The 141,613-nt window shown below is 41.7% G+C and overlaps 3 protein-coding genes and 1 long non-coding RNA gene across 4 annotated transcripts; 2 read left to right on the top strand and 2 right to left on the bottom strand.

Annotated features, from left to right (window-relative positions):
- Positions 1-50,943: 50,943 nt before the first annotated feature.
- vstm2l (V-set and transmembrane domain containing 2 like) lies at positions 50,944-84,593 on the top strand. Its single transcript, XM_049002497.1, has 4 exons — positions 50,944-51,294; positions 74,269-74,438; positions 75,202-75,246; positions 83,691-84,593. The coding sequence occupies exons 1-4, from the start codon at positions 51,177-51,179 to the stop codon at positions 83,997-83,999; spliced, it is 642 nt and encodes a 213-aa protein (XP_048858454.1). The 5' UTR covers positions 50,944-51,176; the 3' UTR covers positions 84,000-84,593.
- On the bottom strand, positions 84,184-88,778 carry LOC125725526 (uncharacterized). The gene is made up of 2 exons (XR_007387521.1): positions 86,917-88,778; positions 84,184-86,669 (listed from the first exon to the last, which is right to left on the bottom strand). It is a non-coding gene; the product is annotated as an uncharacterized LOC125725526 (long non-coding RNA).
- Positions 88,779-88,982: 204 nt separating this feature from the next.
- LOC125725524 (regulation of nuclear pre-mRNA domain-containing protein 1B-like) lies at positions 88,983-94,623 on the top strand. The gene is made up of 7 exons (XM_049002496.1): positions 88,983-89,855; positions 90,261-90,390; positions 90,854-90,990; positions 91,824-91,948; positions 92,445-92,571; positions 93,057-93,232; positions 93,647-94,623. The coding sequence occupies exons 1-7, from the start codon at positions 89,705-89,707 to the stop codon at positions 93,794-93,796; spliced, it is 996 nt and encodes a 331-aa protein (XP_048858453.1). The 5' UTR covers positions 88,983-89,704; the 3' UTR covers positions 93,797-94,623.
- A 4,861-nt stretch (positions 94,624-99,484) lies between these two features.
- On the bottom strand, positions 99,485-111,738 carry tgm2b (transglutaminase 2b). Its single transcript, XM_049002498.1, has 13 exons — positions 111,583-111,738; positions 108,214-108,393; positions 105,269-105,496; positions 105,056-105,174; positions 104,040-104,168; positions 102,678-102,855; positions 102,245-102,380; positions 102,021-102,124; positions 101,574-101,813; positions 101,160-101,435; positions 100,874-101,034; positions 100,485-100,621; positions 99,485-99,955 (listed from the first exon to the last, which is right to left on the bottom strand). The coding sequence occupies exons 1-13, from the start codon at positions 111,590-111,592 to the stop codon at positions 99,805-99,807; spliced, it is 2,049 nt and encodes a 682-aa protein (XP_048858455.1). The 5' UTR covers positions 111,593-111,738; the 3' UTR covers positions 99,485-99,804.
- Positions 111,739-141,613: the final 29,875 nt, after the last annotated feature.

Consider the following 141,613-nt stretch of genomic DNA (forward strand, 5'->3'; position numbering starts at 1 on the left):
AGAGGTGCAGGCTCTGTGGTGTCTTACTAAGATGACACTAAACACCATCAGCACCCAGCTGCCAACAGTCAAGGAGCCATTTCTGCCTAGATGTAGGAACAAGGCGTCCAGCATCGTTAGAGATTTTCCCACCTTGCATGTCACCTATTCACACTGCTGCCCTTTGGAACGCTTCATAGCTTCATTTCCTCATGTACCACAAGACTGAAAAATAGTTTCTTCCCCTGTGCTGTTAAACTGATGAACCCTGCCTCACCATCCCTCCAAGGGCAGGTGCACACACCCACACAGTCATACACACATAACATCGTGCAATATATTCTTTCTTTTGACTACATTCACGTTCATTCTCAGTACTGCTTAATATGCTGTTGATTATCGCACCTTATTTGTCATCGTCCGGGACTATTGCACGTTATTGTTGTCCTTTGCCTGTCCTTGACTTGTTAAATCAGGGAATTCCATCATAATTTGATTGTTTGTTGTTCTCAGCAATTCAAGGACAATACAGACATCTTATCTTTAATTAGCAAATCTGTGCATTAATGCATTTTGACATACTGGCTTATCCTCAAAGGTACCCTGAGTTTCCCTGGAAAGGTACCAAAATACAACAGCCCTAATTTTGTCGGATTATCCAGAACGACATTTTAATCTTCAGTGTACATTTATAAAAATGTTCTTCAATGCTTCTGCCATGTTCTCTTTTTCCCCTTTTTCACGTGTGAAATCTGAGATTGCACCAATTTTGTTTCAATCTTTCTTCATTCTCGACCTGCTATTTGATCCACTCCTCCTCTCCTCGCTGCTAATGACTTTTTTGAGGGGGAGAATCTAGCAGCCAATTCCTCTTCACTTGCAGTCTATAAGTATCATTACTCTGACCAGCTCAGATGATTGTGTTGATCATACACAGATCTGATAAAAAAAAAAACACTCAGTGTAAAATGTCAACTGGCCTTTTAACTGTATAGCTTCGCAGCTGTGTCACTGGTTGCAGCTGGATCGCCTGACAGGCGTTTGCATATCACCGGAAGACGAGTGGGATGCACAGGAAGTGGTATCCAAGAGACAAAACCCTAAAAGGTAGGACAAAGGGGTTTCACCGGGCGCCATTGATGTAACAACCTGCATGAATAAAGGCAGGCCATTCTTACAAAGGTTTAGTGGACGGAGGGGGCAGTGATGTTAAAAAACATTATAGTTTTTTGTTATAACATCACCCTATTATTATTATTATTATTATTTTTGTTATTGTTATTGTCATTATTGTCATCGTTATTATCATCAGTTACATCTCCTCCCTGTTATATGCTATAGCAGATGCGATATGTAATTCACAGTCTGCTGTCTTTTCTCTCCTGTATATGCCTGCTTGGTCTTTTTCTTTACCACTTTGGGGTAACTGAAAGGTAGTTGTGCAATGTAAACATTCAAACATGGTACTCTGATGTGGGACGCCTACAGAGCTCACACCTTGTAACTGACTTTTGTAAAAAATTTTGGTGGGTAAAATGGTTTTTGATTTTGGTCAGGCTGTGAGAATTTTTGTATTTTGTTACGGTTATGCGATGCTGCAATATTTAGATTGATTAATTGGCTATGCGTATCAATCAGAGTTGATGCAAACTGGTATCCCTGTGGGATTATTCATTTTAAATTTCCCACGCTGGCCAAATGAAACGATTAGGTGACCTTATGGCATGTGCATGTGCTCCTAACTTCATCTCTGCATCTGTTTCCTTTGAAATTCATTGTAGATTTGATTTTAAGGTATTTAGGGCGTCCCCGGCCTTAGTTATTAAGAAGATGGACGACTTCCCCGTTAGTAAAATTAGGTAAGCAGTGATTAGATATTCTTTCTACGTGCTACTGTGTCCTGTGAAATGCCGAGCTCACACAAGGTAAAGGATTATTGTCTGTTCCCACTCAAACTACTCTACCCTCTTCAAGGGAGGTTGTCATGGAAACTGCAACTTGTCAGAATATGAGAGTCTTTAATGACTGAACAATTATTCAGACTCTGTGAGCACTTTAGGGTCAGGTGGACACACCACTACTTAGTATAAAAGGGGCCGTTTTTTTCTACCAGATGTACCAAATCTTAGAATGTTTACGAATCCAGTCATGAACAATTACTGTGAGTCACTGTCTCGGTCAAATAATTACTTTCACCCTTCGTGATATAGCATTTATTTTTAAAAAAATCACACTGACTGAATGTATAATTAATCGGGAAAAAAAAAATCAGTTCAGCTTTGCAGAAAGGTGGTGAAAGTCATCCATCTATTTCATTATAATGCAGGGAATGTTCATTTCTCACTGAATAAGCTATGGAATGCATTTTGTCCTTTGTGAGCCAAACAATCCTGCTGAATCCAAAAAAGTATGGTATAATATGTGTAAACGAATTGCTTGTCATAAGTAGTTAAGAATGGAATATTTGGACAGGAAATGCAGGAATTTTTTTCAGTATCAGTATTTGTCCATTTTCTATGACCAACTCTTTGGTACTCGGTTATGGGGAGTCTGTTCAAGGAAGAACGAGGGACGCATTGGATGAGATGCCATTCCTTCACAAGGCACACAGTGACACACCGTAGGCAATATGGAGACACCGAATCACCGCACCATATGCCTTTTTAAACTATGTGTGGAAAGCGAAGAACTCAGGGGGAATCTACTTAATCACAGGGAGCTGGACACGGCACTAAAGCCAGAAACTCCAGAGGTTTGAGGTTACAGTAATAACCACTGCGCCTCTGCACCTCGATTACCACACTGTCCTTAATTGTTAATATAAACAGAACAGTGTAGACCCTAACCTTCCAACTGACCTTCAGCTACTTTCTATGTCAATTCACCAATAAATGCATAATTGGATTGTGAGTCAGTTTTCTGTGTGTATGTAAACACACAGATGCTATTGGTTGGGAGGATTATTGCCTTCCTGCCCCCACTGCTAGGCTCTGATTTGATAGAGGTAATCATTTATCCCTGATAGATTCTGACATGCTGTCACATCGCAGCCTTTGGAAAATGAGTCTGTCGCTGACGTTTTTGTAAATGGGGCAATGGGATGATTTTCTACTCCAGTGGTTTTCAATTTAGATTAAGAAAAATTTGTGTTGTTTCCAGCGCCTACGAAGTAAATCTTGGAACAACTGTGTAAAGAGTGTCAGACTTGCCCTTTGCATGAGTGACCTCGGAATTCTGATGTTTAATTTTTATGCAAATTGCGTATCACTTTACATATACTTGCGTTTAGATTTTGTTTAAGTTCACTACTGAAATTCATTTACTTTGCCAACGTACAGGGTGGCACGGCGGTTCTGTGGCAGCCCCTTTACTTTCACACCGCTAGGTTTGTAGGTCCAATCCCTACTCTCTGTGAGTAGCATTTGTGTTCTGTGAAAAATGGATGGATGACTCACCATTTCCTGTAGCAATATATACGTGATCCAGCATAATTATGTACAAACTTGTATCATGTATCATGCCATAGATTGTGACTGATCTTGTTCATGAATAAGTTAAGTAAATGTACACATTTATCTAAAGTTGTATTTATCATCATCATCATTATGTTTTAACAACAACAACAAAAAGAATATTAATAATAATCATGCTGCTGATGATGATGAGTAGTTAGAGGTGAGGTAGGTAAAAATCCATGTTTTAATTACGGCACATTGACCGTGTAATGTTATATTTGAACTGAAAAGGCTTAGCTATTAATGATCTAAAGGGGTCAAACTAGTACGATATTAATCATGACTAGTGCGGCTGCGATACGTGCACAATTACTATACGGTGAGCCAAGTGTGAATAATGTGTGAATAATGAGGCGTAAATTCTACCTAATCAGTAGCTAATTTAACTTTGTCGCATTCCTGTTATGATTTAAATAACTTAAAATAAAGGAAACAGAGAAATGATATTATAATAATTTATATACTGTGGCCTGTTTTATGAAGTAGAACTAACTTTATGATGTCACACTAGACATGTAGGATCTGATTCGGTGAGCGAGGCAGAGCTTACAGTGGGCGGTCAGTAACCCGTCAGGACGGCAGGCAGAATCTGTGTGGCAGCTGGCTTCCTACCCGCAAGAACGATGGGAAATTTGTTATTGCAGGGATCCAACTGAGAGCCACAGCTGAGATTTGTGCAGAACCGAGATCTACGCTGACAAAAAAAACAGCCATCTGTACTAAATATTTTGAAATTGGAATATAAATAGGAATTTCCTCTATGTCTATATCTGCTACGTTTACTGTTTTAATGCCTTTGTTTCGTCAAATATTGTACATTAGAGAATCTAATTTCATAGCTGGCATCCATCCATCCATCCGTCCTTTTTCCAAACTGCTTATCCTAGTGGGTCGCGGGGGGTCCGGAGCCTATCCTGTAAGCAATGGGCACGAGGCAGGGAACAACCCAGGATGGGGGGCCAGCCCATCGCAGGGCACACTCACACACCAGTCACTCACGCATGCACACCTATGAGCAATTTAGCAACCCCAATTAGCCTCAGCATGTTTTTGGACTGTGGGGGGAACCCGGAGTACCCGGAGGAAACCCCACGACGACATGGGGAGAACATGCAAACTCCACACACATGTGACCCAGGCGGAGACTCGAACCTGGGTCCCAGAGGCGTGAGGCAACAGTGCTAACCACTGCACCACCATGCTACCCCTGTCACATAGCTGGCATAATAATTATTAGTAATTAATAATAAAAATGAATAAAGCTGTGGCCATTTCTTTTTGGTTCTTTAAAATGTTAACACTATATTACATGTATAAATTCAGACTGATAGAGGCCACACAGTAATACCATGGCTTTCCACGCGTTGTGACTGCAAATCACTCCGTAGAGCGATTTGAGTTTTTAATATGAATTCTGGTCAACATGCTTGGAGACAGTGAGGCACTGACACCTCTAATGAGAATTTCATTAACTTCATTCATCAAAATGAGAGAGGAAGCAGCATCTAATGACAGCCATTAGTTGTGTGTGGTTGGTGTAAGAAATTAGGCTGTTTTGAGGATTGCAATGCCCTGTTAGACTAGGTGTGAAAGACCCACGACTGCTAACTTGGCGTGTAACTCATGAATTAACGTGAAGGATGCTTTACCCTCCGGTTAATGTGTTTTGTTATTTTGTTTCGGTTAATTCATCCGCACGACAGAAAAATCCATAAATTTAGCGTAACTAGACTGAATTCCTAAATGACAGGCCTAAAATAAAGATGTACTTAATTTTTCATTGCTTGTTTTGTTTAATTGGTTAATTATGCTGTGCATGAAGTGTGTATTCTATTCATCATAACCTGATATAGATTATCAGGTAAAAACAGCAATTTTCCAAAAAAACAACAAGACAAAAGTTTTCCATCAATTACGCATTCATGTATGTGTGTCCTGTTACATTAGGACATCACATTGTTATAAAAGCAAACTTTGCTCAGCAATGTTTATTACCTTCCTTAACCTTATAAAAGTCCAGGCCTAGAGGGCCCTGATCTTCACCAGGTGACCAGTCACCCTACCAGTAATTTTAATCTGTCATCAAATGAGCCATTGCAGCCAGTGGAGTCTGTTATGAGCTCAGCGTTCCCACAGAATTCCCAAAGTGCCACTGAATCAGTGATGGGGGAAGAGGTTGAGACTGTATTGGCTGCAACACCTGTCAGCCTGTGATATCTCCTGATTTCTTTCCCCATCTTTATTTTATTCTTTTCTCCCCTGTCCCTCTTAACCTTGATTCACTGGCACTCGGGTCACATTCCAGTGATGCATGAAGAAGCCCTTTAATAAAGCAGGACCAAAGTGTCTGGCCTTGGACTGTAAGGCAGCTTGCAGTGAAGACTCTGTAAACGCGTTTCACTGCATGTTTCATTAATCTTTACTGCGCCGACATCTTATCAGCACTTGTACATCTAATTATGCAAGTTTTTTGCCACCTGTCCATATTCCATAACTGCTTATTCAGGTACAGGGTCATGGTGAACCGGGAACGTGGCCCAGAAAGGCTTATTTGTCCTGTGGGAAGCCAATGGGCGTAATTAGTGTCCATCTCAGTTGAGGATGAGTGTTCAATGTAAGGTGGTCAAAGTAAATGTAAGAATTTTCTTTTCTGAGAATGTCTAAGATAGGAAATTTCCACTGCCAGTCAAACATTGCCTTTTCTACCCATTTATCATTATTATTTTTATATTATTATTAATTATTTAGTACATTAAGGTGACCATTTAATTAAGAATTCATTAATTTTTTTCCATAGTATTTATGTAGCACTTGGATATGGTCACTGTGGAGCCTATCTGAGGAAGTGTATGGTATAATGACACGCTATGGGCAAATCAGGGATTCCAATTTACCTCCCAAGAGGACCTGCAAACTTCACACACAGACCTGGAGTGAGAGCTGAACGCGCCACCCTGGAAGTGTGAGACACAGCGTGAGACACACTAAGACAACTCACTGGATCAGTGGATCTTACACAGTGACCTTCCCCTCCCCCATCTTCCAGAACCTTGTCTTGTGTATATATACAAAAACGAGACTTCAGATTAATTATTGTTCAACAGGGAAATCCAGCGTGTTGACTTCTGTTGTAGTTTGTTTGTGTGTGTGTATGTGTGTGCGTGTGTGTGTGTGTCCGTGTGTTATCGCAAACAACTTGTCAATAATAGATTTTAGGGAGCAATATCCCACCAAATTAAAAAATTAGTATTAAAATTTCTTTCGGTTTTCGGATCAGATCCCTTTAAATCTGTAAAGATGTTTGCCTATCTATGTACTGTTTATCACATAAAATTTCACTTCTGCGTGATAGCAGGGTTTAACGTCGGGTCTTATTTTTCAGTTGTTATTTTATTAAAACCGTTTTCTTAGCTTTTGCTTAAACGTTACATTGTTGGATTCCCGCTAAATGTCGTACATATATATTTATTTTATTTTTCCCTTTGATAGTGTCGCTGCGCTGTCATTTGCACTTCTTACAGCACATAATTTTACACACAATGATAGGTGCGACTGTGCAAATTACTTAATAGAAATCGAGTCACTCTATATTATAGCTCATCGTGTCAAATTCAGTAATGATTATTCCACGTTTAAATAATGACTAAAGCTCTGCGGTAGTGTGAATTGGCTAGAAATATGTCGTAAACGATCTTCTGTCAGCATTTCTATGGACACCGTGCTCCCGGCCGCATGTCGCACAGCTGATGTCGCTTTGAGACCTGCAGAGGCGACGCCGTCGTCAGATCGGCCTACAGACCGCAGGTGTACAGTATGCGAGGTACAGACCGCAGGTGTATGCGGGGTACAGACTGCACTCCGTATGCAGACACACACCGTATGTACCGGGCCAAGTCTTTGCGGCTGACCGGTGCAGCCAACACGCACTTCGAGTTGCCCTCCCTCCTTTAACAACCCCTATTAAGTTCATACGGTTGTCGCTAAATATTCATCCATCCATCCGTTCATTTGTTTATCTATTTGTTTGTTATTTTTGTATACTGTGTAAAAACCACTCGATTTACTATCGTCGCATACGCGTTGCCTCCTTATTTACGAAGCACGTGCTCTTTCCTGTGTGGTATTTTCTGTACCGATATTCTGGCAAAACTTCGAATGCTAAATAACTCCCGTTATTTTACTTTATACATATTTTAATATATATTTTTAATTACCAATGTCAGCGTCTATTTTAAATCATACTGCTATTCATGCGTTTAGTTTAAAAAGAGGTGTCAAAATGTAAATGAGGCGCAGTAGCCGAACGCACCGGAGCATGATACAGCAGTTGGTATTGTGCTTTTTATATTTGCATTATGCATTTTAAATACGTTAGTTATGCGTTCATTACACCAAGGGACAGACATAATAACTTGAGATTATGTGCTGTGAACGTAATTCAGATGTGAGAACCAGCAATGCGATAAACACGTTACTGGGTTTACATCTCCAATAGGTGAATTACACCACAGATTACAATATTATTCAACAAATAACGCAATTGTGACCTCTGTAGTGGCAAGTACGGAAACTGCATCTAACTTACGAGTGAACAAGCAAGGGAAACGAACCCGTTAACTTTTATTTCCCGTTCCCCAGCAAAAGAACTGTGAAACCTTATGAGTAATAAAGAGCTCTTGCAGTAGAAGTCAAACTCTGATTAGCACATTTTAGCTGCCCTTTTATAGGGTATGGTTACAGTTTTGTCTGTAAAACTCCTATGTGTTCCGCGTTGCAATTTCATCTCCAGGAGAGAAGTAGCAAAGCAAAGTGCCCTGTTGTTGTGACCAGTAATTTCTTTGCAGGGCAATTACAGTCAAAAACTACAGGATGGTTACTGTTATTGTTTGGGAATGTTATTACCTGCACTGTGTGTGGTGAAAGCTTAGCAGCACTTGCTCACCATTGTGTCAATATTTTCACTTCATTAAAGAAATGGTGTTTTGAATGTGATTATTAGATTGTGAATTTGTTTGGTTTTTTTCTGAATTAGTCATGAAAAACTAATTTGATCAAGGATCAGACTATTTTAATTGAATACTTTGGGGGACAGCATCCTTATTGCAACATCTAAGCAATAGACAGCGCTCTGATGTGTAAGATATTCTGTTTTTGCATCCCCTTTTTTGCATCGAATGGAGAAAGAAGACAGCAGTGGATCAGAGAAATGGGAGCTGGCAGTTCATTCCAAGCCAGGTGGGTTTGTTTATTCCCGGTTCCTCCCTTTGTTGTTCCCCGGAGACTAAAATGCTGGTGGGATTGCAGACTATTGACAAAAGTGCAGCTTCACACTCGGCATTAGAGCAGCAGGCCTTGCTGAATTACTGAATTGCCTTGGTAACAGAAGTAATGTGTCCATATGGGGGGGGGGGCTTCTTCTGGATAGTATGAATTGTTCTTGTAATAAGTAGAGTATTAAATTGAATTCATGTCGATAATGTTTTGTAATTAAGATAGGTGTGATTTATGAGAGAGAGGCTGTAATTATGACAAATATATATACTGCCGTAGGTGGACACCTACCCACAACCATGAAGTAAGCATGACCTGCTTCGGGAAAGTTAGGATGCCATCTACAGAGCTGTCAGTATGGTTACCCTGGCACCTGTGATGTGTGTTGTGCCATCACTTGGTTTGATCTCTCCTTTCAGAACTTCATTTCCTGTTAGAATTAACCCACTTTGGTTCTTCTGTGTTTCATGAACCCATCCCTCCAGCTCTGGAACGTCTTATCTAGTGCAGGGTTGTGGCAAACCTGGGGCCTATCCCAAGAAGACTTGAAAGGAACTTGAATTGAAAGGACTTAAATTTTTATTGGTTATTTGATTATTATTTATGTTTTCAAGCTTAAACCTGGGGTGATACGGTGGTGCAGTGGTTAACATTGTTGCCTTAGTTCTCTGGGACCAGGAGAGTCCATGTGTGTGGAGTTTGTATGTTCTCCCATGTCATAATGGGATTTTTTTCTGGGTACCTTGGTTGCTCCCCCCCCCCCCCAGTCCAAAAACATGCTGAGGCTGACTGGAGTTACCAAAATACCTGTAGATGTGAATTGCATGTGAGTGCACTCTGTGATGGATTGGCACCCCATTCTAGGTTGTTCCCTGCCTTGTACCTGTAGCCTTCAAGATTGACTCCAGACCCCCCACAACCCCGTATAGGACAAGCTGTTTCAGAAAATGGATGGAAGTTTAAATCCTACTCTTTAGGCAAAGGATCCCAGCTTTGAGAAACAAAATATTTAAGACAGAGAATTTAGTCAGAAGTCAAGAGAACAGTTCGGAACCAGAGGTTGATTAGCTGGTCTTGTGCTGATTAGTTCCATTCTCTGAATATATGTAAAGTAGTTATGAGGGTGTGCAGGTAATGGTGGGAGAAGTAGCTTTCCGCTGCTGCACTGAAGGAAATCCTGCGAGCAGAGCTGAACTCAGTGGGTCACACAGTGATTTCATACCTTCAGGATTGTGAATCTGATTACCAGCTGTGTGTGTGTGGAGTTTGCGTGTGTCTCTCCTTCTTTGTGTTGGTTCCCTTCAGATACACAGATTTTCTCCCGCAGTTCAAGTTATAATTGTTTTTTTCCCTGTCATGGGCTAATGTGCCCAATGGATCCTGGGATTGGCTCCAGGCTCATCACAACTGTATTTTCTATAAGTAGTTATGGAAACTGGTTTGATTTTCCTTCACATGCAAAATTTTGCTCTTGGAGCAGAACTGATTACTCGAATAAGTTTGCAAATCATCTCTTGCTTTGATGTAAATATGTGCATTTTTGATCTGTTCTTTGTTGTGGTTCTACTTAATCTTCTCTAGAGCCTTGCTTGACTCCCTCTGGCATGTGTGTGACATCGTTTTGACATCAGGAACAGGCGGTTCTTAACGCCGAGTCGCCGCACTGGAAATCCCAGGACTCACTTGCCAACTCAATTAATTCTGCCATCAGACGAATACTCCCACTCGCTGTCTTCAAACTCCATGTCCTACTGGGCTTCCGGCAGTGCGGGTCGATGCCATGCTTCCAGAAAATGGCCAAAAGCTGAAGGTTAATGAGATTTTTATAAAGTGTCAGTCGCACAGTTTAAACTAAGAGGGAATTAAGATGCATGATAATTAAAATGAATTGACCTGTGAAATGAATGTGTCCCCCTCCCCGATTGCAATTGATGTACATGATGGAAAAAGATAGAGGAGACTGATCAAAGGGGGGGGGGGGGGGCACCCATTGCAGAGATGGTGGTTGAAAGAATTAATCCTTTATCTTCAAGGTAGTTCTTTATTAGGGGTGACTGGGAGTAAAAATGTGAGAGATTATGAATCAGGTGCACATTTTATTGCATGTCATCCATTGTTCTGTCAGCTCCATAAAATTTTTAATTTTATGCTTTTTAAAATACCTTAAACTAGGGGAAATTTTCCTGGAGGTGACCCTATTTTATGTTCCAGTGTTTCTGTGGCAGCTTGCCAGCGTAGCCTTTTTTTAAACTAATTTACTCGTTCGTTTTATTAACATGTCCGATAATAGACATCCAACTCGTACCATTATATGTCAATAAATAGAACATGAAACATCCCCAATTTATTTTGCTAGCTTCACTAGCATTATTTACGAGAAAAGACTGATATAAGTTACTAAATGAGATGGTTTATCACCAGTGTGAGCATAATCAGGAGAAGCAGTGGGAAGAACTTTGCAGTCTGCAGCCGAGTCGCTAACACGGAAACGTTAATTTATTGTGTTACGTTGTGCACGATGGCGAAATGGTAACGAATTTATTAAAAATTGACCACTGGTTGGTATCTTATAGCTACAGTGGTGGGGGCATTTCGATGTGATCGCTGCCAAAGTGAAAAGCAGAGCTGAGTTAAAATATAAGTAGAGCCAGGAAGCACTGGATCCAGGGATGTGAATGGAAACATAAAGAATCCATCACTGAAAGGATACCGGCCAAGATCAAACCGAAGGAAATGAGTCAATTAGGTACAGTACCATGTGATGATTAAAGATAATTCCATGAAAACCAAATCAGCTAATGTGTTCTGGTTTTAGTATTAAGTGGGAGCTTATCTGCCACTGACTGCAAATCTCATATACGGCAAACATTCCTGGGGATTAAGGTGCTAATGCCATGTGTATTATTAGAAATCAAGACATGCTACCTTTACAGTATATCTCTTGTTTTTATGTACACGATGTCATTATGGTTGGAGTCATAGCACATAAAGTTTGGTACAATATTATTTGGTGCGATATGTGTACAATATTTAAAACATTTTTGAAATGTACTGATTTGTAGTGTTTTGTAGCCGAGCTATGTTGTTCAGGTATGTATGTAGCGTGGAATTTGCTAACTACTGCAGTACATGATGGTTATGATTTTTGGAGGCTACTTCAATTTCATCTGTGACTACTGCAACTGGCGCTGGCAGGCCCTAGGTTTAAATTTGGAAGGGGGGGGGTGGTGCATGGTCCACTTTTGTCCCAGGGCCCAGTGTACAGTTGATCTGCTACTGCACCATGGTGTGGCATACTCGTGAAGGAGGATACCCTCTAGTGTTCAGGCAGATCTGTAAGACCACAATTATAAATATCCATGAAATATGGAGAAGACAGTAAATATTCTTTCCTATGTCTTTTGAAGTTCTAGGCGTCGCTTGCATCACCTGCTCCCGTATATTTTAACTAAGATCTTGAGAATATAGATGAGATCTGTGCCCCTTTAAAATGCCGTTGAAAATGTACTAGGGTACCAGGAAACAGAGGTATCTAAAATCATAATCGAATCTAAATGTTTTGGAAGAGGAGTATGTGGAGACATGTGGAAACACAAACCAGCTTAGAAAGCTGTACTAATTGTAATTAATTATCCAGATAGTCTAAATTGAACCTCATTTGCCAATAGAACAAACAGATTTAAAAGGTCTTAACTCTGTAGCTATTTTCAGGACCATTGCATTCAAAGAGTTAAAAGCTGATATTAGAAGACAAGCAGAGACAGACGGAAACTGGGGATGATGACAATAATTTGTTCCTACCTAAGCTGTTCCAGGCTCTAAAGCTATATTTGAAAACTCCTTGTCGTATTCTTGCCTTTAGGTTTTTATGTAATCTATCTGGATGTATATTTCATGGGCGTAGGTCACACAAAGAGGAGACAAAAAAATCAGGTTAGTAACAGATCTGTTGTCAAAAACATGAGAAGTCATCCTTAAAGCTAACAGGAAGGCCTCAAGTCAACCCATGAAGTGATTCTTCAGACCAGGGGTCTCCAACTCTGAACCTGGAGAGCTGCTATCTGGTAGGTTTTCTGTCCCAGTTGGCTTCTGATGAGCCGCACCTGTTCCTGGTGTTTACCTGAGAACCGGTGTGGCTCATCAAGCGCCAGGTAGGATAGAAAACCTACTGGACGGCAGTTCTCCAGGACCGTAGTCGGAGACCCCTGCCCTAAACAAAAGGGGGTTCTACCTTGTGCCTTGTTTGGGCACCTAATAAAGTCGCCATTGTTCTAGTCAGGCTGTGCCTTTGTTCTAGGGTATTAGGCCAAAGACTTAGGAACTGAAGCATGTGCTTTGATAGCTTTTTGGTACAAGGTTAGTTACTCGGACTATGGATGTTGCTAAAGTATTGGATTAATTCAGTGCTGATGTGTGTCTGGGTACAAAGACGAAAGGCATATTCAAAAAACAGCAGGTTTTAGAAAAACATGCTACAAACTAGCAATGTACAGATGGCAGCATTTGAAAGCTACACGCCATTATAAAGTTGGTAAGTATAATAAGCAGTGTTGGGGAAGCTATAAGCTACTGTTTTAATGTAGCTAGCTATACTACAAACTACAGAGAATAAGTAGCTAACTACATTGAATATTTTGTCTGGTAATAATATTTGTACTGTAGGATACTCTTAAAGAATTTCATTTTAAAACTGAAACATAATGTTAAAAGTTTAAATGAAAATATATATATTTTTAACAATATAATGTCGAATCAGATACTTCACAATTGCTGTCTGAAAATTATAAGGGTTAACACACAAAAAAGAGATTTTCTTTCTGGTTTCTTGTCTGTCCAAGAACCAAAGTGCTCCTCTGCATTTTAACGAAAGCGTCTAAAATATTGTTTGCCATGAAGTATTTTTCAATCCTTTAACATCCATCCCCAGAGTATTCAAGCAAAAGATACCAATCAGGAACACCTGCTAGCTGAAAATACCCATCTTTGTGTCAGGATCGCGGGTTGTGGATGGGTAGGCGGGCAGGAAGGATGCAGGGAAGGATGAGGTAGGCAGGCGGAAGACGGGAAAAGCTGGGGATTTATTACGGAGAAAACTTCGGGACGTCGCAAAGATACTAACATCAACTAACGTTAATGACGGAAAAAAGTGGGGCAAGACACGGACTGAAATAGGCAAGACATGGCAAAACAACAGGGTACAGCTGGGTACAATTAGGGAAGCACACGTGGATAATCAGGGGGGTGTGGCACACACGAGGATGGTACGAGCCGGGCGTGACACTTTGTAAGAGAGAAGAATAATACAGGTCATCCTCGACTTAGGCTGGCCCCCCACCCTGGGTTGTTCCCTGCCTCATGCCCTTTGCTTCCGGGATAGGCTCCGGACTCCCGCGACCCAGTAGGATAAGCGGTCTGGAAAATGAATGGATGGATCCTCGACTTATAACCCCCATCGGTTCTGACTAACTTGTCTTAAGTCGGCCCTTTATTTTGTATGCAAAAATGATCACATGTATAGTATACTGTATAACAAAATTATATCATCTTTAAGTTATATAGTTTGGTGCTTTTAAGCTTTTTAATCACAATGTTCTTAGTTCATTATTGGTATAACTTTTTATCACCATTTAAGCTGCTAAGACACAAACGCATATGAATTTATACTGTACTGTGAGCCTGAGCACGAGATGAATGAGTGAGCGTCCTGCGGGGGTGCTCACGCTGCTGACAGTTGGGGGCGTAAACGGTCATGCACTCACCGCGGCGCAGCACTCGCGCTGCCAGACGCAGCTCAGTCGTTGCCGCGTATTTGTGGTCTCGGAACGGTCGTAAAGTCGATTAGGTTGACGAGGACGACTCGCAGAATTTCTTTTAACAATGTAGCGTTTTACCGCGTTACTGCAAAGTTACTGGAAAAGCTACAGCATTTTAAAAGGAGCTGTGCTACTGATAAGCTACTGAAAAAAAGTAGTTAAGTTAATAGCTTCGCAAATTTTAGTTAGCTACTCCCCAACATTGATAACCTGTATTATTATTGGCTGACAGAAGCGAGTACTGTGTTTAAGGACACAACACAGTTCCAGTTCTCTGGTATTACGCTGATGAGTCAGGTGCTATAGCTTCATACGCACCCTGACTACGCACCTTAGAGTGTTGAAGCTGTAATGTTTAACATACTGAAGGTGCATGACACACTGAAGCGAGGAGCAAAATGCAGTGTTGTGCGAAATCATTAATCTGAGTCAAATATAAAATGCATTGGTAAGTGATGGTGCCTGTCCCCATTCGGTGTTGATCTTAGCTACAGCCGAGTGGCATAAAGATCCTGCAGGCCCTGGGTGGTGGACCAGGAGGCAGCTGCACACCGCTAATGAAACACCGCGTGAGCAATTGGACTCGGGGCTGAGATTGTGCGGCGCCCGCTGCTCCCCGCGTCAGCCGAGGCACGATGACCCCGGGGCGCTCACATCTATTAATGTTCCTTGGTTTTATCTCCAGCCCTGTTATCTTCCCTCTGCTCCGCCACAGGGGAAGTGAGAGTTCAAGTATGAGTTCTGTGCATTTTTATGTTTCATTTTTGATGCTCTGTATTAAATGGAAAAAAGTAGAACCAATACAACTTCAGAATATGGTGGGAAAAAATGGAACGAAGCAAAGAATCCGATGTTCAATGGCAAATTCTATTAATCTCAATTTTTGTTAATTGCCTCGAAATTCTGTAGGCATTGAAATCAAGTTTCTACTCCTTCTTCCCACTGTATTTGCCTGCCCAACCATAGTAAGTCATTGCAACACTGTAGCTAATTTCAGCGCTTCTTTTCCTTTTAGAGGTGGTGCACGTTCACTCTGAAGATTGCCGGTTGCTAGGCTCACCGATGTCAAATTAATATGCTTGGTATGCGCCGTCAGTAACTAGGAAACACATTTTGTTCCTGAACCTGAGTGGTTCTGGGCTGAACCGAGCAATGTAGTTACAGTTTGGTTTAATTGACTGGGTCCCCAAATGACCAATACAGTCTATTCCAGAACCATTGTCTAAAATATAATGTTCTATTTTCACTGGAAGAATTGGACTAAAGCCGTTTCACAAAGTTAGAGTCCAAAAGGATAACATAAGTGATGTTGGGGGAAAAGCAGAATCTGAAGTATTATCTAGTGTAAGGAAAAGTAGTAAGATGCTCCAATGTTCTTGGTTGATCATTTGAATACAGACAGTGTTAGCAATTCATGATCAAGGGGGAAATCAGGGATGGGATGGGGGTCCAGTCAGCACCACTAGGGTGATTAGGAAGATAGTTGAATTACAGTCATCAGAAAGTCTCCATCCTGTCCTGCCCCATCCCTGCTTCAGACTCCTCACAGTCCAGGGGGTCTCTCTTTATATGTAAATTCACTCACAACGCCTACACACAGCACCTTGTTGGGTAGAGTCTTTGGGGCTATAAAGGGGGGTGAAGAACTGCCCTTAATTTTTATTTGAGCTGCCTTTCAATACTCGCTGTATGTCTGCACTGTATCACATTATATTATTTGTTACTCTTCAATAAACCACCGTTTTGCTGAAACTGCGGAGACTCTGCGAGTGGATTCCTTACACTGGGGACATCCAAACATGTTTCGGTAATGAAATGTTGCCCTTCTCCACACAGATTTTGAATGTTTGAACACATTTTATAAATTGAGGTCTCAGTTGGAAACTGATCAAACACTTCGAAAATGACCAACACGGCGATGAAAACCTTGCACTCAGTCACAATCTTACGTACCACCTAAGTGATCATACTTAGTACATTAATCGTGGCCTTGTGATTTCCACATTTTTGTAATGATAGAGGTCTGATCACAGCAAGTAGGTGTATTTTAATACATCTGGTGACACATGCTTTCGTAGTGTTTTAATGTCTTCCCAATACCGTCAATGTATGACACAGCGTAATACAAAATTGCATGGTTTGAGTCACCCTTATTGTGATTCTGGTCCACACAATTATATAGTTAGAGTTTCTGTGGCAGTAATTTATTTTATCCATCCCATCTCCTGTACTATATGTATGTTTTCATTGCCAAAGAGTGGTAGCTATGCTTCAAAGTTCAACATATTTTGTTTGTATTCAACATAACATGCTTGTTTTGCTACAAAAAGAAATATCTTTTGCTTCGCCACTAATGCAGGGAGCCGGTTTGCGCTTCACTCTCTCTTTTACTCTGAAGTAGCTAAGCGGTTTTTAATTAAATCGGCCCTTGTACAGCGCCGCTGGACTCGCTGGTGCCGGTGCATTCGTGTGGGAACCAAACATGGTGCTGAATTACTTGTCTCAGTCACAGGGTCCAAAAAGGCTTTATAATAGATTAGTTTAGTGACTACAGAGGATTGAAAGCTACAGATTACTTAAAATGCCAGTCTGTCTGAGTTACAGATGGGATGTGTACTTTTTAATTTTATGCACCGTTCCCTGTGTACTCTGGTGACTATATATATACCCACGCTTATTCATGGCTCTTGAGTAAATTTAATTAGGGTCAGCTCTGCATTCTGGTTAATCGCAGGCAAAATCATAATGCAGAACCGCAGTTACTTTGCCTTAAGACTTTTCATTGTCGCATTGTTTATTATAGAACTACCTCCCGGACGGAGGAGAAGGGAATTACACACGGCCGCAACTGAAAGGCTTTTCTCTTTTGCAACCTAATGCTGTAATTCATAGAACTTGTGACAACAAGATGCTGTGCATTTATGCTTTGGATGAGCTACAGTTATACACCTTGTTGGTGCTGGGAGAGAGAGCCAGGTAACCAGGCTGTCTGTTTCTCCTTTTGAACATATTATGTTCGATGAAATGAAATTGTATCATAAAGTTACATATGATTGCAAAAGTACCTTTTGCGTGTGTCATATTAGTGTGGAATAATAATTTATTGTAAATGTATTCACTGTAATTTTTCTTAACAAATTTATTTGAAGTGCTGAGTGCCCCATTACTGAGGGGGACCCCCACCCCTGGGTGAGCAACTGGCCCTCGATAAGTCATACCCTGCATCCCCCCAGGAGAGAAGCCTAGAGTCGCCTTTGTAAAGCTGAATAATGATTCGTAGTGCAGTAGTGCAATGATGTATTCTTTTTAGCAACCGTATGCGTAACAGTATAGATAGGGAGAAGCTCCGGGGTGAATTTGATTGTAATGCTGGGTCTTCATCTTTATTACTTGTAACCCAATTTATACATATTGCAGGGAAGAAGAAACTGATTGAACTAATCTAGAAGCAGAACCTCAGTCAGCTTCCCTTTCTCCTTCTCTCAGGCATATTAAGGATCCTGTTTTCAAAAAATAATAGCGTCAGCATTTTTGTCCGCCTCTAAGATGCTGTTATAAGTATGTATGGTTTGGGTGGTGTGGTGGCTTGCTGGGCAGCACTGTTGCCTCATACTTCCTGGGTTTGGGGTCCTCCCCCTGCCTAATGTGTGCAGTTACCGCCAGGGACTCCGGCTTCCTCCTGCAGTCCGAAGATACGCCGTTAGGTAACTTGGTATCTCTAAATTACAGAGCGCTCTCTGTGATGGACAGCCATGCTGTCAAAGGTGTTCTCTACCTTGTGCCCTTTGCCGACAAATTCCACTACCCTTTGCCCTGTGACTCAGCATTGCATAGATGATTGGAAGGTAAGACAGATGGATGGAAGCGTTAAAGGCTAAGTGAATCATTTTAAAAGAAGATGAAGATTGAAAGTGATTCTTCCCATCTGTTATTACCTGCAATTTTTTTCTTTCAAAGTCGTCTTCTAGTTAGCAAATATTCCATTCTTGCTATTACTTTTAATTACATGACTAACTGAATTATTCCTTATTCACTAACTTGCCTTATACTGAGAATTTTTTATGTGGTTATACCTATTGCATGTTTTCCTGAAAATACAAGGAGGCTGTGGACTAGGAGGGGAGACCCCGGGTCTCTCCAGGAGTGAGGCTAATTTTTTTCAACATGTAAACTTCTGTTCACCAGACTTTAATTTCCCAAACAATGTAGTTTTAACCATCATTGTAGCAATTTTTATTTGGCATTATTAAAAACATGCTAAGGTGATTCGTAGTTGCCAAATTGTCCATAAGAGTAACTGCGTGTGTAACTCAGCAACTGATCCAAAGGCTTACCATCCATCCATCCATTTTCCAAACTGGAGGGGTGCATGGGGGGAAACCAGAGTACCCGGAGGAAACCCCACGACGACATGGGCAGAACATGCAAACTCCACACACATGTGACCCAGGTGGAGACTCTAACCCGGATCCCAGAGGTGTGAGGCAACAGTGCTAACCACTGCACCACCATGCAGCCCCTCAAAAGCTTACCTTTTATATTAAATATTCTTTAAATGGCTAAACTGGTATGATTGTTTTCCCTGTAACTATATATATATATATATATATATATATATATATATATATATATATATATATATATATATATATATATATATTCAATTAATTTTTTATTATAACTATTATAGCTATATTATAACTGATTTAAGGAAAACTCTCAAACTGCAGTACAGTTTTAGAACAACGTATCTACATCAGATACTTGGTACTTCGCTTGATTTTATTCTTTCAGTATAAGAGAGACTTTTAATGTTTCATGTTTGACAGCATCAGTATTATGAGATTCGTCTTGTCTTGCATTTATTGATTTTAATCTGGTGAATAGGACTAGATTATTGCAAAGGTAGCCAGCACAACACAGGACCTGAGTAACTGAGGAATAGAGAGACTGAAACTGATGCTTCCATACAGGTGTAGTTCCAAAACTAATTAAACGGCTAAAATCCCACCACCCCAGCTTAGGGTGATGTATGGAAATGCTGGGCTAAGCTTCTGTCCCATTGTCTCAGCTGCATAGCTGTAAAAAGAAAAGATTTTATTCATGACCGTAGGGGTGTTTTTTTTTTTGTTTTTTTTTTTTTGGGGGGGGGGGGGGGGGCAAATTCAGGAGTTTCACTTATGAAGACTGTCCAACTTGTTTTTGCTTTATGCTGAGGTGCAGTGACTAAGGCGACATTATTATGGGTGTCTGAGAAAAAGAGATACTAAGGACAGAGACACACATTTTTTCAACTATGATGCCCGTGCTTTAGCTTCAGATAGAAGGCAAAACAGACCTGCAGCTGTGAATGAGCCTATTATACTGTACATTTCGGCCTTAACCATCAAAATACAGCTCTATGAAATATAGTCTTTGGAGAACTAATTGTGCTACGTGGACACTGGTCTGTGTTGTGTTGTGTAATCCACGTGTAAAAAGGGACTTTTCCAAGTAAAACGGGGAAAAGAACAGAGACTGTAGAATAGTGAGCAGTGGTACAAGGTGACATGATCAGATGAGTCACCGTTCACTATGTTCTCCGAAGGCAGAGCAGGCCGGGTACAGCTTAGAATAAGCCTTGAGTGCTTATTTTCTGTAGCGCTGGGTTCTGGCAGCTCGGCTGCATTTCCCAGGTACGGTTCTCGGTTCCTTCAATTCCTTAGAGGGCAAGATAAATTCCAATAAATGTGAGGCCATTCTGACTGATCCTGCGGTGAAGGATTTCTTTCCTGATGACATTTTTATATTTTGGGACGACGATGCCCGTATCCATAGGGATTGGCTGGTCGCGGAATTGTTTGAAGAGCCCGAAAATGGTATTACCCCTATACTGCGGCCAGCTCAGTTATCAGATCTCCGGCCAGAAGAACACAAATGGAGATGCCAGAGAGGGACCTTAGACCTCCAATGTCAACAGAACATGCGGTTCTTGTGCAAAAATGGCACGTCATTCTTCCAATGGAGCTCCAGACACCTAGAATCTACGTCAAGGTCCCCTTAAACCATTTTGGCAGCTCACACTGGACAGATGTCCTATTAATGGCTTTGTTTCCTTTTTTTTGTGTGTATATATATATATATATATATATATATATATATATATATATATATATATATATATATATATATATATATATATATATATGTACAGTCACGAAAGGGAGAGACAAGGTTTGACGTGCTGTTGGTGAACCTAACTGTAGGCCACATACAGTTGTGCCTAACTGCCTCTTCTATGAATTACAGTTCATTAAGGGAATATATTTATTAGTCTGTACTACTGTAACCCTGGTTTCTTGATGAGTGGGCAGCGTGTGCCAGTCTCTCTCTCGGGCTGTGGGTAGTAAGCGGGTTACAGTTCCTTGAACAATCGTTTTTAATAATCACCACACAGCAACACAGCACCTTACAACTTTTCCAGCCGCCCTCCAACCTTCCTTCTCTTTTTTTTCTTCCCACGCTCCTCTCTAAACTGTCCCCCTGTGCACCAGCGCAGATAGGAACTAATAATACAGTTAACTATAGGAACATACTGAACCTTAATGTAACACACGTAAATATAACTGAAATAATAGAGTACTGTAACTGATAATAAATAAAATAAAATAATAATAATTAAATCTGATCATTCAGCATAACATTGTAATGTAAAATAAATATATATTAACCTCAATAAAATTACTCCAAAGCATAATAATAATATACAAAATAAATCAGTTTTTCCCTACAGTACATAGAAATTAAGCTGTTCGTTTATGCATGTTTATATATGTTAGCGCGTCAGGGGTGATGGTGCTAATGACTGTTGAAAACTCCGGATGATAAACAGTAATGGACTGACCCATTTACCTTGGATTGAGGCTGAGAATGTGCAGTAAAGTCTGAAAGGTGAAAAGACAGACAGGAAACCCCCCCAAAACTGATTGAACAAATCAGATATGAGACGGTAGAGATTCTCCCATGTCTGAATTGAAGTGATTAACACTCGGTTGGTGATACGAGTCCGGTCCATTTAAAAAACTTGGCCTGTGTTCAGTTTTTTTTAATACCTAAGCAAAATACATGTTTAATGAGAACAGCCTATTCTCAGCCAATTTTCAGTGCATATTATGGACTGTCTTAGTCACGGCTTCATTTTGTAGACCAGAGTTTAATCCTAGTCCCATGGAACCTCGTAGCTAGACTCACTCTTGCTCAAAACTAACGTAATTGTTTAACATAATTAGGCATTATTGAGCTGTTGGGAAATATTAAAAGTACCAAATTCTTTGAAACTGAGACACACTAATACTCAACCTTTTATTGCATATTTTTACTACAAAGTGTTTTTTTTCAAACAAGATTTGGTTCATTTGTTTTAAGCACAGCAAGCTGTACGAATTGCCTTTGGGCTATTCAGAAACGATTAACAGTCGTCTAATTGATTAGAAACCCAAGTCCAACAAAAAACAGGGTGTAGAACATTGTCACAATTTAATCAATTTAACCGTTAAGTTCTATTAATTAAGAGCGCATTTGGAAAAAAGATCAGCATATACTCATGGGGTTGTCAAGTGATATTCTGGGGATTGATTTTTGTATTTGTCTGTTTTTTTATGATGTTTTCCCCCTTGGTTCTATCCTGTTCGCTCTGTGGCACTTATTGGCTACAGAGCTCCTATCTGGCAGGATTGTGGTCTCTACCCTAATTGGTCTATTAAGCTGCCCTTGGCAATTTGTATCACCTATGAGATGGAAACCGAAGCACACTACAGGGGAGGAAGTGGGCAGGCTGTGGACTAGGAGAGGAGACCCCGGGTCTCTCCATGAGTGAACGGAAGGTTTTAGTGCACAGGACAAAGTGGCTGTTTGGAGTTAATCAATGATTTTATATGGGAAATGAAGGGTTTGTAAGAACTTATCCCTGTACACAGGTCTAGTGTGCTGAACTGTGTTAGTTGCCCACATTTTGGGACCTGTGAGTGGACGAGGGGGGTAGTGCGAGGGGAGTTTGCAGGTGGATGCAAACTGCGATTAGTGTGGGGCTGCTAGGGGGAGGGGGGGTAGCGTGTAGGGAGTTTGTGGGTGGATGCAAAACCATGATTACTGCAGGGCTGCTGCAAAAGCTGCGCCAAGCAGGAGAATGACTAAGGATTTCCGATGGCCAGTAGTTAATTGTGAGGTGTTTTTGGTCAGTGACATTGTTGCAGCCCAGTTAAGGTTTTGTTTCAATTTCCTATTTCCCTTCCGTTCCCAGGCTGTCTGTTGCTCTTCTTCTAGCACTTTGTCTAGGTAGAATTCCGGTTAGCAGAGGCTAGGACAATTACTGTATCTGGTTAATCGTGTATTATTTAGATGTAAGTGCTGCTATTAAATTGAGGTGGATATCAAATTGGTATGGGGTTTAAAGCACATCGGAGTGCGGAGGGACACTTCCATTGCTTGTACTGTACACCTCCCTACATCTGCGCCTGCATGATTAGTACTATTTCCGCTGCTGAGTTAGATAGATCTATGCCCAATGTGATTGTTGATATTGAAGGATGGCATGTAATAAAGCCTTTATTGTGAAGAATCATAAATTTCCTGTTGCCTGTCTAAATGCAGAGGATCATTATCATGGGGGTGGGATGATGAATTCCTCCTTAGGGGGGTTGGTACTGGATTTGTGTGGATATTGATTTGACACAAGCCTGATGGGATCTATGGAGCAAGGTTAAACGGCCATTTTTTCTGGCCAATCTGCGTTAAAATCCTTTTCTTCCCCTGAGCACCGCTAAGTTCAGGAAGGCTACGAGAAGATGAGTTTTAGAAGTTCCCTGTAGGTCTTTTGTATCGCTTCCCACGAAACCTTCTGTTCCGCCTTTCTACTACATAGGCGAGGCTTTGTATCAGACTGTGGTCTGCCATCTGCTTAAATCTGTAGCTTTTCACTGTGTTTCTGAGTAAAAAATGACATCACTGCAATTTCCATTGTCCCTAGATCACACAGTGCTATTAATTCCTTGCCTGCTCTGAAACCCACCTTTTTAGCTAAATATAGTTTCTGAATGTTGGAATTGAGAAAGCTATTGCTATCAGTGAAGCCCCATCGTTTTGGTGTGCTTTTTGAGGCATAAAATCCATATTTAATCTGTAATAGTCAACATTTCTGCTTAATCAGATGTCTTAGGAAAATTTAGGACCCTGTGGATGGAAGCTGTCGGTTTCTTCTGATCTGAGGCGATCAGTTGAGGTTGACAGGAAACACGCAGCCTGTTTTTGATAATGTAGCTTCTGGGGGAATGAGTCCGTTTCGGGAGTCACAGTTAACTGAAACTGAAGACTCATCCTTGTTTTTTGGTGCATCACTTAATGATGCAAACGCGAAAACAAATGTCAGGTTTGAGAATGATTTTCATTTAGATATGAGAAGCTTTGTTAACTCGGCTGTTTAAATGTCAACAGTATCAGCTGTATATCGCCATTTGCAAATTCCATTTTCCAGGGACAAGCAGAATGGAAAGTAATTGTTTTGTTATGACTGCAAGGTCATTATTGCATTATGTTATTGCATTTTCGGTATTTTTGTCTTTTGTGATTTTCTGCCTGACAGGGGTGTGGCTAAAGAGTGTGGCAGCCTTAAGCCTAATCACCTCACAGCTGCTGCCTGTTACGAGACATGGGAGAAGAGAGCAGAGAGAAGGGGTCACTAGTTGAATGTTGTTGGCTCTTCTGTTGCTTCTCTGCATCGTGACTTTAGGAACAATGGATTTGGGGCAGGTGTGGGGGAGAAACAAAGAGAAGTGTATTGAATTAAATGGACATATACTGGCAACAAACAGGATCGCAAGGCATCAAAACGGGCAGATTGGCAACCAGGCAGGGCACAGGCAACAGGGAAGTTTGATGTTAATGACTGGTTTGAAGAAGATGGGACAAGCAGGTACTTAAATACAGAGACTAATAAGAGGCAGCTGGGAGTGAATTCCACACGAGGCTTAGGAATGAGAGACAAGAGTGTTAAATGAGTAACAGGCTTGTTAGAGCCGTGATGGCGAGGAGATGGGCAGGGATATGACATTCTGGGTTTTTATTCATCGTTCAAAATTAGGTGTTAAAGCACTTTTGATATGTCTTTGTTTTGTTAGGCTGTCATTAGGTTTATTTAGAGTAGTTAGGATTTGGAGGATTTCAGTAATACTATATGTAAGGGAGCACAGATAACACAGTACTATGCTATTAATTATATATTAATTAACCACAGAGTACGTCTTACTTACATACTGATCTTTGATCATTAATGAATCATGTCATGTTTTACCTCAAACAGTAAATGTATTTATTGCTATATCTGTTAAATTATGTAAATTGTTGTAAAGTACTATCTCAAGCAACTACTATATTTGTTCATGACTACTATATTTGTTCATTCTCCAGTAGTAACTGACTTGCCATTAAGTATTTATCAACATTTTCCTGGTGGGGACATGAATCATGTAATAGTACACACTTGCTTAATGCATTAATTAACTAGTAACTGTTTAAGTACTGATCCCATGTTCATTCATCATTAATCAATCAATACATTTTGCTGAGTGCTGTGACTAACCTTCAGGGTTAGGTTTGCTTTTACACTCCATAAGACTTTTAAAGAGTTTCTCAAAATCTAGGAGCAGAAGATGATCCTTCTCTTGTAAATTGGTTTTATGAGTTATCTGAAATTGTCAATATTACACAGAAATGAGATTTACTTGTCAATCTCTTGGTAAATGTTTTTCATGAGGCTTCTCCTTCCATTGATCTGCATGTATCCATGTTCTTTCTGTCCTCTAACACAATTTGAATTTATTAATGATTAATTGTCATTGTTGACACACCACAGCACTCAGTGCTCAACAACGAAATGCATCATCTGCATTTAACCCATATGTGAGAATGTGACATAGCAGGGGGCAGCTAATTCAGCGCCTGGGGAGCAGTGCTTGGGGGTGGTACCTTGCTCAGGGTACCTCAGTGGTGCCGTGCTGGTCGGGGATTCGAACCCGCAATCTTTCAATCTTTCTTGTTTTATTAAATTATTCAATTTAATAAACCAAGGCTTTCTGCTAAGTCAATCAGCAGTATTTCTATAGTGTATCTACACATATGTCCCCCATCCATACCTGCTAACTGGGCCGGCCCTGGGTGTTGTGGCACCCTAGCTGAGATTCTGCTATATTAAAACCATTTCAGTACCATAGGCTATCTGGCCAACTGTCTAACTCACGTTTGTTTCACCTGAAATATTGCTTCTAGTGTAAATAAGTATAATGTCAAAGAATGCAGCCAGAGGTATTTCTAATTATAATTTTTTCCACCTGCTCTTTTGCACCCCCTAATTAAATGACGTCCTAGGCGATCGCTTATATATGTAGCCTATAGGGCAGGCAGAGTCAGTACAGAGTTGCATTGAACTTGGAGCTTATCCCAGAAAGTGGTGCTCACAAGGCAGGGGTGCCCACTGTGGGGATCGAACCGCATCCTTTCAGCCTGCAGCATAAAGCTGAGATTCCTGGAGAAAACCTGTGCAGATATGGATAGAATTGAATTTAGCATCTTGTCAAGGTGAGACTACCATGGTGAACCATGAGGCATCATTCTACCATCATGCTGCATATAGATCTGAGTGATCTGCTGACAACCACAACTGTTACTGTAAAAGTTGTTGTCTTGCAAACAGTCACATGATAAAGGGGGATAGACGTTCATTTCACATCTTACTCTGGCATTAGTGCGTCGCATTAGATTTTCTTGAGTTTCTGATTAAAAATTCTGACAGGGCCCTTGCCTTTAATTGAAATAGTAGTGGGTTATATAAACACACCTCAGATGTCGCCGTTATTTTGACACTGCTAGAGATTTGTGTCAAAGCTGGTTATTAGGAGCATTCTGAATCTCACCAAGCCGAGTCCATGCATCCAGAGGCTCCATGCATCCTGAGGCACCATGCATCCTGAGGCACCATGCATCCGGAGGCACCATGCATCCTGAGGCCCCATGCATCCAGAGGCACCATGCATCCGGAGGCACCATGCATCCGGAGGCACCATGCATCCGGAGGCCCCATGCATCCGGAGGCCCCATGCATCCGGAGGCTCCATGCATCCAGAGGCACCATGCATCCAGAGGCCCCATGCATCCGGAGGCTCCATGCATCCGGAGGCTCCATGCTGTTCACGGCAACAAACAGCCCGGCAAAAAAAAAAAGAAACCAAGATATACATCGACTCCTGTCGTTCTTGGCTGAGGTTTCATAAGTCACCTTGGATACAGGCAAGGGCACAGGTTCGATTTCAGCAATGATAGGCCCCGAATCAGACTGGTACCCCCCCACCTAAAGGTAGTGCAGTATTGGCTGGGACCCATCCCTCCCATCTATGCCCAAATCTGTGCCCTTGGATAGAGGTGACCTCTGCAAAATAATCTGCTATTTAATTACAGATCCCTGGAGGACATGTTTGCTTTTCTCTTCACCCCCCCCCCCCCCCCCCCCCCCAAAAAAAAAACCCATTTCATAATAATAGACTGTAAGTGTTCATACGTACAAATGATTTGGGTCTTCAGACACGGGGGGGTAAGACATTGATATTTAGGATGATTATGAGCCACTAACCTCTGTGAAAATTCAGTTCAAGCTGACATCTGGTACGTTGTTGCATAACAATACGAGTTTATTTGTAAGTTGCAAATTCATTAGCTGATTCCTTTAGCCAGAATACAATGTTATTTCGGGCAGCTGTACACCATGAGGAGCAGCTCATACAGCAACACAGGGGTGTAATGTAAGGACTGTTCCGGGGACTTGAAGTAACACCCTTCACACAAATCTGTCCCCTTAATCACCACCTTTGCATGCCAGCTATTTTTTCCCCGTGGTTTTTGCATGTCCGCTGAAAGCGGAATTGCAGTTTGTAACAGGAGCATGTAAATTTAGGGTAGTATGCATCAAAAGATCTCTGCTTGGTAAATGTATGCATGAACTACCCATCATGTTCTAGCTGCTCGATTATTTTAAGTCTTTTGATTAAAATTTCATGTATCTGCATTTTGTCAGATAAGTCGGCCAGTGATTGACAGGGTCCACTGTCACAGCCTCCGTCCTCCCATCTGTGATTCTGAGCACTTCCCTCAACATGAACATTAGCGAAGTCAGCACTGCGCCTTGTGCTCTGTGCTCCAGCTGCTAAAATGATCCTTAATCCATTTTCTGATCATAGCATGCACATTTTGATGGAAGTGTGCTTAGTGATTAGGGCGGTATTTTTTATCTCTGCGTTACATGCGACGGCACACATCCATGCGTGCTGTTCTCCGACACCCAAATTCCAAGACCTCAAAGTGCTTCTCCTCTGTGTTGTGCGGATTCTGCCGTGTCCATTATCCTATTAACCCCCTCACTCCTCCTGCTACCACACTGCATGACGCCCAAGGTAACAAAGACATTTCTAAATGATGTTTTCCCATATTATTTTCTGGCTCAGGAAAAGATTTTGTCACTCTGGCTTATAGGAGATCATTTGAATAATAAATCCGGACACAGATAGCAGAGGAGACCGGTAAACTGCCGGTGTGTCCTTGTTACAGTGCTACCTTCTGTAGGACTGGAATAGAACGGCAGTCAGCTGGAAGATGCACTGGCTGATGATGATGTCATATGGTGCATGTGAAGCGCAGTGCTACACTGGTCTGCACAGTCACTGGGGTCCGGAGGCTAATGTGCGGCACGGAGTGGCAGCAGACCGTCATATGGTGTGGATCACCTTACAAAGCCTGAATTGGGAATCCATTCTTTAAAAACCTTGATTGGCCCCAGTTGTCATCACTATCGCCTATAACAGGGCTGTTATGGTTTCGGATCTGCTGGTGTGGGAGTGAGTAATTGAAGCTACGCAAGGAAGTGCTAGGATGGATCGTGGCAAAAAGTTAGAAAACAATAATCAGTCACATAAGCTGAGTATATATATATATATATATATCTTTTCATTCATAGATTTTATCAGTTTTAAAATTTTGCAGAGAGTTATTGATAAGTATCCAGACCAGGTTCTGCAAGAGGGTGACTGCAGTATACCCGAGTATACCGAGTACACTTTTGACGGAATTTGGTATATACTGAGTAAATATGCGATTTTGGATGTCCTCATTGTCCCACTACCCACTACAGCCAGCACCCCTCCCCCATAACATCACTTCTTCTTGAGTAAGGCTTCTTATTGGTCAACAGTGCATGGCAGGACAGAGGTCACCCAGATCATATTTGAACAAAAACACTCATTAGGAAATAAATTGCAGTTTGCATTCAGTGTTTCTTTAAATAGCTCAATGGCTCCAACAAGGATTGTGGGTTTAATTCCCCTCCCAGGCTCCGCATGTGTTGAGTTTGCATGGTCTCCCTCTGTTGATTTTCCCCAGGAATTCAGTTTCCTCCCACGATCTTAAGACCTATAGTTATGTAAACGGTGTCTCTGAATTGTGAAGTGTATTACACCGTCCAGGGTGTCCCCTACCTTGTGTCTTGTGCTTCCTGCGATAGGGTGCAGGCTTTTGTCACCCTGTACTGAATAAACAGTTAGATGATAGATGGATAGATAGTTGAGCAGCACTCGCACTTGACACCACATGGCATCCTGTTATAGGTAATGGTTATTATTGTTAATTATGATTAATGGCTTTTATTCCAGTGAATGCCAGGAGTGAGCCTCAAAGAAAGCCTGGAGAAACCGGGGAGGGGACCCTTTAATTTCTGCCAGGAAGCAGGTGTAATGGAAAGCGTTTGGCAAGCAGGATGCTGAAGCACACAGTCACTGTCCTCAGCACTGAGCAGGATTGCGCCTGAAAAGAGCATCCCTGGGGTGAAAATAGTAGGGCATCTCGTAAGGGTGGAATTTTTTCTAAGCAATTTTTCATTATCTTATAGAATTCGGTATTTTTCTGTTCTGTTTCCATTCCGCTCTCCTGTATTACGTGCATTCAGACTCGTCTGTGTTTCATCGACCGTTGTGTTGACATTAAGCTCGCCCATTTCAAAATGGCAGAGGAAAGGACTGCATTAATATTCTGTCTGTGGCGCCTGATTTCCTCTCTCTGCTACCCTTTTAGCTTCGCCCGAGTTTGCCTCCCGCAGTCGCTGTGCGTCCGCCCTGGCATCCTGAGGCTGCATCGATCCCCTCGCTTTTTCTTCGCACATGTCAATATTTATGCTGCCTGTCGCTTCTGCTGTTCTCCCCTCACTCCCTCTCTCTTCTCTCCTTTCTCCTTTGTCTTCTCCGCACGGAAGCCTTCTTTGGGACCGGGGGAGGGATGCAGTGTTTCTGCAGCAGCTGTTGTATATATTCTCGTGGAAATATGAAGGTTATTTCTCACTATGTCTTGCTACCTTTTTCCACTGTCGCACTGTCATTCTGTAGAGACCCCTCTCATCTTGGGTCTGCTAACAAATTGGCTGACCCTCCTCACATCTTCTCGGCCACTGTAAACAGTAAAGCTTTTATTTTGGCCGAGTTTCCAAGCTATAATATGCTACCTTTTCGGCATCCATAATACCTGAGTCATATTTACTTGCGAGTACCCTATTTGTTTTGGAATGCAGTTTTACGTTTGAAAAGAGCAAGGATGCCATTAAATGTTTGGTTTAGGATTTTATTTCTGCTTATATTGATGTCTCAGTTTATTTTAATATGGACTAAGAACACAGTTTAATGTGCCTTAGTCACGAAAGCATTAAATTAACAGTATAATATATGGCATTTTTTTTGAAGCAGAGAAGATGCTGGGTTTTATTTTTTTCAGCCTAACACACAAACTGGCATGAATTGATCAAGAGGAAACACAAGACAAAGGCTAAGAATTCAGCATAAAATTCCCCAGTTAATGATAGGAGCAGGCACCTAAAACAACGCAAGACAGGGAACCAAATTAAATGTGTATCTGGGCAGCCACCTATTCGCAGCAAACACCCAGCAGTTATGGGCGCCGCAATCAAGACCCCCTCCCAAGGAGGTTTTTTTGGACAGTGTACCTGCTTAGGGTCACCGGGGAAACAAGCAGCTCCTAAGCAACCTTTCAAACTGGGTCCACAGTGAAAATCCGAGAGCAGGGATGAATCCTGTTAATTGCATCACAGTACTAATGCAGTATTATCTAGTTACGTCATGCGTCTGATTTGATTGTGAGTATTTAGACTCGTGAAGGGCAGCAGGGTGATGGTGTGGTTAGCTGAAAGCCCTGGAGACCGAGGCTCAAGCCTCCGCTTTGTCTCTATGTGTGTGGGGTTTGCATGTCCTCTCCATGTCCCCTCATCTTGGCACCTCACCCTGGGTTATTCTTTACCTTGTGGCCCAAGTTTCCAAGATGAGCTGTGGGTCCCTGCAGCCCTTTATGACAAGCGGTATAGAAAATGGAAGGATGAATGAATAGACTCCTGAATCACATCAATAGGCTGTTTGGATATTTTCTGTATTGTTCCGCCATGGTCTATAACTGCTGACACTTTCTGTGCCCCCCCCCCCCCCCCAGACTTTAAAACCTCCATGCTTCAAGGTGTGACACTGAATTACAGGTCAACCCCAGATGACGTATCCTGGTCTGCATTCTCGGTTTGTTTTATTGTTGTTTTTACCGCGATCCGCCCCCAGTTACAGCATTACACCAGCCAGCCTGGTCAGAACATGGTGACATAGAGTCCTGTACACCTGTCACCCATCACACGGATCAGTGGGCAGGTGCAGGCATGTGGAGGAATCGCTCTTTCCTGCAAACTGACGTCTTTTACCGAAAGCTATTTAAGATTCCGCTTGGGCGTCCGTCATTGGTCAGCTCTTACTTGATGTTCCCGCTGAATCTCTGAATTAGTCCAGTAAGGCTCGAAGACGGCTTGGCGCACAGACCTTTTCGGGGGGAGTGCGGGACGTGCCGATCTGTCTTAAACAGCCCAATTTCCCAAGAAAACAGCAAAGTCTTTGATCCCAGACCAGCACTATTGTGTCACCTTCTATGCTGAAACACTAAATCAGAGGAACGAGAACCTGAGAAATGAGCAGAGTTTCTGCGCTTTGCAAGAATTTAAGGTGGTAACGCTGATTAGCGGAAGAGCTTTACCTTCCTGTTTCCCCACCCCCAGGGTAGCTGCAGTGCGGTGTGCCAGCGGCGATGCCACCCTGTGACTCAGAACTGCCATCGATAAATCTAAGACTTTTTGTTGCTAATCTATCTTGAGTATCCGTGCCAGGCCTTCAGCACTGACGCTGAGATTTTCCTTTGTCTTCTCAGTGGGACCATGACAAGCCAGTTGGACCCGCAGTGTCCCAGGCCTAAGGAACAAGCCGGGCTTAAGAAAGAAGCCAGTTGGACCTGCAGTGTCCTGGGCTTAAGAAATAAGCCAGTTGGACCTGCAGTGTCCTGGGCTTAAGGAACAAGCCAGTTGGGCCAGTCACATCTCAGCCCTGAGTTACATTTTTTTCACTCTCACTACATATAAGTCTGGGATTTTGATTCATGTGGCTGTTTCTCCATCAGCGGCTGAAACCTTGATTATCATCCCTACTATGCTGATTATGCTGATTAAACCAGCGGACCAATTTATGGTGCAGCTTAAGGTATGTTCTTGCTTGATGGTTTTATGGTTTAGCTGTTCGTACCAGCATGACCAGATTGATAGACTGGCCACATCAGAATGGTCAACTGGTGACCCACCCAGCTCAACCGTCAAAGAGCAGCATCTTAGACCAGCTAAAACCAACTGGCAGCATAAACTGGTTTTTACCTGTTTTTTTTCAGCAGGGATCGGTAAACAAGATGATGAAGGACAGAATATTCACAGATTATTCCGTTTCTGATATTATTTACAGCCCGTATTGCCAAGGGACCCACGCTGGACCCATGCAGTGAGCAGCGGTCGCTTCAGTACCGCCGAGCGGCTCAGCGGTCGCCCAGTCCGCACTGGGGGGATGCAGCCCTCGTCGTGACTCACCGCCACGCTCGCTGCCGATGGGGCCACAGCTGCAGCCGCTAATGACATCCCATAGCCGCAGCCGCATTCCCCAGTGCCTCATAAAAAAAGAAAGTAGAGCGTAGCGGGAGAGAAGCTGGTGGATCTTGGGAAATGCGTGGTCGCACTGCCACATCCACGGTGGCATTCGGATCGGTCCACCTGCAAGACCGGGCTCCCGCCTGCCCCACATAAGCCACAAATAAGCGACGATGATATAGGATAACTGTCAGCCTTTCTCCTTCTTAAGCAGACGATGCCTTCGATTCTCGCCTGATGAAAAGCAGAAGATAATCATGTCGCAGTGAGGATTTGTAATTACCAAGCGTGTCTAGTATCGGTCGAGGGCTTGTAATAAATAGAGTGACATCACTATACCAGCCAATACCATAATTGTTGTCTTAGGAATATTTATAGGGATATGATTTAATTACTGTATGTCTCTGGGCGAAATAATGAATAAACATCACAATATTATTTGTTGCAATGAAAGGAGAGCTGTGAATGTAAATGAGACATTTTTTAGGTCTATTTCGTTAAATATTGTTTAGTTCTATTTTTCTCGTGTTCCAATTGGATTCTTTTGCTAATTTGTATGGCACCATGAAATAATTGGTGTTTATAATTGCATTTATGGGCAGATTTTGGGGGGAAGCAGGTCACCTAAGTTGAAACTGCAATTAAATGATAATTCTAAAACTGCATGTTCTATGTTGACACTTTGCACCTTTGAATAAGCAATATGTTGCTGCTCTACAGGTAAACAAAATAATAGATCATGTGTGTATCAGATGTACGCATAAGCTAAGCAAGATGCGCACATCAAACTCCTTTGATTACATTCCCTGGTTAACGTCCATCGTCAACAGTCTCAGGTGCAGAGGTGGCAAGTCCAGGTCCAGAAAGTACAAATCCAGATCGCGTTTTTGTTTTAACCAAGCAACTGAGTACTCTGAGAAAGTAACTCTTCATGCTCAACTAGTTGGTTGCAACAAAAACTTGGTCTGGATTTGTACTTTCCGGAGCTGAACTTCACACCGCGGAGTAACGACGGTGAGATCCTCCCCCTACCTCGCATTCCATGTCAGTCTGTGAATGCGAATCACAAGACTTGTAATACTGAGCTTCCTGCTGTGCGAATATTCAGATACGTCCATGTTAAATGCTTAATCTCTTTTGCCTCCCGTCGCTTGCAGTCAACAAAAAAAAAAGCACAATTAGTTTGTCAAGCACTGCCGAGTGTATCAATTCTGGCTCGCAGACGACCAGTTCCTGAGTGTTCTCCCAATAACAGAGGTTGTTTTATCAAATGTCAGGAAGGCGGATATGAGACTGGCTCAGTTCAGTGGTCAGTTTTCATTTAATCAAGATATCAAGATATCATTTAACTGTATTGTAAAAGCAATAATTGCATGCAGGATTAAATGTTTGATCTACGTCTGTTCAGGCTGCACATTGTTCAGCATGCAGGCATAGTGTGAACAATTTTTCCTTTCCCTGTGGCTACATCTGCTGAATATAGCTGTATTGTGTTGGCAGTAGACTTCATTTTCATGTAATTAAGCTTTAGCGTTAGTGAGTCATGCCACAAAGATGATATATGTTTGCACCGCATGCTGAGTGTCTTCATATATGTACGTGCTCTGGGGCAACTGTGTTGGGGAGAGCCCTTTATAAAATATAAAATGTAATGAAATCAACAAGAGCAAGCAACAGCTCGTACCTCTGGGTTTAGGGGTTTGCATCTTACCTGTGTGTGTGCGTGTGTGGAGTCTGTTTCTGTTTGCATGTGTTTCCTCTAAATCCTCTGTATTTCTGCCATGGTCCAAAGACATGTACTTAGGCAGAGGCGATGCTAGGGACTCTGGGGGTTACGCAAAAAAAAATAAAATAATCCAACTCTCTCTCTCGACATGGTATACATTTTTTAATTGTTGTTTCAGCATGAACCCTAAATTAATAATACCAGTAAAGGGAATTATGCAGGTCCTTTGTATTCACTTTGGTGATAAACAGAATACATAAATAAAGCAGATTTGTCGTTGCGATGTAGTATGTAATCGGCCGCCCTCGGGGGCCCCCTCCCAGCTGGGGGCCCCAGGCCATCGCCTGCCCTGCCTGTCCTGTCGCTGCCCCTCTGTACTTAGGCTAAATGATGCCTGTAGATTGCCTGTTGAGTGTGGGTGTACCATGTTATGGACTGGCATTCTCTACAGGGTGCCCCCCCTGCTTTGTGTCCAACGCCATGTGAGAGAGGCACGAGGCACCCCCCCCCCCCTTTTATGACCCTCACTAGGATAATTAATAGGTCTTCGCATGGAGTCTGGATGACCGGAAACCACCATGGAAGAGAATCTACCAGCATCTCAATGTAGGGAAGCATGATCCCAATTAGCATTGATTTTAACTATCATACAAAAATGACTATCAGCTCATGCTTGCTAGATGGCATCTGAGGCAACTTTTCTGGATTAATAAATGTTCAACCAGGTATGGAATCTGGTCAGAATAGCTAATAGAATCTGGGTAACATTTACCTTGTGCTTGTCAGACCTTTGGACAGCTAAAAGATCTAAAAGATGTTCCATAGCACTCTAACTGCACCTTCATGATGCATTTATAAAGCATTCATAAGCAGCATGTAAGTACACCTTACCATGACAGCGGTTACATCGATAACAAACATTATAATCGTATGATCATATAATGCCTGTTATTAATGTATATTTAAGTATTGAGATGTGTTAGGATGTTAAGGTATGGTTACATGCCGCTTAAGAATGTTCTCTGAATTGATTATGAATGTATTATGACGGACAACCAAACGTCCTTCGATGCATTATAAAGGCATTATAAAGGCATTATGAAGGCACTGAAAAGCGTTACCAGGTGTTCCCTCTGGTAGGAGAAAAATGCTGCAATATGATTCATAAAAACTGCCATTAGCATTACATTAACTCAAAAAATCGAAGAGAGTGCGTGACACCAGACCATGCATGGAAAATGCTCCCTGAACCAAAATGGAATCACGAGAGCCATAGTTACCCATGTAGTTATCTTTGTCTCTAGAACAGGGTGTAAGGTGACCTGATTTCTTTTGCTGAATTTATGTCTTTACTCAATAGCATCCATCAAATGGGAGCTGAGCTGTGAGTGAATGAGGTTAGGCGGCTTGCTCGCACACCAACCTGCTGTTATTTTGCGTGCTGTTTCTCTTTGCTTTTAAAAGTAAGTCCAGATGTCACAGACCTACCGCATGTGTATCCCGTTACAGTTTCTCTTCGCTGACGTTGCTGTTCCACAATCTCTATGCCAAATTCTGCAATCCTGCCCCGGCTGCTGCTTAGCTTATTATCCCACACTCCTCCTTTGTGGATTATCGGTGCGGCGGCAGATGTGGCATCTTCCAGATGGGCATGACCTAACATATCCTCATGCACTATACCTCTATCAGATTAGCTTTTGAATGGTCTTGCGGTTTGAGTATTTTTGGCAGTGTGTGATTTGTTGTTTTACATAGTATTATTTAGGGTAATATTGTATAAGAAGTGGACCGATGCAAAGTACCCAGAAACTATACTGTGTCCTGAAGCACCGTTCAACCTTCCACTCAATCCTCACACTTTCCCCCTCTGGAAAACGTTACTGGTGCATCACCACCCAATTCCAATTGATAAACCAGTGACTGACTTACCATTGCATTATTTTGCCATTTTTTATTATATTATAATATATTTTTTGCCGTTGCTAATATTCCATCTGAACTGTATCTGTGATGCCCGGCTCGTACGCTCCTCATGTGTGCCACGCCCCCTGATTACCCACGTGTGCCTCCCTGATCGTCTCCAGCTGTAGTCGATTACTTTCATCAGTCTTGTCCTATTTAAGTCCAAATCTTGCCTATATCCCTTGTCTGTCATTGATGTTAGTCTGCGTGAGATGTTTCCTGCTCCCCATCTTCCCAATAAATCCCCGTTTGCCCGACTTTTCCTGCCTCCAGCCTGCTTCCCTGCTTGTTCACCTTCCCCGTCTTCGACAGATCGTGACAGTATCATTATCTGCACCTTATTTATGTTTATTTTCCATTTTATTCTGTCGTCCAATTGCACATATTTTTTTTAGTCTTTCTTATATTGACCTGTTTGCACTGTCCTGTCTAGTATTGCATGGCTGTTTTTCCTGCACTCTCCTGTCTTTTATTAGTGCTGTTCGTCTTATCCCACGATGCCCTACCCTGCAGCTCCGGCATAAGCATTTGATTTTGTTGCTAAAACCCCATTTACAAAAATTAAGTTCCGATTTGTCTATTTTTCCTTTCCTGCTAAAATTGGTGTTTTGTTACAGAGGAGCCCCATGTGACTCACGCAGCGCTTGTCCCTCCCCATGCTACCGTCGCAGTTAAATAGTGTTTGCAAAGGAATGAAATTAGTGTGAAGGCCCATCAGCTGGCATCGACGGGGAGCCCTGAGCGCTAAGATCAGCCTCATCATAGGGGCATCACTTATCCTAATGAGCACAGCTGTGCCAAGGCGGCCATTCCGAGCGCTTAGCACTCAGCTGCTTCATCCCCCCACGTTGTCCTGATTTCTCTGACAAGATGTTGCAGCCTCGCTTGTTCTGTCACTCCCGCCAGCGGCTGTTCTCCCACCAGTTCTCCTAACCTTTATTAACTTACAAGATGTGCAGCGGCTCGGGGAGGTGTGCTGGCTCGCTGGGTAACACTGTAGCCTCATACCTCTGGGGCTATAGGTTTGATAGCTGCCCCCGGCTCTGTGTGTGCGAAGTGTGTGTGTTCCCCGTGTGTTTGTGTGTGTTTCCCCTGTGTTTGTGTGGGTTTCCTCCTGTGTTTCTGTGTGTGTTCCCCTGGTGTTTGTGTGGGTTTCCTCCCATAATTGTGCAAGTTTCCTCTCATGTTTCTCTGGGTTTCCTCCTGTGTTTCTGTGTGTGTTCCACCTGTGTTTGTGCAGGTTTCCTCCTGTGTTTGTGTAGCTTTCCTCCTGTATATGTGCGGGTTTCTCCTGCGTTTGTGTGGGTTTCCCCTTATGTTTGTGTGTGTTTCCTCCTGTGTTTGGGTGGGTTTCCTCTTGTATTCCAAATGCATGCACTTAGGTGAATAGGTGTTTCTAATTTGCATGCATTGTGTGTGTGTGTGTGTGTGTGTGTGTGTGTGTGTGTGTGTGTGTGTGTGTGTGTGTGTGTGTGTGTGCGTGCGTGCGTGTGTGTGTGTGTGTACCCCTTGATGGGATACCATCCCCTGACTGAAAAGCGATACACTGACCACAAAACAAAGTATCGTCTCATATTAAATTTCACCAATGACATGACTGCCTATGATACAGTGTAATGACATTTTAAGGCAATGTCAATGTGATGTTACCTTGTCATTACACTGTTGACACACTGTAAGGGCAAGACAGGCTTGGACATCCTGGAGTGGCCTAAAGTCTGGTCATGAGCTCCTTTGTTTTTGTGCGTTTCCACCATTTTACTTGCTCTGTTTTCCTTCTACTGCACCCTCTACCATCATTCTATCTCCTTCTCGCACAGAGTTAATGAATACCCTTCCCCACACCGTAGTACAATGTATTATTTACATCTATACCTTGTCTCTGTCGGTCTGTCAGTTTAATCATCATTCATAAAAACTGCCACCAATTGCTTTGATAGTATTTAAATTTGAATTTTAATTAAATTCTATTAGAACATGCAAACAATTGCTGATTATTTAGATGTTTTACCTGGCATAATGTAAACAGTGTCTACTCAGTAATTAACTTCAAACTTGTCAGCTTGTGATCGGCCAGAATGAAGTATTGTTTGTTTTGTTTTTTTTTTTGTTTATTTTGTTTTTTAATTTGGGCTTTAATGAATGCTGAAGTAATTGTCTTGCATAACTGCAATTTCCTGTGCTGACTGGAATTTTCCCTTACCACATTAACCTTAACATGTTCATTTTCATGGCCTCATTAATGACTACAGAACTTTTTTTAAAATCTCTTCTGTTATAGTGATATCTTGTGCTTGGCGCCTCCAGGGGCTGTGCTGAAATCTCTTAATGAAAATTTGTCCTTAATAATGAATTTAAATTACAGTTAAAGTTTAATAAGGCTGTACTATAGTCATTATGTGCCACAACCTATCAGGACCTATTGCAGAATATTAGCACCTCTGCTAATTAAGCTCAGCTGACACTGATGGGACCATACTATGTATAAGAGGGGCCAGCTGGTGGATTCCAGCAAGGGAGGACATAGTGGTAAGGTGATGACAGTTCCAGGGTTTTAGTTGACATCAGGGCTTTGTTTTGATTTGTTTTGTGTTTTGTTTTGTTTTGTTTTGTGTTTTGTGTTTTGTTTTGTGTTTTGTTTTGTGTTTTGTTTTGTTTTGTTTTGTTTCGTTTGTTTTGTTTTTGTTTTGTTAGTACAGTTTAATGACCTTTCTTGTTTTTTTTAAAAAGAAGTCTTTATCTCTATGAGGTCATGCCATCTTATACCACCCTTGTGACAGATCTCCACCCCACAACCTGCTGCATTTTGAAGTTGGTTTGCTTATCCTCTGAAAATATTAAAGGTAGTAACCGAGGCAACAAAGACAGCCTAGAGGTGTTTGTGACTAAAATTGCAGTCCTCTCCTGCTGGTGGCGGTCAATGGGATATACAAACTCATTAGATAGGATCTTCAACTGCAATGCCTGGGTGAAGTCTGGTCTGGTGCAAGGCCTAATAATATCACTGTGCCTTAGTGTGACCTAAGGCATCCTGAACCTTAGCTGAGGAGAACTCTCTTTCTCGTTAACAGGAGAAACATTTGTGGTCAATGAAGAGGGTTAATGAGGTTTTCCTTTCTTCCTATTATATTTCTTTACCGTTTTCCTCTTCTGCCTCTTGCATACTTATTAGCATACTTGACATCTATATATCCTTACTACAATTAGCCTACAATTTGCAAAACAGAACCAGTCTATTAGCTTTTGCTTTGATATCTGCATTTTGACTACATGGATACCCAGTGTGCCTCTACTGTCAGTTATAATGCTTGTTTAATAATTACAATTAAAGATTAAGGTTTGTGTTGTGTATGATCCCAAGGTTACTCTCTCAGATTCACCACAGCCTTGCAATGGCAGGCAAATGGAATTCTTGCTTTGTGTGTACCGTAAGTTTGGGGGGGGGGGTGTAGAGACGTCACTGCAGGTTGACAGGTAGAAGGAGCTGCATTTTAAGTACCGGGAACGTGTGGAGGGGGCTGACAAGATCAAAGGGAAGGAATTCTTAAGAGATTCCATCCTTTCCCCTGGCGGTCCTCTGACCTTGACAAGATAAGTGAAGTTCCACCTAGGAGATCAGTGTTCAGTGGTGACAGTCTTTGTAGCTATGAACTCCTCCTATTCCTTTGTCCAGAATTTGTGCTAACAATGAGTCAGACTGTAAAACAGAATGACAAAATGTAACAATACTATTGTTATACTATCCAATATGTAATTTTCTGCATGGTAGAATGGGAAAAAATACTACCAAGAGACGTTTATTTCTTGTACCATTATTCCACTTTATTGTGTGAGGTATTTCCTTTTTCTGACAAGTAAATTTATTGTATCACCCTTTTATATTACATGTGTATAGTGGAGTGCTAGGTTTTGATTTCACTTCCCATTTTCCTTGCAGAGCCAATAAGCATTATCTCTCTGAATTAGCCCTCGCTTTATTTATTTATTGGTTTGTTTTTTTCTTTCTTTCTTTGTGATGATGTCTTACTGTCTCTTACACTAGCAAAACACCAGCTTAATGTGGCTCCATAAATGAGGGGCATGTTTTATAGGATGGCAATAGGAGAATATTTCACATAAAGGGATAAATATCCCACCCAAATACTATAGTTACTTCTAGACAAGATTTTCTGTGTCAGTGGACGTTGGCTGGGAAGGCAAAACCATAATCTGTTGGAATTTCAGAATGAACTTTTTTGCATTTTATGCTCACACTGTGGACTCTTTGCCATGGTATCTGCATCGCTTCTGAAGCTATTTAAAGCCAGAACAGGCGTGTAGGAAAGGCTCACCTGGGCAAAGAGCTGGTCTGTTAGTGTCGAGGTGAGGAGCAGCCGTGACGGACAGATGAGTAGCAGGCGGAGCCTTAATAAGATTGCTGTCTGACGAGTCAGCGGTTACCGTGAGTGTATTTTTGCATATCCGAGTCACATGTATAATGCAATAACCACAGGGTTATGAGCAACTCAAGCCTCTTATGAAATAAACAAATATCTCTCTTTTATTATGTGGCACAGAGTACAGCTGAGGCTAGACTAGTGGCCAAAATTGTAGAAACACTTCCACTTGTTTGAATTGCAGAACTTCATGTGTTGCTTCAGTTATTTATTCTTCTAATGTATGAGATTTGTAGCATTCGACATTTGATTGTTTATAAACGTGAACGCCAGTTTTCATGTAGTAATTTTTAAAGCAGAATGCCAAAAATGCTTGGCGCTTCCAAAGTTTCGGCCACTAGGGTATTGGTAGCTTACTGTACCGGTAGCTTACCGTACCATCGTGATAAATACCCCTTAAGAAAAACCTCACAATACAAGCTTAAAGATGGACGAGTTGCAGAGAAGCAAATGGACAGCTTGTGATATAACGTGCTGCTTTACTACATTTCAAGTGAAATGAAGTGTTGTTACTTCTGCAATATAAAGCGTCGTTTCATTTCATCACTTCAAATCGGTGACACAGAAATGCTGTTTTCAAAACACAACATTCTGACTTACTATTAAATCACATTTGTCTCAGTTTCACTGACCAATGAAAAGGGAGAAGGTACGACGGAATGCAGTAGGGGAAGCTTCTGGATATCAGTGCCATAAAGAGTGTATTTGTACATATTTAGCTGCTTGACAACTTCGATTTAATAATCACAATTCACTTAATTCCCTGCAGAGGAGAAGATTGCTATTCCTGCCGACTTGACCTTTCAGCTGGAACAATGCAAATATATTTAGTGTCTAATGTCTACGGAATTGTCCCAGTATGCAATATTTTAAGACCTCCTGGATTATATAAAATTAGATTAACAAGTGGGATTTTGAACCCGGAATTTTTCAGTATGATTCTTATGAGTTTCATTTATGATCTGCTGACGCAGCTTACGTGAAGCAATTCACATTCGCTTCAATATATGAGCAGTTTGAATTCTTGGCGCTAAAAAAGAAGTTACTGTCATTTTAAATAACATGTCAGGATCATGACTATTGTAGAAGATGCTCTATATATGTGCTACATTTATTACGATGTACTAAAACAGTTCATATGCAAATATTAATTCATTATTATTACATATTCATTACATATTACATACATTATTAATTCTAATAAATAATTAATTCATCATTTAATGTTCTGGATAATTTGATTTACTGAAGACTTACACATGTCTATTTATAAATAACTATATCTATACCTATATATGCACACACACACACACACACACACAGAGGTTTGCATTCATAAGTTTGTGGGGATCGTCCAGTCATTTCTATGGGGAAAACCATAATAATCGTATAATTAGATTCGCTGCGGTATCCATTATATGAGTACACAGCTTTGACGGTTTCTTCCTTATTCCAAAGATAGACTACTGAAGATTTGTACAAAATGTTCCTTCCAAAGAAAAAAAAATATTACAAAAAAAAAAAAAAATTCTAAATGAGGTAGTGTGGTCTGATGTGGGTTTGCTGAAGCAATAATTGCATTTTGAATTATGCAAGTCTTGAATACAAAAGGGAAAATATAATTAAACATTGACAAGTACAGAGGCAAATTTGCCAGTAGTATTTGCATGCACCCCCTCTGGTGAGTATAAGGTGTATCCTGAAAAATAGTTTGTGACACATGTTAGTGTCATTACAACTGAAATCACAAGCTAGGCAACCGTACAATGCGTGAAAATCCTCTTTGCATTTTAATGAAAAGGAAAGACCACATTAAAGGGAAACAATTGTATTACAGAATGTACAATAGTTGTCACAGTTTATTTTTATTAGTTGGAAATTCACTGGATGTAGCTAACTGGAAATGTCACTTCACGTTTGTCGTGTAATTCACAGATCTGACAGAACAGGCAGAATACACAGTTCGTCTTGTCTGTATAAAGTCTTTCAAACATCGAGGGTTTTAACATGACTCGCAATCATCATTACACCTATCGGCACACTTATGAATTTCTATTGTAGACCATGTGACCAAGACAGTGAGCTTAGCTCTTTTTGGGTATTAGGTGTCTCTAAGTGAAAAATACAGGTGGATAAAATTGCATTCTAAGCAAACATAAGGATACAATTTTACACTAAGCGATAGCAACAGCAACAATGGGAAAATTGAGCCACTTTGGAAATAAAACTATAGTCATGTTATTGTTAATTTTTACTGATTAGCTGATTGCAGGTGATTCCAGGTGATGGACTCTTTCCCAAATGGTTACTGTATCCTTGGGTCTTACTTGATAATCATTATCCTTTCTTGCAATTCATTAGAGGCCTTGATTGAGGATTTTGCCTCTAAAGACGAGGATGGCTCTTACATGGGATCTGTTGTGCCTTGCAGATCTGCCAGCTGTCATTCCCAGCGATGTGTCTGGGGTGAACTGTCAAGCCTTGCAGCAAGTGTCGCGGTGTTTATCCTGAAAGTGACAAGCACGTCAGCCGCTTCCCGGGGCTGGAGGTTAGCCAGTACAAGCACACAGGGCAAGTATTTGGATGTGAATCAAAAATAAAATACTGGACTGTCTTCCCAATGGTGTGTCTTTGGTAATTACAAGGCCTGCAAAGCTATTGTAAGAGAAGGCAGGTATGGATGCGTTAATTGAGATGTCGATTGCATCAGAATTCAGAGAAACGGTTCTGTAAGTACCTTTTTTTAAACCAATACTTCAGAAACAGATTGTATGCATGGAGAATTAAAAGATAGATAGATAGATAGATAGATAGATAGATAGATAGATAGATAGATAGATAGATAGATAGATAGATAGATAGATAGATAGATAGATAGACTGATAGACAGACTGATGGATGGAGGCAGGCAGGCAGGCATGCATGCATGCAATGCTTTTCTTGAGTGAGATTATAACTAGCAAGTACATCATGGTGTTATCAATGCGAAGGTTGTGGGATCAAATCCCAGGGAGCACACTTACATTTCAGCCCTTCCCTTTGGATGAAAGTTTTAGCAAATGAATAAAATGTAATGCAATGGGGGCCTGCAGCTTATTCCAGTCCAGCACACATGCCTGTGGGCAATTTATAGATACCAATTAGTCCAGCTCCATGTCTTTGGACGGAAGGAAAGCACAGCACTCAGGGGAAACCTGCACTCTTCCACTAATATTTCACCTGCCATGCCGAAGCTGTTACAGCTGGTGACTCAACACCTTATCAAAACTTCTTAAGTGTTTTTATTTCGCCGTTTGTCTCTATTGTCTATAAATGCCACTCCTACAAGACCACAAAACTAGTAATCACATAAACAGCAGAAGAGTGTTCCAATTTATACATCATACCAACGCTTTTTTTGTGGGTTAAGAGTAATAATATCCAAGGACATAGTTGATTAAAGGCTAAAAAATAAGCTTAGGTTTTCTGTAACATGGGGTTAGGTGCTGGGGCCAAAACAGAATAGAATCAACCGACGTGTATATGTTAGTAAATGACAGGTAGGCAGGGCCATTCAGAGCATCACGTTCCAGTCAGCTGACTCTTCCCCCTGAGACTGCTGTAGGCCACGCCCCAATAACACCTACATGCAAGCACACTAATCTTCTTTTTATCACCATAGTTGAAAGTTTTTCAAAGAAAGTAATGGAAGCTGGGCCATATGTTATACTTCCCATATGTGCATTGAGTAAAAACTGGAAATAATTCCCTAATTAATGTCTTTTGTCTTTTTACTTTTTAATTGATCATTAGGTAATAATTTAAGGGATGAACATTAATCATCTATACTCAGTTATACTACTGTGATCCTCACGGGGAGGAAAAGGAAACCGAGCTGCAAGGTTTTGGGAACTTTTATAATGATATTTTTGTTTAAGAAGATAAAGAAAACTAGGATACTGCATCTATTATTTTGCACAGAAAGATGCGAGACGCTGCAGGGAAAGGCTTCACAAAGCTTCACACTAGTGGTGGCCAGCTGTGAGGAAGCATGACTAATTGCTCTTATTAAAATGTAGCAGTCAATCAATTGTCTGAGCGCCGGTAGAAATACTAACATAGAAACAGTTCAATTAGGGGGTTGACCTTGAGTCATAGGGATACAGGTGAGATCTGATAGATTTATAGCAGCTGTCTGAAGACGGAAATTATAATAAATGTGGCAGATGATTGACCTAGCCACCTGAAGTTCACTCTGCTTGCCCCCCCATGCTGAATCCCCTGCTATCGAGGTCTGATTAGCTAGACAGTCACCTCCGCCCACCCAACCCTGGGCTGCCTGCTCCCCAGCCATGCTCCATGCTCACAGATGCTCGCAGGGAGACCAGGGAGCCAGCTGGTGGGTTTGTTTCTCTGCTGCAGATTTCGGTGAATGTCACCTTCAGTTTACCTTGTGCCTCTTCAGGCTGCAGCGTGCCGTCGGCTTCGTGGGAGCGAGAAGGCGCCTGGGGGCGGATGTGCAAGATGTGCATGAGTCTCGTTGGGGGGAATGCAAAGGGAGAGGAGGGGTACTTTGCAAAGCATGGCTATTTCCAAAATACACAGGGTAACAATCATGAAAAATGCATACAAAAAATACACTCTACGCTGCTCCCCCCCCGGAATCAAATACATATGTTAGAAGAGCAAATAGTCCTTACATATTTCAAAAATCTCTTAGACGAATCAAGTCACAAATCCATAAAACAGGTAGGATCTTCAAAGTGTTTACATCTGGTTCAAAATAAGTGTCGTATTAAAGATGGTGATTCCAAATTCAAACGATAACTAAAGGCAGCGTCAGTGCTGCGCCCAGAAGAAATTCCCCCTTCTTCACAGCCATCGACAAAAAAGGCCATTGTACGAAAAAGACAGATTTACATCAAAAGTAAGCAATTCCAAAGACAATTTAACAAGATAAATAATTTAATATACAGAAAAAAAACACAAATTGCTTACGTATCTTGCATTGTAAGTGATTTTACCGACATAGAACTTCTTGGATGAAATCGGATTGCTTTTTACGCCACAAATCTTTCAGCACCGTTCCACCTGCTCAGGTCGACCTCTCAGCTAGTCACACAAAGAATGCTACTTTCATCTCTAATTTAAACACTTATAGCAAGACAGTGGATTTATAGGAGTGAATATGTTGCATCACGGTGACTGACAGGGTATAAAGGTTCGTGACCCTGAATGGGGAAAAATCAGCCAACGAACTTTCCTCTGGTTCCCAGTGGCCGAATTTAATTAACTGGCATAACATCAAAACATTAATTACATATCAAATGTGGGCTCTTTGTTCCACTCACGTGAAAAACAAACCTGTACTTTCAAACCTCCACTAGTTTTTTCATTTTTTTTTTAATTAGCCATTTTATATGCTGGAGTCTGTGACCGTGAGAAGTTAATTGCCTGAAAATCAGCTCTGAATGGTCTGTCGCATTTTTCTGTTTGTTCGGCTTCTGCGCTGCAAGTTTGTTGTGTTTGCAGCGATGGTCTGAGTTATTGTGCATAATGCGTAGCGATGAAAAAACAGAAGACGTGCAAGGACGTCGCAGCGCAGTGAGCCTCCGCGGCAGCGTTACGTATGAGGGCATGCAGACCCGAATGATAAATCCGATTTCACAATGTGACAAGGCTGCACTCACACACCATCATTGTGTCTGTGTACAGTTTATAAAAATCAGTAACTGCACTGGGATTGGCTGCAGCATAAAATGACATTTGGAGGCTATGTTTCTGGTGGGGGGGGGATGGGCATTTAATACGGGCCTGGGAGCAGAAAGCGGCTTACAGTGGTGAAGAGGAACAGAAACAAAGGCCAGATGTTTGGATTTCAGCAGAAGGGAAATGCACAGGACAACAAAACAGAAGTTGGGATTTCGGAAGGGCAGCGAAATCAGAACTGTGATTTCTAAGGGAACCGGAGGAAGAATCTGCATTTTGTTTTAGAATAATGCACAGGGGGATGCATTTTCCAACCCATTTTGGGGTGCCCATATCTCTCCTGATCTTGTGTATTTTAAAGTGTAATTTTAGATGATGTTACTCAGGATTTGAGTTTTTTGTGGTGTTAGGTTTCTGTAGCAATGACTTGTTATGCCAGTGTCTGTCTTGAGCTCTTCACAGATCTGGTTTAACAATGAGCAAAGTGAATGTTTCCCATATTTACATGACAACACAGCAGCAGGAAACAAGGGTATGAGGAAGCAGGTTGATGAAGAGTAAAGTCCAATGATGGAAATGAAGTTTAAGTCTGGTGACATAATCTGACTTAGCAGCTTGGCTTTCCAAACTGAGTCAGCATTTTATGGGCGTGCTATCGCTGAGGCGACGAGCTTGTTCCTGGTCACCCTGTCAAATGCAGAACAGGGAGCTTTTGGCCAAGGCAAGGTGGGAGATCTTCGCTCACCTCCAGTGGGGATTGCCTTTTGTTGATCGTGAGATCGTGAGCAACCCATCCTCATGGCCAGCACACTATGAAGATGCCACACCACCTTCTTCGGACAGCTGCCCCGAGCACCCTCGCTCTACGTCACTCCCTAGAGACTCCGGGGGACAGCACCGAGACCTTAGTGCACACTGGAATGGTCACTGGATTCAATAAAACTGTCAGAATACAGAGCAATCAGTGCTTAACGAAGCTGTCCCACAGCAGACAACAATGAAGTGCTGTCATTTAGCATCTGATTGGCTCTATTCTCGCTATTTCTGAATTTATACACTGGAAAACACATATGCTACTATTTCTGCAGTGCACTTCTTGGGATCACGGTGATACCATGCTGGCTTGTATGTGACAGTGTCGGAGCTGGGAAACAGAGAGGACTGGGAAATGAAATACAGGAGACTATAGAGTTTATCCAGAAGGCAGGGCAAACTGAGCCTGAATCAGCGGGCTGGAGACGTGGTCGGAGTCACAGAACACCAGTGGTCGAAAGCTGGGGAAATTATTCCTACGGGCACGCAGTGGGCGGGAGGCAGGAGCGCAGGGTAGGACAGGCGGGCAGGCAGAACGGGATGAGAGACAGGGTCAACTGAACGCTCCATACGGTGCATTGGAAAATGATGACGCGAAGTCATCAGCGTTTTATGCGGTGAGTCTGCTGAACCATCGGCAGTCTACCGATTGGAGGGCCCGCCCCACTGGGCGTGGCAGGTCGTTGGAATAAATATGAGCCAAATCGAATTCTTATAACCACTAGCATCTTCTTTTATGTGTGAGCGGAACTGAATACTGCTGTGACTGAGCAGCCCTGTATGTCATTTCGGGCCTGGGACTATAACAGCGATCTCCAGGAGTGTGCTTTGGAAAGCAGCGGTTATAATCTATCGTTGTAAACTAATCATCGCTTTGTATTTCCTGTAATATAAGAAACGGCAATGGTAGATACTGTACTAATCCCAGTCAAGATAACTGGTTTGTCAATACAGCTCAAGAAAGAAAACCAGAGAGACGCTATCAAGGATAGTGTGTCGCAGAAGTGGTAATACATTTAAAAAAAAACAACAGCAATGACTATAGTCCACAATCCATCATTGTCATCATCACTTGGATGAACACCAGAGATTTTATCATTCCACGCGGGTATTTCATACAGTTTTTCATGGCAGCGACCAGTAAAAAAAAAAGACTTCTTAAAGATTAGAGAAATTCGAAATACAAACTGAAGTCAAGAAAAAGATCCTCTGTTTAGTTGATTCTGTTTATTCAACAAGATCAGTTTGTTGCATCAAGCAATATTTTGGCATCTGTGATGGTCTGGTGACCAATCCCAAGGTCCACGCCCCCCTCCCTGCCTTCCAAAGCCTGGCTCCGGAGTACTGCGGCTCTGTTTGGATAAGCAGTTATTTATACTTATGGATAAAAATGCTTGTTAGTTTTGGCACATAACTAGTAAGTTCCTATTGATCAATAAATCCAGTCTAGGCAAGAGCAGCCCATTACAATTTGTACTATGTCTTGATTTTCATGTTTATATTATATTTATAATATTCAATTGAAGGAACAAATAAAACCCAATTATATTATTTCTTATTATTTACAGTGTGTAGTTTGCAACATCTAACTTCGTTACATTACCAAATAATTTAATGGGAACCAAGGGCATAGTTAGAGATGAATGTATAGGGGTGGGCTGGCAAACTTATATACAATATAAAAAGCTATTCATCACTTAAAACAATAAATACATATTATTTGGGGGGGAGGGCATGCATTTTATGGGGACTAAAAGGTATCCAATTACACTCCTGATAAAAACTGAATTACTGGTACATAATTGCAGATTAAATCCCCCCCCCCCCCAGTACTAGAATGCACTCCCTTTAAACACATTTAGATGTGTTACCCCATATCAAACACGTGATGAACACTGAGTAACCACAATGCAACCGGGAAAACAGATAGTCCACAACTAAACACTACAGTCTGGTTAAGATGGCTACCAGTATTATCATACTCAATAATGTAGGGCTTAGGAAAATGCCTTTCTCTCAGCCAAGCCAATACTAAAAAAGCTGTTATATAAATTCCACAAGGATTTCTGTTGTAAAAATGTATAGGAATACATACATTTATATAATGTATACATGCAGTGAAACATCACGGCACGATGATAATAATTCACTCATCAAAATCTTCCAGATCATACAGGAATATGGTTTCTCTGTTTGTAAGACGATTGCGTGATGTAATGCTACGTAAAATTCTAAAATTCTCTTTAAAACCTTACATGTTTATTTCAGGTATATGCACCCATGTTCAATGGCGCTAACGTTACCGTTACCAGTGGAGCTGTTCAACCTCGTGGTGCTGAAAACTTTTATTATGTGTCAGAATTTTCTATGGCTCATATATATTTTTCTTTTTAATCGTTTTATTTCCTAACCAGTTTTTTTGCCATTGCATTGTGTAAGATATGTTGATTGGTTTATTACGCTTAATTTATTTTACGGTCATCTTAGTTATCTGGTCGGAGTTATTTAAAGTGTAATTATATGCTTTTAAAAGCTTTAGTGTGCTAATACAAACGGAAATTTCAAAGTCCTTCATATTCCCTTGATCACTGCTGCCCTACGCATTTTTTACAATTCAACTCCTGGTGAAAATCACGATGCCGTGCAGTGCATTGATCATCGCACATTAGGCCTGTTTGATTGCATCTGTCATTCACTCGCCCACAGCACTGATCCCAAACCCACCGCCAACGCTGCAGCATGGGCTCAGAACCTGGCAGATCCTGGGGCTCGGTGGCTCATGGCTCATTCATAACAGATCCTAATGGGGTGAGAAGACAGGACATATCAAGGGAATTGGCGCCATCATTCCTTCAAAAATTAATTTATAAAATATACTACCCTAAGAGTCTTGCAGTTGGAAATTGGCACTTGTGGCTGCGAGGAGTCACTCACCATGTCATCTTTTACAAACTAGCCACCGTATATGAGACTATAATCATGCAACACGGCATCTGTGCTTGACAACCCAATGCCTGCGCTCTTTCCCTGTTTATATTCGTGCTGATAGTCAGGAAGATTCATGATCGATTGATTGATGTTTCATTTTTTTCATTGGGATCATTTTTTATTTTTTTTGCTTCATCCCTCTTTCACAGAAATGTTCTCAGGATCCCTGCTGTCTTTGTCAGGGATACATAAATCTAACAACGGTTGCTGTCTTCACCAACCTCCGACGTATTTATATGTATCCAGTAATACATCCGGAGAAACAGTTCAAACCAGAATCATAATGCGAATATATTTTAATATCTTACGTGCGTTGGAAAGGTGTAGCACCACTGATCGTTTACTTGTTTGGTTATTTATTGTCTAATCTGCAGGACGATATCCAACCGCAGTCATTGAAAATGCACGCATCGATCGCTTAAAATAAAAAACATATTAAATGGACTGTGCGTTTATCATAACGTGGCAAGGAAATCGTGTATTTCTTTTAAGGTTTTGGATTACGGGCTTGATTCGTACGACTCTTCTGCCTTTATTCGCTGTCAATTCCGCAGGGATTTAAGTATTCCCAACACCTCGTAGTAAAACTTTAATGAAATAATCTGCGCCTCAGATCCCTCCGCCTACTTGATATTTTACAATGGAAGCCTGAGCACCCCTCTCCCCGGCTTCAAAGCGAATCTTCCTACGCCGCTTTTGGAGGCAGGCAGAATAGACCGAACTGAAAGAGGAAGAAGAAATAATTTTCTACAACGCGCGGCTTGCGGCTCGCAGCTCCCAAAAGGCGCGTTTCTTTTCTGTCCTGGAGTGATTTCGTTTTAAAGGAGAATAAGCCTGCTGGACGTGGCTGGATTCTTTCCCCCAATACCTCCCCTAATGTAAGACAGGCAAAGTATCCTACAAGCATAAACAAAAACGATGGGAGCCTTTGGAGTAATAATACACATTTTGCATTACATAGGACTCTACGTTCAACTCAGTTTCTCTTCTAGACAAGGTGGGCATGTTGAAGTAGAGAACCGCATCTCTGGAAATGGTAAGTAAACGACGGTCGTGCACTTGGTTTTAAATAAAACAAAATGCAAAGTGAGCCAGCGATAAATTGGTGTCCCGCGGATGCTGAGCGTGTGAAAATAAATAGACATAAGGCGGTACTGGTTTTGATCGATTTGACGAGGATATTTAATGTTGTCGCTGGAATTTTCCAAGACAGATGTACCGTGATATTTTAGAACTACTTTTAATTTGCAAGATTATTTGACGCGCTCCTTGGATATTTTTAAGTATTTGATTATACATGATGATGTTAACGCATCAGTTATAATATTGCAATCGTCATGCGCATCAATTTTAGTAGATTGCTGATAAAAATGGATTGTTTCGGTTTTATCCAAGGCTTTTTGTGCCAGTGGATTTGCTGACGTTTCAGAGCTGCATTTATATAACATTTCATCTGGATGAGACTTAAACTATATTTTAATACTCACTATTATCTTTTCACGTATACTCTCATTGTTAATGCGTCAGCGAGGAATTAAATGCGAACATTTCTGCAATGTAAAGTTTGTCTACGACTGCTTTGGAAATACACAACCATAAATGCAGAAATAAGAAAGGAGGAGTTTTGTACCATATTAAATCGGTCAAAAAAAAATTCCGACGGACTTTGAACTTTGGTTGCGTGGAGATTTGGGTTACTGTGACCAATCTGAAATATACAGCATTTTCGCCTTATCCAAATGTTCCAGGCTGACCTTAAAAGGCACCCGATATTTCATAGCCGTGTCCCCTGAAATTCCTCACAACGTCTTATTCCGGACATCAAAAGGCTGAAATAAAAATGCAGCCTTTGGCCAAGGGAGAGTGGTGCACGATGGCCACCCTAATACAGTCATTTTACAGCTTGTGACATGAGTGCGATCAGGGTTACAGTGTTACTGCCTTTGTGCGCCTTTGTGATAACAGAGGCATCAACTGCGCGATAGACGCTTATGAGATCAGATCTGCGACGCGTGTTTTCTTATGGATAAACTTACTTTGTTACACATCGAGTGTAGTTGTTTATCAAATAAATTCAGCTTTAAATGAAAGGAATGCTTTACATGTACTTTACTGTGGGGAAAATATTTAAGTTTTAAAATGGGCATTAATGTTCTACATAGTCACGTAAATCTTGCTGTTACAGTAACCTATAATAAGATAAGTGTTTCCAAATGGTAATCTGCCTTCATGAGTATTGGCTGAGAGAAAAGGCATTTTCTGCAGCCATGCTGAAAAGCATGTAACAGTTACCTGTAGCAGGGGAACTATAAGGGGGTGGGGGTTGGGGGGGGGGGGGTAGGGTTAGAATGATTCCAAGGGTCTCTAAAAATTTGGAACATAATCGGATTGGTCTGAGTTGTGGGCCCAATATGATGCGTTTTCATTGCCCCAAAATCTCTAGTTGTGGCCATAATCTGTGGGACTTAAGGTGAACATAGGGAGGAATTAATTAGCCCTCAAATGAAACCATCATTTGTAAGAGCATGACTCCATTGCTGTCAGTCACATTTCTGCTGTGGATTTTACACGAGTAAATGCATCTTCCTATATTATCTGATACCATTTTATTTTTCTCTGCACACTGGAGGCTGCAGGCACTACAGCTGACACTGATTATGAGCTGATTTCTGTGTGTCTGTGGTGTCACTGGGGGAGCAGGGTATGAGGCAGGAAAGCACCTCGGATTGGGGGCCAGTCCACCACAGGGCAGATTATATAAATAATCATTATAAATAATCATAAAAGTCAGACTCTTGATGTTAGTCTAACAGTACTATTTTGACATCCAGATTATATTTTATATTATAAATAAATTGCTCGTTATAATTAAAAGATGGCACTATGGTATAAATTTGTTCTCAGTTGCATGCTGAACTGTTTGATTTGTAAGACGTGCTCCCCGGATATTTTTAAGGACTGGATGTTTTAAAAGGTTATTTGCATCATTCCCTCATGTTCAAGTCTACAGTCATTTCACCTAAGGATTCATCTTTTTTCAGTATTGCGTGCAGCAGCCATACAAAGGGATGGAAAGAGTGTGTATGTGTGTGAAGGCGGTGCCACTGCGGTACTCCAGTCCATTTGGAAGCTCAGCTGTCCAATTATATATCATAACACCATAAATTATGAAGAGGAGCAAATCCTCACTAACTCAACATTTGCCATTAATTTCACAGATCAGCATATTCATCATTTATAAACAGCATAGGAAAACATTTCTATGGCGAAGAGGAACTGAAGGTCTTGCAGTTGATGAAAGATTATAAATAAAATAAAATCAATCAACATCTGCAGTATGGTCATCTATGTTGTCTGACTATGCTGGAAAATCAGTCAAGAATTTCCTAACGTGATTCGCTGGTGTTATGTCCTGTTTATGGGACAGATTCCTGGCAAAAAACAATTTTTACATACCAGTCAGTTTTACTTGAACTTTCCTGACCTCTTTTAATGAATTTCCAGTCGAGGAGGCTCCGTCCTTTCAGCCATGCAGGGAAGCATTTCCTCAGAGCGAGCGCAACGTTAATTTAGAGTCGGCCGACTGTAGTTGGAGACCGCAGGGTGTGTAAAAATGTGCCAAGCGCCAGCGTGCTGTGCTGTGGCCCTTGGATCGCACCCCGCAGTGTCGTTCCAGTGTGCCCCCACCGTGCCTTTCAGATCCAACATCTACTCATTTACATCCCCTATAGTGTGAGTTGTCTGCTGAAATCTTGCATCTGCACCCATTCACCCCCCCCCCCCTTCCCCCAGAACAGCCTATAATCTTGCAGTTCCGCTCCAGTGCAGTGGTCTGGAACCGTGCAGGTGCCCAGGCAGGTAGGTCAGGCTCCAGCTCTCGGCCTCTGACTGGTAACGTTGTAGGTTACCATCCTGACCTGTCAGCATCTTGTAACATCTGGCACACAAGGACCTCCTGGCCCTGTAAGCAGCAGCTCCATCACTCCTGAGATCTCATGGCTGGAGTTGTACCCAAGAACTACACAACTATACTCATGCCTTGTTTCATATACACAGATTTTGCACAGGTATGAAGCTTATTTTTTTTTGCATTACAATTTCCACATAAAAGTGTCTTTTGTGAACAGCAGAGGTGCCCAGCGCCGGCTGATGATACAGGCATCCGCCCCCGCAGCCAGCGCGGCGCCTATCCCATTACCCGCGCATCACTCGCGGTCTCAGCACTTGCGCTGACTCAGTGGTGGGTCATGCCGGCGCCCTGGCACCTGTGCCGTGTTTCCAGGTTTCCAGGGGTGGTGGGCTGTGACTGTGAGCTGGGAGGTGCTGAAGCGGTGGTTTTAGGTAAAGGATGACAGCAAATAGGTGAGGGGGAATAATGTAATGGTGTCCACGGTTTATATATATACACACACACACACACACACACATACACACATAAAGGATTGTCATTATATCTTTGTGGGGACTCTCCAGTCATTTCTATGGGAAAGAATCTAATCCCAACATGACGACCTTAACCCCTATCCAGCCCTAACCTTAACCATAAGTAACCCAACTAAATACTTTTGGCATTTTTAGCTTTTTGATTGCATTCATAAATCTTTGTGGGAACTGAAAAATGGTCCCCACAATGTCAAAAATAACAGGTTTTTATCACATTGCGGGGGATTATAATTGTATAAAATTTAATGCTGCACAGTTAAAGTCGACATCCATTCAGTTGTTTAGTGTTTAGTTTACTGTAAAGGGTTATTGAAATCCGGCATTTGCCAATAAAGCAATAAAGAAGAACAGTAGGAAAAAAACTGATGAATAATTAAATTGAGAAATTAATAATATGAAGAAGCATGTGACGCTTTTATAGCGGCTTCTAATAGTGCCGTTCGTGGTGCTTATAAAATAATCATGTGATGCTGCTCACAGAACAGATATTGCTGTTTTGATGGATTTATTTTTACTTCTGATGTCAAAATGCCTCCAAGCACATATATAATAATACACAGGCCGTGCTTCCTGAGACTTCGTCGTCTGTGAGGGTTTTTCAAAGGCTTCCAACAGCGAAGGACTGTGTACTTACTGTGAGTCATTATGGAGCCGTTACCAAATCATCCTGTGATGACATGAAAGCAGAAGAGTGTTGGAGCTGAGGCAGCTGACTGTCACTGTTGGGGTTTTTGCCAGTCTTTTCGGGGGCATTATCATAGAAAAAGCGCTCGAGAGGACTACTGGACTCGTCTTGTGGGCTTGAAGGGATTTGGCGTTAGGCTTAGCTTATCTCTCCTAAGCATATTACAGCCACAGGTGACACGGCTGCTTCCTGAGTATCTGTGGGAGCTTGTGTGTGAGGCGTTGTCACACAGGGATGCTTCAGCTGCATTAACCTAAAGACAGGAGCGCAGTGCTGCCTTTGTACTTCATGTTTTCTTTTTTTGCGCAGCTAAAATTCTGCTTTTAGGCGACTTGAATCTGGATCTATCTATTGATCGACCCATCCATCTGTCTAACTATCCAACCATCCGTCCAGATGGTTTGTGCCTTGTAATATTTTTGGTTAATTCCATATATCATTTGCATAGTGACTCAGATCATGGTGGTGCAGTGGTTAGCACCGTTGCCTCACACCTCTGGGACCCGGGTTCGAGTCTCCGCCTGGGTCACATGTGTGTGGAGTTTGCATGTTCTCCCCATGTCGTCGTGGGGTTTCCTCCGGGTACTCCGGTTTCCTCCCACAGTCCAAAAACATGCTGAGGCCAATTGGACTTGCTATATTGCCCGTAGGAGTGTGTGTGTGTGTGTGTGTGTGAATGGTGTGTGAGTGTGCCCTGTGATGGGCTGGCCCCCCATCCTGGGTTGTTCCCTGCCTCGTGCCCATTGCTTCCGGGATAGGCTCCGGACCCCCCGTGACCCAGTAGGATAAGCGGTTTGGAAAATGGATGGATGGATAGTGACTCAGATGTTACAGTGAAAGACTTCTCTCCTATACACAGCAAAAAGCTCTGAAACCTGCAAATTACTCGTAAAGTAAATAGAAATTTGGTTGCCAAACGGAGATGATTTCCTACCAAGGCTTTGCTACCATTTCTTATTTAATTAGTTGTTGGCAGAATTTTTTTTTTAGCAATGTCTATAAAATGTGTAAAATTAGATTATTTGGGTCTAAGTAATTTAAACATCTAGTCACCAGCTTTCTAAAATAACCTACAAACTGCATTCTGTGAAAAAGTGACAAGTTTTGACATGACTTGGAAAATGATCCTCCTCTGTATTTGTGGGGAGCCTCACAAACAGCAGAGCAGCGATTTTTCTTGCCTTGAGTTTTTCGTCCTTTGTATTCTCCACTAAATGTTTAATGGCTGCTCAGTTTTGCAAAAACAGGTCAGTAACAGCGATGTGAGGCATTGAAGTTCGCGAAAGGGGGGCTGCATTTTGAAATATGCTTTGTTAAGCTTGTCGTGCCATAAAGATTCAGCTGTGCCTCCTCCACCCTTAATCGACGTGGATCCACAGCGCTGGGTGCCTCTGGCAGCCGGGTCCGGTAAGATGCTTGTTGGAGAGAATTGAAGCTGTATGTTTCCAGGTGCAGAAGCCGCAGTTCTTGGTGTAGCTCCTGCTTGACATTCAGTGTTAACTAACACCAATCCTGTTAAATGAAACGCAGGAGATGTGGGGAGATGTAAAGCATCGTGTTTGTCGAATTATTGAATTCACTCTTTCATTCTGCATTAGCTGTGCCACAGAATACCCTTATTACAGGGTGGCATTTCATTAATTAATTTTCTAGCCTCCTTCAATAAGACATGCAGCCCCCCCCCCACCACCCTCCCCCCCACATGGCAATCAGCAACTAGCCCTTTGAGAATCTCCAGCCTCCCGCTTTTTTCCATCACATTCACATTTCTGACGGCACCTCGCCGATGACGTGAAAACAGTGCAACATTCCTGTTCCGCATATCACAGCTAGGCGTGTAGGTGGGCTTCCGAAATGAGCCTCGTTTATCAACCTGCGTTCACCGCTAACGATCTGTTTTGCAATTAAATGCTCGCATTCCAGTAACAGTTTGATTAGAGTTGGGTAGATAAAAGTCATTTTCAGCAGACAATGACACATTGGACTATGGATGGCCTTTCCTCACTCAAGGAAGCTTTTGCCTCATTAGAAACGGCATTATCTGTGCTAAAATGGAGAATGTGTGAAATAGCCTTTAGCTAGAAGTGTGTTTCATTGCCTGTAGACGTTAAATGGGAATTCAACTCAAAATTATATTGCTTATCATTTTTTTCCATAACTGGATGACTTGATGCACGTCCAAAGGCAATTACATTACACAGAACAGAGAGCTGCCCTGCCTATTGAGGAAAATGTTATTTTGTTACACGATTTGTATTTTTTATGTAATGGTAGCCCGTGAAGAGTAGACTTCATGGGCTCAGCGAATCAAGCAAATTGTATTATAACGTCAATACCTGCCATATGTATTATAGATTTTTGTTGGTCGGTGGAATTGTTAAAACCGCTGTTCCACATTGTGGCATTTACTTTAGAAGAGGAGGCTTTCATTCGGGGTCTGATTGTCGGCCGTGCTACAAATCAGTGTGTTAAATGACATTTCTTTGGCTCTGACTTTCCCAAATCCCACGCCCGTATCCTGCCTAGGAGAGACCAGTTTGAGGAGGCTTGAATGAGGCAGATACTCGCAACATGTCGGTGTTTAAATTGAGATGCTCTGATCACATACAGCTGTGGCCCGATGAACCAGAATTCAGTCAAGAAAGTAGTAGGACACAGAATGGAACAACAGTTGCCTGTTGGCTGAGTCTGTTATGTAGTTAGTATAAAAAAATGACAACGTTAAGGAGCACAGATCAGAATAACTATGGAACCTGGTAAGTTCATGATTGAGTGGTTGTGCGCCATGAATTTTCCTATGGGGAATAAATATTTTATGAATTTAGCTGTGGCCAGTATTGGTTCATAACTTCATTTGGCTCATCCCTTACTTGATCCCCTTTGAGAAACAGTTGGCCTTATATATATTTTATATTGTCCCCTTTTCGTCAAGCTCACAGTTCCAGATTTGATGGAGAAAGAACAGATCGACCAATCAGAAAAAAAGTTGCCTTGCTCACGTCTCCCTTCCCATTCCCTGGCTATTCTATTAAACATCTGTCACATACTTCTTGGATCTTGAATGAAATGTCCTGTGAGTTGTAAGTCGGGCTTATTACTTCTGCAATACCCAATTCACACAAGGTCTTGTTTCATAGTTAACTTCAAAGTATTTTTTCTATTCCATAAACACCTCCGAAAACAAACAAACAAAAAAAAAGCTAAAAATGTGACAATATAATTTCAGCTAAATGTTTACTAATGTAGTGGCATGGAAGCAGTCCAGCCTGAAATTGTTCAGAAGGCTTTTAAAATCAGTCTTCGTTTTATAATGTCTACTGCTATTTCTACTGAAGTATTAATGTTGTTAAGCTGGTGTATTTGCAACCTGGTGACTGTTTTTAATGACCAGCAACCATTTCTTGCATCATGAAAAGTTGCCTAGGGAGAATTAATGGACGATCATACCACCTGCCTCCACGCGAACCGTAATTACAATCAGCCACTGAAAGTAACACCAGAGCTGAAAACTCCAGATTCACTTTAGACGCCCAGCTTAGCTTTCTAATGCTGCTCCGCCAGCTGTGATAAATGTTGTACCTCCATTGCACATATAATTCTCATGTTTGTTTTTATTTTTTTTACGTTGACTGCCACTATTTTTGAAAATGGAATCTGGATTGTGGTGAAATGCATTCTGGGAATGCTGCAAATTATGATTCTGGATCTTTCCACCCGCACCACTGGGTTGCTCCTTTGGGGGGGCGGTCCAGGGAAGCCTCAGAAGTGGTCAGGATATCTGCGCTCATGGAAATAATTATTCAAGTACTGTGCTAAATGACAACTGAGCTTTGTTTGTGTACAAATGATAATTGCCTAGTTGGGAAATAAGCAGTTATTTGGAATGAAAATGCTTCTTTTGATGGGGTGTTGACAACTGTTTATGAGAAGCATTTAAAAAAAAAGTAAGTATTGGTTTAGTCTGGAGCGTGATGGGTTATTGCCTCCGTGTGAGATCCATACATTTCTCCTCAATTGTCACGGCTACGTGTAGACCCTTCTCTGAGCGGTTTGCAGTGATTTTCAGTTTTGCTTGCGCAACTGCGGCAGTAGTGTGGTGTGAGTGATAAGTGTTGACAGGAGAAATGAGGCTTCAAAGGCCACCATGGAGGATTATGATGCTGTGCCAGTCACCCACCTGTCAGGTTCAGTGGTTTTCATTGGGTTAAAGCACATAATCCCACCTGCCAGGAGTCTGGCGGAGACATTTCTCTGATCTCCGGGCTTCTCACTGCTCTCCTATTTATCTTCGGTCAGTTTATTCCCACTCAGCCAGGACAATTGCTTTCTAGCCGCGGGAACATGACTGAAAGAGAGAGAGAGATGGGGTTACGCACACGGGCTCCGGAGTCTGAAGTCTCGCCCTTGATTTTCTCTTTTTTTACCTTCCTACGCTCCTCGGGAGAGAGATTTCAACCGCAAGTCCTTTTTGGAGCATTCAATCGACGGAAAGCGCCGCGATTATTAAGGCGCGAAGCCTGCAGTGTTCGTGACTAGGCTCGGCGGCAAGACTTTAGCTACAGCTATCGTCTGCGGCGCCCGTGTGCTATTTGCAGCCCCGTTTGATTTCCGATCAGGGTTCCCAAGTCCAGGCCCCCGCTGCAATGACACACATTTTAATGATGCTGCTCCAATGCTAATTTTGTTGCCACGGCGCTGTCTGACTCGTGCTCCCCCCGGAGCCATCGTGCGATTGAAGACGGCGAGAGACTCTGAGCGGCTAAATTTATTCATCTCATTTGAAGATGGACTTGTAGGGAGGATGAATCTCTCGAGGGAAGGGGGGGTGCTTATTTATTTCTGGGTTATTTGGTGATTTTTTTTCTTTCCTTTATTTCTTCACATTTTAACGAGGCTTTCTGTTGTGTATAGCCAGCAGAGCCCCGTTTTCCAGATTTTGAGAACACTAGCCGGACGCAGTAAATACCATTTATAGCAGCACGGCCAAGGGAACGTACCTATTATAATTTTGGAAATGAGTTTCAAGATGTTTTTTGCAAGCAAGCTCTTTTTTTAGCAGCTGAAATGGGGCAAAATGAGATCTCGATGCCCAGTGTTGGTCTGGTTACTCTGCACTCAGTCAATGGTTGCTTACACTCACTTGTCATTAGTTGCTTTATTGCTTGCAGTTAGGTTAAAGCAGGGAATGAATAACCGACAGAGCATGACAACACCACCTAATGTGGCTGTCAGTGTTTTATTTTTCTCATCACTAACTAAAATGACCACTGGCGCGCTCCATTTTTTCTGTTGGCCATTATTTTTATAATAGTATAACATCAATGTTTATAAACACCGAGCGTCTGTAATGTCTTCCACCACCCTCTTCATTCATTCTAGTCTAGATGTTTTATCACAATATTCAATATTGTTCTACGTTACGGCGACTGAGCATTAGATACAAAGATGGTCAATGTTTTCCTTTGAATATTCATGGCCAATGCATATATGAATTTCATGAGTATATGCTAAATTTACTCCCGCGGAGACTTGTTGTAGCACAAATATTCAATGGCAGCATAAATAGACAAACCAGGTACTGTGTGGCTGGGTATCTTTTTATTGTTTATAAATATTTTTTTTTCATGCGAAATGTTTGCTATTTAATGCAGTTATCACTGAAATCAGTGGAATATTAGAATATCCTCATTCCACCAAGGGGGTATTTTGCGAGATTTGTTTGTTATTTGCCTGATATTTGTCCTAAGGCAAAAACAAGATAATTTGTTACTTTTCTGGTGGAAACCACATTTGAAAATTGGATCTTAACAATAGATCACTGCTGGGTCTCGGACATGCCGTCCTTATCCCATGACATTTTAATGTGGGATTACTGTAGACTTTGAGCTTCTTCTCCAAAAATACAATGTACAATCAGCATGTCACCCGGATCTGCCCTGCTGTGACAGTTATTATTGTGATGCACTGACAAATTTGCAAAGGAATCCTTTTAGGAGGTTAACTTCTTACAATACAAACTTAACACAAAGATTTAAACACATATATTACTTTAATGTAGGTGTTTCGCTTCAGAAATGAAATGTAAATAATAAGCAATGAAGTTTATTTATTTATCATTTTAATTGTATGTACTTTCTGTACTTAACATTTATACTTTAAAGCCAGAATATCTGGAGTTAACCCAAACAAACGCAGGAACAATATGTAAATTATGCATTAGACTGATGGATGAAGTCATCTTCTTGCTTTAAAATAGACGCAATGTAATGTTTACTTGCTATAAATGGAGCTGTTGCATAACAGTACTGATTGTTACCATTAGACATTAAAGTGAGGGAGATTGTTTTCTATATATACAGAATTTGGGGCGTTCATCATCAGCGACAGCAGAGTGGTGTTAATGGTTTGTACGGGTCAGAGATCACTGGGCATAGTGGTGGGTCCAGGATTTCCGCATTCCCATCAGTGGTGGCTTAATGATCACACGTTGCCTGCATACCAGTAATGATGTTTTCAAAGCTAACCCATACACTATGTGTAATAACTGTGAATTGACTCCTGGGAACAGGATAGAAATGGTATGTGAGGGTCTGGGGTCATTATGACCCCATACTTTCAAGTGAGCGATAATCAGCCTCCCCGACGTCGTTCGCCATGACTCGGCTACACGTTACACCTGCAGGTGCTCTCAGACTTGGGCTCCGACCTGGTCCCGACATCCAATTATTTTCTGCAGTGAAGCACAGCGCCACGCTGTTTCACATTATGCTGCGTTGCATGTGTTTATTTCTGCCCGGGTTCATAGCTTCGGTTTTGGCGGCCAGTTAAAGTAGGACCATGCTGCTGCAGCGCTAATTGGGCCCTGGGGCCTGATAGCAGGGAAAAGCTTCTCCAAAAGCTACCGGCGACTATCGACATGTTAGATTTCATAAGGTTAGCTCAGAATAGCCCGCGGGCCTACCATGCGTGAAAGCATTTAGCAACTCCGCGATCGATGACTAGGTGAAAGCTGAGGGGGTGAGAGAGGGGCCCCTTCAAAGGGATTGTTTTTTTCATTGGATTCTTGTAGTTAATTGAGCTGCAGGGTGAGTTCTTGGGAAAAGCGGAACGATTCCTCGTACTGCCTGTCCCTGCGCATCTTGGAAAAAATGCCATGCGGAAAGATTACTTAACAGATAACTCGGGTTGCACAGACAACAGCACAAAAAAACTCTCTTTTTACATCGTGGTTTTTATGTCGTGGCACGTTTAACAATTCTGTCATTTTGTTTAGTTGGGGTGAGAATTCATCAGTTTTTAATGTATAAAGCAATTAATTTTATTCAATAAATCTGTCCTATATCTGTCAATCTTTATTTATATGGCACTGTTTTGACCACAGGGTTTGGAAAGACAAAGAAACAAATTGAAATAAGCATTGAAATGAATATCAAAATGAGAAAGTGACTGTGTATCATTTTTTTGATTTGCAAATGTAGAAATTATATATATATATATATATATATATATATATATATATATATATATATATATATATATTTTACAGACCTGCTAGGTGAGGATGTGATTAAGTTTTGATTCAATCGTAGTGAAATCATATTTTTTTTCTTTGAGGTGTATTATACTCTCCTGGAATGTAATTGTTCTTTGTTACATTTCAATATACTGAAGAATTGGCTTCTTCCCAATAGCATCGGATGCTACGGTGGTTTGCGGGCAATAATAATCCCCAAGTTCTCCTGCTGTACTGTTTCATTTTTAAACGTGGTCGTCATCACTGTCCTCTGGATTGTCCTCTCAGAAGATGGAAATAATTCATATTCTCCAAGGCACTGGCCCAGAAAACCTTTCTTTATTTATTTGTCAGTGAAAGATGCAATGTTATTGTTTGTATGTAGTCCTCTTATATACAGAACAGTTTCAGTTATCTTTGTTCACTATTATTTTTCCAAAAGTTGAGAGAAAATCTAGCTGTGGCATCTGTCTGGTGCAGTGCGTGGCTCAGTGGGTCTGGCCTGGGATTAGAAGGTCGATGACTGGGATCCTGTCTGCCCAATAATAGTCACATGTCCATTGGGCCCTTGAGCGAGGCCCCTTAACCCCCTAAAATGCTCTAGGGACATCTGGAAAATGGCCTGCCCCCATTGCTCTGACCCCAGAAATCACTCTAAAGTGTGTGTGTGTGTGTGTGTGTGTGTGTGTGTGTGTGTGTGTCTCAAAGGGCAGCACAATGGGATCTGCAAAAAGAAGCATTATAATGTACCTGCACTTCTGCAAACGGCAAATAAAGCTCTTTTTTTTTGGTGCAGCCCGTAATCTCAGCACCGGAACACAGGGGAGACTCTCCCTCTTCTTCCTGTATTTTTATTAGTTGGTTTTCCATCTCCAGGTGCATGAGCGCACAATCAGCGCGACGATTCCGTGCCGCTTTGTGCCCTGACTGGCTGAGCGGCAGATAACGTGAGAGTGAAGAAAAAGGGCAAAGCTGAGCAAAACAGAAAGAGCCGGAGTGCGAGAGTAGCCGGGAGTTATCTCTGCGGGAGGAGACACAGAGCTATAGCCAGGAAACCTTACAAATAGAGGATAATTCACACTTCCGCAAGAAAAAAGGTAGCTCTGGTAGCTGAACAAATAGAGCATCACAAAAAGGTCATGGGGTCAAATCCCCGGAACACCCATAAATTGTAACCCTTATCTGTAATCTAAGTCGCTTTGGATAAAAGTGTTGGATACATGTAATAAAGATGCACCCATATTTCCATAAATGTGAGAAAAGGATGTGTTTATTCATTTTAGTGTGTGCTTACAGTGCTCACAGAAAGTCTTAATTCTGTAACAATTTTGTAGATTTATTGGTATCATACAAAAGTCTATTGACAATCAATATTTAACATCTGCACATACAACGAACCACCTCAGGGATAAGAACCTGCATGCAGCACCTCACTAACCCAAATGGAACAGTGGGAGTTCTTTCCAGTGGCTGGAGTGCCAATCCTACCACCAAACCCCAAATTTCCTGGTAAGTTGAAAGACCTATTCATAGGGCCAGATTCATATCATACCCAAGACTAAGCAATTACAGGTTAAGGGCCTTGCTCAAGTGCCCAACACAGTAGAATCAAGCCAGGCATTGATGGGATTTGAACCAACAACCTTCGGAGCGTTGGCACAGATCCCTAGCCTCAGAGCTACCACTCTGCCAACATTTTAATACTGGAATGCTTGGGCAATACTGTAAAGGTATTACTAATGAGACTGCTTGTCGAACCTTTTAACTCAAAACTTAAATCTACTGATTGTTTACAGTGTGATATATGTTTTGTAAACAAAAGATTTTGTGATAAAAGCAATAGATTTAAATTATTTTTACAGAATTAAGCAAGTGTCTCCAGACTCTCTGTGAGCACTGTAGTTGGCAGGAAAAACAAAAGTACTTTCCTGTAGTTAAAACAAGGTTGATTACAATCCCAAGAATGACCTAAAACCAGTGATCCTTAAGAACTTCAGTGGTAATGCACTGTGTGCCTAAAGCTTTTAGCTGATTTATGGTGAGTCGCGGGAGCTGGGCACCAGCCACAGGCCCGTCTGTAGGGTGAGATGATTTGCAGAAATGAGGTTGTAGAAACGGACGGGTGACGCAGTCACATCCTTTAATTGTCTGCCGCGTCACCTTGTCTGAAGTTCAGTGGGAATTCACCGATAATGGTTTACCTTTCCTGTGGCACGACTTTGTCACAAAATTAGCATTGTTATTAATCATTTTGAAATATCCAGTTTGTGTTAATTTTATCACGGTTTAGGGTTTAGTTTAAAATGATGTTTAAATAATTATTAAAGCCAGAATGACTGAGCAGACTAATAACAGGCCCCTCTATTTCTCTACCTGCATGTACGTGACCGTTATCAGGGCTCCACACTAACGGTTTTTTCCCAAGGAGCAGTTGTGCCCCGAAGTAAAAAATTTTAGGAGCACAGACAACATTTTGGGTGCATAATCAGTTCTGTCTTTTGAGCACTTAATGCATCATGTCATAAGAATGACAGACAGAATTCAAGAAACTAGATTTTTATCTTCATATTTTGCATTTCTTTTGATGTTTCGTCATATTCCTCAGTACAGCTCATATTGTAGTTAATTTCGAGTGGCTTGGCCGAGCTTTGTACCTATAGAGCACGTAACCGGTTTCATCTGTGTTCTGTGAATTTTCTACTAAACTCTGATGTCGTGTCCTGATAGCAAAAAATTGTACACATTACACAAAAATTACCCGGTTACATACATATATAGCAGCAAATTATAAAGTAAATATATATATGGAAGGTGTTTGCGCTAATTTGCCGTTAGTGGTAAATACAGCAGCGAATCTAACACCCTAAACCAAAAAGCCGTAATGTTCCTAATAGAGTGGTTGCTCTGTCCTGAAATAGTACAGCTAAAAACTTATCTATATCATACCGCAGAGGTGCACGCTGGTTTTGAAGCAGCCAATTGTAGCATGAAATGCAACTGGCATGTAAATATATGCAAATGTGCTTGTGTGTGTGATGTGAGAGTGCTTTTTAATGTTTCAGTTTCTCTTTGCCGATGTTACAAGTAACTCGCACCAGTGCGCCTAAATCTTTTTTCACGTTCGCACATTTTTACTGTGAAATGGGTGCACTGTAGCGCCCTGGTTATGGAGGAGTTCAGTCTCCAGGCCTTTTTAAAAACGCTTCTGTGTGGAGAATATTTCCAATTTCATGTCACTTACATGTGTGGGTATAATGGGATGAGCAGCTAGTAAGTCTTGGAGCCGTTTTTCCTTGACTGACCTTGATGACCTTATGGACTATTCACATTGTGGTATGGATGACCAGGGTCACACCTGAGAGCAGAGTTCCCCAGATAGCCCAATATATACACTCACTGGCCACTTTATTAGGTACAGCATGATAGCAGGACTGTATTTTGGCATCAGAACTGCCTTGATTCTTCATGGCAAAGATTCACCAAGGCACTTGAAACATTTCTCAGAGACTTTGGTCTTACGCTGACATGATAACGTCACTCATAGCACTGGCACTCACCGAAATTTTAGGAGGACCAGCACAAAATTTAGGCGCACCACTTAAATCAACATGCAATGAAACACATTCATATTCATATCTTAAATGTATTACTGATAAATGCTCTTGTAATAAATATCCATCCATCCATCCATTTTCCAAACGACTTATCCTACTGGGTCCTGGAAGCAATGGACACGAGGCAGGGAACAACCCAGGATGGGGGGCCAGCCCATCGCAGGGCACACTCACACATCATTCACTCACACACACACGCACACCTACGGGCAATTTAGCAAGTCCAATTAGCCTCAGCATGTTTTTGGACTGTGGGGGGAAACCGGAGTACCCGGAGAAAACCCCACGATGACATGGGGAGAACATGCAAACTCCGCACACATGTGACCCAGGCGGAGACTCGAACCCGGATCCCAGAGGTGTGAGGCAACAGTGCTAACCACTGCACCACCATGCCACCCCTGTAATAAATATAACTTTAAAAAATAACAATGTAACATTTTAGTTTAAGGGTAGAAGTTTAAGGGTAAATTTACAAAGGTAACCAATGCATGTGGTCAGCCTCTATTTCATCAGGCCCCTGTACAGATTATAATTCAGGCTGTTGTCCTTTACCAGTGTTTCATGAGACACTTTCCCACCGAAATTCTGGAGCCTGGTTCATGGTTCCAGGTTTCCGGGCTCTTTCGTGTATCGCATTCACAGACACAATCCGAACTGGGAACTTTATGCTAAATATGCATGGGAGATGCAGGAATCTCATAGGTTAAACTTCACGTCTAGTTTCATTGGGAACTACACCGTCACCACAAAACAATGGAGGATTAAGAAGTTGTTCTGTTAGTCATTTGTTAGTTAATAATTGATCTAACGAACAGTTGAACTGCTGTACCTAATAATGTGGTCAGTGCAGTGACATTGTGTGTGTGTATGAGAATGAAAAAGTAATAATAATTATATATATATATATAGTTTATAATTTTAGTCTTCAGTCCAAGACCACCCTTTTGAAATTCAGTTCATTTGTCTTGTACCATTCACAAAAAAAAGCCAAAGGTTGTTGTTGATAAATTGCCCTTTTTGAGGCCAGGCAACACATCTGACTCAGAGAGTTAATTAAGCGTTAAAATGGTTTGATGGCCAGATGATTTTTTTCCATTTATTGCAGTGACTTTCAGTCGGTCGGTTGGGTTCTTCCCTTCTCTCTTCATCAATCTTCCTGCTTGCACACCAACACACAATCACATCGAAAACTTTATTTTGTGAAGTTATATGAACATGATGTATTATCCTTCGTGCACTTCAGTCATTCCAAACAGTACCAGCTCGGCTCCATTAATTAGACCAATTCACTTGGTGCCAGGTTCTAACGATAAATAAACCTTTCATTAGCACATGGGTGTTTCCTTTATAATCTATAGTATTTTCCAGAACCGAACTCTGCTGTAAGCGGAAAACAGTTCTTGTGATTATTTTAAAATGGGATTTTTGTAAAGGTGAAGCAGTAAACAGGTGGAAATCAGAGATCCTAGTCAGTGACTAACCCTGCGGCACGTCACTCTCAGACTGGCCTGCAGCTTGCATTACTGAGGCATGGTGAAGCTCATCGCTGAATATTGGCACCAAAGGTGTAGCTTTTCCACAAAGGTGGAGCCGAGACACTTATTTAAATGCAATGATGAAACTGCGATGGAGATCAATGAACTTCGGAAGCCTACTTAGATTTACTAAAAGAATTACATATATACTTCGAAATGCGATCTTTTCTGATATGACCACCTAGAAATTTTAATTAACCGAAAACATAGAATGTATTGGCTCATTCAAATTGTTGAACCATTACCGTACAAATTAAATGATAGCACTAAGCTGCATGCAACCTGTTTTAAATTAATTAATCTAACTGGCTAGTATTTTTATATACATTCGGTTTTAGCCAATGGATTTGCTGGATTCCGCAGTATTTAATGACTGGTCATGTGGCTATTTCAGAAGGTGTGGAAAAGTTCAGGGCTCATCTGTCCTACTCTGGTCTCCCTTTTGTTTTCTAGGAAATTAGTTGTCCTCCGGTGCTTTAATGAATTGAGATTCCGCGACTGTGCCTTTTGCTGACTGATGCGTCCGGTGATTAACTTTTAATCAAAATAACCCTGCAGTGCGCAGTGCCCCTGCTCAGTGTGTCGTGCTCTTAATTTCACACAAATGGCTTCCTCTTCCATTTTTGCTTTTGCATTTTTAAACAGTTTAATATTTTTCCGTACATCTTTCTAACTCCCCGTGATTTTCTTCCTTTGCTTTTGTCAACGGCTTGCAAAAGTGCGTTTTTGCTCCGTCCTAAGGGCTTTTAAAATCATGTAGACAGCTTTATGAAAAGGAAAAAAAAAAAAGTAACAGGCCATTTATTCGACCCTCTGCATGTCAGGGTCCTGAAGTAGACAGTTCTGACAGATATATTCATGCTGGAACTCGATGACCAGGGAAATATGACTGTCATCGGAATATGAACAGAAAATTAATTGTCTGCCAAAATGAACATGTTCCGTTTTAATAGCATTTTTAATCAAATGCATTTTTAAATTAACTCCGTTTCAAATTAATGGCACGTGTTAATACGGACAGCCTTGCTGTTTCACTGTCCATCGCTGAAGCTAATTTCACACATCCCAACACGGTTTCCCCCAAGTGCTTAAGTAACCATATAGCAACATCTTGACAAACGGAGAAATTAACAAAGTAATGGTATTATGGATGAAATTGAAAGTAATTAGCACTTTTTGATGTTCAGTGTTGGTGTGGAAAATTCTGGAAAGCCCCCAAGGTCTCCAAAGCCAGCAGACTGGCCAACCCAGCACACTGACTACAGTCGCACTTTTCTTAATAGCTGCGTGGACATTAAGGGAGAAGGTTTAGCAGTGGCAGAGTTGGCTTCCTGTCAGTTCCTGTTAGGTCAGCCGCCGATGGACAGCAGGGGTCGGGCCTGCAGGCGGCATGGAAGTCAGCAATGACGACAAGGAGCCTATAAGTTGCCAAATCCGTTTTACCAGACAGCCCCTGCTGTTGTACCCATGAGAAAAGCACTTAAGCCGGAATTGCTCCAGTGAACTATCCAGCTGTACTAGTTGTAAATAAAATCTTTTTTGGACGAATGTCTGAGCTAAGTGATTAAACAGGGTCTCTTGGTGGCACTACAGAAGGTTCCGGAATGTTCCGTGGGATTGATTGTGGGATCCTGCTCTTTAGTTTATGCTGCTCTTAGATCACAAACCCATAGGCTTTTGCAGTCTGTTATTTTCACATGATTTTTTTTCCCCCGCATTTACATTTATTGATATGTTGATATTTCTATATATGTAATCATAATACTTACATGTAGCCATTTGTGAATACATATTAGCAAAATGCTTTTTCATTGTGAACCAGAGATATGGAACAATGGCGTGTGCCTTTGTGGTCTCATACCTCCAGAATTGGTTCCCAGCTCATCTTAATCATGCAAATGGATGTCTGTCTAATCAGCTTCATTGTAGGGGAAGCTGCATTGATTTTATTTACGTTTAAGGAAACAAGCTTGCAACTAGTCCAGTTGTTTCCAATTCTTATTTTTCTACTTCCTGTGTTCTTGTATTCCATTTTTGTTATGGGCCACCTTATCTTAGAAATATGTTCTGATAATTTAGATATAGAAGATTCATTTTGCTGGGGGGATTGTGGGCCAGGCAGTGTCATATAGGTAAAAGCGTAGATAACAGAAGCAATCAGATAAGCTGGGGGTGAATTGATTGGTTAACTGACTCTCTCCATATATCCAAGTGAAGAGTATTAACAAACACTGCAGCCTTTGGAAGAGGGACTGCTGGTGTAATCGCAGACCCCTTTCAGCGAGATGGACAAGGACGAGGTGAACGGCATGGGGGGAGACCAGAATTAAGAGCACAATTTATTTCACAGCTCTTTGCTTTCGCAATGGCTGCAGTATTGATTCTCCAACAGAGAAACTCTTTGAAATAAAATTCAGCTGAATTCTGAAGAGGTAAAGAGTGCTTTAAATCTCTTTGAACTATCTTCTCCTTTTAAGTCTTGTAGGTTTTTCTTTTTTTTTGAATTTTAAAGATCCCATTTGCCTTTCATCTTACGATAATGGTATGAAAAGTATATTTGCAGGCAGAGAGACGTACCTGACGTACTGGCCTGTTTTCGTATACGATGATGCAAAGCACATCGCAGAGTTTAAGCAGCGGTACTCAATAGCGGTGCCCGTGTGATAACGAGGAGAGTAGAAGAATCCACGGCTTGGCGATTGGGAAGGTCCTTCTCCACCAGCTGAGAAGAGGCTAGTTGCGGTCACCTTTCGCCGTGTGTCAGCCGATCTGCGCGGGTGCTTTGGCCATGCGCTTGTCTCTCTATGCACCGGATAAGGCCACCTCCTTTAACCGCAGAAGCTGACTGTCACCCCAGCTCCGTAGTGCGAGGGGGCAGCTGTCCCGTTACTGCAGCGAGATTTGCTGACGAGCTGCAAGCATCTAGCGTCAGTCTCTGGGCTGGTGATGAAAATGACGAGCGTCCTTAGCAAAGATTAATTTGCTTCCTATAAAATATCTTTAGATAGCTAAACAATTAAAAAATTTATTGTACAAAATACTATTTAAAATAAAAAATGACACAAGTCAAAGGACTAACAGTCCCAAGCATTATAAACAGCAAATGAGAAAGTCCCAAGCTGGAGACTCTCCTCCAATACCTCCCCAGCTGGTCCTCTTTATCCCTAATGATGTAATCAGTCCAATCAGGGCCAGCTGGGTGTTAATTGTGGGGAAACTATTGGCACAGGGCTGGTGATCAATCACTGTGACAGCAAAAAAGGAAGAAAAATGCATCCAAATGCAAGCCGGTGGTTTGGGCATGTTTCCCAGTGGCTCACACAGTACATGGAGTGAAACAGAAGTAAGGTTCAGCTGTGATGTGAGAGGTTTGTTTGAGAATGTAGTTCATTGTCCATTACTGCTTTAAGCACAGGAGGATGCTTCCATAATATGTGTGGCTAATGGATTTAGCGGCGTATCTGGTCTGGGTAGCAGGGGGACCTGACCAGCATTGTTCTCCCTACATCCACCTACCTGCTCGTCCTCTCTCCCCCTCTGGCTGACAGTTCCTGCACGTCTGGGTACAGCCGGTTCATGATTCCCAGCAACTTGTGGAGAATTCATACCCCATGCTGAGAATGTTACAGGTACACAATAGAGGTGGAATATTTATTAAAGCATTCCTCCTACCCTCAGCGATCAGATTTTGCTAGCGGTGGTCTGTAACAGAGGATTATTAAAATTGAGAAGGAAACTGTGTGCACAGGTTTAATCACGATTAATTGGTTTGCTTTACATTTCAAAGGACCGCAGGAAAAAAAGCACAGGGCAGTCATTTTATGCTGCAGTCAAGTAATTCGGTCTAAAAATAATCTCTGGAAAAGCGCCCATCAGCCCGCACTGTCAAGCCTAATGCTGTGGTTGTGCGACTTTGTTTGAAAATGACTTCTATGCAGAATATTAATGCACCTGCATCATAATGTATCACAGTGATTTACCAGTTCCATTTAAGAGGGCCGTTCGTGGCGTTTTGATCCTCGTCATTTCCGGAGGAGGTAGTTTATTGCATGACTTTATTGGAGCTGAAGTTTCTTGACAAGACTACCAAAATGTTTTCAAATGTCAGTAGGATAATAACTGCCCCGGGGGCTCCTAAGTCTCTTGTAATTGTTTCCTTGGAGACCTCAAATTATGAAATGGCAGATAAAGTTGTAGCAATTACACACTAGGTAATTGTTTTTATTTTATTACCGCAAGGGTAATTCAGCAAGGTTTTACGGCTTTCATAAAAAAGGAATCGGAATGCAGTTGAACTGTAATTTTCATTTGAATCAAATGGGGTTAGGCTGGACATCTTTGATTAGTTAGTTTTAAATTATACCCATGTTCAAAACACTGGCAGTGGACGTAGGCTAATATTTGCTATACTTCATTCCTTTCGTTGTCAAATCAGTCCAGAGGAAGGCATTACATACATCCAAGGTCGTAGGCTTTCTGCTTCAGCCTTTAATACTCAGTGTGCACAACAGTTTGGCTGTAGATTTAGTGCTCTAATTAGCTGCAGATCACTAAGAGTGTTGGTGAAACAAGAATTAAGCTTCAGCACAGCGTGCTTTATTTCTCACTGTGGTGGGCTGGATTACGTGTAAATTTTAGCCCTTAATCAGCAGTGCACAGGCTTAATAAAAGGAACGGCTCGTTTGGATTTCATCCACAATTTTTACTCTTTGCCGGTAAAGGGGTAAAGACTCACATTAATGCATATTAATCAGACAGGGCTGCAGTAGAAGCCATAAAAAGCTGAATTACCAGAGCTGAAAGCGTGTTTTTATTTCAATTTTTTTCTTATGACATCCACTATAGTAAACAAATCCAATTAATGGTCCATCAAGGAGAAACTTCTTTAGTCTTAAACCAGTTTGAAATGTGGTTTATTGCAGTTTTTAAAATCATTTTTCTCCAGCATATAACTGGTAGAAGTCATGAGGTTCAGAAACCGTGGCAACCATATTGAAATTGTTGTATGTAATTGTTACTTTAAATATTCTTGGCATACGTATCAAAAAAACGGGATTTGCGTGGACTTTTTTTGTCCATGAAAATAAGTATCATAATATATTGGTCAGGAAACGTACCCAGCTAATTGTTTTGTATTACTAGAGGGTAGAAGACGGACAAATTTGAAGTTAAAGGTAAGGTTTGTCAGTATCTTTCTCAGCCATACTTTGAAGGCCTACCGTGAGAGGCCGGATTGGCTGGATTATGGAAACGGGCGCAAGCACATCAACCGTTTCTAAGCACATAAGTGGCACGGCGGAACACAGGTGTGAGTAGAATCAAATGGAGCGACGTTAAACTGACGCAACTGCACTCTGGTGAACATAGAGGGGGAGAATATCATTTAGCTTTGGCTAAATGGCTGTGTTGTGGATGAAGGTACAGAGGTATAAGTCGCTCAGTTGGTGGGGCAGAGGAAACAAAGTATGGTTTAAAATAAATACTTGTTTTTAGTATCTGTTAGCATAAGAACAGGAGTTCATCCTTTGAAGAATAGCATCCTAAAACCAGGAGCTAAGCAGAAACATTGTATTTATCTTTCAAGAAGATCACATGCCGTCGCTCACATCTATTTAAATCTGAAGCTTCCTCTGCGGTCCTCCTGCTCTCATCTCAGCTGGGTTTCTTTCTGCTGATCCTTGTTGGGTATTGTTAACTGGAGCCAGCAGAGCTTCATTAAACCGGAGCCGGTGCAAGCAGCAGGAATGGCTCTAAACTGCAACCTCACAGTGCAGATCTGAAATCATTTTTCACCAAACAGACATCGCAGTAATAGCTCCGTCAGTATAGCATCAGCACAAAAGGAATGGCCTCTGCAAGCGCTGTAAACGTGTGCTATTTTTCTTCCTCTTCTTGTCAGCCGGCTTGTTAGCCTTGCTAAGCCTGCATTTGCGGGCTCCTCGAGAAGGCGCAGGGCAGGGGTGAAGTACGTCGCGTTTGGACTTGGGTGCAGTGCTGTGCCGCTCTTAAGGCTCTGGAGCGAAAGGCAGGAGACTTCACTGCAGTCACAGATAATGTCACCCATCTGCAATGTCAACTGCATGTAATCTAGAACCAAGGCACATAAAAGGAGCTGAAATTGGTGGCTTGGTTTATTTTTAACGTATTGAAAAGAGAGCTCATCTGTAGTAGTATTTTCTCAGTCAGCACATCTGTTTTCTTATGGCTTGTCTCACAGCGCTCTTCACAGAAGTTCCCCATGACATCATTACGCAGAGCGGGCAGGATGTGGAGATGGCCTGCTCCTTCCGGGGGGCGGGGTCTCCTTCATACTCCCTGGAGATCCAGTGGTGGTACATCAGGCACCACAAGGATTGGACGGACAAGCAGGCTTGGATGACCAATCAGGTGGGGGTATGCCCATATTTAGTAAGTCAATGCACAAAATAAATAAATGGATAGATTACTGTTTATTTTTTTAATGGAAAAATAAGTATCCACATTACAGGCCGTTTTTGTACAAAATAGAAGTCTACTTGCAATATTTAAAAGCACTAAATAAATAAATTGGCATAGCTAAAGTAAACTAAGTTTTCAGCAAACAAATAATCCTCTATCCACTGTGAGGGTTAGAACCAGTCCCCGATGTTTGGAAAGATATAAAAAGCAGATTAAAAATCTCACTGCTTGTTCCGAAGATGAAAATTTTCAGTCCCCCGTTGTGTCATCAGACACTTTAATTGGAAGAGAGAAAAACAGATTGACTAGCCTTCTGCTCATTAACCCTCCTGCATAACTCAATGCAAACCCAGAATCATTTTTATTCCCTTGGCACGTTTCTTTTTTTCCTGCTTTGAATAAACTTTGAGCATAATTACCTTATTTTTGCCCAGATAGATTTCACTAACAACAATCTAGCCTGTCAAAATTAAGGTGCCTGCTGCATAATTCCAGTAAGACGTCCTGTCGTTGATCACATTTTTTTGCCAGCGGTAATTTCCATGATGAAGGGATAGCAATAGGATGAGGTTAAGATATATAACTACAGTACAGCAGGTTGCCTTTGCTTCAGGCAAAAATAGAAGCTTCTGGATGCATCTGACTGCCACAGTTTTTATTTTTAATTGACAGTTTGGAGTGTGAATGTCTTTAATTGTTACCTCTGCTACAGGTGGTGCCCGAAGATGAAATGGTTACAGATGCCACGAAAATAAGCGTGAGTATGTTCTGTCTGCAAGAAAACAGCCCCCCCCCCACTCACATATGAAATACTATCTATGTACAGTAAGTAAGAGTACGTTTTGGGAGCGTCATCTTCAGTCTCAGCATGGACTGGCCTCCAGTCTGTTACAGGCCACGCATTCATATGCAGACTCTAGAGATTTCAGATAGAACTGTGTAAAAGTCTCGGGCAAAGACAATGTTTGAGGATTTTTATCTGGGTAATAGCTGTATATTTGCACAGGGGAAAAAAATAACATTAGAACATATGTAAATTAACAGTAACAGTATAAAAATTATTTCAGTAACACTTAAAGCATTCATGTATAATGCATAATAATATATTTATAAAGTATTATAAATACTTATAAAAAAGAATAACACATTTTAGCCATGTGTATTATGCATTATGAATGCTCTATGAAGCTATCATCTATAATGTGCTATAGATACCTTCATAAAGCATTATAATGGCTTATACTGATCATCATAATGCATTATGAAGGCATTTTTTGGATGGCCATATGAACTTTTGTTCGCATGCCTCTCCTCAAGGGCACTTCAGCCATCCATAAATTCGTTAAGCTTCACCACTAGCCCAAATAATTACTTAATTAAATTATTTAAATGAAACATTGATGTATTGATTAGCCAAAGAAGGTGGGATAGTGGTCAAGTAAAAAAAAAAATCATCATTTTCTTTGCTTAAGACTTCTGCACAGTATTATATAGAAATAATCAAACTTCCGTTGTCTTTTCTGCATGCTGTTGTTGGTTTGCTTCCAAGATGTTTGTCACATATTCATAAATGGTAGAGTTTCTGGTTGGGATGACGGAAAGAGGTGCAGATGAGATTTTAAGATTTTTCATAGTAAGAGTGAGCCATTGAGTTTTCCTCACAAAAATATAACATTTCTAAAATGTCTTATGTCAAGGCTTTCTGTTAACATTCAAAAATCATTTCAGATGGTGGTCATTGTTGCTACTGAAACCCAAGGACATTCCTTTGCCCCCGCCCCCAATCCACCAAGCATTGTAGCCCGCTATGGAATCCCAGGAGTATTCAGATGAAGTGTTGGCAATGGCCTGGAAGGTGGCAGCCTGCACTTGCAGTTTTAATAAGGACACATGGAATGAGACATTTAGCTTGTACTGTGATCGTAGAATGAGACTGTAGAGTATGAAGTTAAGCTGTTACACAAATGGACAAGGACTGATGAACCTCAAATTTAGCTTCTTACAAGGGAGCCTGAGGGGAGAGTGTCCTACATCACTTGTGGAAATGACAGTAGGTGCAAAGAAACCTCAAGATTTCCTGATTGAAATGGACAGCACCTGGAGCATCTCAAACAATGAGAACAGCATGTAGGGTTCAAAGACACGGTGGGTTGAAATCTGCCGCATCCAGAGTAATGGGTAATCATATTCACAAAACTAGCTAACACTCCTTGCAGAATTGTTTCAAAGGCAATAGGATAGACATTGTTCTCTGAGAGTAGGTGAGATTGGTGGGTAGGTGTGGCTAGAGGTTATAAGATACCACAGGACATGCGACGAGATGCACTTAATTGGACACCGTTGGAACATGCATTGACAAATGTGTTTGCTTCACAGTGTGAGGCCTGCAGACGGTGTTGATTTGGGGCAGTGGGTGCCAGTTACCTGGGTGTCTTGTAGGAGAAATAAAGTGAATCCACTGCAGTGGGAGGAGGCTTACTGTGGCTAAAGGGTGGGTTTTGTAGGAAGGATATTCAGTAGAAATTTAATCAAAATTATAACTTTGTTATCCGTCTTGTGAGTGGTGCTGCAGAATAACTGAAATTCCTCACAAATACTATAATATAAATTTGTAAACCCCAGGAATTTCTGTAATTCTTTGATGTAGGTTTACTTGGAAGAGCAGTAGTACTACTGTACCTTTGAGTGATCTGTTTGAGTGATCTGTTTGAGTGATCTATTAGTACTCATTGAGGATTAAACACATACCCAAGGAACTGGGTTTCAGTTTTGTGAAGTTCATGCTACACTAATTGGATGAAGGGATTTTTAGTAAGGAGCTACTGCAAGAGAGATGAACATGAAACACCTGGCTTTGATAATCAGGTAAATTAAGGAATAGTCACTATAAACAGTGACAAATCTTCCAAGGTCCACGTGCAGGACCTCATTGATTAAGAGCTGGAAAACCAGCAGCATATTGACTAAGCCACCGGGTATGATTAAATATTCATAATGGCTACGGTTCTCATTGAATGTGGGGTTCCACTTATCACCTTCATGTATCAGTAACAAGTAGCGTACACTTCACAGGTCTAACCTTTTTAAACACTTTCTGTAGTTGCTTAGGGCTGCAGGAACCCGAGGTTGTAGTTAATAGTACTGCACCATGACTAATTTAGGCTCAGGTAGTTGATTTACCAAGTCAGAAACCACTATTATCCTGCTCTATGAATAAGAAATGGCACCATTGCAGGCAAGGTGCACGGGTGTATGAATACAAAGTTTTCATTGATACAAAGTTTCATGAATAGACTTTGCCATAGCTTCTGAGCCTGGATCGGACAATAGATTTGACCTTTAGGCGGCAGATCAATAGCACAATCCCAAGGTCGATGTGGTGGTAGACGGGTGGTCATTTATTTGTTGAAGACCTTTGCTAGATCTTGAGACTCTGGGGGAAAGAGAAGATTCCCAGAGCCTATTAGACTGTCCACACTTGGCAAGTAAGGCACGAAGAAACTGTCCTTCCCACAATCAATTAGCTTGTTCTTAGAACGTGAAATTTTGTTATTGTGACAAATTTACCACAGGTGGACCAATCTAATAAAAATTAAAAGTAATTGCAATTGTACCGTACATTTTCTTAGTTTAGACGAGTGAACATATAGCACTGAACTCAGAAGAACAGCTTGCCCTGAATGACCACAGAATAGACTCGGGTGCTGGTCCACTCTATACCTTTTCTCTTCCAATAACAAATTCATTTGACTAAGTTGTATGGGTACTCTACTGTTGTCACTTGGGTTGACAAAGGCAGATGGAAGATGGTCTAGAGATTTAATGTAAATGGGAAAAACTCTCTTAATCTAATCAGCATAGATTTCCAGGCAAATGTTCCTCCAATGCCAGAAAGTCATCCCTACAGGCCAGCTGGATTGGAGGTTTTGGCCTGGTCCCTAATGAAATACTGTAATCAGGGCATAGTCATTCAAGCTACTGTCCAACTAGAGTCTGGAATTCTAAGGTATATTCTTCTGCAGTTTTGTTCCCTTGCCCTGTCAGAAAAGCTTGTACCAATTTGTACCTTTGTGTATCACTGGGGCTGTACCCTCAAGGGTCTGCCAATTGTTCCCTAAAGCTGTAGGTAATTCTACCTTTTAAGGTACAGAAATGAACTTTGAGGAAGTACAAACATCAATGTACCCCCAGTGGTACTAAAATGTTCCTTATAGCCCATTTCATTGCCTTAAAAGATACAATTACCTACAGCTATATAGTACAATTGGCAGAATTTTGAGGGTACCGCCCCAGTGATAAGCAAAGGTACAAATTTGTACTTTTTTCTGATAGTGTGTTGAAGAGCCAGCATATGATTTCCGGCACTTCTGCCCTCCAAAGGGTAGTGAAACGCATCTGAAACATATTTTATAAAAGTAGATAAGAATCTGATGGAGGTTAGAATCCCATTGAGACCAGATTATGGTTGCTCAGTGTAAAATCCTACCCACGAGCAGCAAAATAAATGCATGGACTCTGAGCATCGTGGAACAGAGTAGGTTGACTAATGCAATGTCGTGACAGGAAGCCTTCACATTAGTTGCTGCATTACTCTGTGCTGGAGAAGAACCTGGATCTGCAGATGCGGATGTTGACGTGGTGGGTAAAGATCCAGTGTGCAGAATTTGTAGCACCTCATCTTGAGATTTAAGCCCCTTTCAGACATGCACTAACACCCTGAACTTTTCTAGACATTGCCCAGAGGGGCTGTATTTGTGAACACAAATATCCGAATCAGTCATGCCAGACCCTAAATGGACCCTGCTAACTCCCTAGTACAAAGTCCAGGAAATTTGTGATTGACCTCCATGTGTGAATGGAACAGGGATAATTCTGGAGAATTCACCATAAGTTAATAGGCGTGCTGATGGTGTGAAAACAGAATACAAAGAACAAGAGCAGTTTACACAAAAAAAGACCCCAACAAACATGGCAAACTGGAGAGACAACGGGGTTTGGGGCCTTTTGTCAGTAGAGCTGGACACAATACACCGTGATCACTGCAGCGTCCTTTTTTGCGTCATGCCCTGACTTGTGCATGCTCTCCTCAAGTGCCACTCCACATCTAAACTAACCAGAATATTTCTAATAAGTGTGTTATGCCTCGTGTAAGAGTGTGTCGCTTGTAAGTTTGTGAATTCGCATCTCACAAGGACATTCTCCGGTTGTATACCACATCTCCAACTCCAGAATATGTCTACCTGATTCTCCAGACAATGTCCAAAGATTATTTGTGAAAACATCTCTAGAAATGTTCCGTAGGTGTATTTTATGCTGACCTAACAATGCACCTTGTGTTCCAATGGCTGCTCGCAAAGACACTAACTCTCTTGGATTTTTTCCTATGCTCTGAGCGTAATAAAAACATTTCTGAGGGATTTTTTCTCTAGCTTTAGAAAAACTGAATCACATGTTAAAGGGTGTAGCCCTTCCAAAGTAATATGCTTTAAAGTTTATGATCTGTGCTTAGTGGAAGAAGTACAACTTCTACATTTTGTTGTAACTTGCCCATATGTCTTCGGTTTCCAGGGACACAAACCTTTGGAGGAAAGGCTATTTTCTTTGCACTATTTCTTTAGCAGTGGATGAACCATTTCTTGAAATTATCCTCACATTTTGCAAGTGTGACCATAGCTTTACCAATGCCTGAAGAGGCTCAGGGATTTTCAGAATGACCCAGGGATTTTCAGAAAGACATTGAGGTTGTCAAAAGCGAATGGTCTTTTGCACCAAATTTACACTGTAATCTGATCATTTGTGGCCTTTATACCAAGTTGTATTCATTCCACTGGTTTTCCCAGAACAGTTCCATCACTTGATCTACACTCTGTTCACCTATTTCATTTTTATTTTATTTTTTTTGCAAGGTTTCCACGAAATTGTTCGGTAACCTTAGCATCAACAATAGCTGTGTTGACATTGACTATCACATCATGGAGGGTAGAACAATTCACTAATCTTTAATTCCATGCTTTGTCCGGTTTCTGAAGGACATAAGTAGGAAAAATAAGAATAAAAAAAGGAGAGTGGTAGGTGTTCTTCATAACCATTCATCCAGAACAGCATCCTAGGAACCTACCTCAGGAATCACAGGTCATAATAAACACAATGCAAGCCTGTCACTGGACAGACCCACACTGTACAATATAGAGATATCTAGATGCATGTGATTGCAAGCAGGAGGAAAGTTCAAGTCCAAAACGTAAAAGTCCAGACCAAGATTTTGGTTCAACCGACTGGTTGTGTACTGTGTGACCGTGACTCTTCATACTCAACTGGTTGGTTGCAACAAAATCTTGGTCTGGATTTGTACTTTCTGGACCTGAACTTTCCACCTCTATTTCCAAGGTAGGGGAACTAAATCAGCAGCCTCTTTGTCTGAGAGTGTGAGATCGCTTCCTTTCCGAAAGGTGACGGTGACGCCTTTCTGCTAATGAAGTGCGCAAACCGCGGCAGCCTGAACGCCGGAGTCACGTTATTCTCCCCGCAGCAACTGAAAACATTACATCATCAGTCTGCCGCCATGCCAGAAGCGCTCCGGTAAATATTCACCTGTTCTCGTGTGGAAGTCAGGGTCTCTGAGCATTAACTGCTTTCTGTGATCAATCTTCCGAACAATGCAAATAAGAAATAGGAGAGATTTTACTTCTGTGGTTGTCAAGGCAACAAAAAAATTGGTAGTAAACTGTTCACCAGAAACATCTGTTATTCTAAATGGTTTTATAAGCACATTTTAATCTGTCAGGCGATTACATAATCCGTCTAGTATCACTGTTTGCTTGGTCAATGTCTATAGTACGTGGACTGGATTATGGGCTTAATTTTATAAAATTATTTTATAAGGAAAATATGCCTGATTTGTGTTTATATCCTCCATATTAAAAGAAATACCAGCCAATTCATCCATCACCCATCTGTCATAACCATACTTCTCTGGTCCAGGGACTCAATAAGCCTGGAGCCCCTCTTAGGAAGAAGCATCCTGGATGGGATCCCGGTTTATCACGGGGTGCGCGCACACATGTAATCACATACTATGGGCAATTTAGAGTCTGTTTTTTCACTGTGAAAGGAAGCCTGAGTACCAGCCAGTTAAATCTTATTACATTTAAGCGGAACTTGTCACTGGTGGGCAAAACTATTTTCGCCCATCTCATAAGTAAGGCCGCGCCATGGGGTTGTGGAAATTTTTAAATAATAATAATGATGCAGCGTACCACAGAATATTGTCTCGGTGTGCCCTGATTGGGTAGTTTCGGTCTATTTCTGTATCCTATATGTGAAAGACCTGCACATGTTTTAATTTCAGTGCCTCTTAATGATGCTTTTTCACTGACAGTCCTTCCCTCGGGGATCTCCCCGAGTGCTGAAGCGCATTGAGACTGCACGCTAAAACCCAGGATCAAATCACGCCGAAACACCCAGCGAATTTAACGATCTGCCAAAGGGTACAAAACACAAAAAACAAAGCCTGGCTGCCTAAAACTTGCATGTCACAAGGGTTGCCCGCTGGTCCATGAACCCAAGGCAGAAAACGTGTCCCAGGTTAGGCTAGCTTATACAGTGATATCACATTATTCTTGCTGACAAAGAGTAATACCACTGTAAACTGCACAGGGTTAACCAACCCACTCAGACCACCTGCTATTGGATCATGCCATTTTTAGAGGTTTAACTCTCTATGGTGAACACTTCACTAGGGTGACATTAAGGATGCCTCTGTAATTACACTGTAAATAAGATTTAGAAATCAATATAGGATATTCTATGAAATTCTTAGTGTTTTATTGATATTTATTTTACTATTAAGAATATTTTTTAGTCAAAGGTGTTTCGGCAACAGAATATTCAGTATATTACTATTCCAGGAGGCAAGCATACTGACAGGTTTTGTAGGTAGAATAAATATGGATCGGTTATTTTTTTTCCGTGTCTCACAAAGTCCAGGGGAGTCTTCATAGTGTGTCGCTTGTGAGTTTGCGTGTGCAGGAAGGTATCGACGTGACTGCGACTACCTGCCTGCAGTCGATCCGTTTCCTCGAGAAAGATGGCTTTATTGATGACACAACAGAGAGGGAGCCCCTTTGTGTCGCCTCTGAGAGCCCCGAGAGAAGGCAGCCGTCATGTAGGAGTCTGTGATGTGTCACATCTGCGGCTGCGGACGGCTTGGTGTAGCCGGGAGCCACGGCGCCCAAAGGGCTCCGACTGTTGTTCCGATCCTGTGATGAAGCGTGGGGGGAAAACACGTGGGGGGTGTGTTCTAGGAGGGAACAAGCAGTCTGGAGCTATTGGGGCGGGGGGGTGGCGGGGGGGGGTTTACTTCTTTTCAGCAAAAAAACACGACTCGTTCAATTGCTCCATTTTGTGCCAGTACAGATGAGATTATTTTCTTTTTGCACAGCAGAAATACATTAATGTAAGCAAGTTTACCTTATTTTTATTTGAGACTGTCTCTGTTTTGGGAAGACTGTCTTGGGAGGGAGTGTCAGGCGAGCAGCCTGCTAATTGGTTTCCCCAGTTTCCTGTCGTGTGCAGCCACCCGGTGGACCCCAGCAAGCAAATGCTTTTCGCCGCCAATCTGTTTGGGTTTCCTTCTAGCCCCGGCTGAAAGGGCCGGTTTCCTTCTCACTTTTGGTCAATTGACAGGTGCACTAGCAACAGCATATTTGGCATACTGCAGCACATTTATCCCTATGCCACCGTCTCTGAGCATTATTTATTTCCGAGAGGTTTCCTCTAGCTTTAGAAATACTGAGTCACATGACTCATAAAGCATGCAGCCCTTCCAAAGTAAGATGCTTTAAAGTTCATGAGCTGTGCTTAGTGGAAGAAGTACAACTTCTACCTTTTGTCCATACACTGTATGTCTTGGGATTCCGGGGACACTTTCAATACCTACGGATTAAAGGCCATTTTCTTTGCACTAACGGGTAGAGGACACACCAATAAAGATCCCATTCCTGCCCAGTCCAATGTCATGTAGTTCAGACCAGACATTATTTCACTCTTCAAGACCTCACCTTGGCAAAATGTCTGTCTTCTCCCTTTTGCCCCTTCCTGAACCTTTTTGTTTTGCATTTCTTGCACTGACAGCCACTGTACGAGCGACTTAATTGTTTGATTTCGTCCTTAATAACCGCTTGTCCTGTCCTCGGACGTCAGGTGGTGAAGGTGGCCGGAAGCAACATCTCCCACAAGCTCCGGCTGTCCAGCGTGAAGCCTGCGGACGAGGGCACGTACGAATGCCGGGTCATCGACTTCAGCGACAGCAAGGCCCGGCACCACCGGGTCCGTGCCTACCTGCAGGTGACACCGGAGAAAACCTCTCCGGACGTTACGCAGCTGGAGGAAGGCCACCCTTCGGAGCTCAGGCAGCAACCGCTGTCACATGACCACCAGAAAGAGGACAGGGAGCTGAAGAAGCTTTCGGATGGTGCCCCCACTGACTGCACTGACAGCTGCGTGCTTTAGGGTCACAGCTGTGTGTTTAGTATACAGCAGGACGAAGGAATGCATGTTTTTAATCTTTATGAGAAGGTTTCCCATCCATAGATGCCGTTAGTTCTGCTTTAGTATAGCTCTGATTTCTGATTTTTCCTTTTCATTTTGTAGTCGCTGTGGCAAAGGCTGATTTTCTGGGGGTTTTTTTTTGGGGGGGTTGTCTTTTTTGCTTTGTTTTTTTTTAAGGCCTGATGGGAAATATGTATTTCATTGTTGAAGCTCTCATTCGATGTGTGTAATGTGATTTTTTTTTTCCCGTTTTACTTTGTCTTGGTCCTCAGCTAAGATGAATGGCATAAATTGCTGCTGCCGTTCAGTGTTCTAACCGTTCTTTTTTTATCATTTGCACACTTTGCCTTGATGTTTTGTAAGAAATCAATGTATACTCTTGTACATTTTTAAACGACTTCTAAAAAAAATGTTGGTCATAAATGTATGCCTCCAGTACATTAAATTAATCGTAAATTAAACAAAAGCGGTGATTTAGCTTGCCTTCATAAACTAAATTTTAATTTTTTTTTTTTTGCTAACTTTGCTTCTTGGCAAAACTAAATGTCATTTTCAATATATATACACACAGTAAATTGGTTTTTAAAAATATGTCTTGGTTCATTTACCCATATACTGATTGTAACACAGTTTACTTTTTACCTTAATTAAAATACTTTTTCTCCAAAAGAGAAATTACATTTTATTTTTGACAGATGCAAATTGCTGATGTAAATCAGTGGTTACCCTCGAGTCAGGAAAAAACGGAATGAAAGCGATTGGAAGGGAAGTCATTTTCACTGCCTTCACCATTCATTTGCAAATGGCCTTCATTATATGACTACCATTCCACAATGGCTGTGTTCTGTTGTACAAGCCAAGGTCTCTGTAGGTGCCATTGAACCAAATTATTTTCATTAAGTGCTTGTAAGATGTCACATCAACCTTAAAAACCCGCAGTGTCGTCCAAAACGAAGCACCACTGGGATACATAACATTGTCCTTGGAGTTTTAATCCGAATTGTACTCTTACCTCATTAAAATCTGTATTTATATTATAATTCAAATCATATAATATGAGGGGGACAAGAGATTTCAGAATAAGCTGGGGTTACTTTTAACTTAAGATGGAATAAGGCCGAAATATATTTAAAAATTAACCCACAATTAAATGATTTGTATCACTTGTTACATCAGCCCATGGTCTGCAAACTGTATTATTCAACTGTTACATTTTTAATTCATTACTAACACACCGTTCAATGATTTTCTTTTGCTGTCAGTGTAGCAGACCTGATAAATAATAATACACGATGTATACATATTACAGCAATATACATTTTAAATGATTTATGACCTAATTTAAGAGTACTCCAAATAACTGTCGTTATTGATATGTCACCTCCCCATCGTCCATAACCGCTGATCTAGGGTCAAAGTGAGCCTGGAACCTATCTACAAAGCTTTGGACACAAGGCAGGGGAAACTCAGGGGAGACAGGGCAGTGCCACAGTCACACACTATGGGCAATTCAAAGACAGGGATCCATCTAACTACATGTTCTTCAAACCCATTTAAAACCAAACTCGGTCTTTGATAGATGGACATACTCCTTTTTGTTTTGCATCATGTTCAGTAGTATGTTCTCAGCTGAACAACTGTTGTCTCATTGGACTAAAGATAAAAATGTGGGCTTCTCATATGTGGCACGTTAGCTTGACTATCACCTACCAGGCTTCCGCGGCTTGTAAATAACAACTCTGCCGTCAGCAGCAGAGTTAGCTCACGTGAGCTGCAGGGCATTACACCACTGCAAACATGCATTGCGCAGCTCCAACCCCATCGAACTAAAATCCAACTAAAAGGAACGTGATAGAAGAGAGTCATTGAAGATTACGGTCTGTGTCAGCCAGCTCTGAGTGTCTCGGGTTCATTAAGCAAATGTCTAGGTGAACACCATCAACTCATTTCCAGAGTGGAGGGCTTACGAGCAGACGGCATGTAGGAGCCAGATCTAATGTAGCTTTGGCAGGCAAACATTAGCAATGTTTAGTTAATGGTGTATCCTTTCCTGACACGGAGAAGGACCTTGCCCTATGAGGTAAGGAGCACACACTGATTACAGCACATTGCCGCACCTGCCACAGGACAAACCACCTCAGGGATGAGAACCTGAGTGCAGCTGTGCGGCGGCACCGAACGGACCACTGAATAGACCAGTAAGAGTTTTTTTTCCGGCGGCTGGAGTGCCAATCCTGCCCTATGATAGCATAAAAATTACTGTCCCCTCACCAATCATTTTCTTTTGTTTCACTCTAAGCTCACTGATACCACAGTTTTCAAGGATTTCAAGAATCATTTGACTTAGCTTAGTATAGCTCTGGGTAAAAATGTAGCTAAGCATAAGGAGATTACAATAATTGCCAGCAGGTCAATATTACCAAACATTCCTGCTTGCCTTCTCTTCCTTGCAGGAAAGGGAAATGATGTAAACAGTCAGAATATCAGATTTCATCTTCTCCCCATTTCCCTTCTGTTACGAAACCCCCAAAAGTTAAATTAATGTGGTGTGTTGACACCTTAGGATGTTGGCTTCTGTAGTCTTTTTAATTGAATGTTCTGAAATTTCATCTCAGGATGTCAGGATGTCTTCTGAAAATAGAGAATAAGATTATAAAGAACAGATTCTCCTATTACCTTTTTCCAGCCTTGTTTCAGAAATTAAATTTTAGATATCTCCTTAATATCACTATATATATATATATATATATATATATATATATATATATATAAAAGTCGTCATTTGAATTTATATCAGCAAATACTTAAGAGCCAATGACTGGATCCTTATTACAGCCCAGCAAAGTTATGCAGCAATGAAGTAAAGTTAGTTGAGTACCTGAATCTACTGAATGGCCGGGTTACACCTCCATCCATCAGCAATGGATGTTTCTCTTCCTCGTTGGCATGGGCATATTCCAGGACAAGGATACCAGGATTCATTGGGTTCGAATTGTCAAAGAGAGGTTCAGGGAGCATGAGGAATCATTTTCACACATGACTTGGTCACCACAGAGTTGTGACCTTAACCTCATTGAAGGTCTTTGGGACGTGCTGAAGGAGGCTTTATGGAGTGGTTCAACTCACTAGTCAATACAGGATCTCAGTGAGAAATTAATGCAAATCTGGATGAAAATAAAGGGTGAGGTTTTACATAAGCTTATTTAAACAAAGGGATGACAAAATGTGCACCATAATCAAAGCTAAAAGCGGTCCAACGAAAAATTCAAATGGTGACTTTTTTTTGGCTGGGCAATGTATATATACGTGTGTGTGTGTGTGTTAATTTTTCAACTTACAGAAGAGTTCTGTTAATCCCCATCCAGGGGGGAACTGGTGCTGCACCAGACTCATTGTTACCCTATACTGGATAAATATCTATTGAAAAACAATGGATGGATGGATAGATGGATGTAGCAAAATGATTCCTATATAAAATATAAATTTGCTTGATGAAGGAAGCTATATAGATCTGCAGATATATATTCAGTCGTATATGGCTGTATTTTTGGCAGACTTAGCGGTCAGTGTTATCTGTCTAGGATGACGTGGTATATGCGCGCAAGAAATCTTCTAATAATAGTGTCGGTTTCATGATTGTACCACCCTTGAGAAACTCAGCTAAAAAGCATTTTGAGGTGTGAGCTGAGGAATCAGAATACTAAAACGCCACTTAACGCAGCCAGACGAAAAAGGTATAACGAGCATCATTCTTTGCCTCGAGTACGACACCTTGTGGCGATTCTTACACAGATTTTTGTCTCCCATAAATGTGTTTGCTGTTAAGGCGCCATTCAGGCGCAGTCTTCGTTAAGTACCCCAAATGTCCATATAATTACATGTATTAAATAGTAAATAGCGAACCGTGCCATACATACGTACCCTCGATAAATTTTGCCGATGGGGGTTTATCATGAAGAATTTTGCCGGCCTAAAAACCCATCGGCCCACGAAGAAAATGCCCGATGTTGTGAAGGGTTTCATTCATTATGTTTCATTGCATTATCTGTTACCACGGTCAGACACGTCTGACACATTAACTCAAAAAAGACCAGCAATCGACAACATCGTTACTATCCCTTTAAATTCGCTAAAATGGCCGTGACAGCAGATTCCTGGGTAAATCCCATTTTAAAAAGCCTTAACATCATATGGGGGTAATTTTAGATTGTACTTAAAACGGTCGAATTCCATTATGCAGAATGATGATCAATGTGAGATTACCAACATGTACATGAGGAACAGAATGTATCACAGAATGGGGCGCCACCCTTGACAACATGAAAATCTTACCACATACAAACTCCACCTTTCATTGAACAGCACCAGCCTGTACATACCACTTTACTTAAAATGTTTGCTGTTTTGTTTGGTTTCTCACATTATGTGTTCATACAAATATATGTCTACTATTGTTGCTGTTGTTATTTTTAGTAGCACTATTTTATCGTTCTTATATTTACTTCCAAATCAATGTTATTTATATAGCGCTATGCAGACCCCCGGGACCCCAGAGAGGCTCAGGTGACAATTGCAAAAATACTCCCCCAAAGAGTGTCCTGTCTAACCCAGCCATCTCTTTAGCGCACCAGCTTTTGTATCTTTTAACTAACTGAATAGGATTCAACCTCTTAATTAGTTAATTAATATTCACATCTCATTTTACACGTAAGTAGTTAATAGCACTGTTAATCCCCCAATAAAAAAGTGGTTGTGTTTTTGTGAAGCCTCTGCTCCAAGCCTCAAAAGAGTTGTCACACACACCAATATTACGTAAATTAGTACAACGTTACTAAAAACTCCTTTGTAGTGCATTGCTGTATTAAGTCCAAATGCTTTGCTAAGGGGGAAAGTTACGCTCATGCATTTGCTCTACGACCCCATGATGTGACGTCACACGGCCTTCTCCCCAGTCTTAGCTAGCTAGCTAGCTAGCTTCTTCAAAGAAGTTGGCATTGGTTAGGCAACTAACATGCGCGTAATCGGACAGTTAGAGTAATTAAACTAAGTTCGGTTAAGGTAAAGCGTGTTTCTTGTTGGGCGGTGACGGTGTTTAGCTGAAGCTAGCTTGCCGACGCTACAGACTTTGACTGTTAGCCACGGGGCGTTCTCCGGACAGTTACTTAAGTTTAAGCTCCTGCATTCGGAGTAATGTCTGTGCGTTTTTATTATAAAAGTTGGTACAAAGTAGATGCGAATCTTTATTAAACACACAAATGATAAGCTCATTATCGTTAAGTCGATATGTGCGGCGTGCTACTAGCAGGTAGTCTAGTTAGCTTTTAAACTTACTCTAGTGCTAGTGAATGTAACAGGTAGCTAAGTGTGGCGTAATAAGTTAATAAGCCTTCATTTGTATTTAAAGTCAGTTTTAATGTTCTGTGTGCGTTTTGCTCCAGTAACCAGCACCGTTTCGTGTCTGTAAATATATACAGAAAACCGAAATACTAACTTTGCTTTAGCTAGCTACCATTCACCCGCGGTTTAGCAGGCTAGGCTAACAAGCTAGCAGGTAGGATCCACTCGCCTTGGCAACGGGGTAGTCTCGTCTCCATGGACGTATAGCGTTATGTATCTGCCGTCCGGCGACTGTGCGATTTAAATAATTTAAAGGAAAAAGTCGGACGATGTCGTCTTTTTCGGATACGGCCCTGGAAAAAAAGCTGTCCGAGCTCAGCAATTCGCAGCACAGCGTCCAGACTCTGTCTCTCTGGCTGATCCACCACCGAAAACACTCGCTGGTCATCGTCCGAGTGTGGCACCGGGAGTTAAAGAAGGGTAAGTGTCGGCTGGAGAATAGGGAGAAACTGGGGAAATAACAATAAACTGGACTAAAGAAACAGGAACGCTCGTGTATACCTGTATAGTGTGATTGGCTATATGTTTGCATTGAAGGTGTAATTGTGTGTACTTGCATGTATGCCAAATATGGACATTAAAGTCATGCAATTGTAAAGTAGTGCTAACAGTCACGAAGCGATTAATTTCTTAATATACTAGCATTTGCACGGTCACGGATCGTGGGGATATCAATTGCCTATTTACATTCTGCTATATGCATGACTCTGCAAGATTTGACAGTGATCAGATAGTTACGTGCAGTCATAGTTGCTAAAGCGATTGCTTCCTGGTTATATTTTCATCTTTTCGTTAAACTGTGCATTTGTTGCGGTCATGTTGCAGCCAAAAGCAGCCGCAAGCTGACTTTCCTGTACCTCGCCAATGACGTGATCCAGAACAGCAAAAGGAAAGGGCCCGAGTTCGCTCGCGACTACGAGACGGTGCTCGTTGATGCCTGCTCTCATGTGGCGAGGTGAGGCACTTGGATTTAACCCCCGCTGAGATGATTTAGTTTTACAAGCTTGTGATTTAAGGAAAGGTGAGAGGCTGGTTCAGATAGCATCCCTCTGCACTTTAAGACAACGTCTTTTGGCTTTCTGGGACTACTTGAAACCTAGTGGGTTTGTATCTGTAAGGTTTCCATATCTGATGAATATTATGGAACATGTCTGTCTGTTTCACATAGTCTCAAACTGTACAAGCGCCGTATGCAATGCTGTGTGAATTTTAGTATGTAATGCACTATTTTTTAAAGACGTATGTGTGTGAAGAAAAGGCCTAAATTGAGTGTCTCATTGTATTTCTTTATAAGTCTAATTTGTCTGTGGATTGTAATTCCATTTGGTAGATTGTACAGTATAAGGAAATAGCATTTACCGAATAAAATCTGTCTTTCATACTTTCATCCTCTTAACTGAGAACTTTTTCTCCTGCAGAGAGGCGGATGAGGGGTGCAAGAAGCACATGGAAAGACTGCTCAATATTTGGCAGGAGCGTGGTGTATACCGGGCAGACTTCATTCAGCAGCTCAAACTGGCCATTGAGGATTCCAACAGCCCCAAACATAAGACAGGTATGCATTTGGGGCCTGTATCTTGGCAGGCCGGAGACTGCTGCAGTGTAACCTGTGTCCCATGTCGGTCTCATGGTTACTGCTCTGAAAATTGCTATAGTATGTTTGCATGTGTTATCCTGCATTCTTGTACTGTGGAGAAGCCCATGTTCCTGTTTAGTGGATTTTAACCAGATTATGGTATTAGGAATTATTTCATGGCTTGTATCATCATGTACTTGTGTCAAGGTGACCGGCTACTGTTAGGTCTGTTTTCCTAGCAGTTTTTTAAGCCCTTGTCATTAAAACAGTTTGTGGTCAGACCCTATGCCTGATGAAATGTGCTTTTACACAGAAATGGGTGGATGTCATTTCTTGCCCAATAAACATTTACCCAGTGTGAATGTACTTTTTATGGAAATCCAAATTGTTGACTTGCTTTTTCAGCCGCAAGTAAATTGGACTAACCACATGTTTACCCAGAATAGCATTGTAGCTGCCCTTCCTGTGAGTTTTTAAAGGCAGTTTTTATGATGGGTAATTTTCACTGAAAAAATGTAAAACTTCAATCCCAGTGGGGAGACAGACTTTGAATGTAGTTTGTCTTTGTCTGTTAACTCGGCACTGGTGACATGGATGCCTGCAGGGAACTTTAGAGCAGCAGCAGCCACCCAATCTGCCATGACTTTCATTATAAGAGAAATATGTAGGCAACGTGTCTCCCTAGATCAGACCCATCTCAGCACATCTGTGATGTTTTAAGAAGGACTGGTATTGCGAGGAGCTGATAGGCGGCGAAGAACCGTTTTTAAATTCCTTTAAGTGGTTAATCAGTCAAACGGTTTTATATGCAGAGGAAAAAAAAGCCACCAAACGTTCATACCAGAAAATTCAGGAGGAGGAAGAGGAGGAGGAGGAAGATGATGACTACAGGGGACACTATTCTCCACGGGACTCCGATGCCTCAACTCCCCTGCTGGTATGAATACTCAGATTGTCAAACAACATGAAAGTGCACATTTGTGTGTTCGCCAGCAGATGTCAGGCGCGTCACCTCTCACTGGCTGACAGATTCCCAACGAGCCGGAGTGTAACATGGAAATGGCTCCTGACAAATGAGATTATTTTTAGCACTGTGACATGGGAAAAGATTAACTTCATTTGAATGTGTACATTTTAAACTAATTCCTTATGGTTTGTTATTCATCTAATTGTATAGGTGACATGTATCCAAAGTAGCTTTCTCTCTCTCTCTCTCTCTCTCTTCCCTCTTTGACCTTTTCAGACAGGCATAATTAGGTCCTCCCCTGGTTCCCAGTGCCAGGAGATAAATCTGTCTCGTCTTCCCAGTCTTGATGTTTACTTTTATATTTAACGATGGGTGCCCTATACTGCCACTTGTGCTTGATGACTTCAGCTGGGTCTGGCACCAATAACCGTGGGGTAAATCAGTCAGCTCGCTCTCCCTCTTGCAGACAGAGGAGCTGGTCAAAGCCCTGCAGGATCTAGAGAATGCAGCCTCTGGTGACGCCGCGGTCCGCCAGAAGATTGCCTCGCTGCCACAGGAGGTCCAGGATGTCTCGCTGCTGGAGAAGATCACAGGTGAGGTCCCGCTGTTCTGCGTAATTTTGATTTATTAATTACTACAGCCTTTCGGTTATGGGCTGGTTTAACTGCAACCAGGGTGGAAGCATGTTAGGCCAGTCAGTACCTGATTGATTTTAAATAATTGAATGTCTTTATTGTCATTGCACACATGCAGTGAAACTAGATGCCGACCGATTAGTGCAGTACAAGGAAGAGCACCGAGTGGCTGCGTTGACTCATTCCACCATGCCATGTAGCACACAATGACAGCAACTGTGACCGTTAAAAACCTTTTTTCTTTTTTTTTCTTATCGCTAAGCAGTCAACTATCCCTTCGCAAACACTGTTTTAAAAAACTGCTTTGGCAAGCAACTGTGAATTGTTAAATATTTAAACCACCTCCCACCTGCTCCCAGCTGCGGCCTCGTGTACAGATGTTTACAGACTTGTCACAGTGTGCAAGACGTGAGCTGTAAGGCCTCAACTTTGCTGGCTTTCAGACAAGGAGGCTGCGGACAAGCTGTCCAGGACGGTGGATGAGGCCTGCCTGCTCTTGGCCGAGTACAATGGGCGCCTGGCCGCGGAGCTGGAGGACCGGCGGCAGTTGGCACGCATGCTGACCGAGTACATCCATAGCCAGAAGGAGGCCCTGGTCGAGAGGGAAAAGAAACTGGAGGTCTCCATTCCCTTCTGTTCTCCAAGTCTGCTTCTGTCTGTGCTGTAACAGTCCCCGAGTTAAATTTCAAGTGGCATGACTGGATAAGCTAAATTTTCTTTTCAATTTTCAACTAGCCAGAATACTGACTGGGTGGCACATTTATGTGCCCCAGTAAGTTGATTCAGTATATTCAGAACTGGACAGGCGTAGGTTTGAATTTTGAGTCATGTATTCATAGCCTTTTGTAGACATACATTTCCCTTTGAAATTATTTCCAGTAAGTTCTTTATCTTGCTTAAAGGTTATGATATGTGTGACGTGACATCGTAGCACTGGGAATCTGCACTAAGAAGTGGGAGGGGGGATGGGCAGGAGAATCTGTTCTTTGATCATGAAATAAGAAGCTTTGGTGTCACTGTGGCAATGTTCCAGGAGTACAAGCAGAAGCTGGCCCGTGTGACACAGGTGCGCAAGGAGCTGAAATCTCACCTGCAGAGCCTGCCTGACCTCTCCCTGCTGCCCAGCGTGACGGGGGGCCTGGCGCCTCTGCCTTCTGCCGGGGATCTCTTCTCCACTGACTGAACATTGTTCCCGTCCCCTTTGTTCCTGAAATCCTGCCCCCCACATTCTTAACCTGGGTGTGGGGGCGGGCAGCACCACCCTGAAAAACTACTGAAGTTGATCATGGAAGCTGTGGCAGTCTTGGGGAGGGGTGCATTCTGAGGTTTTGGTTTTTACCTGATTCCTGATTCACCAGCTCCAAAAATGGGGGGGGGGGGTGTTAGACTACGCAGAATGATTTAAGATTTTATTCATTTTACTTTTTTATCAATAAAAACCAAATATCGGTATGTGGCAAAGTTACCCAAAACTTTGTCCCCTAGGGCTGTATTTTGGATTATTATTATTATTATTGGTGCGACTCGGGTTGATTTACGAGTGAAAGCCAGGTTTTCTGAATTGATGCTTTAAAGCTCGTAGATTTATGGCAGGATAAAATTTCGTTTAGCTGTTCTTGCGTAATGCGCTGTGAAAGCTACAATGGCAAAGCTTCGTATTTGCCTGTCAAGTTTTTTTTTTTTTTTTTTTTTTTTTTTTTTTTTATTCTTCGAAGTCTTTCTGGTTGTTCCGAAGCAAGTTAAGTTTGTAAACTCTTTTTAAAAGGCATCTTGCTTGTTTATGAAATGCTAACGAGAGTCAATTGCTGGCATATAAACTGAATTGCTCCAAAGGGATCCAGTTGTTTGAATCGGTAAACCTGCACACAACATTCATTCGTCCTGCCTCTGCTTGATCCCTTTCTAATCACTGACCCGCATTATGCTGTGAAAGTGACCTCATGAGTCATTTACAACCCTTTATATACTTTCTCTATTTATGTGAAAATTAAAAAAAAAATGGGAAAATTTCTCCTGTGTTTCTATACCCTCATTTTGGCCAATGGACGCTGGAATATGTTGTAGGATATTTTGATTTTGCGGTACGCAAAGGAGCTCAAGCAAAATAAGCCAGGGCTGAATTTTGAGCTAAAAGAGATGAGAGGGAATCCACAATGGATGGGGTGCAACTGGTGAAGATGAATAATGAATTACAAACATGTTGCAGGTCTTATAAAAGAGTCCCTGGCCTGTGGGCTACTGATTCAAAGTCTCTGCTGTACATACATGTTGAATTGAAATGCTTTGTTTCAGCTGAAGTAGCTTAATCAAGTCTAACAGTGTGCTGTACCGCATTAGTCCCAGATGATATCGGTGTTCAGCTGAAGGGAAAACATCTGACGCAGCATTTGCTTTTGTACATTGTCAGATGAGCTGAATTAGTACTTGAAAATACTGTTGCCTGTTGCTCCATTTTGGAACATATGCGAGATTTGTGAGCTGGGTGTGGAGAATTGGCGTAACTAAGACTTCTGAGTGCTGTTTCGGGTATCCTGACCTCAGTGTTCGAAAGTGGCCCAAAGCCCGGAGAATCTTCAGTACTTCCTGCATATCCCTCACCCGCCCCAGCTCCTGCTACTGATTGACTGACTGACAGCCCTCTCTCACCACTTCTCCTTTCGGCATTCTTGCAATAGTCTTTAAATTGGTTTGTTTGCCTTTCGGGCAGTTTTTTTTATATTTCCTGCCATTCCCTACAGCACTTAATTTCACTCATGTTGTTCATATATCAGAGCTTCACAAACTAGTTCTTGGAACCCCCTGGCAGTGTTTCACAAACCGAAGACTGGTTTGTGAAACAATACTATACATCAACATTCTAACCAATTTCATAGTGACATAACCCCAATTAAAAAAAATATATATATATATATATATATGCATGCATTGCCAGTAACAATTTTATGGGAAACTTGCTATAAAATGTGGAACTCTGCAAAGTTTTTTGTGTGTGCCCTTTAGTGTGGAATAAGTAGATATTAGGAAACAAAATGTTTTGTAATTGTGGAACAGGTGTTTCACTTTGGATTTGTGTGCAGTTAAAAAAGGTTTTCTCTCCCTTCACAAAACCCATTCACAGATTGTGGTTTGATACAAAGAATGATTACTGGGATGGATGTTCATTGCAAATTGAATAGATTGAAGAATAGAAGATTCTGATTACTTTCATCCAAAATTAAACCACATGCTGTGAATCCTATTTAACTGAACTTGTCTTGATAGAGTTTTCTGTTTAAAAAGTAATTTGCCACGTTGTCTCTGAACGGCAAATACAACTTGTTCATCCGAAACAGAATGCAAAAATTGCCTGTCTTCAGGTTACCTAAAACCTTCTGCCTTGCATTCAGGTAATTCTATGTACCCAAACAGGCAATAAAGGTATAAGTAGATTTTTCAGCCTCTGGGGAAAGATCATTAAATATTTTCACTTTTTTAATGAGCTGTACTTGTACTTTTGGTAGTTCTGCCCGCTCAGCTTTCCTTTCCAGCCTTCATCTAACCTCTTACCGTTGCAGTTTCACGGGAAGCCCTAGGGGTGCCTTGGTTGGGATGTCAGCCCATCGTAGGGCACAATCACTTGTATGCTATGGCCGATTTGAAGAGGCTTGGTCCTGTACTCATGTAAAGCTGTAGAGAAAATTTGTTGAGAGTTTATTTTGGCAAGAATTTTTCAGCTTATTTGATTCCAATTTCTGGGTATTGGCAAATTGCTACGTCTTACTGGACCGTTCAGTAAATAATATACTTAAACGTTCTAAACATACCTTGTGTGACCAAAAGTACTTCCCCCTTCCAAAATCTGAAACAGTGTGACAAGTCTGCTTAAGTAGGTTCTTGCACCTGACTGATTACCCCTGATAAAGGTCTGAAAATGGAAAACAGGACTCACAATGTGTGCCTGCAAGCACATGTATTTACCCTACTTATGAAGTCCTGTATGTGTTTCAGAATGGCTCCAAGATTGTGTTTGAGACAGGGTGCAGTCTGTCTGCTATTCATAAACCCCACCTACATATTCCAAATCTCGGTATTTCAAACAGCGGAAGTTTATGACATGTTTACTCATGCCTACCATGTCTAAATGGCAATAAAAAACAAATATTTCATAAGTATTTTTGGCTTTCAACAGTTGTCAGATGAATGAGTTAATGTTTAATTGTTACCAGTTGTTGATTTATTGTTATATATATGGGGATTATAGCTATGACCCCAGTAAACCGAAACACTGGGCATGACCCCAGTAAAACATTAACTGGAAAAGCAACAATTTTTTGTCAATTTCAAGACAAAAGTAGTAGCAGAGGAAAGCTTGTTAGATACCTCCCGATTTAGGATAAATGCAAAACAGGTCAGTCAACCTGTCAGATTCCCTCAACACCATCATAAAACTGAATCTTTAGATATTATGAAAATGCTTTTTCTATATAGTTTTCATTGTGATGCCCAACATGGTGACTGATAGTGGACCCAACAGAATGGTCATTTGCCTTTCTCTCAAAATGCATGGGTTAAATGTTGCGTAATGAAATCAGTACATAAACCGTTATTTGTTAAGTCCAGGTATTGGAGTATATTAAGCATAAGACTTGAACAATATCAAAAGTAAAGATACTGACACAATGTAAAGTCCATTTTTCAGGTGCACAACCAGAAAACAGCCATGAAAAGCCTCAATCCCATATCCTATTAATAAAAAAGAAAGAAATGCATAGATTATTCTTATGAAAAGTTACCACCACCTCTTCACCTCTCAGAATAGCTTAAAAAAAATGTTTCAGCTATTGACCAATCGAAAGACATTCTAAACAGGGAAAGTCTTGGAATTATCTGCAACGATTAAGATCATTCAAGGAAAGTGCAAAGAACTCCAAGTAATTTTGCGAGGGGGCTGTTAGATTCTATACATTTTACCCACATATTTCTTTTTTTTAAGAAAAACTGATTCATACCACCTGTTTTCCAAGGAACAACATTTATTAATGCAATAAATGACATGGGTAGATAAGGAATGTTCCCCTTTGAGCAGTGATTGAATGAGAATTCGCGGTATGGCTCCGTGATTCTGCCAGCTGTACCCTTACAGACATGGCGTCCACCACACTTTTTTTATGCTCTGCTGTTTGATCGCCCGTCTGTTTGTTTGACTTTATGCTTCCCAGACAAAAGCAAGAGTGAATTTATATTTGGAGGCAGGCATATTGATTTGTACAGTTGCCAGATGGCAGGGTCATGCTGCCAGAATCTCAAAGCTTTGGCATTAAGCTATAACTCATTATTAACTCATAGCTGACTCATAGACATCTGCCTTTTACTAATTGCCGTGATCCGTCTCCACTTAGTCCCTGTGTGACATAATAATTACCGCAAACATTGCCATATTTACAGACACATTTCCTTCGACTTTAACAAAGCATCTAATGTATCTATAGATTTTAGAATATTTAAACATTGAAATAGTTTTATATCATTTTCATTTGCGTGCTTATTGTAAGTTGCTGAATATGTCAAGATTTTTAGGATTACAAATGGTCATTATCAGCGTGAAATGTACATTTTTTGTAAATTTAAATAGTGATATTCTGATTTTTCATTTTTAGCACTACAACACACATAGTGGGCAGCAGTGAAATTGTTCCACTAATGATGATATAAAGAACTCATTTCCTGTGACGTACATTTCCTTAAATATTCCTGACAGGCTCATTACCTGGTGCCTTTAATGACATGTTCCAATTAGTCCCAACTTGCTGTAAGGATCACAGAGTCAAATTCTCCCCATGTGAAAAGTTTGAACTGATATTCATCTGGGGCTGTGCCTACTTATGGAATCATGTATGGGTTGAAGGAGGTTTGTGTGCATCAGGGAAGCTAATGATTGTGTTGCTTGGAATTTTTAACTTCTGTCAGGTCTTAGCAGAGGTGTTTAATGAAACCTTTTTATCTGTAACACTGTAATAATGTGTAACACTGGTGGTGTAACACTGTAATAATGTGTAACACTGGTGGTGTAACACTAATAATGTGTAACACTGTAATAATGTATAACACTGTAATAATGGCAAAGGCACTCTGAATCTGTGCAGAAGGCAGTGGTGAACCACTTTCATAACTTACCAAGAACCATAGTGATGGACACAACAAAGTAAATGTCGGTATAGTGCTTGAAGATGGGAACAGCAGCTTGAGAGGAACTCAGTGTGGTACTGAGGAAGAGCTAAGGATTATCAGAAGTACAGTTGGATAAAAGCCTTCGCCATCCAGATGCCCATATTGACAAGACAGAAAATGGAATATGAAGCTATTAAACATGTAATGTACAGAACTACCACCAAAGAACGGTAGATGTAGTGAAGGAAATTGTTTTTATGGATGATTCGGCCAGTTGGACATGACCGTTTGGTTTATCAGTTTACATATGAATCCAGACAATGTCCTCAAAAGCTTCCTATGCAACGTGAATTGCTGCATGTTTGTGACTTGGTTTAATGTGATTATTAATGTGCGAGTCAGTTTAATGGGATTGTGGGAGGGTATTATGTCAGAGCATCGTCAGACGGGGTCTTTTGTCAGCCTGTAATAGCAGCCACTGGATGTACACCAGTAAACCCACCAGTAACCATTGCTTGCGTTTGAGCAGCATCGACCCACATCCTGACCCACCACCGCTGCTCCTGATAAGACGCAATAATTGGCGAGTCATGTTTGGTTCAGGGAGCTAAATATCTATTTCTATTCTTTGATAACGGTATCGAAGGAAATCCCATCATTCGATTGCTTTATACAGGACTGAGGTTTACTTACTGTTGATGACTGCAAGTACAACAGAATGAAATGCATGAAAAAGCAGTTTAATGGAATACACATATTAGTAAAAACAAAATGCAAAACTACATCTTACATGTTATTAAATGATTGTTAGACATTTTGTTCCTTAGGAAACTGACAAACACTTGCGAAAACATGACTGGCAGGCAAATAGTCTGTTACCTGATGACGCAGTATATCATAGGAGTTATAAATGGGGAAAAAAGGGGGATCTCTATGCATATATGCAGAAGATGCAGGGCTAGTATAAAAAAAACAGTATTTTAAAAATGAATATGAAAATTAATTCTGTTTTCCTCATTATATAGTGACCTAGGAGTTTCATCTCTACTTCCCAATGATAACATTCCGGTAGCCCTTGACATAACCAAGTTTGTTGCTGTTGATACCAACCACCAGCTTCCGGAGCCCAGAGTGGGTGGGGGTGACGTACACTTTAATTTTGGCCTCCTCCCTGGGTCCTACCGTCGATTGAAGCCTGTAGAAGAAGCAGTGTCACACGTCAGGGATACACTGTGTGCCACACACATCACAGCCTGGCCACCATCACAGCGATTCTGGCTGTGGCTCTCTCCCTTTTAAAGCTCCTAATTTGTCTTTGTACTTTGTACTATGTACTTTTTTTGGAGATAAAAGGCATTTGGGGCTTAGAGGCACACATGCTCTTTGAATGTTTCATGGCAGTTTCTATAAAGACAGAAGGACAGAGGGATTCTGCAGCTTCTTCAACATCCAGTCAAATAGTCCATGTGACATTTTCTGGCCAGGAACCAAGAGCATTTGAACTCAATCATACAACTACTCTATGAATTGTGACACCTATTAACACTGGCCCTTACACAGCAAATATTAAATATTTGCGTAGTTAGTGCAGGGGGAGAAAAAAAAAGTTCCTTCTCCATGTTTCCAGCCACGATGCATCTAAAAATAAGGTTTTTCATAAGGACTAAATGTCACTGAATGTAAGATGCATGAATTCTATTTGGGAAAAAAAAGACAAAGCCTACGTTTCTGTGATAGTTCTTCCTCCGGTTAGGTTAGATCCTTCCACGCTGAAGCAACAATTGACAAGAGGCTCTGGGAGGGGGTTTTTCATAGAGATCTCTACCCCCAGTTTACGGTTCACCTTGGGTTCTCCCAGGACCTACAGAAAAAAACAAGGCTAATATAAATGGACAGCAAACTACAGTGCAGAATACCAGAGGCCATTCGGTCTGTATTGCCCGTTTTGATAATTTGTGACCCGTCACCACGAAATGAGTCTTAAGTCGCACTGGTAGAAATACACCCGTAAGACTCATTTCGTGGTGATGGGTCACATTTTTAGGCTGACTATAATTGCTCTTGATATTCTGAAGCCTGAAAATGTAAAAGAATGAGCATGCTTCCGTCGTACCTTGATCTTGATCTCTGGGTTCTCCAAGAAAATTGTTCTAACTGATAGAAGGGCTTCGTTGTTACTATAGTCTTGCAGAAGGGCTGCCAGCTGGATGAGGCTGTCGTCAGTGAGATTGTCTCCATATTTGCAGTAGTTCAACCTGAGAGGAATCTTCTTCTCTAAAAATAACAAAAAAAAATTTAAACTGTACATTACAAAATACTTTAAATAAAAAGTAGCAAATAAGCAATTACCATCAAAAACAGAGCAGGATTCAATACACAAAGCCCACGGTCAGACCAACCTTCTCCAGACGAGATCTCTGCATTGAGCAAGTGCTTAAAGCCGCAGTCATTCCCTAGGATGCCGTTGTATGAAATGGCCCTCGAGCAGAACATGAGGCGACACAGCTTTGTGGCGTTTGTGTTGTTGGTGATACTAGCGAAGACGTCGAAGTCACAGCCTTTCCTCATTTCCGGAGACACCGTGATCTTCAGCTGCAGCCCCGTGTCGCCCTGCTGCTGCAGTAGCTTGTGCTGGTGATTGGCTTTTTTGAAGGTCTCTCTCTCCTCTGCGGAACCTGCTCAAATGTTTAGCTACATTGAGCCTCATTGTGACAGTTTCCGACAGAATGGCAACTTCAGAAGTTGGGACGAGTGCCAATGCTTCAGAAGGTCTTAGTTAAAAACTGAATGTGATTTAAGAGCGGCTTGCTTACCTTCGGGATACTTGTAGAGATGGGTGATATCTTCTCTCTTATCGGTGCCCACGCTCTTGGTGCTGATATTCTTCCCAACTTCAGCGGTCCATAAGACCTTCTGCTCTTTGCCATCCTTGCTCTTCTTGTACACTACCACATCCGCGTTGACCTCGGAGAACACGAACGGGGTGTCGTACTTAAATGCGAGTTCCCCCTCTTTAATGGCTTTTAATGGCACGGGGCCACAGCAGTAAACCCCTTGAGGGACGACAGGTACAGTAGAGAGTGGGAAGATGTCATTGAAATGGCAATTGACCACACTAGACAAGACATCCAATAATGCCTTTGCCATTATTACAGCGTTACACCACCAGTGTTACAAGGTAGCATCCAAGTGAAGAAGTGAGTAAGGAATAACAGCTCATCTTTACGAGGCATTGGGCAAATGTAGCCCGTAAACCATACCGTCACTTTTCTCCTGTGGCGTTGGGTCACTAGCCTGCCAACCATCATAACCAGGTGCGAGATCAGGACGGGTCATCCAACCTTCCACCCAGCAATGATAGTTCCTGCACAGTAGATGTAAAACTCACAATGGACTCATACATCTATCATGCTTTTGTATCTCCTTTCAGAAGCTAATTGCCAATGATTTGCTGATATGTGGCCCAGTCATTGAAGTCATTTACCATATCATGTCTCTGGACTTTTCCAAAAATTTTCCATCCTCATCAATGTAACGCTCGATAACCAGATTGCTGTTGGTGTCGTGAGCAGAGAGGAAGTTGGTGATCACTCGACAGGGGATCCCCAGCGCTCTGGCAACTAGTGTACATCAAAAATAGAAAAGCAAGTAAAATTACTAAACATATAAGACAAAGGCTCTCTGCAGAAAGTATTGTTGCAGGAGTGCTCAGGTAAAGCTCATTTGACCAGCCTAGCATGCAATTATGATATCCTGCCTCTATCCCATCTCCACCTCTAGTTCCTGTTTATGACATCCTAATAAAGGAGTGGGGGGGGGGGTCAACAAGCATGTTAAAATGGGCAGATGCCCTCCCTTCAGAAAACTTCAAGGCTGACATACAACATGTGCGCTAGGAGATGACGACATGCTCTTACCTGTGCAAGCAACGGCTGCAAATACCCAGCACTGCCCATAGCGTACCGGCTTGCAAGAGTTGGCATCCCAGTTATGCAGAATATCAACGCTGCCCCTCCAGAACAGGGGACTGGTGCCATCCTCGAAGCTGCCCTGCCACCTGCCAAGTAACACTCCCTTGTCGTCGTTACAGTTGACCTGGGAAAGTGAAACACAAGTTAGTTCTGCCTTTAAGGAAACAAGTACAGGAAGGCAGAAAACAAAAAAAAAAAAAAAAAAACAGAAAAATTGGAGATTCAGTCAACCGCTGCTTTTCAGGGTCGATCATCCATCTTGTCTTTTAACCACACAGGGCAAAAAGCAGGGACTGACCCTGAACGGGATGCCAGTTCATCACTGGGTACATACATGCACATACCACGCAATTAGAGACTCCAGTTAGCCTAACTGTATGTGTTTGGACTGTGGGAGGGAACCAGCAAGACAGAGAGAGAACTTGCAAAGATTCATTTAAGGCAGAATTCAAACTGCTAACCCCAGACATATGGGGCAACAGGATTAGTCACTGCGTCACCTAGGGAATCTCAGTCAGTCATCTAGATTTGTTGTATATTGTATCCTATGATTACTTAGCTGGGATTTCACTTTGTATTTAATAGTTTTTTTTTTCCCAGTAGCCCTTTTCCTAATATAAAGATCACAGCGTCCTGTTTCCTAGTCAGCATGCCTGTACCACATAAACTATTGCCTGTTTTTTTTTTTTTCTTCACACCATTGAACCACGTTTTAGGCGAGTTTAAATTATACTCCCAGCCAGCACAAAGATAAAAATGTACTTCATTTCCCAGAAACCCTAGGAGCAGTATAGCGATGCAATTTCCTTTGGATGCATACCAGTTGTCTGATGGTGAAAAACAATAAAACAAATATTTTAATAAATAATTGCCAAAAGTGCATGTCTTTGTTTTACTCTCTGGTTGATGTACTTAAAAGTGCTTAATGAAATTATGTTTTGCTGTCAGCAATAATTTATACTGAAATGCAACAGGAACTAAAGGTCGCCATCTTGGCTAAGAAAATCGCATCTTAGAACAGAAGCTGGCTGTGCATTAACAAAACCTATTTTATTTACAAATTTCATAGGATGCATTGCTGATACTACAATGCTTTGGCTTGTAGTAATTGCATGCAGAACCATAAATTGTGGTCTGGCTGAAACTGAGCAAAGGTCAGATCTGATTCCTTGGCTGCTTGTCACACCAAAAGTCTGTTTGAAAGCATGACAGCCACAGAGCTCACAGACAGCTTCTGCAGAACTAATGAGTTCAGGTCCAACACACAGCTCCACCGTGTCGCCTCATCGTGCTCAGATCCAGACTCACCATTGCGCTCAGCACCCTGGACACATACACGGGGTTCCGTCTGCCGGAACAGTCCTCGTCAGGGTTGCGTTGAAACTTGGGGTTCTCATTCAGGATTCTCAGGCAGGCATCCAGAATTCCATCTTCAAACTTATCATAGTGAAAGCAAAAGGTTCCATCAAACAAGCACAAAAATGACCTCATTCTAAACATTTACATAACACATATTTCTTTAGACAAATTCATTCTTTTAGAAACACAGACTCAATATTTCTCATCACGCCCTATTCTCTGCACATATCAATGTATGTCCACTTTGACGATTGTGACTATTTAAATATAATTCACCCGTTCTCCTCCTCTACAATAGTGTTTGCATATTAGTATTTGACCAATAAAAAGATGTCTTATGAAGTCCTCTATTTAAACCGTGTTTCTGTTTGTACTAGTTAACAGTTGTATACGTGGTGGTCATTTGTATGTGTTGCTTTATATCACTAATTTTAACAACTTAGCATTCATGACTAGATAGGCAGCTAATTAACATCATTGTTAACTGTGAATATAAAACGAGATTAGCCTGCAACTTGTTGACATTGACATTTTCCTCACTGATAGTCCACGAATGTCCCTTTTAAACATTACTCTGCTGCTGATGACTGTGTACAAACAGGGTCCTATTAGTGGTGCTAAGGGTGTATTATTACGTTGTTTTAGGGTTATTTTGTAAAGTAGTTTGAGAAAATACATTTTTTCCCACATTGTTGAAATAATAGATTTTTGGAGATAAATGTTTTTTCGTTGATAGCAACAGTATTTTCTACCATGCAAGGCAATGAGTTATTTATTTTCAGGCTATATCTGAGTCTACAATCTGGGAATCGTTAAATGATTATGGTGAAGCAAAAATCCAGTAAACCTTGAAATCTAATCTTTAAACAAACATAAATTTGTGCAGCTGCAGACAGACGGCTACACAGATGTCCCCCAAGACAGCGAAACAACCAATTAAATTGCATTGCATTCAAATTTGGTACCTGTCCAAAATTCCATGGTATGGGAACTGGAAATTTGTGACTGCCTTGATAAATAATACCATCTTGAGATAAGACATATTCTTTTAGCTTCTCTTCATCCTCCATGTACACAGCATCTCCTGTTGGCCAAATATCAAGGGATTGAATATGATGAGTCAGGAGTTTAGGAGTCAGACTCTTAGCAGTGGGATTGTACGTCAGGCCTTTACTCACTTGGGCACCATGGGTTAAAGAGGAGCACAAACTCTCCAAGGCTGGTTTCATAGTCCTGCACCAAGGTCAGGGTGTAGCGTCCTATTGGAGCATCGGGAGCAGAGCACATGGACACGGAGATGCTGTCTGCCGTGGAGCAGGTCACGGATGCGCTCCAGCAGGTGTAATCCAAGTAGTCACTCAAGCTGATGATGACCTTGGTTCCATTTGACTCTGAGGAACATGGTCCTTCATGTGGGTGGAAGATACATATAGCTTAGGACAATGAGCAAGGGAAGACTGGCTTGCATCCATCGGTCTTCCAATACCTATGCAGTAAAGGTTCAGGAGGCCACCTGGGACTTGTATTAGACAGCAACCGGAAGTCCGTCACAGGGAGCAAACTGACACAGTCACATACCATGGGCGAGCGGGCAACTCCAGTTCATTGAAGCACATGTTTTTGTACAACAGGAGGAAAGCCACGGGTGGGGGGAGGGTGCAAATTCCACACACAGATCTGAGAGCTGTAACTGAATCCACAACCCTGAGGGTGTGAGGTTATCACTGCATAAATCTGAATAAACTTGGCAAGACGCGCCAGTATATTTTAAACAATTTGGGCGAAAAATCTAAAAGTTATGTCTATGGTTGTAGACCAACGAGCTTGAAACTGCCATGCAGATAACTTCAACTCCATGGTAAACGAGGGAAGACGCTGATGTCTGCCTCAAGCTGTGGATGGGTCTTTAGCTTAACGGCCAGATTATTTCCCTGTTAGTATAATAGACCAACGGGGGGAGGGAATGGGGAGCTCATTACCACCCTTGGGCTTTCAACAGGCTGGGTGAGCAAAGCAAACATCGGAGCCATCTTGGTTTTAGAAAAGTCAAACTGACTAGGCGACCACAAGAGCCGGAACACAGCTTTCAGATCCCTGTCACAAAAAAATCGTCCCACATAACTGAAAATCAATCACTAGTGCATGGAGGGACTTGCCCTTTGACCCGAGTCCCAGAGTCCCCTTAAGGTTCTGGCTATTTGTATAGCTGCTCATTACCGGAATCTGTATACATTTATTGCAGTTATTTAGGCTAAGTACCTTGTCAACAATGGTAGGGCTTTGGGTGAGGATGCTGTAAAGCGCTTTGAGACAATGTAATGTTGTGATAATGCGCTATATAAAAATAAATTTGTTGTTGTTGTTGTAGAAATAAGCCACTCCTAGAACTTGAACCAGCAACATTTTGTTTACAAAGCTAAATTCACAACTACTACTCTTATTGCCTTCACTTCAAATATGTTCAGAGTACTTTCACAAGGTCTGGGTTAGGGAAATTTTAAGAGCTATAATATTTCCTGTACATAGCAAAAGCGAGGCTTAAAAAGCAGTCTTTCCCTCCGGAAGGGTTAGGGTTAAGTGTGGCTCAGACCTCATCTGTAGCCAATGATGTAAGGTCAAGAGGTTAGGCGTGAATGTGGAACCGCCATCACAGTCACTGACGGACAACACTTCCTGAATTGGATGACGCATTTCCCCATTTTCCATCAAACATCGCCATAACAAAATTACCGCACATGCGATTTCACCCCTGCCAAAAGTGCTTGTCTTTATTTTACTCCCTTGTTGACGTACTTAAAAGTGCTTAATGAAATGTCTATCATCTCTGTTAAGAGCTTATTTCTTGCTGGAGAGAGAAGCCACATTCCAGAGAGGACAGCAGAGCACTTGGCAATGCTACAGGAAATTAGTGAGAACAAACAGCAATACCTTATAAGGACAACCTGACTTGGTGTGGTCCTAAAATCCCAATCTATCTTATTGTTTATCCCTAATGGATTTTCTGGACTCATTTTCCAAACTTGTCTCCAATGCTTAAATACGCTTAAGTCACCTCATTGTTGTCAAGGAATCTTCATAACAAATTATGCTATCAAAATCTTCTACATAAATACTGGATGTCGAGTTTCTTTGTTAGATCAGAAACACCCCCCTCAGAAGTCTCTGGACGGCAGTATCTCTCCTAAAGCACATGCTATCCTGTCATGTATTTCACTTCCTGCATTATATCCTTAACTACAGCAACACCGACAAACAAGGGTTATTGTCAGCAATGGAGTGTTTGGTGAGCATTTCTCAAGATACTTTCTAACCTCGATAGGTCTTCTTGAGGAAATCATCATTACAAAGGGTTAGCAGGCCAATGGGAAAACGCTTTTTCCTCACCAGCTCAGTCTTTTTCTCTTGCTGATATTTAAATAAGCATTTACATTGTTTTCTTCTATCCTCCAAACAGCTACTGATGTCTTTTTGGCTGATTAAAAGCACATTGCTTCAGTCCCCAAACACACCCCCAGGGGCACTCCAGCCCTCCACATATTTGTTAGATTTCACTCCCGATTCAATGACCTTATTTAGTTAAATAACTTTATACGGTATTAATCAGAGGCATTACTCATGAGGAGGACATGTGGGACACGTCCCACCCAATATTCAAAACAGTGGTGTCTGTCCCACCCAATACTTTCCAGGATCTTTTAAAAATATGAATGAATTGGGCCGGGTGAGTTTGGTTCTAACCCACTGATGAAGGGGAAAAAAAAAAAACTTTACCAACGATTTCAGTTGAATGCATATAAATGAATGTACACCGTTAAACGGATAGGTTGCCTATACAAGTACAATATATGAGGTCATACAGCCTTTGGTGAGAGGACAGATTTGACTCAGTCACTTAGCGCATCTACCCCTGTCCCCTGAAAACACACTGACACCCTTGATATTGACTGTGCAAAGAAGCTGTGCCTGTGATCAAGTAAACAAATACATGGTGTATTGGATTGAAACACAGAAGTAGTTATACACTAATATGAAGATCATTTAAGCATTTTTTTTTGGCTGCCTAAGACTATAGCACAGTCCAGTATATTACATATATTACGGCAATACCGAATGGTGCGGGTACCTGTCTCAGCTATGAGGCGGAAGTCAGTCACTCCAGGCTGATAGCTCCCGGAGTTTAGGTACAGGGTGATGGTGAAAAGGTTTCCACGGCGAATGATCAGTCGATCTACACCGTTGAGATCCGTACGGTGATCTGTGTTGTTGATCTCGCAATCCAGGTCACACCTTGCGATGTCCAGTGCTGAGGGTGAAAGGGGTTAAAGGTCAAGGGTGATAGGTCAAAGGGGCATTTCCAATGAAGTATGCTTCTGTGAACTGAAAGCGGTCTGTACGTTTCGCTATAAAAAAAAAAAAAAAAAAAAAAATATATATATATATATATATATTTTTTTTTTTTTTTTTTTTTTTTAATGTAAGGGCCAAATTATAACAAATCTAAGTAAAAGATACTATTAAAACATCCTCTGCAGTGTGAAAACAAGCATTTCTTCAGTCAGGAGATCCTAAAGGGAAAATGTAAGTCTGACAAACTCCTTTGAGGTGTTCAGATCCTCCCTTTATAGTCTGGATACAAATATAACTCAGGAAAAAAAATATCCTACACTGATTTCCTGTTATTGGAATATCTGATGCATGTTACCCTTTACTGCATGTTTAGTGGTGACTTTACGCCTCCACGTGGGAAGGCAGTCACTTGCTAAAATTAATCACAATAACTGCAGTAATTCAGCAGGAAAAAAACATTATGTGGAAAAAAAGAAATCCTAAACTGTGTCTTCTTGTTGCCAGGCACCGAGCACAAATTGGTTTCATTTTGTGGGTGTTTTGGTAAGCTGTTGAGACAGTAATACAAAAGGAAACATCTAAATCGATTCCTTTTTAACTGAATTTCCAGATCCTGAATGCTGTAGTGTTACATCTTTTTCATATTTTGTGTGAAACATGGATCCTCTGAACTTCAGCTTGACGCGCCTTCTAAGCCTAAACACAATTCAGACCCTTGGTGGGGAATGTAGCCCACCGGGCACTTCCTGGTAATCTGTGTGGCAGTACAATCAGGGCCTACGATGCCTGATTTGTGAGAATAGCCTGGGTTCCGTCTAAAATACACTCGGAGTGCGACAGCAGGCCTGATTTCAATTTACTGCTCCCAATAAAGACTCTGGAGACATTCCTTTTTTCTGATCAAACAACAAACCACGCGTTAATTTTATACATCTTGATGAAGATGGTCTGGAAGCCATATGGTTGATTGTTTACACATGAAAGCAGGTAAATATTAACCTTACATGTTTTCAAATAAAGAGGCCGACAACAAGGGGTTAAGCGTAAATAAAACGTTTGGATTCTTCTGTGCTTCGTTCTTGCTTATGCCACCACAGTGTTTTTTTTTAGTCATTCCGTAAGCTAGACCCTCTATGCTTACATGGTACCTCCATTGAAACAGGTTTACAAACAGGGAGGACACCTTCACCGTACCCTAAAGCCACAAGCCTTCCCACTGGCACACCCAGTATTTACCAAACACAGGAGCCCTTCTCCACACAGACCGGCTGACGTACCCCTATTTCCCTCCCAGTCCACCCACACCGACTCTGAATCAAAGGGACACTTCTCCTATTGCTGCTGGAAAACACGTCAATAAAAAAGTACACCAAGTAGACACTAAATGCTACAATGTTGCCTCCCACAGTCTGTTGCCCAACAGAACACATGCCACAATATTACACACATCCTGTACTTGTATCCTATATTTACTCTTGAATATTCCATTTTATACCCGAGTCAAAAGGACAGGGCTAAATCTGCTGATGAATTTGTCTGGGAAATCCTGAAAATGACATCTGGAGAAGGTTACTACATGATTGTGATGAAGACGACATCTGAACACATGCCGTCTGTGGGAGAGGGATTGCTTGACATAAATGTGACTGCAGATGCAACATAAAATACAATATATCTATTTATTTTATTATACACACACACAAACATACCAGTCAAAGGTTCTAGCCACTTTATTTCCATTTATGTCATGTGTGTGTGTTTGTGCAGATGTATAGGTAACATTTAAGGCCATGTTTTCAGTAATTTCTAAACATATTCATAAATAATGATTCATTCATAAAGCATTATATGAATGCTTATTATAAACATGGCATATATATATATATATATATATATATATATATATATATATATATTATATCTCAACAGGCTTAACACATTATAGCCATGTGTATTGTGCATTATGAATGTTTTATGAAGCCGTCATTTATAATGTGCTATAGGTACCTTTATAATGCATTATAATGGTCGGTATAAGCATTAAGGATGCCTTATACTGCATTATGCAGGTATCCATAGTGCATTATAGATGAGGGCTTCATAAAACATTCAAAATGCAGTCATTATACATAATAAAGCCATGTTTATAATGACTAAAACATGGCCATAAATAGTGTTAGATATATATTTGGCACCAAATTTATATTTATGAAAGGCATTATGTCAAAGCTCTTTAAAATTTTACTCCTATAAATTTACTCAAATTTGAGGGATACCGGAGCCCTAATGATGTGAAGGTTTCTTACAGACAAGCATCGGCATATTTTTTTTTTACAAATATTCAAGCTGTTCGAGGTTCTTTAAGTCTTTCTATGTATATCGGGGGGACATTTGTCGTCAGTATTGACAGCAATTACCGCTAAATTCCACGGTAAAAATAAGTCATCTGAAGTTCCCGGATGGCAGTAGATTTTTCTATTGAAAGCTGAGAAGTTCCGCCGGGACAGTTTACTCTGTAGCTGCGTGCAAAGTACGTACGGAATGCGGGGCTATTTTTGTATAACATTTCAAGGCACTAAGCTCAGATGTGTTCGCTGCCTTTTAACTTCAGTATGAAGACAGTGCACGGGACAAGAAGAAAAGCATAAAAAAATGTAAATGAATGTATGAAAAAGTTAACATTGCGGGAGAGTCGAATGGAGAAGCAGGTGTGTTTGGCTCGCATTTCTGCAGATGAATGTTTTAGAAGCATGTAAATGGTAGAATTATTAAAATGCCTAATAACTAAACTTATATTGTTGCATGCACGTTTCTCTGACATTTATATTCAATGCCGTTCACCACATTTCGTCTTTCAGTGTTCCTTTTTAATGCAGCCAGCAGTCACCCTCATTTTCCATTTATAAATGAGTAAGAAGGCGGCAAAATTATGCACATCGTTATAATTTACAGTATAACGCGAGTCTTCCTTTGCGTTTTTACTTTTTTTTCAATCCATGGGTTATTTTATGGACAGTTTCAGTCTGCAGGAAAGACAGAATTACACCAGCAAAGGAAACGAAGACTGGAATTTAGGTGGCAGAAAGGAAACTCGTTTAACATGCGTAAATGAAAATATAATCGATGGTTGAAAGGCAGATCATACCTTGAGCCATGATTCCGATGCGAGCTGCGATGACCTTCCGAGGATGTGCTCCTGAGTGCTGTGCGCTGGCCTTTTATATCCCATCACCGGAATCCCCGCCAGTTCCATGTAACTACTGGTTCATACTTAGCGTAAAGTGGGGCGCGTCATTCTGCCGACAGGCCGGAGCGTCTCATGTGCCAAAGAGTGTTACGCGGTATTTTGAAATAATGAATATGCTTATTTGCGCAACATAGCTGTACCTAATTCAGTACCCGTCGTCACTAGAAGTCTTGCCTTAACTTTCCCTGGATTTTTAAATTAATATTTTATAGGAAACGAAATAAGCGGAAGGCCTTCTTGGATTTTCCCAAAGTTTTGTAGTGTAAACTAATAACGTCATTCTTTGCGACAGGCTATGATACGGAAAGTTTAACGGAATCACCAGGATTATATACACTAAATCCACTGCTCCAGGGTCCAGGGGTGGCAGCTGACCATAGAATATCTAGCAGGAAAGGAATTGCAAAGGTGGCATCCTATGACAGTTACACACTCTTCAGTAACTGAGCTCTTCAGAACAACCCATTTTTTTCCACAAATGTTAGTAAACCTAACTGCATGGCTAGGTGCTTGATATACCTGTGGCAATGGGTCTGAACGTAACACCTGAATTCAGTGATTAAGAGGCGTGTCCCAATACCTTCGTCCAAAACTTCCGGTTTGAATGGTCAGCTACTTAAATGCAGTGATTGCACCATATTTCAGTCTTTCTACTATTGTTTCTCTTACTATTAATATGAAATATTATTTTTTGTTTCCATTGTCCTATTTTACGACTTCATTTTTTTTTTTATTGTTATTTTAATCTTATTATTTACTTTATTTTCCATTTTATTAAATATTTTGAACACAATCCAAATTTAGAGAACTATAGCTAGAAGCCCAAGATTAAATGCGATTATAGGAAATATGTCCTAGGCGATGACAGAGAGGTCTTTCAGTGCACGCTCTGTAGTGTTACGAAAGACTTATTGCAAGGATTTTTACAGAGAAATGGTAGTTTTGCAGTATGACAAAGAGATCAGATAAAACACGTACGTTTTTCATTAGTCGTCATTAATGTCGTAATATTGCACATGTTTTGCACAATATTGCATGTGTACACATTTGATAGTGGTGCAGTGGTTAGCACTGTTGCCTCAGACCTCTGGGACCTGGGTTCGAGGCTCCGCCTGGGTCACGTGTGTGGAGTTTGCATGTTCTCCCCATGTCGTTGTGGGGTTTCCTCCGGGTACTCCGGTTTCCCCCCACAGTCCAAAAATATGCTGAGGCTAACTGGAGTTGCTAAATTGTCCGTAGGTGTGCGTGAATGGTGTGTGAGTGTGCCCTGTGATGGGCTGGCCCCCCATCCTGGGTTGTTCCCTGCCTCGTGCCCATTGCTTCCGGGATAGGCTCCGGACCCCCCGCGACCCATGGATGGATGGATGGATGGATATGGATGGAAGTTTGATGGTGTCACCAGATGTGCTCCTTTAGATGCCATGATACAGTCTAAAGCTGCAGTGTTAAAGTCCTTGGTTTATTATAGCAAACAACCAACGTCACAGCTCTGTTAAGCACAGTTCTGCACAAGTTCACTGTTCAAGCACATAGGATGATCATCGCCAAAACTGCCTACAATGGGCATGTGAGTGTCAGAACTGCACCAGGGGCCAAAGGAAGAAGCTGGCCTTGTCTGATGAATTATGTTTTCTGTTACATCATGTGGAAAGACGGGTGCGTGTGTGTTGTTTACCTGGGGAGGATATGGCACCAGGATGCACTATGGGAAGAGGGCAAGCCGGCGGAGGCACTGTGATGCCCTGGGCAATATTCTGCTGGGAAACCTTGGGTCCTGGCCTTCATGTGGATGTTACTTTGACACGTACCACCTACCTAAAAATTGTTGCAGTCTAAGTATACCCCTTCATGGCAACGGTATTACCCCTTGCAGGAGTTGAAGGACCTGCTGCTGATGTCTTGGTATAAGATACCACAAGACACCTTCAGAGGACGTGTGGGGTCCATGCCTCAGAGGGTCAGAGCTATTTTGGTGGCATGAGATGGACATACACAATGTTAGGCAGGGGGGTTTACAGTTATTCCGGATCGGTGTATCATACAATTATTGAATGTATTTCTATAAAAACGGCTTCGCTAGAGCCTTGTAGAGGCTCCCATTTAAAATAACTAAATAAATCAATCATTCATTTTACTCTCTTCCAGGCTTTTGTTTTGTAAACTATACACTGATGACACTGCATGTTTATGGCTTAACTGCTGTGAAAAATACAAAACAATCCCCACAACAAACATTAGTTCAGATACAAATACACAGATAGACAGATATCATAACAAATGGTGATGAAATACAAGCTTGACAAACAATTTCTGAGAAAACCATTAAAATGAAAATTTTCACAGATCTGTTCTGGCATATTACATATGTTTATACAGCAGGTATGTTACAAGTCTGCTAATAGTTTTTTATTAGTGTTTTTACAGTGAAGCAATATTACATATCAAAAAGGCTGTATGTTCCAGATGTTTCTTCATAACGTCCCACATATGTTCTGTGTACAAAGCTTCCATAAAGACTTTTATTACAGCAGTACAGAGTCTTGTGTGTTATTCATTCCCATCGGAGAGTGTGTGTGTCTGTGTGTTTGTGTGTGTGGGCACGTGTGTCATGTAGTTATTACATCATGGGGACCAAATGCCCCCACGATGTGATATGTGACAATGTGAAAAACCTGTTGTGGGATCCATTTTTTCAGTCCCTGCAAGAGGAAATTCTATCATAAGAAATTATGGCTGCAATCGAAAAACTAAGAATGCTGAAAAGTCTTGTATTTTGTTTGGTTACTGGTTTAGGTTAGGGCTGGGTAGGGGTTAAGGGTGTCGTGACTGGGATTGATGGGGAACACTGGACTAGGAAGCACTTTTATGTAGGACTGAGGAGGGAGCAGACGTGAGGCAGGTGGAGTGATCCACACAAGGACAGGAACAAGAGGTAAATCAAAACAAGCAAGAGGTTTGCCTTGTTAAAGCCCGGATAGGGGGAGAATAAGGAGGGCCAGGAGGCAGGATATGACGACAGGCAATAAACACAACATCATAATGTATTTACAACATCAGAAGGGCAATGTCACTGCATGTCTGCATGCATGCATGCATTTACAGCAGCATGCTGACTCTGAAGCCTTTGAATGCTGAATATTTTATTCAGATGAGAAAGTTCCATAATCAGTTTGCGCACAAATGTCAAATTCTGCTGTTTCTTCACTGGTGTTCTAGAACAATTGTGAATTTCTGGCAAAGACACTTGCATAGTGCAGTATGTATTATAGGGCTCTTCACTGTGGTCAGTGTGATTAGCATAGCCATTCATAGCTCTTTCAACAGTGATGACCGACTGTATATTGTTGGGAGTTGGGGCTAGAGTGTGGTTGTGCTGGGGAATAACTTTATATCAGGAATGGGAGGACTGGGTTTCTGAAAACCAGGAGGGTTTTGGTTGAGATGCTCCTCCCTGAAGTCAAGACTGGAGTTCAAGGCCTGCATGTCCTCTGCTGCTCTGCTAGTCACAGACAGGCAGCTGTGTTCTGAGCCATTAATCCCACTTCATCTTCTCCCTGATGATTCAGAGCCGTCCGCAGCCGTTAAAAATGAAAATAAGATAACAAAAGCTATAGGAAATGGTTTTCCCTTGAGTAGAAACACATTATAATCATGCTTGTTTTACTACAGTCGCATTCTCATTCTCCTCGTCTTCCTCCTCCCAAGCCCCTGAGGCGCTGAGCACTTTCCATGACTTGCTTCCCGTCTCCAGCACTGCCTGTACTAGAACCCTACGAGTGGGAGGGACTCTCCCGCTGGGGAGGCAGCAATCTGGCTTCCCGACAGCAATGCACTGCTGCCAGAGCTAACTGAGCTGGTCCCTGGCAAAGCAGGGCTTTCTGTTGGACAAGAGACCCCAGGATGAGGCAGTGCCCTCAGCCCTAGAACACAAGCAAGAGAGCAAAAACGATGTAAGGATGCATTGGCTGGTCTAACTCGGGGCTACTTATGCGCATGTTTCACACCCCAGGTTTGCTTACTGTGTTAAATGCCTTGTCTAGCCCAAAAAGCCCCATTGTACCATTTTAAATGGTAAAAGCAAACATTTTTATCTTATTATGTTCCCATTCTTTTCATGTTTTATGCCCTGCGATGGGTTGGCGACCCTTCCTGGATTGCTCCCTGCTCCCCCCCCCCCCCCCCCCCCCCGCCCCGCCCCATGACCCTGAACAGGACAAGTAGTTTCAGATAATGGATAGATGGATGGATTTGCATGTTTCAAGACCATCAATAATGTTAAAATATCCAACAATACCTCTTCCAGACAGCGTACTGAGAGATCTGTAGCTGCTAGTGCATCATTAGGTTTGATATGCACAGAGGGTTTGATTGCCCTCAAACTCCCTTTCCTGCATCCACATCTCTATAACAAACGCTGGACGTCCCGACTGTCCCAAGTTCAACGTGTCTCTGGGAGAACAAGGGAGGGGCATGCCTTTCACTTCATAAACCAATCAGAGTCTTCATTGTATGACATCCATCCATCCATTTTCCAAACCGCTTATCCTACTGGGTCGCGGGGGGTTCGGAGCCCATCCCGGAATCAACGGGCATGAGGCAGGGAACAACCCAGGATGGGGGGCCAGCCCATCGCAGGGCACACTCACACACCATTCACTCACGCATGCACTCCTATGGGCAATTTAGCAACTCCAGTTAGCCTCAGCATGTTTTTGGACTGTGGGGGGAAACCGGAGTACCTGGAGGAAACCCCACGACGACATGGGGAGAACATGCAAACTCTGCACACATGTGACCCAGGAGGCATTGTATGACATCACTGCATTAATTAAGACCAGTGTTTTCTATTAAGCAGCAAGGTGCACAGAAACTACCTTTTTTTATTGTGTATTCTTTTTGTTAAGGGACATGTCATAGACGCAAAACACAGGAACATGTCTACCTGCAGTGCTTTCCCCCTGCGACTCCCTCCGGAGAATCCAGATCTCAAGACACGATCCTCTGTCTGCAGGGTTATGTGTTATCCCTGCTTCACATAACTGCACAGAGAAAACTGAAAACTGGAATCAGACCACTGCCAGTGAATATTGGTGTGAGAGCATGAGTGTTTGTAAATGTACTTGTCATTTCCAGCTTCTGCGTCTTTAGTCTTACTGAAGAGTATGAGATCCTACAAATGGAAAACATGGCAGAAATTAACACTTATTCCTGAAGGCCACGGGGGATTCATTTTGACGAATGAAATGACCTTGTTCCTTCTTGTTCGCCTAGAAAGAGAGTAAACGTAGGTGAAAATCATTTGCTTATCTATACTTGAAACAGCCTCTTATTTTCATATTGACCTTTTCATAATGACTTAGCCTCTTTACTTTAGAATAGTTTCTGACATCACAGTCTTGAACGTCATCCATGGCAAGGAGGTCGATGCCACTGCTCAGCTGGAACTAGATGACCTCCAGTGCAATGTGAATCTCACCCTTCTCAGGGCATCTCTCCACAGCATTTTCCTTCAGCACGTCTTGCACAAGCATGTTATACTTGCTGATCTTCTGCACACACTTCAGCTGGAACAAAGGCAGGTCTGTCTCATCACCGAACTCCACCTACCTTTGTTCTCCTTTATAAATAGTAAAGCCTTTGCAGAGGCAATGCTGTGACTATAGTCACACTAGCAGAACTCCCACCATGGAAGTTTAAAACATGACGGCCCAGGGGGCAGGACTGGGGGGGTATTTCCAGAAATAACTCCAGAAATAGACTTTGTAAGAGACTGTAGTCCAAACAACAGATAGAGCTAAACAATGCAGAGTTCACATGAAACCAGCCTTGAGAAATGCATGACCGTGGCTAATTGGTAAGGAGCCCGACTGAGGTTTGTTCTTGCTGTAGAGTGCAAAGTTCTCCCACTAAATTGGAAAAAGCAAGCAAAACACAAATATATTCAGGATTCCTTTTATGTTTAATTAACTGGAACGTTGCTTCCAAGGTGGCTTAAGAGATGTTTTTTATTTTTTATTCCAGAAATGGTCCCGTTCATAACGTAATCTGAAAGGGAACTTATGTTACAATAAAGCGTAAATTGACCGTGTTGACTTAGCGCTTAAGGGACGGACCATAATATTCTGGAGCGTAAGACACTCTCTGAGGAACATTAATGTGAGGAACATTAATGTGAGGAACATTGATGTCAGGAACAGTGACGTGAGGAACATTGATGTGAGGAACATTAATGTGAGGAACATTGATGTGAGGAACATTAATATGAGGAACATTGATGTGAGGAACATTGATGTGAGGAACATTAATATCAGGAACATTAATGTGAGGAACATTGATGTGAGGAACATTAATATGAGGAACATTAATGTGAGGAACATTGATGTGAGGAACATTAATATGAGGAACATTAATGTGAGGAACATTGATGTGAGGAACATTAATATGAGGAACATTAATGTGAGGAACATTGATGTGAGGAACATTGATGTGAGGAACATTAATATGAGGAACATTAATGTGAGGAACATTGATGTGAGGAACAGTGCTGAGCCTTTTTGAGGGGCGAGTGCTCAAGGTCATTGATGCATACATGTCACCTGACCTTGGCGATGGCAGCAGTTGTTGACTGTGAGGGGTGGGGAGGGGGAGGTAGGTACTTTAAATAGTTGGGCAAAGGGGGCAGTTGCTGAGGCACCCCCAGCACCCCTCATTTAAAATTTCAGGCATACATTCCAGTGTTTCAATGGCCACCATATGTCTGAAAGCACTGAAGCAAAATTAAAAACATGACATTTCTTATTTTAGTAATCATTCATTACAACTATTCAGCTATGAAACAAAGTCCTTGGAATAGAAAGGACGGCGACAAACACACAAGCAAACAAAAAGACTCCAATATTCACAATAATATTTACACACAAAATTCTAAAGTCCCGCAAAAACAGAGCAATATTGCATTTAAGTATCTTACCTGATCTAGGTTGCTGTAATACTGTAGATGTATGTAACCTAAATAACTGCAGTTAAACTCCGAAGCTAAGATCTGGTCCCAAAGTGATGGTCAAGCAGGTAAATACAACACATCTAAAGAGAAAAGGGATGTTTTATCTTGCAAAGCACTACTGGTGTTGTTTGCTGAGGCATTGATCTTTGGTTCTGTGTACAGTAGTTAGTGGTCATCCAAAGGTCTGAGGAAACGGTTTATATTACAGTAGAGCTGCAGTTTTCTTGTAATTTTTCATCCTCTGGAGTTTTGTGCAAGTTATTACAGTGTCAGACTTGCAGTGTGTGGGCAGAGTTTGATTTAGCCTCCCTTATGAAGGTGGATTCCAGCTAACAGGGAACGTTCCCAGAGCTTTAGGCAAAATTATGTGAAGGTCCTCTCAGTGCTGGCAGAGAACGTTTTTACTATAAGGGTTGCATCCACGTTCTGTCAAGACCAGTACAATAACATTGTTACCTGGATATCGCTTTGAAGGAATTAATTGAAAAATATTGTTTTAACATAACGTATTATTTTATAAAATGTGTATGATGCGATTGAGCCATCCAGCCTGGAATCCATGATCACTGAGGTGTAGAGAGAGAGTATTATCCGCTACCCTACCATGCTGTATTTAATTATTATTATTATTATTATTATTATTATTATTATTATTATTATTATTATTATTATTATTATTATTATTATTAGATGTAATAGTTGTTGCAATACTGGGATAACATTCTGGGAACATCATGAATACTGGAGACTTTGAACATTTCTTTACCTTATTCATATCATTCTGTAAACATTCCTAAAATAATAAAATAGTGCTCTGAATTCATCCTTATTCCCATTGATGAAGGTGGTGTTTTTCAACCATTTGTAAGTGTTTGTTCTAATTGTGTGTGTGTGGCGGGGGGGTGCAAATTATTTTTGCAGAAGATTATATAGAATAGAGACTCTATTTTTTTGCTTTGCCCCATTTTGTTCTCCATGCAGGGGGTCACAGTAAAGGGGCAGCCAACTTACAGGCAGGGGGTGTTAAGGGTCTTGCTCAAGGGCCCACAGAAATGTGACCATTCTGCTGAGGCTGGGCTCAAGCAGGTGACCTTCTGATCACAGATGCTTAGCCTGCTGAGCCACCCCTCCCCCCCCATGTACAATGACACTACATCAGTGTGCTCCTCTACATTTTCAGACAATCCAGTCCTTTGCAAAAAAAACACTGACTCTCACACACAGTTTAACACAGTTTAACACAGTTTACATGTTCACTGCTGCCTCCTGGACTCTCACTTCTCCTTCCACCCTTTTCTTGTCACAGAGGAAGGGGTGTAAACTGCCTTTGTGAAACTAAACAAATGAAAGCTGTCAATCCTGACTATGTAACCTCTGCTGTGCTCAGCCACTGTGTTGCCCAGGTCACCCCCTGTGCACACAGTTGTCTTCAACAACCCTCTCTGCCTTACAACGCCTAAAAATGGCTGCCATATTCCCAACAGCAAACTCCTACAGTCCCAGCTGTCTTAATGATTGCCAACCTGTTGCCCTAACGCCAGTGATAATACAAGCATTGAGGTGAGTTTGCCTCACCTCAAGTCCTGCACTTCCACACTACTGGACCCCACTTCAATTTGCCTGCCACGCCAACAGGTCTGTGTAAGACACCATCAGGCAAGCACTCTGAGCACGCGTGCTGTTCATGGACTTCAGCTCCGCTTTCAGTACTGCCAGTCCCTTCACATTCTTCAAACTAATGGAGATGGACAGTGGCGTTGCCCTCTGCTGCTGGCTTCTGGACTATCGGTGTTTAGCCGTTGTCAGTCATCAGAAGGTTAGTAGCTTACTGCCCCCCCACTTGTCTTCAGCACTGCTTAGCACATACCTCTGACTCCGTTTCCACAATGTAACTGCACATTGCATGTGCTATGCATTATATGTATAAATGTATGCTCTGTGTATTGTGCCTGTGTCAATTTTTTGTGTTGCACTTTTTTAGTTCGTTCAAACTTCTGAATTTATTACATACCTTCCATTTACTCCTCTCTGTTGTGTATCTTGTGTCTGGTATTTATTCTCTGTCAGTGTTATACCCAAACTGTTACACGTCTATTGTCATGAAGCACTTTCACATTGGTGCTTTTTCCGGTGCCAGGGACTTCTGTTGTCTTCACACTGCAGGAACTTGTGCCCGATTCTAGTTCCTCGGAGGCCGTCTGGGAACCTTTTTTTTTAGTAGCCACTTCAGACTTTTTCCTCTGAGCACAAAGGACTGGTGAGGCACTTAAAGTGGCAGCTTGCTAATGGATGGACCACAAGCACCAGCGTTGTCTTGGAAGTGAAGCGGAAGTGTGGCAAAAAGAGATATAATTATCGGAGCAAAAACCGAGCAGATGGAATTATTTTTGTACCCTTAATTACATTTAACACATAAATTAATATATTTTTTGCTTGCATCCTCATTTTTCTGCATATGAAAATTTGGGGGGGAAAAACTTGTCAGCGCTTATTAGCGGGATAAGATTACATCATTTTTTATTCTGTAGAATACAAAAAATCGATCTGCTGGCCAGATTTAATAAGAATCACGAACAAAGCCTGTATCCTGTTTAGATTGCAACAAATAACTAACAAAACAGCTTAATTGTCCTCTGTTGATTTGCCATGACAGTGTAGTTTTATATGAAATTGTGTGTGAAGTGTAACCTACAGTATGAACTTTTTGCATCCTAGTTCCTAGTTCCTGTTGTGTGGTGTGAAAGCGACACCCGAAAGTCACCAGGAGCTATAAAAGTTCCAGGTTGAGACAGCCCAGGGACTTTTAAACCGGGACCAGGTTCTGGAACTTCGGTGTGAGAGTGCCTATGGTATCTCCAACAGTAGCAAGCTGCGCCAACAAAACTTTCCCCTGGCCTTGGTCATGTAGTAATAAAAGTACTGATTCTGGTGCCTCTGTTACAAGGACTGTAGATGTTTCCTAGCAGGAGTTGCTCCAGTGAGGGAGCTGGAACTGCTGAGTAGAGTGAAGGGTCCTTTGTGAAGGTTGGCCATGAGTGAGCAAGGGGTCCAAGGGCTCCCAGTAGAGGTTGTCTGGCAGAGAGCCCTCCCCTATCAATCTCCTGCCATGGGATCTCCTCATTGCTTGTTGTGGTCTCTTGTTTCGAGTTGGCTCCCTTCTTGCCCACTCTCATGAACTCCGTTGTCAGTTTTGTTTCTCCTTTTCTTTACATCTGATTTTGAAGTCCCCCTTTCTGGTGTCCCAGCTGGACTGCCTGCTTTTGCTCCCAGACCTGCTAGCCTCTTCTCAGGGCTACATGAAACACTCCAGCAGTAGGATGCATCCCCGCTAGGTGTTGGAGAAACAGCTTCCCCCACCACCCAGCCTCTAAGCTGAGGTTATCGCGGCTGCAGATGGCTGCAATTCATCAGTCTTGTAACCTGCCCTCCATGAACTGCCTGACATCCTGACGCTTCAACCTCCAAATTCCTCAGCTTGAGGTCTGATGTCCTGGAAATGTTTTGCTGTGGAAAATTCACCAAACCGTTCCTGGAAAGTCTCTTTCCAAATAGCATGCTGGTGAACTCTGCCCGAGATCCCATCTGCTGCCTTCAGCAAATGACGAATCCTGAAAGAATAATATAGATCCATTATGCTCCTGTGCTCTTGGGAAGCTGCCAAGATGCTGATCTTGTCATGAAGCATGGCTTCCCGTTGACAGACCCTTTCACAGAATCGGCGCGAACTGACAGCCGCCTCCAGCTCAGCACCGAGCTGTCTTGCTTGTGACCAGAAGTCTGCAAGGATTTATTTAAAGGTGTACAGCATTGCCCTGAATTCATCCATCTCGCGGGATGGTGCCCCCTAGATCTTCTCTCTGTGGCCACCAACTGCTGCATTGCCTGTCACTTCTCCTCCTGAAGAATATAGGAAGGTCTATGGAAAAAAAACTCCAGGCAGCTGAAGCATTTTTTAATGCATACAGTATGTAAGACAGGGTGAGGGTGTGGCATGGACATCCTGGGCTGGATGATGAGCTCAATACTTCACTTTTTCTCTGTTTATAGATCATTCCGGAATCGACTTCGGACCCCTGCAACCCGGCATAAGACAAGCGGGTACAGAAACTGGATAGATGTATCCTATTTTCGGATATGCTGTCAAAAACAACGTCCTATTTCTTCCTCCACCCCCCATATCACACTGTTCAGTTCACAGTTCTTCAAGCCTTTCAGTATAAAGTCAAATACATAATAATCTTTTTTTTTTATTTTATTATACTGCAGTTTGCTGTTTGCATGAAAAGTCAAACATACAGTGTCTGAATGAATCAAGGAGGGTTGGAAGACCTCCAGTCTGTGGTGCAATCCCTCCAGATAATCCCCAGCGGGGGCAGCTTCCTTCAACTGTCGCCCCCCCACCCCCCCCACCCCCACTCCCCACACTAAGCCGTTCCCAAATCTACAGAGATAACGAACACGGTGAATAAATCCTGACAAAGGGACAGACCGAAAGCGTGAACAGCATGGCAAAGATAATATTTTTGAAGGTAAGGCAAGGAAAATGTATTTATATAGCACATGTTCAAACACAGAGGCCATTTAAAGTGCTTTACGGAAAATAAAAGCAACTAAGACAAATAATGAAATGGAAAATTAAAAACTGTAAATAAAAGGCGATACGAATTAAGCGTAAAAATTTAAAGAAAAAAAACGAAAAAGCAGCAGCATTAATTAGCAGTGGCAACCGAAGGGACTGTGGAAGAGAAGGGTTTTAAAAAGTGGTATCATTTGGTGCATTTCTGATCTTCTCGGGGAGTCGAGTCCGTCTGTGGCACAGTAGCTGCATGTCATGTGGCCTCGCTTACTTTCCACCAGCGCCTAAAGACCCTAACAATCTGTTAGGATCATATCCAGTCAGAGGGTTGGGGAAATGTTGTAAACGATCGCGGGTGGACGGGCAGGCAGGAAGCGGGGAAGGATGAGGCAGGATGCAGAATGCAGGTAAACGGGGTTTATAAAGGGCAGACAGGGTAGGGTTAGGGTTAGGCAGGTATGCAGAATGCAGGTAAACGGGGTTTATAAAGGGCAGACAGGGTAGGGTTAGGGTTAGGCAGGTATGCAGAATGCAGGTAAACGGGGTTTATAAAGGGCAGACAGGGTAGGGTTAGGGTTAGGCAGGTATGCAGAATGCAGGTAAACGGGGTTTATAAAGGGCAGACAGGGTAGACAGCGGCGAACATCAATGACAGACCTGGGGAATACGGACTTACCCGTGGACTAAATACACCAGACAAGCCGAAATAACAGGAAACAGCTGGGCACAATCGGGGAAGCACACGTGGGTGATGAGGGGGCGTGGCACACACGAGGACTGGACGCACAGGTCGTGGCAAATGTACCATTTCATCCAGTTGAATATCTAGTATCTAGATTACTCATTCCTATGAATGTCAGTACAGCGAACTTATTCAAACTGGAAAACATGTAGAAAGCATGGCTAAAACAGATGATATGGCTAAATAAATTCTAAAAATATGAAATAAATTTATTATTTATTTATAAAATAAATGACAGAAATGAATGAAACAGGAAATATGCCAGAATAAGAATAAGATAATAACAGTTTTTTTGTCTTTTTTGTCAAGCTTGTGCTTCCTTAAAACTCGTTTGCATGTACCTCAGCTTCAGCAGGTTCTCATGAGCGGCCTGGACTCCATCAGCATCACACCAAGGTGTGAAACAGCTCCATTAGCTGTCTGTACAGGCCCATCACTGAGCCCTTAGCGTCTGCTCGCCAAAACGCCCAGTTAGCTACTATTTCAGCGAGACTGTATCCAGTTGAAATGGGGATTGTGCAACCCGTCCGCCCAAATCTCATAGCACATGTAGCAAAAATGTATCACGTTATCTACACTTCTAAAGTGAGTGTAGGATGTTTTCTGACATTATGGACAACATCTTAATGAACTCCAAGTTAGGAATTTTTATTACATAATATGATGTGCGCCTTATTTCATTTTCATCCAAAAAAAACCTATAAACTCATGAATTTATTTTGCAATAGCAGTATGCTGTTATCAGTTGCATTCTTTTTGTTTAAATTTTAGTTATTTATTGGTTTTGGGTGGAGAATAGTTAGCGGTTGCTGAATTTTTGCACAGAGATGTTGGCTCAATAAAAATATCCTGGTTAGAATAGAGAGTTCACCACATAACAGGGCATTTTGCAGAAATGATGTCGTTGGACAGCGGGAGGAAAATTTATCTAAACCCAGGGAGAATAGGCAACCCCCCCAAAACACACTCACAGCTAGAGCCGTACCTATATAACCACCACATTTACATCCAAACCAATGTAATCTGACCCCAAGGCAATAAAAACTTCCACCACACGACAATAGAGTTATAGGGTGTTTGAATAAATTAGTTCTCTGTTTTCTTATAATAAATGACCTCTAATCATCTTACCAGAACATTCTGGGGTGTGAAAAATAAACTCCTTTCTCAGTCTGGCCAGAAAGGCGTCACCTACCCTTCAGGACAGACATCATACGATTATATGATTATACCCTTTGTTATTATCATCTAATGTTTGTTATTAATGTATACTGAAGCTGTTAAGGTATGCTTACATGCTGCTTATGAATGTTCAAGAAAGCATTATAAAAGCATTATGAAGGTGCAGTAACAGCAGTTAATGTAAAGTGCTGCCCAGCTTTTAGCAAAATTGAGAACCTAATAAGACTATTCAATGGTCAGAAGTGCAGCATTAGAACATTCAGAGAATGTAAAAGGCATCGGGTTAGTAGAGGAATTCATGGAACAATGAGTCTTCATGACGAGTATTTCAGGAACAAATCAAGGGAACTTCCACACCTGTGACAGGTTCTTTGGTGAGGCCAGACCTCTCAGTGGCCCCTTGGAGCAAATTAGAAGCCGGTGGTCCAGCACAGTTTCTGCATTAGAAGGTCCCCAAAGGAAATATCTCCCAGCTTCCTATTATCAGGTCATTTTACCACTTTTCTTTGAACTTTACCAGATAATCCCCTTTGAAGCTTCGCCGAAAGCAGATGATGCGTGTGAACGATCAGCCGTAACATTAAAACCACCGACAGGCGAAGTGAATAATATCCATTATCTCATTACAATGGCACCTGTCCAGGGTGCCATTATATGATACACATGTCAACAGTTAGTTCTTGAAGTTGATGTTTGGGAAATAGGAAAAATGAGCAAGCGTAAGAATCTGACTCTGACGAGGGTTAAACTGTGATGGCTAGACAACTGTCAGATCATCTCCAAAACGGCAGGTCCAGTGGGATGTTCCTGGTATGCAGTGGTCAGTATCAAGTCTCGTTGGTGTGCATGGAGAGTGATGGTTAGCCCTGTTGTTCCAAGCCCACAGGAAAGCTACTGTAGCACAAATTGCAATGGAACAATGGAAGAAGGTGGCCTGGTCTGAGAAGATACATTTTCTATTACATCCTATGAACAAACCGGCGTGTGTCCATTTTTTACCTGGGGAGGAGATGGAACCAGGATGCACTATGGGAAGAGGGTAAGATGGCAGAAGCACTGTGATGCTCTGGGCAATATTCTGCTGGGGAACCTTGGGTCCTGGCCTTCATGTGGATGTTACTTTGACACATACCCCCTACCTAAACATTGCTGCAGACTAAGTACGCCTCCTCAGGGCACTGAGCAGGATAATGTGCCCAGCCAGGCTGCAAAAATGTTTCAGGAATGGTTTGAGGGAAAACAGGGAAAAGAGTTCAATGTGTTGAATAATTTATTGGCCTCCAAATTCCCCGGATCTTAATCTGACAGAGCATCTGTGGAATGTGCAGAACAAACAGGTCCAATCCAAGGAGGCCCCGTCTCACAACGTACAGGACTTACAGTCAACGACCTGCTTATAATACCTTTATGCCAGATACCACAGGACACCTTCAGAGGTCTTGAGGAGTCCATGCCTCAATTGCTCAATTTTGGTGGCAAAAGTGGGACCAACAGGATATTAAGCAGGTGGTTTTAATGTTATCACTGATTGGTGTATGTTGACTTTGTATACAAAGCTGTTAGCAATTTCAGTAATTGAAAACAGACCTGCATACCCTGATGGAGACAAGTTGGCTGTGATCAGAAATCTTGGCTCTTATCCACAATGGTTCTTCTCATTTAACTGTCATGATGAATCTGTTTGGCAGAACTGCGTCCCTTCAGGCAGAACATTCCATGCAAACCAGCACAGTGGACTTGGGCTTTTGAAGCAGAACCTAGCATGCATGCTAATTCTACAGTTACATTTCCTTGATCGCAGTAACGGGCTCCACAGCAATCACTTAACAAGTGTGGGCTCCTTCCCATTCCAGCATATCTGGAGCTGATCCAGAATAGAGGAGTCTAACTGTTTGGGAAACAGTAAAGAAAATAAAAGCCAGGCAAAATAGGAATGAAATTACCTGATTGTTCAAGGAATTTTACTGGACTGTAAGACCATGGAAGAAAAAAAATGTGAACGTACCAAAGGAGGCACAAAGTCAGGGCATACGTTCCTCCACTCCCATGTAATGAATTACTAAGAATATTAAAGTAGTTGCTGTTGCTATGTTCTGTTATGTTCTGGCTTTTGTATTTTACAGATCATTTGGTTCTGGTGTTGGCATCAAAATGGCCGACTCTCCTCTCCCAGATTTGTTGAAATGGTGCAGCTCTGCTAAGCTTCCTGTTCATCTGCGTTGAAGCAAAATCTCACGTTAGCAATACCCATGTGTTCACTTAGCTATTAAACAACCATCCATCCATCTACCTTACAACTGGTTATCTAGGATATTTATGCATTTTCATGTATTCTTCATAGCTAAAGTCTTGGTTAAATACTATTTTAGGTTAACTGTCACGGTAAACGGGGCAGAATGACCAGGATCCCAATATGCAAGCCGCTAAGCGCGTTATTCTGAAAAACCAAACAAAGGCACCAGAAGGGACAGGCGAGAGGCAGGGTCGAAAAACAGGCAAGGGGTTCGTTAGCCGGGGGGTCAATCCTACGAGGAGGGATGAGACAGGAGCATACAAGGTATCGGGAACAAGACGAGCCCGGACAGGCAGGGTAGTCGGGTCAGGTACGGGAATTGGTCTGGAACGGGAGAGAGATAAGGAGAGAACACGAGGCAAACAGGCAGGGCTCGGAAGCAGGGTAAGACGATGGACAAAAGAGTGCTCAGTAAGGCTTCTAGTCATCAGCGCAATACTTCGCGTCGGACTGGTGAGCACTCGCAGGTCTTATCCCTAGCTCTGTTAGTTGCAATGAGCTGCAGCTGGGGGTGTCCGCCCTTGTGGGCGTGACAGTTAACTATTTGTATTTTTTTTTTACATTTTTCAATCACAGTTTAATGGTTAAAATGAATTATTCAAATAACTACACAGTCTCTCTCTGTCACGCCCATAAGGACGGGGTCGAGCGCCAGTGGTCAATCGGCAGCCAGTAGCGCTAATATTTAAACTGGCTTCCCCCGGATGCCGATGCGAAGTATTGTTGCCATTTTCTAAATGAGCTTTGCTGAGCGTTTTGCCTGTCTCCTGTCTCCCCTGCTTGTCCTGCCTGCCGTGTCCTGCTCCTCTCTTTCATCTGCCCTACCTGCTCCTCACCCCTCTCCGACCTGCCTGATCCCACCTGACCTGCCCTCCTGCTCCGTCCAGCCCTGCTGCCCTGACGATCCTGCCCTGTATCCCTCGTCGTCCCCATGTCTCGTCTATTCATGTACGATTGACCTTCCCGGTGCTCGACTTCTGCCTGTGTCCTGAGTATTCTTTTGGATCTCCCTTCTGGTTTTGGCTGCTCCGGGTTCTGTTAATAAATCTACTGGCTACTGCACTTTGGGGTCTGCCTCCTGCGTTTGTCCTGGTCTTCACAGTCTCTCAACCCAGGCTGTTCTTTAACACAACACTTATGCTTGGTCTTCAAACTTTGGGAAGGACAGCTGTTTTCTGTTAGTCCCCATGAAGTAAAACCCCCTTCATTACCCAGAGCTGCATCAGTACACATGTCAACAGGAAGCAGGCTTTGCTTGTTCCTCCCGCATTCTTCACAACAGTCATACTAGCTAAGAAACATTTTTTAGCTTAGAATGTAACTCTTCTTAGAAGCTGGACTAGGGAAGCCATAGAGAAAATAGGTCAATATAGAGAGGCAGCGAGTTGTATTAGTGTCTCTTAGACAAATGACATAATTGACAGCGTGTTTGTGCAAGATGAATAATGGACTGTACCATTCGGTATAAACAGACCTTTAACATTAGCAGAGCTTTAAAAAAATACCAGAGGAGGGAGGCTCTGCCTGGCATCCACCACAAGAGTTATCCTGAGTTTGCTGACCTCCCTCCTGGAAGACCAGTGCCGGGAGACGTCATACCTACAGTAAGCCTGCAAATTTCAGTTTTGCAATTTGGAGTACTCATGCTCTGGAGTTCACATGATCTCTGAGATTTCCTTCAGCAGTCCACAATCATGCTATTATCAGGTGAACGGGTGTCTCTGAACTGCTCATGCCGTGTGATTGTGGGGCTGAGCGTGTGCCAATGGATTGGCACCCCATACAGGGTGTCCCTTTGCCTCATGCCCTCACTAGACTTACTGGAGCCCTATACTGGATGCTGGGTAATGAATGGGTCAATCAAGGTACAGAGAAGAATGTGGGCCACCCAGAGTGTAGAAGCCAGATTAAACCACTTTCTGCAGATATGCAACAGGTCAAAATGAAATCAGTTCCATAAAGTCTGTATGCACTACAGTCACCTCTCTGCACATTTATGTAAAATGATTATATGCCAGAACAAATCAGAAATGCAAAAGAAACATCGTATTAATTAAATGAAACCAGTCTGCAATCCTGCAGGCCTGTAGGCATGAACCAGTTGAATCAATATCGTTTCACTTCAAAGAAATACAAGTTTCGCAACAGATGGCATATTTTTGTGGGGCTTCAAAACCACTTTCACTAGGTACTGTTTTTGGGGCTCATTCCTCGTGAGGCAACTATTAAAATTTGTTGCAAGACCGATCACATGATCAGCAGTATCGCTGACAACAATGACGCCCTTGATAACATTCTGGAACTCCTGGTATGTGGCATGATGCTTCCATGTTGACAGGTCTTTCGTAAGAAAGGTCAGAGACCTCTGTTGGCCATTTGGAAATATTCCATTGAAGATCCTCCTCGATCTCTTGGTAACGTGGTCATGGAGGGCTGTTCTTCTTCTCCAGCCTTTTGAGTTCTTTCTGTTTGGGAGTATCCAATTTCTCCGAGGAGATACGCTCGTCAAAAAAATATCCTTTGATTCATCAACATAAAGTAAACTGCCTGAAACATAAATAATGTCATAGACCCAATTCAAGTTGACATTTTGGGTTAACTAAATGTTGTTAAATCCTGGCTGTATTGTACACATAGGCTCACAATATGATATGGAATAAGGCACGATGGGTCCTGTTATGCAGCTAGAACCTTTCGAACCTTATTGTTGGTGGACCACTCTAACCTGTAATATTTTTTTAATGAATTTAAAATGCAAAATTTTTAACTGCTTTGCTACCCACATCATAATCCCACCTGGCAGATGTTTTAATCTCCTCCTTGCTAAATAACAAGGCAGCTTATGAACGCAGAGATGAAACAAAGTATATGCATAACCGGGGGAGGGGGGGGGGTTCATCTTGTTTTGCTGCAGTCACTGTGTTTAACAAGCCTTTTCCCAGACATATGAGCATAAATTAACAAGTCTTTGCAGCTATTTTTTATTTTTTACAACATGGGGGTGGGTCACAGTGCAGTTTCTCGTGTGTCTGTATGTATATGCATGGATATGTGTCTGTGTGTGTGTGTTGTTCTCTGGCCGTCTGACCTACTCATCCTGCCGTGTCCCATGTCCACAATAACAGCCTTGAAGATGGATATAGGAATGTGTTCTCTGTAAAGCGAAAGCAGGCTAGATCCTGCTTATAGGGTCATGATCATGAAACATGTCATGATTGCACTTTGAAGCTTTACAGACAGAAACATACCCCTGAATGTTTACTCACATATTTCTCCATCCATCCATCCATCCATCTTCTTCATCTGCTTACCCAGTACAGAGTCATCCCTGCCAGAGTGTACACTCTCGTGGATGATTCACAAAACGTGTTCATTCACAGACGTTTTGGACTGTGAGAGAAAACCGGACCAAAGCAAAGAAATGCAGGGGTAGAGTGGCAACTCCACACACAAAACTATCTCTGGGCGTGTGAGACCACAGACCAAAATGCTGAGCCACCCAGACACAAAACACAACAGTTCTGGAAGATTCACTTCAAAATTTCCTGAGCGGATGTAATTGCTGAAATGCTCTATGCGTATGAAAAAAACACTGGAAGAAGATAAATAGATGTATCTTCCACTGGTGGAAGCTTACATAACATATCACCCTTTAAATATTATAAATAATCACATTATCATTTAATATACGGAGTGTTTGGTGCAGAAGAATTTGGCCCGACCCTGAACTTACAGGTAAAACAAACATCAGTTTATTCCCAATAGCTCGTGCATTTTAAAGCGAATTTAGGGATCCAGACGAACTGTAACATTAACTTGCTGCCCCCTAGTGGTAAATTAAAGTGGCATAAAAGATCAAGGTTTTTATTTAATAATACAATATTCTGAACGAGTCATTGGCTTTTAATTTTTGAAACATGTTACAAATTCTTGACCATTTGATCTAATATAATGTCAGTTTCAGTGGTGTCAGCAGTTCAAATCATGAGTTGCGGACAATGTGAAACATGTGTTGTTCTCTGATGAGTCCACCTTCACCGTCTTTCCCACATCTGGGAGAGTTACGGTGTGGAGAAGCTCCAAAGAGACTTACCACCCTTACGGACGGCTGCAGCATGGCGGTGGATCAGTGAGAGTTTGGGCTGCAATATCGTAGCATTCAGAAGCCGCATTACTTGTCTGAGATGGGAGCATCACTGCCAAGAACCTCCCAACATTTCTGCATTGTCTGCAGTAGCAGGACTTACACCATACTAACAAATCATTGTGATCTAAAACCAGCTGATTCAATTTCATTGCCTAACCCCTGTAGGTAAAAAGAATGTTTGTGAATGTGACCGTATATAAGTATTTGTATTTCACAGGGGGCATCACCATTTAGCTTGGAGTGGAAGCTTGTGGAGAACAGTCCTTCCAAACCTAACCCTAATGGCGACCCTAACCTTTCTGGAAATATCAAATCGTTGTTCAATGATCTGCAGTCAAAACTCAGGCAAGCAGTCAGTGAAAGGTACAGAAAGTTACCATCTACTCTTCCAACCATCTATAAAACCTAAAGATCAAGAGACTGATCATTGCTACTGGTAAAAATGGTAAAGTCTATAAAAGAAGGTCAAGGAAGATCCCTCCAAGAAAAGCAGATGATCAGCCACATGGCAGAGTGTGGCTAAATGCAAGTGTAACACTTTAAAAAAAAAAAAAAATCTTAACATATTACCGTATTTTAATTTCAAATTGTGATGTATAATGCCTTTAAAATGCCTTTGCAATTAATTGAGCTATTTGGTTTACACTAATGGCCAAAATTGTAGAAACACTTCCAATTTTTAGAGACTGCAGAACTTTATTCTACTGTTGGTCCAGTTAATTAATCATCCAATGTATGATATTTGTAACATAATTTGTTTAGAAACATTACCACCAATATTTGTGGAGTAATTTTTAATGTGTAGTGTTAAAAATGGCAGGTGTTTCCAAAATTTTGGTCACTAGTGTATCTGTCATGCCCGGCTCGTCCGCTCCGCGTGTGTGCCACGCCCCCTGATTACCCACGTGTGCTTCACTGATCGTCTCCAGCTTTGTCCGCTTACTTTGATTAGTCTCTGTGTATTTAAGTCCTGGTCTGACCAGTTCCCCTAGTCCGTCATTGATGTTGGTGAGCGTCTTTTCCCGTGTTCCGTCTGGTCCGTTCCTGTCTCCAAATAAATCCCCGTATCTCGCTCGCCTGCCCGACGATCGCCCGCGTTGCCAGCAAGATCGTGACAGTATATTTTTAGTTTAAGGAAAAGTGTTGATTCAGAATTACTACTAATAGTTTACTGAGTACTGTAGAGAAAGAAAGGGGTCAATAAAGACCCCAGACCAGCATGCCGCTCCTGAGCAGGGGGAGTCACTGAGCCCCATTTAATGGGAGCACTAGCCCCTGTGAAATGTTTCTCTGCCTGATTGTAATTGCAGAAAATCAATAAGCCAGTAAATTTATTTTCAGTTTAATCTTGATTCTTGGGTTAAACTACTACACACATTTGTAGACTGAACAGATTCACTAGCACATTCCATCTAGAATGTACACACAGCCTATCATGGATTCACCATCAAAAAAACATTTTAGCATATTCAAAGGCATTAGCTAAGTTAGAACCAGGAATATGGCCTTGCACAATGAATAACTTATTTTTGCCGGCTTATTACTGTCTCACATAAACAAGAACATCTTGCCACCAAATATATTTTCATTTGTGTAATAAAATGCACAGAAAACAATGTCAGAAATTAGTATTTATCATTAGGAATAACGGCAGTTTCTTTATTGGCATTGGCATGAATGTAGGGACTCTTTCCTTAAATTCGGCCATCGAGAAGCGATAAAAATGGGAACTCATTTCAGATGCAGGTTTGGTCAATAACTGTCTTGAAAATAGTGTATACACAGAAAGGATCGCCTCTTTTCCTTTATTCTGTGTTGTAAATTTTAAGATTCCATTTTTCATCGTCTGCGGCAAAGTACCATTAATGGTAATGAGGGCCTGTTTCCCCTGTAAGACACTCACATAAAAATACATCAACAGTAGAATGTGTCTCCATTTTTCACCTTTAGGAAAAAATAATCTGGTTATTGCAGCATTTGTAATTTTAAAAAAGTACAGCTCCGTGACAAGAGAAGCAACCTATTCAAATACGGCAAAAACAGGCATCCAGGTAGACAGAGAGTACAGTCAAACCTCGGATTGTGAGTAACTTGGTTTGCGAGTGTTTTGCAAGACGAGCAAATTTTTTTAATACATTTTAATTTGACAAACGAGCGTGGTCTTGCAACAGCGAATATTACGTATATGCTTTGCCTGCCGAGCATCACGTTATAACGACTGAGCCGATAGTTCTTCTCTCTCACTGCGGGATTGTGGGTAATCGTCTCGCTATGGGATTGTGGGTAATCGTCTCCCATGCTCGGTCTCAGTCGGCATCCCACTCTCCTATAGTTAAAGTTTAGTAGAAAAGCACCACCCGAATAAGGGTGTAGTAGTGCGAGTGATGAATCTGTTTAACGACAATGCAATTTCCACATTTCCGCGAAATCGAACTGGAGGCAAAAGCGGCTGTCATTGGATAGGATCCTTGTTAAAGTCGCACAAAAAGAAAAAGAATCCAGTGAGCCGACAGATAGCAGTGATTCCGTTAATTATAGTGAAAATCGTCCTACAAAATAACCCTCCTCTTCTCCTCTCTCTCGTCTCCCTCACACCATCCACGATTCTTTTCAAAGGTAAAGTGCAGGTTAATTTGTTTGATGTATTTTTACTTTATATTTTGTATTAATCATTTTTATCTGAACATTTTGGCTGGTGTCAGGAATCATCTGAGTTTCCATTACTTCTAATGGGAAAATTCGCTTTGATATATATGAGTGCTTTGGACTACGAGCACGCTTCCGGGACGAATTATGATGGCAATCCGAGGTTTTACTGTATTGGGGAAAGGGCAGAAACATGAGTAGCAGCAGAAACTGCGCTGTACAAGCTGCAGCCCGAAGGCAGGAGACGCTACAGCCTAGTTTTTATAAATGCGGCAAATACTGAAGTAACGCAGTTGTGGAGACTAGCTCCGTTTGAAGAAATTATACTTCAGTTGAACATACAGTACTATACAAAAGTCTTAGGCATCCAAAGAAAATGATGTTTATATGATCTTCATATTGGTGTAAAATTATGCAGTTACGCCTGCCAAAGTGTGTTAATTTCGAAGCCCCCGCCAATTATCTCAGCAGCGTTTGCAGCAGCCATCCAACACACCCATATATTTTTTTGAGTCCACCACTAGCGCACCTCATAAAGCTAATCAATATCCCGTTTATTTTTTTTTTAAACAAAAAAATTATCAAATAAGCTGCTGGACAAATACGTGGAATGGCTGAGGTGCCCCTGAAGAGAGATTTGGGAACCACAGTGATGTTCATCTAGCCATCTAACAAGATATCGCTAACTTTTTGGGAAGCAGCAGAAATTCTTAGTTGTTTTTATTGTGTTTCTCTGAATTTGTAGGCCTGTGTGTTCTAATGTTAAATTATATTTTTTGTTCTGAGCAAATGTGCAGTTACTGCTAGATAAACGTCTTAAGCATTTCTTTTGACTGCCTAAGACTTGCACAGCCCTGTATATTTACCACATTATGATAGAAAACTGCATTCGCTGTATGTATCTGCTTGGCCTAACCAGGGTTACTGAGGACTTGTGATAATTTATTTTCCATTAATTTCGTCATTAATGTTTTATGAAGTGTTACAACCTAATTAATGCCCTGATTATAAACCCTTTATAATGGTACTCTTATTGTAAAGTGGTACCGATAATTGTGGTGGTATTATTTAAACAATCCTAAGGTGAAACAGAAGTCAGAATTAGTACCAGCCTTATTGCTGTTGGCTAATCCATCAACATAAACTAGTACACCTCTCCAGCTACACTTTGTGGCTGCCAGTTTCTCCATCACGAGAGCCGCTTGCCAAACGTCACGGTGGTAAAGCACCAGAACCTGTGATTCACAGAGCTGTGGGCTTCGCTAGAAGGTGGAAAAACATGTTTTGCCACTTTTAAAGTCTGGGCAGTGGAAGCAGCTGGCAGGACATGCGGCTCGGCTTTTAAAGGGCTTTCAGCCCCTAGATCTGAATGACGCAAAGCAGGGACTGGTACCGCCCAGAGCTGGGCATTGAGCTGAAGCATTTCTGTCCAGCAAGGTTCTCCTCACTGATAGAGCAGCTGCCAACAGCTTTGTGGAAAGTCTTATTTATTTTTGGCACTAATTCTGATGTTTAATCTAGCGGTCCTGTCATGAAAGGGCTCAATACCTTCACCATAAAAAATTATTATATAAGAATACAGTATATTTTTGTATATTGTAAACTAGACAGTATACTATGAAGATGTGCTCTGTTACTAGTCTTTTTTGTTGGTTGCTGTTGCTAAGTATGCATTTATCTAAAAAACACAATCTCAGAACAGAAAAGTCAGTAGTTGCTAGTTTATTTGGCTTTCAAGCAGCCAGCTGGGTCATTTAGTGGGAAACACTATGAAACCGAGAAACATACAGGGACATGATGGACGGCTGAAAAACAACATCAATAGCAGTTATTTCAGGGACAGAAAAGCGAAACCACACCGAAGTACAGCAGTCTATTTATATTTTTAATCAATATGGCAACTGTGAGCCATACTGAATGTTCATCTTCAAGGCCATTCCAGCAAAACCTTACCTCAAACGCAACATGACTGTTTGATTAAACGTTCTGTTATAAAAAGATACTACTGAATAATGAATGTATGGTTTCAAATTGCACATTTTGTACCATGCACTTAAAATACTCCATCCATCATCTATTTGTTTATCATGGGGGGGGGGGCTTGTCAGTCCGTCATGGACACATACTGTACATATAAACACTTCTGCACACAATCATACTCTACAGCAGGGGTCTCTAACTCCTGCCCTTGGAGAGACCCGGCCCTGCACATTTTTGGGTTTCCCCTCATTTAACACACCTGATTCTACTTCCCTGATAATCACCACCCATTTCTTGAGTTGAATCAGGTGTGGAACAGGGGAGAACTAAGCTGTGCTGGGCTGGGGGTCTGCAGCCCTGGAGCTGGACGGCCGCGATCTACAGGCAATTTAGAAATGCCACTTAACTGCATGTCTTTCTACTGCAAGAGAAAACATGCAGAGCACCTGCAGGAGACCAATAAAACAGACATGCACGTTTGTACTCATATCTTTGTGAGGACTGTCCAGTCATTTCTTTTGGGCAAAACCATAATCCCAACAATGACAGCCTTAACCCATACTCATAGAATAGATGGGGGATTCCCTTTATGGAAATTCTTTTATGAAGTCCATGAGCCGATTCTTAGCCGAATGACTAATGCAGAGCTACAACTGATACAAATGGGTAATTCACTCAATGTTACTGAACAGGTGAGCAATCAAGCAGGGTTTTTCTGGGAGTAGAGGTGGAAATGTGTGTCCATACACCCAACCTACGCACCCACAGGTGCTACACATGGAATCTAAGCAGCAGAATAAATAGACTGAGTGGAAAAGTTCTGCTGTGGACAACCATCCACTATACTGGGTTACTAACCCCGACATTCCCAGTCACCCAGGTCAGCCACGTCATTGTAAATCATGAGATTAGCAGAAAGGTTTATTTTTTTCACGGATCGATGCACAGCTGCACCCAATTTTGTAAAATCCGGAAGAGCCGAGTTTGTTTATAAATTTCGTTCATTTAGTTCATTTGCATTTGGTTATACCTGCAGAAATGAGCCAATAGTTTGCAGCCTTTTAAATTACCATCTTCTCATATGATCAGTGATAGGTCCCTCTTGGTTGATCTCACCAACTGGGGAACAGGTGGAAATTTTGCGAAAGGGTTCAAACTTGTAATTTTGCTACCTTGGTCTTATGTCTGTCTTTTGACTTGAACATGTTTTGTCTTCCTGTAAACATTCATCTGTCTGTAACACATACACATCATCCATATGAAACGTGTACCCATGGGTTCATTGATGAATTATTATCAATATTGCTAATTAATAATTTAAGCAATAAAATGATGTACAGGGTACTTATTCATAACCCCACAAGAGAGAAAAGCAAGTAAATTTATTTTAATTAAAAGCCACAAGAACAACCCAGGAATTTTCGTCTGCTAACTGCATGACAACAGGAAGTACACATGTAAATTTAAATAAAAATCTGCTTTTAACACAATTACAGATACTGTTTAATACATTACATGGATTCTATATGCATTGTCCAAATTGTACAAATGCAATTTTAGAAACCAGTTCGGAACTAGGTCAGCATTTATACTTTTGCTTTGATTTACCTCAGGGCATTAATTTTGTGTCGGTCCAAATTTGTTTTCTTCTTGTGGTTTATTGTTTCTTAAAATATTCTGTGGGCATTTGTGTGAAGGCGCAAAGAAGCGGTAACATAAATCTTTAAGAATCGGAATCACACAGGGAATTGTGGCCACACAGGGAATTTGTCTCCAGTTGTTAGTGGGTCTCGTATGTACAGCAGATATACAGTCAAGACAAGACTGATCAAATACAGCCTGCTGGTTATATACAAGGTGTATGTGTTGCTAATAAATGTATAAAAAGTGCAAGAGTATATGTCAGTACAAGGACTGCTAGTATAAATCTGAGGTGGAGATTTCAGGTCCAGGGAGTACAAATCAGATTTTGTTTCAACCAACCAGCATAAAGAGTCACAATCACAGAGTACTCTACTGGTTGGTTGAAACAAAATCTTGGTCTGGATTTGTACTCTCTTGACCTCTGATATGAATACAGTATGTATGAAACAATGCAGTACAGTGAGTTATTAGTTATTCATAAGGGTGCTGCCTTGTGGGAAGAGGCTGTTCTGCCTGTCTGCTTTTATGCAGGAATAAAGTTTGCAAACTCAGGCACTCGTATCTTTGGGCAGCAGGAGTAGACCTGCATGACATAGGGGGCCAGGGGGGGACACGCAAGCTCTACATGCTCACCTATGGCGACACACGGCGCCACTGTGATTCCCTTGGAATTCAGTGTGAGTCAGAAAGGAAGTGTGCAGAGAGTAAATATATATGTTTTGTGAGAATACTATTTCGAGTGTGGTCAATTTGCAGTTTTGACATAGTTTTTGTCTCCCACTGCCTATTTCAGCATTAAATATACATATTTATACAATAAACTAGATTTAAGTGAAGAATTAAGTATCATCCTTAGAGAGACATGAGACAGTTGTTTGTACCGTTTGACCCTAACCTACTTTTGTTGCTGCTGATGTAGGACAGCTCATTAAGTAATATGGGACGTGCGTTCGGCAAGTAAGGAACAGACCCAAACCACTGTGTACTGTGTGATAATAGGCTGCAACAGCACAGATAGCTGGAATAGACCTAAAGCAGCATGCTGGAGTTTCACTGGATGTTTCCATCCATGTACCTTCCAAGTGCTTATCCAGGTCATGGATCCTTGAAGCCTAATGGGAGGCATCTTGAATAGGATTCATGTCCATCACGGGTCACACATGTTCTTCCCGTGTCGTGCTGGATTAATTCTGGTTTATTAGGTCAGCGTCACCATTGGCGCCCCCTGTCTGAGGAACAGTGAAATTGGCAAGCTGAGTCCAGAGCCCCCTCAGAAGCGGGCGCCCTAGGCAGCCGCCTATAGGACTATAACTGTCCCTGCTTCCCACTCTCCAGGTTTGTGTGAACCTATTCCCATTAAGTCCATTATAATGAAAAGAAAATGCGCATACAAACTTTAAGAAGCGCACTTAATTTGAGGTGACGGATCATTAAATTATTTTGAGAACCCAATAACAATCCATTTCACGCATCATCATCATCATTTAAATTCATAATTTCCCTAAAGCGGTAATTAGTTAGGCAGTAGTAACATTCTATACTGCGTCTCAGTTTGACATGTAAGTCCAGCTTCTTAGGTGGACAGTCAGTGCTAATTATGTCCGGACCATCCGACGCCCGTGGTTATGTCAAGCCATTAGTCTGACTTAAAGAGGGAAAAAAAAATCATCTATAGTTTCCCAGGAAAGTAGCGGGAGGCCTTTGCTCTGCATTTGCATTTAGATTCTCTGGCATTATTATCCTAATTGATTGTCATTTATAGAACATAGATTTTGGCACAGCAATTCAGGTTATGCATCCTTCCAAAGGGCAACGTTTTGGGGCTTGAACTAGCAACCAAATGGTTACTAGCATGAATTTATCCTCTATTGGACACCAGTGGCAAAGGAGTGAAGAAGATAGTGGAAGAGCAAACAGAGAACTCCACCTAAACCAGAGGAAACTCCACAGTGACACGGGAAGAACATGCAAATGGTGGAGATTCGAACGCCGGGGCCGGAGATGCGAGGCAGCAGTGCGAGTTGCTGCACCACAAATCATAACTATGAACGTCAAATCAAACGGTCAATTTCACAACAACAAGCCTCAAAGACTGGCCACCCTCATGTCGGGTCAATCTGAAGTGCTGCAGGCAAAGCAGATCCTCCATGCACGTCTGTTCCATCCCCACTTGTCCTATGCAGAGTCCTGAGGTTCCGGAGCCTGTCCTGGAAGCTAAGGGTGCCAGGTGAGGAGTAACTGGACAAGGCAACCAGTGCAGCAAAGCGATTCATTCAGAAGACAGAGTAACATAAAATATGTCACTGTTGCTTAAATGTTGTAAAGTTCACAATTATAATACCTACCCTCTGCATTGTATTGCACTCTGTTGATTATATTCCACTTCTGCCCTTTGATCATTTTCACACCCTTATCTCCACTGCTTCACCTGTTTATTCATTGTGCATTTGTGTTTTATCGCACTGCTGTTTGTCTATTCCCCCATGCACATGTCTCCTCCCCCGCCACTGGGTCCGAAGAATTCCATACGCTCGTGCCAATAAAAACTTAGAATTTGAAAATAACAGAAAACAGTCTGTAAACAGCCCTGCCTTTTTTTCCCCTGCAGTTCCCCAATATTACGGTAGATGGCAGTGTGGTTTCATTTCTGAAACTACATTCGGCATGTAGACGAAACAATGTTTAAAATTCATATATTTCACAAAATTCTAATTGTAATTGAGTTATTTCTATGAAGAAGACGAAAGCAAAAAAAAAAAAAAAAAACTTTTTCATCCAAATTATAAATACAGAGCAAGAGGCTCTTGAGTTACTGAAATTTTGAGAGTTAGCGATACAGCCTAATTCGCGGCTCCTTGGTGATTTCAGTGGCCTTCATAACGCGATCCACCCGCAGAAGTGGCTGAGAGTAACCTCTTTGGAATAAATGTAGCTCCCAAGTGTTACATGTGCGGAGTAATACATTCCCACTGAGAGCTGTACTGCAGCTTTGCAGTTGTCAAATGGAGGGAAAGTGCTGTATGCATTTTGGTCAAAAAACCAGAATCACAGAACTTTAGTTTTCTTAAAAGGTGCCACGTCATTTGAACAACTGTTAATAATAATAACAGGAAGAAGAATAGTAGTAGTTGTAGTATTTAAAGTATTTTTTGCTGTTCCTTCTGTTGAAGTTCCCAGGGGTGCAGCGACAGCACAGGCAGGGCAGAGGGCAGACAATGGCCTATGGCCCGGAGCTGGGAGCCCCCCATCCCATCTGCCCCCGGGGGCAGTTGATTACATACTACATTGCAAAGACAAATTTGCTTCATTCTCTTCATTTGTGCTCTCTGTTTATCACCAAAGCGAGAATAAATGATTTGTATTTATTAAATTCCCTTTGTTGATGTTATTAATTTACACTTCACAGTAAAATAAAGGTGGTAATTTTTACCATGCCGGGGGAGGGTGAGCTGGGGGGGCCCCAGAGTGCCTACAATTGCCTCTGGCTGTTCCTGCAGTTTCTGTTGCTGTTTAATTCTTTTGTCAAATGTTTCCCTTAACTACAGTCATGATTTTTCAAAGGGATACTGCATTTCAACAGTAAATCCCCAGTAAAATGAATAAATATATTGACTTTGGTATCAATAGGTTTGTGTTGAAGTTGCTATACAATATGTTATACAGAAATGATCTATTGAGAACTTTTCTGCTAATTGCCATCAACGATCAGCATTATT

The sequence above is a fragment of the Brienomyrus brachyistius genome, unplaced genomic scaffold (genome assembly GCF_023856365.1).
Source record: "Brienomyrus brachyistius isolate T26 unplaced genomic scaffold, BBRACH_0.4 scaffold68, whole genome shotgun sequence".
Lineage (NCBI taxonomy): Eukaryota > Metazoa > Chordata > Actinopteri > Osteoglossiformes > Mormyridae > Brienomyrus > Brienomyrus brachyistius.

Excerpts from the sequence above, each read along its gene's own strand:
- vstm2l (XM_049002497.1), top strand. The coding sequence starts at position 51,177 with ATGGGAGCCTTTGGAGTAATAATACACATTTTGCATTACATAGGACTC. Across the intron at positions 51,295-74,268 it reads GAACCGCATCTCTGGAAATG|CGCTCTTCACAGAAGTTCCC; the intron begins GTAAGTAAACGA and ends CTTGTCTCACAG. Across the intron at positions 74,439-75,201 it reads AGGCTTGGATGACCAATCAG|GTGGTGCCCGAAGATGAAAT; the intron begins GTGGGGGTATGC and ends CCTCTGCTACAG.
- LOC125725524 (XM_049002496.1), top strand. The coding sequence starts at position 89,705 with ATGTCGTCTTTTTCGGATACGGCCCTGGAAAAAAAGCTGTCCGAGCTC. Across the intron at positions 90,391-90,853 it reads GCCTGCTCTCATGTGGCGAG|AGAGGCGGATGAGGGGTGCA; the intron begins GTGAGGCACTTG and ends TTTCTCCTGCAG. Across the intron at positions 91,949-92,444 it reads ATGCCTCAACTCCCCTGCTG|ACAGAGGAGCTGGTCAAAGC; the intron begins GTATGAATACTC and ends TCCCTCTTGCAG.
- tgm2b (XM_049002498.1), bottom strand. Across the intron at positions 105,175-105,268 it reads CTTTAACCCATGGTGCCCAA|GAGATGCTGTGTACATGGAG; the intron begins GTGAGTAAAGGC and ends TTTGGCCAACAG. Across the intron at positions 101,035-101,159 it reads AGAGATCTCGTCTGGAGAAG|AGAAGAAGATTCCTCTCAGG; the intron begins GTTGGTCTGACC and ends TGTTATTTTTAG.